This window comes from Oncorhynchus gorbuscha, linkage group LG03, assembly GCF_021184085.1.
Source record: "Oncorhynchus gorbuscha isolate QuinsamMale2020 ecotype Even-year linkage group LG03, OgorEven_v1.0, whole genome shotgun sequence".
Classification (NCBI taxonomy): Eukaryota; Metazoa; Chordata; class Actinopteri; order Salmoniformes; family Salmonidae; genus Oncorhynchus; species Oncorhynchus gorbuscha.
Window position 1 is genome coordinate 100,144,307 of NC_060175.1, and position 144,179 is coordinate 100,288,485.

General features: G+C 43.9%; 3 protein-coding genes across 4 annotated transcripts; 1 reads left to right on the plus strand and 2 right to left on the minus strand.

Moving 5' to 3' along the window:
- Positions 1 to 14,333: 14,333 nt before the first annotated feature.
- Positions 14,334 to 61,521, plus strand: slc16a4 (solute carrier family 16 member 4). The gene is made up of 8 exons (XM_046337900.1): positions 14,334 to 14,463; positions 14,818 to 14,950; positions 15,359 to 15,502; positions 16,044 to 16,205; positions 16,385 to 17,080; positions 48,051 to 48,262; positions 53,120 to 53,213; positions 59,725 to 61,521. The coding sequence occupies exons 1-8, from the start codon at positions 14,368 to 14,370 to the stop codon at positions 59,949 to 59,951; spliced, it is 1,764 nt and encodes a 587-aa protein (XP_046193856.1). The 5' UTR covers positions 14,334 to 14,367; the 3' UTR covers positions 59,952 to 61,521.
- A 30,486-nt stretch (positions 61,522 to 92,007) lies between these two features.
- rbm15 (RNA binding motif protein 15) lies at positions 92,008 to 95,849 on the minus strand. Its single transcript, XM_046344723.1, has one exon. It carries the CDS (start codon positions 95,699 to 95,701, stop codon positions 93,095 to 93,097), a length of 2,607 nt encoding a protein of 868 aa, XP_046200679.1. The 5' UTR covers positions 95,702 to 95,849; the 3' UTR covers positions 92,008 to 93,094.
- Positions 95,850 to 120,610: 24,761 nt separating this feature from the next.
- On the minus strand, positions 120,611 to 128,982 carry LOC124023377 (homeobox protein aristaless-like 3). 2 transcript variants are annotated; one of them, XM_046337918.1, is made up of 4 exons: positions 128,512 to 128,982; positions 121,960 to 122,237; positions 121,622 to 121,684; positions 120,611 to 121,220 (listed from the first exon to the last, which is right to left on the minus strand). In XM_046337918.1, the coding sequence occupies exons 1-4, from the start codon at positions 128,873 to 128,875 to the stop codon at positions 120,870 to 120,872; spliced, it is 1,056 nt and encodes a 351-aa protein (XP_046193874.1). In that variant the 5' UTR covers positions 128,876 to 128,982; the 3' UTR covers positions 120,611 to 120,869. The 2 variants fall into 2 exon arrangements, with proteins under 2 accessions (XP_046193874.1, XP_046193869.1); XM_046337913.1 differs by having other exon boundaries at positions 121,577 to 121,684.
- Between the last annotated feature and the right edge of the window lie 15,197 nt (positions 128,983 to 144,179).

Here is a 144,179-nt window from a genome sequence, read left to right on the forward strand (position 1 = left end):
AGCTAGTGAGGGAGATAAGTGTTTCCAGTTTCAGAGATTTTTGTAGTTCGTTCCAGTCATTGGCAGCAGAGAACTGGAAGGAGAGGCGGCCAAAGAAAGAATTGGTTTGGGGGTGACTAGAGAGATATACCTGCTGGAGCGTGTGCTACAGGTGGGAGATGCCATGGTGACCAGCAAGCTGAGATAAGGCGGGGCTTTACCTAGCAGGGTCTTGTAGATAACCTGGAACCAGTGGGTTTGATGACAAGTATGAAGCGAGGGCCAAGCAACGAGAGCATACAGGTCGCAGTGGTGGGTAGTATATGGGGCTTTGGTGACATAACGGATGGCAATGTGATAGTGTGATAGACTGCATCTAATTTGTTGAGTAGAGTGTTGGAGTGTTGGCTATTTTGTAAATGACATCGCCAAATGGAGGATCAGTAGGATGGTCAGTTTTACGAGGGTATGTTTGGCAGCATGAGTGAAGGATGCTTTGTTGCGAAATAGGAAGCCAATTCTAGATTTCATTTTGGATTGGAGAGGTTTGATGTGAGTCGGGAAGGAGAGTTTACAGTCTAACCAGACAACTAGGTATTTGTAGTTGTCCACATATTCTGTCAAAACCGTCCAGAGTAGTGATGCTGGACGGGCGGGCAGGAGCGGGTAGCGATCAGTTGAATAGCATGCATTTAGTTTTACTTGTATTTCAGAGCAGTTGGAGGCCACTGAAGGAGAGTTGTATGGCATTGAAGCTCGTCTGGAGGGTTGTTAAAACAGTGTCCAAAGAAGGGCCAGAAGTATACAGAATGGTGTCGTCTGCGTAGAGGTGGATCAGAGACTCACCAGCAGCAAGACCGACATCATTGATGTATACAGAGAAGAGAGTCGGCCCAAGAATTGAACCCTGTGGCACCCCCAGAGACTGCCAGAGGCCCGGACAACAGGCCCTCCGATTTGACACACTGAACTCTATCGGAGAAGAAGTTGGTGAACCAGGCGAGGCAATCATTTGAGAAACCAAGGCTGTTGAGTCTGCCGATAAGGATGTGGTGATTGACAGAGTCGAAAGCCTTAGCCAGGTCGATGAATACGGCTGCACAGTATTGTTTCTTATCGATGGCAGTTATAATATCGTTTAGGACCTTGAGCGTGGCTGAGGTGCACCCATGACCAGCTCTGAAACCAGATTCCATAGCTGGAGAAGGTACTGGGGGATTCTAAATGGTCGGTAATCTGTTTGTTGACTTGGCGTTCGAAGACCTTAGAATTGCAGGGTAGGATAGATATAGGTCTGTAGCAGTTTGGGTCAAGAGTGCCCCCCCCTTTGAAGATGGGGATGACCGCAGCTGCTTTCCAATTTTTGGGAATCTCAGATGGCACGAAAGAGAGGTTGAACAGGCTAGTAATAGGGGTTGCAACAATTTCGGCAGATAATTTTAGAAAGAGAGGGTCCAGATTGTCTAGCCCGGCTGGTTTGTAGGGGTCCAGATTTTGCAGCTCTTTCAGAACATCAGCTATCTGGATTTGGGTGAAGGAAGTGTGGGGGGGAATTGGGGGAGTTGCTGTGGGGAGGACAGGGCTGTTGACCGGGGTAGAGGTAGCCAGGTGGAAAGCATGGCCAGCCGTAGAAAAATGCTTATTGAAATTCTCAATTATGGTGGATTTATCGGTGGTGACAGAGTTTCATATCCCCGGTGCAGTGGGCCGCTGGGAGGAGGTGCTCTCACTGGACTTTACAGTGTCCCAGAACTTTTTTAAATTTTTATTGTTTTGAATTTGACCCCTTTTTCTCCCCAATTTCGTAGTATCCAATTGTTGTAGTAGCTACTATCTTGTCTCATCGCTACAACTCCCGTACGGGCTTGGGAGAGACGAAGGTTGAAAGTCATGCGTCCTCCGATACACAATCCAACCAAGCCGCACTGCTTCGTAACGCAGCGCGCATGTCCTTGTCTCATCCCGCACCAGCGACACCTGTGTCGGAGGAAACACCGTGCACCTGTCAACCTTGGTTAGCGTGCACTGCGCCCGGCCCGCCACAGGTGTCGCTGGTGCGGGATGAGACAAGGACATCCCTACCGACCAAGCCCTCCCTAACCTGGACGACGCTAGACCAATTCTGCGTCGCCCCACGGACCTCCCAGTCGCGGCCGGTTACGACAGAGCCTGGGCGCGAACCCAGAATCTCTGATGGCACAGCTGCCGCTGCAGTACAGCACCCTTAACCACTGCGCCACCCGGGAGGCCCTTGTCCCAGAACTTTTTTGAGTTTGTGTTGCAGGAAGCACATTTCTGCTTGAAAAAGCTAGCCTTGGCTTTCCTAACTTCCCTGAAAAGTTGCATATCACGGGGGCTGTTCGGTGCTAATGCAGAACAACCACAGGATGTTTTTGTGCTAGTCAAGGGCAGTCAGGTCTGGAGAGAACCAAGGGCTATATCTGTTCCTGGTTCTAAATTTCTTGAATGGGGCATGCTTATTTAAAATTAAGGCAGAGTTGCAAAGAAAAAGCCATATCTCAGACTGGCCAATAAAAAGAAAAGATTAAGATGGGCAAAAGAACACAGAACACTGGACAGAGCAACTCTGCCTAGAAGGCCAGCATCCCGGAGTCGCCTCTTCACTGTTGATGTTGAGACTGGTGTTTTGCGGGTACTATTTAATGAAGCTGCCAGTTGTTGACTTGTGAAGCGTCTGTTTCTCAAACTAGACACTCTAATGTACTTGTCCTCTTGCAACATATTCCCCCATTCATTTATAATGTTTAGTTATGGAAATGTTTATAATTCATTAAATATAATATACATTCATACCATTCTCATTCTCCAAGTGGGAATGTTGTTTGGAGAGCTCACAAACAGCACAACTTTTGGTTTATTTAATTGCATTTACCAGTTTAATGTCAATTTACTGTCAGTTTACTGTCAAATTACTGTCTGTTTACTGTCAATTTACTGTCAATTTACCATCAAATTACTGTCGGTTTACTGTCAATTTACTGTCAATTTACCATCAGTTTACTGTCTGTTTGCTGTCAGTTTACTGTCAAATTACTGTCAGTTTACTGTGAATTTCTTCATTGTGTTTCATTGGGGAGTATGTGTCTGTTTAATGTTGTCTGAACACATGCTTTAGCATGCATAGATATACAGTACCTGGCCTGTGCGCCAAGAATAGGTGTGGCCAAGTGCCTGTTTGCGGTTGCTGTAGTTACTTTAGTTCAAGGCTGGGTAACTCATGGAGAGGCTGTATCTGAACCTGGTAGACCCCACCTGTGCTTTATTGGTTCAAACAGGTTTTGCCTGATGAGACTTTTTCTTTTGAATGCTGACATTTTAAAGACAACTTCGTATATGCACTTGTAACATAATCTTTGAAACACCAGCACTGTGTAAACACTCATTTCCACCTCTATCTGCCTGCCTCCTGCTGAATCCTTGTCCTCACGACTCCTAGAAGGCTACAGAGATAGGCGACAGAGATAGGCGACAGATTTCGTGGCAACCTGTCACTTCAAAAGCACTCACAATCTCAGAAATTTGAACATTTGAACTTTGTGTTTATGATGGCGTAGCGTGATATAAGCAGAATTCAATGCAATTTCCATGCAAGAACCCCACAAATATTTGCCTCCTCTCTGACTTCAACTGCCCACTTAGTCACTTTATTTGTGATAATAAAATGATGATGCGCATCGTAACCATATATACGGCTTTAGGCAGTTAGCTCACAGTGGTAAGGCTCTGGACAGTTAGCTCAGTGGTAAGGCTCCGGACAGTTAGCTCACAGTGGTAAGGCTCCGGAGAGTTAGCTCACAGTGGTAAGGCTCTGGACAGTTAGCTCAGTGGTAAGGCTCCGGACAGTTAGCTCACAGTGGTAAGGCTCCGGACAGTTAGCTCACAGTGGTAAGGCTCTGGACAGTTAGCTCAGTGGTAAGGCTCCGGACAGTTAGCTCACAGTGGTAAGGCTCCGGACAGTTAGCTCACAGTGGTAAGGCTCCGGAGAGTTAGCTCACAGTGGTAAGGCTCTGGACAGTTAACCCACAGTGGCAAGGCTCTGGACAGTTAGCCCACAGTGTTAACGCACTGAGTTGCTGACATCTTTTGCCAACTTGCAGTGTAAACTCGAATCCCACATGTAGCACAAAACACATTTTTGTAATGTGCATTTATTGCAGTATTGTGTTGGGAAGAAAAGTGTAATCATCACCGTGAAAATTTTGATTAGGGCTCAATTCAATCCAACCTGCATTACAGTGTGTCACGCCCTGATCTGTTTCAACTGTCCTTGTGCTTGTATCCACCCCCTGCAGGTGTCGCCCATCTTCCCCATTATCCCCTAGGTATTTAAAAAAAAAAAAATAAATATGCCATTTAGCAGATGCTTTTATCCAAAGCGACTTACAGTCATGTGTGCATACATTCTACGTATGGGTGGTCCCGGGGATCGAACCCACTACCCTGGCGTTACAAGCGCCATGCTCTACCAACTGAGCTACAGAAGGACTGTTCTCTGTTTGTCTGTTGCCAGTTCGTCTTGTTTGTCAAGTCAACCAGCGTTGTGTTTCTCAGCTCCTGCTTTACCCCAGTCTCTCTTTTCTCACCCTCCTGGTTTAGACCATTGCCTGTCCTGACTCTATGCCCACCTGCCTGACCACTCTGCCTGCCCCTGACCCTGAGCCTACCTGCCATCTGGTACCTTTGCCCCTACTCTGGATTACGACCTCTGCCTGCCTTGACCTGTCGTTTGCCTACCCCTGTTGTTGTAATCAACATTGTTATTTCAACACAGTCTGCACTTGGGTCTTACCTGAAACGTGATACAGTATTTAAGCAGTATTTATTTTTTCAATTGTCAAATTAACACACAAATTGGTCTTGGGGGTAGGGTACTGTTTAAAAAACTACAACTACTACCAGGTATGCTTTGTTGAACACTGAACACTGAACACTTCCTTTTGTCCAGGTGGGAATGGGCAGTGTGGAGTGTGATTGAGAATGTGTCATCTGTATGGGAATTGGCGTGGGTCTAGAGTTTCCGGGATGAGGGTGTTGATGTGAGTCATGACCAGCCTTTCAAAGCATTGCATGACTACAGATGTGAGTGCTACGTGGCGGTAGTTATTTAGACAGGTTACCTTGGCGTTCTTGGGCACAGGGACTATGGTGGTCAGCTTGAAACATGTTGGTATTACAGACTGGGTCAGGGAAAGGTTGAAAATGTCAGTGAAGACACTAGCCAGCTGGTCAGCGCATGCTCTGAGTACACATCCTGGTAATTAGTATGAATATTAGCCTGTTTAAAGGTCTTACATCGGCTACAGAGAGCGTGACCATACAGTCATCCGGAACAGCTGGTGCTTTCATGCATGGCTCAGTGTTGCTTGCTTGCCATCTTCCGGCTAGCTGAAGAGTTCCATCAGCCACTCCTGGGCTACAATTACCTATCTGGACCCGTTTTACTGCCGGTGTGGAGACCCACCGGACCTTCACGACTGGTCTACCGACGTTACAGCGGAGTCAATCACCACCTTCCGGAGACACCTGAAACCCCACCTCTTTAAGGAATACCTAGGATAGGATAAGTATTCCCTCTCCCCCCCTTTAAGATTTAGATGCACTATTGTAAAGTGACTGTTCCACTGGATGTCATAAGGTGAATGCACCAATTTGTAAGTCGCTCTGGATAAGAGCGTCTGCTAAATGACTTAAATGTAATGTAAATGTAATGTAAATGTTATCTGCCCGAGGGGGTTATTCAACTGGCCCCTCCGTCGCGACGTAACCTGAACGCCCATCTGCTATCTGCGGCCCGCTAATCGTTAGCTGTCTAGAGCATATCGGCTGCTAGCTGAATAGGTCCATCGGACAATTTTCTTGGGCCACTATAACTATAACTATTTTGTCAATTGGATCGGTCCCCTCTACCACACGGAACCCCACTAATCTACCAACGGAAATCTTCCATTTCCAGCTACAATAGTCATTTATATCATTAACAATGTCTACACTGTATTTCTGATCAATTTTATGTTATTTTAAATGGACAAAATATGTGCTTTTCTTTCATAAACAAGGACATTTCTAAGTGATCCTAAACTTTTGAACGGTAGTGTATGTTTAGGTATAATATCCAGGATATGTATTTTCATGAATATAGAATATATGTATTTACATATTGAGAGATTATGTACATACAGTGCCTAGTCAAAGTCAACCACTCAACACCTATTGGAAAGCTATTCTGTTGTGTCTTTGGCATAAACATTTGTGTAATTGTCTCGCTGAAAAAATAAAACTATTCCAGGGTTATGTTTTCAAAAGACTGAGACGTGTTTTACTTTACATATTTACCTGTGTTTCACTCCTTTCATATTTATTTTGATCCCGACAATCTCCCCAGTCCTTGCCGATGACAAGCATACCCATGACATGATGCTGCCACCATAATAATTGAAAATACAGAGGGTTTCACAGATTTGTGAAACCTGTAGTTTTTAATTTAGGCCGAAAAGTTGGTCTTAATTATCCCAATGATATTAGTACACTATTCACATCAGTATACTATAAACACCACACACATCGGTACACAATACACATCATTACATTATGCAAATCAGTAAACTATATACACTATACCCTAGAGGTCGACCGATTATCATTTTTCAACACTGATACCGATTATTGGAGGATCAAACAAAAAAACCCCGATACCGATTAATCGGCCGATTTTTATACATATATTTGTAATATATTTGTAATAATGACAATTACAACAATACCGAATGAACACTTATTTTAAATAAAATCAATTTAGTCTCAAATAAATCATGAAACATGTTCAATTTGGTTTAAATAATGCAAAAACAAAGTGTTAGGGAAGAAAGTAAAAGTGCAATATGTGCTATGTAAGAAAGCTAAAGTTTAGGTTCCTTGCTCAGAACATGAGAACATGTGAAAGCTGGTGGTTCCTTTTAACATGTCTTCAATATTCCCAGGTAAGAAGTTTTAGGTTCTAATTATTATAGGATTATTTCCCTCTATACCATTTGTATTTAATATATCTTTGACTATTGGATGTTCTAGGAGGTACTATAGTATTGCCAGCCTAGTCTCGGGAGTTAATAGGCTTGGTCATAAACAGCACAATGCTTGAAGCATTGCAAAGAGCTACTGGCAAACGCAGTAAAGTGCTGTTTAAATGAATGCTTACGAGCCTGCTGCTGTCTACCACCGCTCAGTCAGACTGCTTTATCAAATCATAGACTTCATTCTAATATAATAAACACAGAAATACGAGTCTTAGGTCATTAATATGGTCAAATCCGGAAACTATCATTTAGAAAACAAAATGTTTATTCTTTCAGTGAAAAACGGAACCGTTCCGTATTTTATCTAACGGGTGGCATCTATAAGTCTAAATATTGCTGTTACATTGCACAACCTTCAATGTTATGTCATAATTACGTAAACATTTTGGCAAATTAGTTCTCAACGAGCCAGGCGGCCCAAACTGTTGCATATACCCTGACTCTGCGTGCAATGAACGCAAGAGAAGTGACACAATTTCCCTAGTTTAATATTGCCTGCTAACATGAATTTATTTTAACTAAATATGTAGGTTTACAAATATATACTTCTGTGTATTGATTTTAAGAAAGGCATTGATGTTTATGGTTAGGTACATTCGTGCAACGATTGTCCTTTTTTCGCAAATGCGCTTTTGTTAAATTATCCCCCTTTTTGCGAAGTTGGCTGTCTTTGTTAGGAAGAAACGGTCTTCACACAGTTCCCAACGAGTCAGGCGGCCCAAACTGCTGCATAAACCCTGACTACGCAAGAGAAGTGACACAATTTCCATATTTAAAATAAATGAAAATATATAATTGTGTATGGATTTTAAGAAAGGCGTTGATGTTTATGGTTAGGTAGACATTGGGGCAACGACTGCTTTTTTCGCGAATGCACTTGTTAAATCACCCATTTGCCGAAGTAGGCTGTGATTCAATGATAAATTAACAGGCACCGCATCAATTACGCAGTACAAGCTAGAGTAATATCATCAACCTTGTGTAGTTAACTAGTGATTATGTAAAGATTGATTGTTTTTTATAAGATATGTTTAATGCTAGCTAGCACCTTACCATGGCTCCTTGCTACAATCACAGAGGTCGTGCACCTTTCCACTGAGACTCACGTCTAACTCTCACTGAATGTCCTCACAGATTAACAGATAATCCCCTCTAACTCAACTTGTCCTGGAAGCCAGTTCCACTGCGTGTTTTCATTGTTCCCCTCTAATCAGGCACTGATTTAGACCTGGGACACCAGGTGTGTGCAAATTCATTGTTAGGTAAAACAGAAAACCAGCACCGTTTGGAACTCGTAGGGTAATATTTGAATACCCCTGAGATAAACCATTGATCTTTAGCACAATCTTTACCCTGCAATACCATTCAATGCATTTAGATCCTATTGTCATTTATGGCCTTGTATGTCTGGCTGTCCGTTCGTCTACCTGTGTGGAATATATTACAGTGTTGCACCATGCAAAGTATCATCCGAGGACAGCAGAGGAAATGTGGTGAGTCATAGATAGGGGAGCAAAAACTTGGGTAACTGCCCGAAAATGCCCATGTTTTCCAGTATACCTTCTGGTGAAAAAGGATTCTGGAGTTCCTGTACATTCCCTTGTGATTCCGGGACATTTCGGGACTCTTCCAACTGGGATTTTGTGAAAGTTACTGCAATTTTGCATCCTAGTCTGTCAACACTCAACACCTATCAGTGTACTGATTTGAATGTCCCTCTTTAACCTCTGTCCGTAGACCTTTGCTGTATCAGCAATCAATGAAGTATGGAATATGTTGCAATGTGTTGGTGGTTGTAGAAGAGGATATATATTTTACTTGAAGACATGCAGACTCAGCACTTACAGAGAGAATTGTTTATTGATGATACGGGATCTGCAGGCAATGTCTAACAGAGATGTCGAACAGAGATGTCTCTAACAGAGATGTCTCTAACAGAGATGTCTAACAGATGTCTAACAGAGATGTCTCTAACAGAGATGTCTCTAACAGAATGTCAGAGATGTCTAACAGAGATGTCTCTAACAGAGATGAGATGTCTCTAACAGAGATGTCTCTAACAGAGATGTCTAACAGAGATGTCTAACAGAGATGAGATGTCTCTCTAAGAGATGTCTAACAGAGATGTCTAACAGAGATGTCTCTAACAGAGATGTCTCTAACAGAGATGTCTAACAGAGATGTCTCTAACAGAGATGTCTCTAACAGAGATGTCTAACAGAGATGTCTCTAACAGAGATGTCTCTAACAGAGATGTCTCTAACAGAGATGTCTAACAGAGATGTCTCTAACAGAGATGTCTAACAGAGATGTCTAACAGAGATGTCTAACAGAGATGTCTCTAACAGAGATGTCAGAGATGTCTAACAGAGATGTCTCTAACAGAGATGTCTAACAGAGATGTCTAACAGAGATGTCTAACAGAGATGTCTCTAACAGAGATGTCTAACAGAGATGTCTAACAGAGATGTCTAACAGAGATGTCTAACAGAGATGTCTCTAACAGAGATGTCTGTCTAACAGAGATGTCTCTAACAGAGATGTCTAACAGAGATGCCTAACAGAGATGTCTCTAACAGAGATGTCTCTAACAGAGATGTCTAACAGAGATGCCTAACAGAGATGTCTCTAACAGAGATGTCTCTAACAGAGATGTCTAACAGAGATGTCTAACAGAGATGTCTAACAGAGATGTCTAACAGAGATGTCTAACAGAGATGTCTAACAGAGATGTCTAACAGAGATGTCTCTAACAGAGATGTTTAACAGAGATGTTTAACAGAGATGTGTCTAACAGAGATGTCTCTAACAGAGATGTCTAACAGACATGTCTAACAGAGATGTCTAACAGAGATGTCTCTAACATAGATGTCTCTAACAGAGATGTCTAACAGAGATGTCAAACAGAGATGTCTAACAGAGAAGTCTAACAGAGATGTCTAACAGAAGAAGAAAAAAAAACTACCAGTCAATGTAGTTGCTGGGAACTAGGATAGGCTGGCAGTATTGGCTGGCAGTATTCTTGGAAATTGTGTTTGTTCTTCAAATGCTTTCAAACAAATCAAATTGTGTTTGTCACATGTTGTCACACAACAATGAAATGCTAACGTACAAGCCCTTAACCAACAATGCAGTTTTAAGAAAGATAACAAAAAATAAAAGTAACAAATAAAGTAGTAAAATAACAATAGTGAGGCTATATACAGGGGGTACCGGTACAGAGTCAATGTGTGGGGGCACCGGTTAGTCGAGGTAATTGAGGTAATATGTACATGTAGGTAGCGTTATTAAAGTGACTATGCATAGATACTCAACAGAGAGTAGCAGCAGTGTAAAATAGTGTGTGTGTGTGGGGGGGCAATGCAAATAGTCTGGGTAGCCAATTTGATTAGATGTTAAGGAGTCTTATAGCTTGGGGGTAGAATCTGTTTAGAAGCCTCTTTGACCTAGACTTGGCGCTCTGGTACCACTTGCCATGCGGTAGCAGAGAGAACAGTCTATGACTGGGGTGGCTGGAGTCTTTGACAATTTTTAGGGCCTTCCTCTGACACCTGGAACCAGTACCTTCCAAGTCTGTTTCCATGTGAAGGCGTTTTTACACGGAAATAAAATATAAACTCAACATGTAAAGTGTTGGTCCCATGTTTCATGAGCTGAAATAAAATATCCCAAATGCACAAAAAGCTTATTTCTCTCAAATGTAGTACACAAATTTGTTTACATCCTTGTTAGTGAGCATAATCCATCCACCTGACAGGTGTGGCATATCAAGAAGATGATTAAACAGCATGATTAATACACAGGTGCACCTTCTGCTGGGGACACAAAAAAAAGGCCACTCTAAAATGTGCAGTTTTGTCACACAACACAATGCCTCAGATGTCTCAAGTTTTGAAGGAGCATGTAATTGGCATGCTGACTGCAGGAATGTCCACCAAAGTTGTTGCCAGATCATTTAATGTTAATATCTCTACCATAAGCCGCCTCCAACGTTGTTTTAGAGCATGTTGAAGGGTTTCCAACCGGCATCACAACCACAGACCATGTTTAACCACTCCAGCCCAGGACCTCCACATCCGGCTTCTTCCCCTTTAGGATTGTCTGAGACCAGCCACCCAGACAGCTGATGAAACTGTGAGTTTGCACAACCGAAGAATTTCTGCACATACTGTCAGAAACCGTCTCGGGGAAGCTCATCTGCGTTGTCCTTGACCTGACTGCAGTTTGACATCGTAACCGATATCAAATCAAATTAAATGTTATTGGTCACATATACATGGTTAGCAGATGTTATTGTGAGTGTAGCGAAATGCTTGTGCTTCTAGTTCCGACAGTGCAATAATATCTAACAAGTAATCTAACAATTCCCCAACAACTACCTAATACACACAAAGCTGTTTTTCAGTCTCTCGGTCCCAGCTTTATGCACCTGTACTGACCTCACATTCTGGGTGTTAGCGGGGTGAACAGGCAAAGGCTCGGGTGGTTGTTGTCCTTGATGATCTTTTTGGCCTTCCTGTGACAACGGGTGCTGTGGCCTGGAGGGCAGGTAGTTTGCCCCCGGTGATGCGTTGTGCAGACCGCACCACCCTCTGGAGAGCCCTGCGGTTGTGGGCAGTGCAGTTGCCGTACCAGGTGGTGATACAGCCCGACAGGACGCTCTTAATTGTGCATCTATAAAAGTTTGAGGGTTTTAGGTGACAAGACACATTTCTTCAGCCTCCTGAGGTTGAAGAGGCGCTGTTGCGGACAATGAACACAATTGCATTTTGAATTCACAAAGATACCGAGATGAGATCCTGAGGCCCATTTTTGTGCCTTTCATCCGCCACCATCACCTCATGTTTCAGCATGGTAATGCACTGCCCCATGTCGCAAGGATCTGTACACAATTCCTGGAAGTCCCAGTTCTTCCATGGCCTGCAAACTCACCAGACATGTCACCCATTAAGCATGTTTGGGATGCTCTGGATCGACGTGTGCGACAGCGTGTTCTGGTTCCTGCCAATATCCAGCAACTTCACACAGCCATTGAAGAGGAGTGGGACAACATTCCACAGACCACAAGCAATATCTGATCAACTCCATCCATCAACTCCATGGTCGCGCGGTATGAGGAAATGGTGGTCACATTGTTGCATATTGGAACATTGTTGCGGCGCTTCCATTCCATTCTTAGGCTTGTGTGTGGCTGGTCGGCCATGGAAACCCATTTCATGAAGCTCCCGTCTAACAGTTCTTGTGCTGACATTTTTTCCAGAGGCAGTTTGGAATAATTTTTATGCGCTTCAGCACTCAGCGGTCCTGTTCTGTGAGCTTGTGTGGCCTAAAGTATAACATATGGAGACGGTTTACTTTGACAGTGTTGCCATGTTACGGTTTATCCTGACAGTGTTGTCATGTTGCGGTTTACTTTGACAGTGTTGTCATGTTGCGGTTTACTTTGACAGTGTTGTCATGATACGGTTGACCCTGACAGTGTTGCCATGTTACGGTTTACTTTGACAGTGTTGTCATGATACGGTTTATCCGGACAGTGTTGCCATGTTACGGTTTATCCTGACAGTGTTGTCATGTTGCGGTTTACTTTGACAGTGTTGTCATGATACGGTTGACCCTGACAGTGTTGCCATGTTACGGTTTACTTTGACAGTGTTGTCATGATACGGTTTACCCTGACAGTGTTGCCATGTTACGGTTTACCCTGACAGTGTTGCCATGTTACGGTTTACTTTGACAGTGTTGTCATGTTACGGTTTACTTTGACAGTGTTGCCATGATACGGTTTACCCTGACAGTGTTGCCATGTTACGGTTTACTTTGACAGTGTTGCCATGATACGGTTTACTTTGACAGTGTTGCCATGATACGGTTTACTTTGACAGTGTTGCCATGTTACGGTTTACTTTGACAGTGTTGCCATGATACGGTTTACTTTGACAGTGTTGCCTAACATGTACACAGCCAATCTGTAAATAGCCCACCCAACTACCTCATCCCATATTGTTATTTATCTTGCTCTTTTGCACCCCAGTATCTCTACTTGCACATCATCATCTGCACATCCATCACTCCAGTGTTAATGCTAAATTGTAATTATTTTGCCTCTATGTCCTAGTTATTGCCTTACATCCCTACTCTTCTGCATTTGCACACACTGTATATAGATTTTTCTATTGTGTTATTGACTGTACACTTGTTTATGTGTAACTCTGTGTTGTTTTTGTTGTCGCACTACTTTGCTTTATCTTGGCCAGGTCGCAGTTGTAAATGAGAACATGTTCTCAACTGGCCTACCTGGTTAAATAAAGGTGTTCTCAACTAGCCTACCTGGTTAAATAAAGGTGTTCTCAACTAGCCTACCTGGTTAAATAAAGGTGTTCTCAACTAGCCTACCTGGTTAAATAAAGGTGTTCTCAACTGGCCTACCTGGTTAAATAAAGGTGTTCTCAACTGGCCTACCTGGTTAAACAAAGGTGTTCTCAACTAGCCTACCTGGTTAAATAAAGGTGAAATAAAAATATTAATAAAAAACATGTTACAGTGTACTTTAAAAGTATTATATATGGATATGGTGTACTTTGAAAGTATTATATATGGATATGGTGTACTTTGAAAGTATTATATATGGATATGGTGTACTTTGAAAGTATTATATATGGATATGGTGTACTTTGAAAGTATTATATATGGATATGGTGTACTTTGAAAGTATTATATATGGATATGGTGTACTTTGAAAGTATTATATATGGATATGAAAGTATTAATAATGGATATGGTGTACTTTGAAGGTATTATATATGGATATGAAAGTATTATATATGGATATGGTGTACTTTGAAAGTAGTATATATGGATATGAAAGTATTATATATGGATATGAAAGTATTATATATGGATATGATGTACTTTGAAAGTATTATATATGGATATGAAAGTATTATATATGGATATGGTGTACTTTGAAAGTATTATATATGGATATGGAATTATTACATATGGATATGGTGTACTTTGAAAGTATTACATATGGATATGGTGTACTTTGAAAGTATTACATATGGATATGGTGTACTTTGAAAGTATTACATATGGATATGGTGTACTTTGAAAGTATTATATATGGATATGAAAGTATTAAATATGGATATGGTGTACTTTGAAAGTATTATATATGGATATGAAAGTATTACATATGGATATGGTGTACTTTGAAAGTGTTGCATTGTTGTGGTTTGTTTGCAGCGAGCCCAAGGTTGCCAAGGTTAACCTGTTCAGGAGAAGTAATACCAGTATGAAGACCGAGGATGAGAAGAAAGAGAAGGAGATCCAATATGAAGACCCCCCGGACGGTGGCTGGGGCTGGATGGTCGTACTTCACTGCTTCCTGGTACGGCTTCTTCTTTCCTCATCTTTGGGTGTTTTTTGGGAGGTTTACGAAATGTTTATCTATTAGACATGTTTCTAGCATTCCTTGAAATAATTGTTGATATGTTATGCAATTACACAAGGTTGTGGTCCATTTGGAAAATAAACCAAATTCCAATTCCAGCATTGAAGTAAATTTGAATTGTAGTGTACTGTACTTCCTGAATTGAAAAGGAATTGACCCCAACCCTGCATGGTTGTAGTGTGGCAGACCATGTGCTCATGTGTTGGTTTGTGTGTGTGTGTGTGTTTGTGCCTGCGTGTGTCTGTCTGCCTGCCTATCTGTGTACCTCCCTCCGTCGGTCTATGCCTCCAGGTGAATGTGCTGGTGATGGGGACCCTAAAAAGCTTTGGGATCTTCTTCGTGGCGTTCCAGGATGAGTTCGGAGGGTCAGCAGAGAGTATCAGCTGGATCGGCTCCATCATGTCTAGCCTGCGGCTCTCAGGAGGTCAGAGTTCACATGACAGGAAAACATTCAAACTACAATTGTGTGTGTGTGTGTGTGTGTGTGTGTGTGTGTGTGTGTGTGTGTGTGTGTGTGTGTGTGTGTGTGTGTGTGTGTGTGTGTGTGTGTGTGTGCGTGCGTGCGTGCGTGCGCGCGTGCGTGTCTCGCTCAAGGTCAGAGTTCACATGAAACCAAAGTCTGACCACATAACTCGTCCGTCTGGGTCTGAGGTCTGGGTCTGAGGTCTGGGGGTCTGGGTCTGAGGTCTGGGGGTCTGGCTCTTGTGTTGCATCGCCTTAACCACTGACAAAATCTGACACCTGTCTTTCTAACTAAGAAATTAGTGGATGGATGGATGAATGAACAAAGTATGGGACACATTTTCAAGTTTATCTGTTTGTTCCTGTGTAGGTCCCTTGGCCTCTGTAGCTTGTGCGAAGTTGGGTAACAGAGTGACCTCTATAGCCGGGGCTGTACTGGTCAGTGTTGGCTTCCTCCTGAGTATCTTTGCTACCAGCGTGGTATTCCTCTATATCAGCATGGGGCTGATTGTAGGTAAGCTAACAAGTTAAAAGCTCAAACAGTTAAAGAGGTTGAAGGTTAAAGTGCAGCCACTAGCCGTGCTACAAAGCAAAGTAGCCCTGGGTCCTAAGTCTTAATTTGTATACTTGCAAGTATTTGTCTTGAGGTATTTGATATACTAGAACTGAGGGGGTTATCTGTCTAGCGTTTGTATTTTGGTGAGAAATCACAGGTTTCTTAATGAAGAATTCTGAATCATAAGTATATGATTAAGCAATAAGGCACAGGGGGGTGTGATATATGGCCAGTATACCACGGCTAGGGCTGTTCTTAGGCAGGACGCAACCAGAAGTGTCTGGACATAGCCCTTAGCCGTGGTATAATGACCATATGTCACAAGCCCCCGAGGTGCCTTATTGCTATTATAAACTGGTTACCAACATAAGTAGAGCAGTAAATGTTTTGTCATACCCGTGGGTATACAGTCTGATATTCCACGACTTTCAGCCAATCAGCATTCAGGGCTTGAACCACCCAGTTTATGATCATAAACATGTCATGTATCTCCTCTCAGGCCTTGGGTTTGCGCTCCTGTACCAAGCCACCTCAGTTGCCACGGCAACATATTTCCGTAAGAGGTTAGCGACGGCCTACTCCATCGGAAGGTCTGGGATGGGCTTGACCTTCGCCCTCGCCCCCTTCACTCAGCTGCTGCTGGAAAAGTATGCCTGGCAAGGTACTGACACACAGACAGACACACACACTATGTCTGTTGGTGTGTGGGAAGTATTTCATGATTCATCATTTTATGATGTGAAAATTATGTATATTTCTCTGTCTGTCACACGTCTACTGTATGCTTATTTTAGATTGACCCTGTAAAGAGCCTGTGGCACGCCTTTGTTATTTCCACAGGAGCTCTGCTGATCCTGGGAGGCCTGATGTTGAACCTGGTGGCCTCTGGGATGCTGCTAAGACCCATCCACGTGAAGCCTGCACCACCCCCTTCCTCATCCTCATCGTCAATCATCCAAAAAAGCCCTCTGATAGGTCCAGAGAAGGAAAAGAACTGCCCTCAGAATGGATGCTGCCTTAACGGATCCACGCCGTTAACCAATGGTATCGCCAAATCAGACTCTTCCCGTTCCATTCCTCCACCCCTCCACTGGGAAGCTGAGACCCAAGAGAAGGCCACGACCCATGGGCTGGGTCAGAGCAACCACAGCCACCCACCTCCACCAAACCCTGAACTGACCAAACGTGTCCAGAACAGGCAGGTGAACGGGAACGTTCAGGAGCAGTCCCCCACCACGCCACTCACAGACACCCCCAGCCCTGTGGAACAGAACGGTACCATTAGCATAAACGGTTCCGCTGTGGTTGGGTTCTCCTCGCCGAACGGCACCACCACCGTGGACGACCCTATCCCACTGTTCGTGAAAAACCGAGTCCTGGACTTCTCCCTGTTAAAGAACCCCTTTTTCTGCATCTATACCTGGTCCCTGGTGTTTAGCCAGCTGGCTTACTTCATCCCCTACTTCCACCTGTCTGCCCGGGCCAGGAACCTGGGTATCGATGCCATGGACGCTTCCTTCATCATCTCTGTGGCAGGTTAGTTTCACCTGGTCAAATTTATACATCAACCTACAGGCAGAATTTTGTGTGACACTTGTATTTTGAGAGTCCCACATAGGTGTTGAATGTTAGTAGATGAGACAGGAATAATGTATTTTATTTGAACCAGACCCTCATTTGTCAATAAAATATATACATCCAAATGAACACTATCAATTGACAATCAGTCTGGAAAGCTAAACTCTTAGAAAAAAAGGTTTGGTTGTCCCCTTAGAAGAAGCCTTTTTGTTTCCCCCTTGTCTAAATGGTTCCACCTGGAACCAAAAGGGTTCTACCTGGAACAAAAAGGGTTCTACCTGGAACCAAAAGGGTTCTACTTGGAACCACCAACAAGTGTTATTCAAATGCTTTTCCTAGGGCGACAGCCAAAGAACCCTTTTAGGTTATAGTTAACTCCTTTTTTCCAAAGAGTGCAGTAATAGAATCCTGGGCAGGGGGTTTGACTATTCATCTTCTGAATGTAACCTTCTGTAGCTTAACATAAAAAAAATGTCAGTCTACTTAGTCAGAGGTAGAACCAGGGAACTTCCTTTTCTTTGCAGTGCAGGGCAGATTTTGTTTTAGAAGTGATGAAAAAAAATCCTAATTTAGCTTTAGCTAGGGTATGAATGATGTATGAGTACTGTAGCAGCTCAGACCCTGCAGTAGTTTTACAGCTCAGACTCAGATCCCGCAGTAGTTTTATAGCTCAGACTCAGACCCCGCAGTAGTTTTACAGCTCAGACTCAGACCCCGCAGTAGTTTTACAGCTCAGACTCAGACCCCGCAGTAGTTTTACAGCTCAGACTCAGACCCCGCAGTAGTTTTACAGCTCAGACTCAGACCCCGCAGTAGTTTTACAGCTCAGACTCAGACCCCGCAGTAGTTTTACAGCTCAGACTCAGACCCCGCAGTAGTTTTATAGCTCAGACTCAGACCCCGCAGTAGTTTTACAGCTCAGACTCAGACCCTAGCTGCAGTGGTCTTACGTAACACATGCCCTTATATAAAACCTGAACTTTGGCCCAGTGGCCCGAGCCGTGGGGTTCAGCTCAGTAGTATTCCCAATGATGAGGCTGAGGCCACTCTGTATGAAAACCAGGCATGCATCCCAAAGAGCACCCTATTTCCTATATACGGCCCTGGTAAAAACTAGTGCACTAAATAGGTAATAGTGTTCCATTTAGGGAGCACTCCAATAATAACATATCTCTCGGCCAGCCCAGTCCGTACGCTTCTACACACATGCATACTTTAGTTAAAACCGGGTGGTTAAACATACTTCATGAATTATCGAATCACACCGGTGGTGAATGTTGTACTGAGTTATGGAGTGGTGAATGTGGTACTGAGTTATGGAGTGGTGAATGTGGTACTGAGTTATGGAGTGGTGAATGTGGTACTGAGTTGTGGAGTGTGGAGTGGTGAATGTGGTACTGAGTTATGGAGTGGTGAATGTGGTACTGAGTTATGGAGTGGTGAATGTGGTACTGAGTTGTGGAGTGTGGAGTGGTGAATGTTGTACTGAGTCGTGGAGTGTGGAGTGGTGAATGTGGTACTGAGTTGTGGAGTGTGGAGCGGTGAATGTGGTACTGAGTTATGGAGTGGTGAATGTGGTACTGAGTTGTGGAGTGGTGAATGTGGTACTGAGTTATGGAGTGGTGAATGTGGTACTGAGTTGTGGAGTGGTGAATGTGGTACTGAGTTGTGGAGTGGTGAATGTGGTACTGAGTTGTGGAGTGGTGAATGTGGTACTGAGTTATGGAGTGTGGAGTGGTGAATGTGGTACTGAGTTATGGAGTGGTGAATGTGGTACTGAGTTGTGGAGTGGTGAATGTGGTACTGAGTTGTGGAGTGGTGAATGTGGTACTGAGTTATGGAGTGGTGAATGTGGTACTGAGTTGTGGAGTGGTGAATGTGGTACTGAGTTGTGGAGTGGTGAATGTGGTACTGAGTTGTGGAGTGGTGAATGTGGTACTGAGTTATGGAGTGGTGAATGTGGTACTGAGTTATGGAGTGTGGAGTGGTGAATGTGGTACTGAGTTGTGGAGTGTGGAGTGGTGAATGTGGTACTGAGTCGTGGAGTGTGGAGTGGTGAATGTGCTACTGAGTTATGGAGTGGTGAATGTGGTGCTGAGTTGTGGAGTGTGGAGTGGTGAATGTGGTACTGAGTTATGGAGTGGTGAATGTGATACTGAGTTATGGAGTGGTGAATGTGGTACTGAGTTGTGGAGTGTGGAGTGGTGAATGTGGTACTGAGTTATGGAGTGGTGAATGTGGTACTGAGTTATGGAGTGGTGAATGTGGTACTAAGTTGTGGAGTGGTGAATGTGGTACTGAGTTATGGAGTGGTGAATGTGGTGCTGAGTTGTGGAGTGTGGAGTGGTGAATGTGGTACTGAGTCGTGGAGTGTGGAGTGGTGAATGTGCTACTGAGTTATGGAGTGGTGAATGTGGTGCTGAGTTGTGGAGTGTGGAGTGGTGAATGTGGTACTGAGTCGTGGAGTGTGGAGTGGTGAATGTGGTACTGAGTCGTGGAGTGGTGAATGTGGTACTGAGTTATGGAGTGGTGATTGTGTTACTGAGTTATGGAGTGGTGAATGTGGTACTGAGTTATGGAGTGGTGAATGTGGTACTTAGTTGTGGAGTGGTGAATGTGGTACTGAGTTATGGAGTGGTGAATGTGGTACTGAGTTGTGGAGTGGTGAATGTGGTACTGAGTTGTGGAGTGGTGAATGTGGTACTGAGTTATGGAGTGGTGAATGTGGTACTGAGTTGTGGAGTGTGGAGTGTGGAGTGGTGAATGTGGTACTGAGTTGTGGAGTGTGGAGTGGTGAATGTGGTACTGAGTTGTGGAGTGTGGAGTGGTGAATGTGGTACTGAGTTGTGGAGTGTGGAGTGGTGAATGTGGTACTGAGTTATGGAGTGGTGAATGTGGTACTGAGTTGTGGAGTGGTGAATGTGGTACTGAGTTATGGAGTGGTGAATGTGGTACTGAGTTGTGGAGTGTGGAGTGTGGAGTGGTGAATGTGGTACTGAGTTGTGGAGTGTGGAGTGGTGAATGTGGTACTGAGTTGTGGAGTGTGGAGTGGTGAATGTGGTACTGAGTTGTGGAGTGTGGAGTGGTGAATGTGGTACTGAGTTATGGAGTGGTGAATGTGGTACTGAGTTGTGGAGTGGTGAATGTGGTACTGAGTTATGGAGTGGTGAATGTGGTACTGAGTTGTGGAGTGTGGAGTGGGAGTGGTGAATGTGGTACTGAGTTGTGGAGTGTGGAGTGGTGAATGTGGTACTGAGTTGTGGAGTGTGGAGTGGTGAATGTGGTACTGAGTTGTGGAGTGTGGAGTGGTGAATGTGATACTGAGTTATGGAGTGGTGAATGTGGTACTGAGTTGTGGAGTGGTGAATGTGGTACTGAGTTGTGGAGTGGTGAATGTGGTACTGAGTTATGGAGTGGTGAATGTGGTACTGAGTTGTGGAGTGGTGAATGGGGTACTGAGTTATGGAGTGGTGAATGTGATACTGAGTTATGGAGTGGTGAATGTGGTACTAAGTTGTGGAGTGGTGAATGTGGTACTGAGTTATGGAGTGGTGAATGTGGTACTGAGTTATGGAGTGGTGAATGTGGTACTGAGTTGTGGAGTGGTGAATGTGGTACTGAGTCGTGGAGTGTGGAGTGGTGAATGTGGTACTGAGTTGTGGAGTGTGGAGTGGTGAATGTGGTACTGAGTTGTGGAGTGTGGAGTGGTGAATGTGGTACTGAGTTATGGAGTGGTGAATGTGGTGCTGAGTTATGGAGTGGTGAATGTGGTACTGAGTTGTGGAGTGTGGAGTGGTGAATGTGGTACTGAGTTATGGAGTGTGGAGTGGTGAATGTGGTACTGAGTTGTGGAGTGTGGAGTGGTGAATGTGGTACTGAGTTATGGAGTGGTGAATGTGGTACTGAGTTGTGGAGTGTGGAGTGGTGAATGTGGTACTGAGTCGTGGAGTGTGGAGTGGTGAATGTGGTACTGAGTCGTGGAGTGGTGAATGTGGTACTGAGTTATGGAGTGGTGAATGTGGTACTGAGTTATGGAGTGGTGAATGTGGTACTAAGTTGTGGAGTGGTGAATGTGGTACTGAGTTATGGAGTGGTGAATGTGGTACTGAGTTGTGGAGTGTGGAGTGGTGAATGTGGTACTGAGTTATGGAGTGGTGAATGTGATACTGAGTTATGGAGTGGTGAATGTGGTACTGAGTTGTGGAGTGTGGAGTGGTGAATGTGGTACTGAGTTATGGAGTGGTGAATGTGGTACTGAGTTATGGAGTGGTGAATGTGGTACTAAGTTGTGGAGTGGTGAATGTGGTACTGAGTTATGGAGTGGTGAATGTGGTACTGAGTCGTGGAGTGGTGAATGTGGTGCTGAGTTGTGGAGTGTGGAGTGGTGAATGTGGTACTGAGTCGTGGAGTGTGGAGTGGTGAATGTGGTACTGAGTTATGGAGTGGTGAATGTGGTACTGAGTTATGGAGTGGTGAATGTGGTACTGAGTTATGGAGTGGTGAATGTGGTGCTGAGTTGTGGAGTGTGGAGTGGTGAATGTGGTACTGAGTCGTGGAGTGTGGAGTGGTGAATGTGGTACTGAGTTATGGAGTGGTGAATGTGGTACTGAGTTGTGGAGTGTGGAGTGGTGAATGTGGTACTGAGTTGTGGAGTGTGGAGTGGTGAATGTGGTACTGAGTTGTGGAGTGTGGAGTGGTGAATGTGGTACTGAGTTATGGAGTGGTGAATGTGGTACTGAGTTGTGGAGTGGTGAATGTGGTACTGAGTTATGGAGTGGTGAATGTGGTACTGAGTTGTGGAGTGTGGAGTGTGGAGTGGTGAATGTGGTACTGAGTTGTGGAGTGTGGAGTGGTGAATGTGGTACTGAGTTGTGGAGTGTGGAGTGGTGAATGTGGTACTGAGTTGTGGAGTGTGGAGTGGTGAATGTGATACTGAGTTATGGAGTGGTGAATGTGGTACTGAGTTGTGGAGTGGTGAATGTGGTACTGAGTTGTGGAGTGGTGAATGTGGTACTGAGTTATGGAGTGGTGAATGTGGTACTGAGTTGTGGAGTGGTGAATGGGGTACTGAGTTATGGAGTGGTGAATGTGGTACTGAGTTAATGTGGTGCTGAGTTGTGGAGTGTGGAGTGGTGAATGTGGTACTGAGTCGTGGAGTGTGGAGTGGTGAATGTGGTACTGAGTTATGGAGTGGTGAATGTGGTACTGAGTTGTGGAGTGTGGAGTGGTGAATGTGGTACTGAGTTGTGGAGTGTGGAGTGGTGAATGTGGTACTGAGTTGTGGAGTGTGGAGTGGTGAATGTGGTACTGAGTTATGGAGTGGTGAATGTGGTACTGAGTTGTGGAGTGGTGAATGTGGTACTGAGTTATGGAGTGGTGAATGTGGTACTGAGTTGTGGAGTGTGGAGTGTGGAGTGGTGAATGTGGTACTGAGTTGTGGAGTGTGGAGTGGTGAATGTGGTACTGAGTTGTGGAGTGTGGAGTGGTGAATGTGGTACTGAGTTGTGGAGTGTGGAGTGGTGAATGTGGTACTGAGTTATGGAGTGGTGAATGTGGTACTGAGTTGTGGAGTGGTGAATGTGGTACTGAGTTGTGGAGTGGTGAATGTGGTACTGAGTTATGGAGTGGTGAATGTGGTACTGAGTTGTGGAGTGGTGAATGGGGTACTGAGTTATGGAGTGGTGAATGTGATACTGAGTTATGGAGTGGTGAATGTGGTACTAAGTTGTGGAGTGGTGAATGTGGTACTGAGTTATGGAGTGGTGAATGTGGTACTGAGTTATGGAGTGGTGAATGTGGTACTGAGTTGTGGAGTGGTGAATGTGGTACTGAGTCGTGGAGTGTGGAGTGGTGAATGTGGTACTGAGTTGTGGAGTGTGGAGTGGTGAATGTGGTACTGAGTTGTGGAGTGGTGAATGTGGTACTGAGTTATGGAGTGGTGAATGTGGTGCTGAGTTATGGAGTGGTGAATGTGGTACTGAGTTGTGGAGTGTGGAGTGGTGAATGTGGTACTGAGTTATGGAGTGTGGAGTGGTGAATGTGGTACTGAGTTGTGGAGTGTGGAGTGGTGAATGTGGTACTGAGTTGTGGAGTGTGGAGTGGTGAATGTGGTACTGAGTCGTGGAGTGTGGAGTGAATGTGGTACTGAGTTATGGAGTGGTGAATGTGGTACTGAGTTATGGAGTGGTGAATGTGGTACTAAGTTGTGGAGTGGTGAATGTGGTACTGAGTTATGGAGTGGTGAATGTGGTACTGAGTTGTGGAGTGTGGAGTGGTGAATGTGGTACTGAGTTATGGAGTGGTGAATGTGATACTGAGTTATGGAGTGGTGAATGTGGTACTGAGTTGTGGAGTGTGGAGTGGTGAATGTGGTACTGAGTTATGGAGTGGTGAATGTGGTACTGAGTTATGGAGTGGTGAATGTGGTACTAAGTTGTGGAGTGGTGAATGTGGTACTGAGTTATGGAGTGGTGAATGTGGTACTGAGTCGTGGAGTGGTGAATGTGGTGCTGAGTTGTGGAGTGTGGAGTGGTGAATGTGGTACTGAGTCGTGGAGTGTGGAGTGGTGAATGTGGTACTGAGTTATGGAGTGGTGAATGTGGTACTTAGTTGTGGAGTGGTGAATGTGGTACTGAGTTATGGAGTGGTGAATGTGGTACTGAGTTGTGGAGTGTGGAGTGGTGAATGTGGTACTGAGTTATGGAGTGGTGAATGTGGTACTGAGTTGTGGAGTGTGGAGTGGTGAATGTGGTACTGAGTCTTGGAGTGTGGAGTGGTGAATGTGGTACTGAGTCGTGGAGTGGTGAATGTGGTACTGAGTTATGGAGTGGTGAATGTGGTACTGAGTTATGGAGTGGTGAATGTGGTACTAAGTTGTGGAGTGGTGAATGTGGTACTGAGTTATGGAGTGGTGAATGTGGTACTGAGTTGTGGAGTGTGGAGTGGTGAATGTGGTACTGAGTTATGGAGTGGTGAATGTGATACTGAGTTATGGAGTGGTGAATGTGGTACTGAGTTGTGGAGTGTGGAGTGGTGAATGTGGTACTGAGTTATGGAGTGGTGAATGTGGTACTGAGTTATGGAGTGGTGAATGTGGTACTAAGTTGTGGAGTGGTGAATGTGGTACTGAGTTATGGAGTGGTGAATGTGGTACTGAGTCGTGGAGTGGTGAATGTGGTGCTGAGTTGTGGAGTGTGGAGTGGTGAATGTGGTACTGAGTCGTGGAGTGTGGAGTGGTGAATGTGGTACTGAGTTATGGAGTGGTGAATGTGGTACTTAGTTGTGGAGTGGTGAATGTGGTACTGAGTTATGGAGTGGTGAATGTGGTACTGAGTTGTGGAGTGTGGAGTGGTGAATGTGGTACTGAGTTATGGAGTGGTGAATGTGGTACTGAGTTGTGGAGTGGTGAATGTGGTACTGAGTTGTGGAGTGGTGAATGTGGTACTGAGTTATGGAGTGGTGAATGTGGTACTGAGTTGTGGAGTGGTGAATGGGGTACTGAGTTATGGAGTGGTGAATGTGGTACTGAGTTATGGAGTGGTGAATGTGGTACTGAGTTATGGAGTGGTGAATGTGGTACTGAGTTATGGAGTGGTGAATGTGGTACTGAGTTGTGGAGTGTGGAGTGGTGAATGTGGTACTGAGTCGTGGAGTGTGGAGTGGTGAATGTGGTACTGAGTTGTGGAGTGGTGAATGTGGTACTGAGTTATGGAGTGGTGAATGTGGTACTGAGTTGTGGAGTGGTGAATGGGGTACTGAGTCGTGGAGTGGTGAATGTGGTACTGAGTTACGAAGTGGTGAATGTGGTACTGAGTTATGGAGTGGTGAATGTGGTACTGAGTTATGGAGTGGTGAATGTGGTACTGAGTTGTGGAGTGTGGAGTGGGGTACTGAGTTGTGGAGTGGTGAATGTGGTACTGAGTTGTGGAGTGGTGAATGTGGTACTGTGTTGTGGAGTGGTGAATGTGGTACTGAGTTATGGAGTGGTGAATGTGGTACTTAGTTATGGAGTGGTGAATGGGGTTGTCTGTAACTAGTTATGGTTGTCTGTAACTAGTTATGGTTGTCTGTAACTAGTTTTGGTTGTCAGTAACTAGTTCTGTCAAATGGTTTCCAAGATAATGTCTGTTGCCACAGTCTGCTCTGTGTTTGGTAATGGAGGGAATGTAATGATAGGAGATGTGTACTGTGTTGTGACAGACTGTCACGTCGAGTAGCTAGCTAGCTAGCGCACAAGCTTTGAGTTCTGAGATTAGGACTGGGAGTGTTAGGATGGGTGCTGGTACGTGTATTCATGTAGGCCTAACACAGAGGTTTATGTGCCGGGGTCCAGTAGAGTCAATGAAGACCAGCCAGACAAAGCCAGCAGTGGGTATGGATGTCTCTATTTTCATCTTGACCCCTGAGTACCCCTAAAAAAAGCAGAGGGCTGACGATCCGGGTGCCGCAGAGAACATTAGTGGATGGCCTGTCCTCTTGAGTTAACCCTATCAGTCCTTAGATCACATCTAAAATTGGCTTTTCATTTCATCTGACTGTCATTCATCTGCATGTCCAGCCCTCAGATTTAGAGCCTCACAATGAAGGGTTTTATTTTCAGGACAACCAGGGCTACAAGGAAGTGTTTCCCCCATGTTCTGGTCAGGATAACCAGGGCTACAATGAAGTGTTTTCCCATGTTCTGGTCAGGACAACCAGGACTACAATGAAGTGTTTTCCCATGTTCTGGTCAGGACAACCAGGGCTACAATGAAGTGTTTTCCCATGTTCTGGTCAGGATAACCAGGGCTACAATGAAGTGTTTTCCCATGTTCTGGTCAGGATAACCAGGGCTACAATGAAGTGTTTTCCCCATGTTCTGGTCAGGACAACCAGGACTACAATGAAGTGTTTTCCCATGTTCTGGTCAGGACAACCAGGGCTACAATGAAGTGTTTTCCCATGTTCTGGTCAGGATAACCAGGGCTACAATGAAGTGTTTTCCCCATGTTCTGGTCAGGATAACCAGGGCTACAATGAAGTGTTTTCCCCATGTTCTGGTCAGGATAACCAGGGCTACAATGAAGTGTTTTCCCATGTTCTGGTCAGGACAACCAGGGCTACAATGAAGTGTTTTCCCATGTTCTGGTCAGGACAACCAGGGCTACAATGAAGTGTTTTCCCATGTTCTGGTCAGGACAACCAGGGCACAAAACTATCTAACACAAACAGTTGCATTCATGAGTTTTATTGACAAATGTCAAATTAGAAAATGAGGTCCACATGAACTCATATGAACGCTGTAAGTACAGAACTTGTTTGCTCGGTGGGACATACATTTCCAACTAGTCAGAGATAACTGTGTGGAGTTTGTGACAGCAACTATGTGAGCAAATTACATTATTATAGACATTATGTCCTGGGATTTCCCATGATCTATGTAGAAGAACCCCTTACAGTATTATAGACACTATGTCCTGGGATTTACTATGATCTTCTATGTAGAAGAACCCCTTACAGTATTATAGACACTATGTCCTGGGATTTACTATGATCTTCTATGTAGAAGAACCCCTTACAGTATTATAGACACTATGTCCTGGGATTTACTATGATCTTCTATGTAGAAGAACCCCTTACAGTATTATAGACACTATGTCCTGGGATTTACTATGATCTTCTATGTAGAAGAACCCCTTACAGTATTATAGACACTATGTCCTGGGATTTACTATGATCTTCTATGTAGAAGAACCCCTTACAGTATTATAGACACTATGTCCTGGGATTTACTATGATCTTCTATGTAGAAGAACCCCTTACAGTATTATAGACACTATGTCCTGGGATTTACTATGATCTTCTATGTAGAAGAACCCCTTACCTTCTAATGACTCTTGTGTAGTTTGGGAATGTGTTCATGTGTCTCAGCTTTTCATAGATACAGGTTATAGCTCAAACCGTTCGGACTCGCCAGAGGTTTTTGTGAAAATAGCTGTCACCAGGCCCCTTCAGGAACCACCCTTGTTTCAGAAACACAGCTCTAGCTCAGCCCCTGTTTATCACACAGACTAGTGGTTGGTATCTATGGATGCAGAAGTACATAATGGTACAACCCAGAAGTATGTAGCTCAAACGCACCTTTTAAAGGGGGTTAGAAGTACAAAACACGCAAGCGTTATGGTGAAAGTCATTGGGTTAAAGGGTTTAACACAGTGAGGTGGAGAACATTAAGGGATGGTCTATGCTCCTCATGGAGTTAAAAGGTTTTCATAAGTAGGTCTGTGATTAGGGGGGATGATGGTATTGGGGTATTCTCAACACACATTTGTTCTGTCTCACATTCTGCTGTCATGTCATTCCCAGAAAGTGAACAGAGACAGAGAGAGACAGAGAGAGACTGCCACCCACTCCTGCCACAACAAACCCAACATATCCCCAATGTCCCCCAGCCTTCTCCCTCCCTCCCTCTCCTCCCCACATCAATTGAAAGAGGCCCTTTCAGCTAGCTGAGCTCAGACAGAGAGGAGGGCCACCATAGTCCAGACCATAGAAATCGAATTACTAGAACGCACATTCCCATTCCAGTCCATGTTCATTCATTCTATTATTTCTATTTCTATGCTCCAGACAAGTCCTCATGTCAGGCCATCGTCGCTGCTCCACTGGCATTGCTAGGCAACGGCTTACTGAGTAAAAGTGGCTGCCGTGGCGACAGGAGGGCATCCCGATTATCATTTTTTTGTCCAATGTTGAAGTGGCTGGTTGATATTGTTCGCTCAGAATCGCTGAGGCGGAGATGTGTACAAATGGAGAGGCGAGATGAGCCAACAGTGCTTGTTTAGTAATGAGAAGGACTGGGGGAAAGAGGAATGACTAACATGTGTTTTAAACCCCTGCTTTAACGGGGGGACCTCACTAGGGGATCATGTGGTTTTAAACCCCTGCTTTAACAGGGGGACCTCACTAGGGAATCATGGGGTTTAAACCCCTGCTTTAACAGGGGGACCTCACTAGGGAATCATGTGGTTTAAACCCCTGCTTTAACAGGGGGACCTCACTAGGGAATCATGTGGTTTTAAACCCCTGATTTAACAGGTGACCTCACTAGGGAATCATGGGGTTTAAACCCCTGCTTTAACAGGGGGACCTCACTACGGGAATCATGTGATTTAAACTCCTGCTTTAACAGGTGACCTCAATAGGGAATCATGTGGTTTAAACCCCTGCTTTAACAGGGGGACCTCACTAGGGAATCATGTGGTTTTAAACCCCTGCTTTAACAGGTGACCTCACTAGGGAATCATGGGGTTTTAAACCCCTGATTTAACAGGTGACCTCACTAGGGAATCATGTGGTTTTAAACCCATGCTTTAACAGGTGACCTCACTAAGGGAATCATGTGGTTTAAACCCCTGATTTAACAGGGTGACCTCACTAGGGAATCATGTGGTTTAAACCCCTGATTTAACAGGGGGACCTCACTAGGGAATCATGTGGTTTTAAACCCCTGCTTTAACAGGTGACCTCACTAAGGGAATCATGTGGTTTTAAACTCTTTAACTCCATGAGGAGCGTAGTCCATCCACTTCTCCTCGTCACTGTGGAAGCTTGCTCAGTCTGATACTTTTTGTTTATGACAGTTTACGGTGGAACACGTGAACATGTAGTTTCAGAATTCGACCTGTTGGAGACCCCTGATTTACACTATATATATATAAACCCCTGCTATATATATATATATATATTCCCTATATATATGCCCCGGTCAACTGTAAGTGCTGTTATAGTGAAATGTAAACGTCTAGGAGCTACAAAGGCTCAGCCGCGAATTGGTAGGCCACACAAGCTCACAGAACGGGAACACCGAGTGTTGAAGTGCCTAAAAATCGTCGGCCCTCAGTTGCAACACTCACTTCCGAGTTCCAAACTGCCTCTGGATGCAACGTCAGCACAAGAACTGTTTGTCAGGAGCTTCATGAAATGGGTTTCCATGGCCGAGCCGCAGCACACAAGCCCAAGATCACCATGCGCAATGCCAAGCGTCAGCCATAGTGGTATATAGCTTACCACCATTGGACTCTGGAGCAGTGGAAACACATTCTCTGGAGTGATGAATCACGCTTCACCATCTAGCATTCCGAAGGACAAGTCTGGGAACGCTACCTGCCCCAATGCATAGGGCCAACTGTGAAGTTTGGTGATGGAGAAATGATGGTTCGGGCCCCAACACATAGTTCTACCGTGGTCAGGAAAAGAGTGAAGATGTGCAATATATTTGTATCTGACAGGGACATTATTGCGCCCGGGGGGCGCAATAATGCCCCTGAATTCTGGGCAGATATTCTGCCTACTTACTTCCCTGAAGTTACTCAGCTACTCGAGTATGATTCGCCTACAACTTTACTTCAGAGATTGGAAACCACTACTAACCACTTGCCTAGCTACTTTGTGTACTTCTCTTTGTTTTGCTTCCTGTCGTCCTTACTTCCTTTATTGAAGACCAATAGTAACATGCTCCTTCATCCCTGCCTCGTGTAATTATCAATCTTAGAACTACGAAGAATAAAATCAACGGATTATAGACGATACGGAAGACCTTCGCGCTAGCATAAAGTAGGTCTTATTTAAAATAAAATAAAATACTTTTTACATATAAGTCAATGCCAAGTCACCAATTGTTGTTTATGTAACGATAAATACACATGGTTTTTAATGCATATTTAGGTCATTTTGGAAATGTGGCATGTTTATATAAACATACAGAAATCTACGTACTCAAGCAATGTACCTAGAAATTGTCTGGGGGTACTGACAAACTTCCAGGCAAGTGTTATAAAGAGCCCAGAAGTGTTTTTGGATGAACTTCCCCTTTAAGGTTTATCGTTGAGTTGCATGGTGCACTAACACCTGCCTGTCTTATCTGTCAGAGGTGAGAGCCCCACAAACATCAAGGCCACAGACAAAGCCTTGTGACTTCCCATTCCCAAGCATTTGGCTTCCAGGAAGAGTGGAGTGGAGAGATCTGTTTGTGCTGTCTTGAGTTGTCATGAGTTGCCAAGTCTTTTCCGGGTTGGCAAGACAGCACAAACAGATCTGGGACCAGGCTAAAGAGAACGAGGCAGCTTTATTGAAAGCCGTTGTGCTGCGTTTCTACAGAAACAGCTGTTGAACAACTTCCACCAACCTGCTGTGAGTAAAACACACAAACAACCTCAGGGTTAGTCTGTTCTCCGGAGGCGGACCACGGGAGGGGGGGGCGTGGGGGGGGGGACGCTCTCTGGTCACTAGGAGAGGACAGATAAACAGGAACAGGGGAAAGACAGCTGGCTGGACTCATTGCTGTGGAATATTCCACAGTAGAGATAGTAATGTTCTGTTACAAGACATAGAGCTCGCTAGCTTGTAGTCCTAAAAAAATGTAAATGAGTTGGCCGTGGCTCGTTGGTCAAAGCTTACGGGGTAATGAATAGGGGTTTTGTTAAGGTTTTGGATAAACTCTGAAAATAAGGTCTGTGGTAAACACAGGTGTAAGAGATGTTATATGTTCTATGAGATAATATCTGTCAGTTAACATGACCTTCATGAATTATGAACCCTTTATGTGCTTGCTTTGATTACATCAAGTCTTCAAAATGCACAAAAAGTGACGTTAACTGATGAAGATGACCTCATAGAACAGAACGTATAAGATCTCCTGAGCCTGTATTTACCACAACCGAACCATGGCGGAGCTAGCCTCAGTTGGTGCCGTCAAAAAGACGCCATTACTATTGCTCTCTAGTTTTAGTCACGTTTTTGTGATGGTCTTTCTTCAGCCATCACACAGCTGCAAATCACATCCTGATAAAAGATGTTGACCGTTTTCAACCAATAAGACTAGAAAAGACTAACCAGTTTTTAAAATCTATCATTCCACTCCACTACTTTTCTAGACTCTCACCAAGTGTACTCTAACAAAGTGATAGCCTATAATGCTGCAGAGTATCTGAATTGAAGTCCATAGTAGATTGAAGTCACTAAATGTAGTGTGTCCCCGCGCTGCACCTTTATCACTGCAGTACTGGATTTACAGAGGAATCACTATGGCTGTATCCCATAGGTCACCCCATGTGTGCCCTGGTCAAAAGTAGTGAAATATATAGATAACAGGCTGCCATTTGAAATGCAGAAGAGTAATGATCTGACTGCATTTCGTTGATCAATGGGATGATGATGCTGCCCGTCTGTCTGCCCTGAGCTATTCCTGAACCCAGGATCAATACAGCCACAGTAGCGGCAGGGGCTATCACATTCACATTGACCTCAGAAAGATAAGGGAGGTCACGTCAAAAAATGGCACCCTTTTCCCTATATAGTGGACTACTCTTGCCCAGGGCCCATAGAGCTGTGTTCGAAAGGAGTGCACTTCATAGGAAATAGGCTGGTGTTTTTTTTTATGTACCTTCATCATCGGCCACTAGAACCAATCAATTAAAAAACGTAATCAATAGATTGTGGTGTGACAGATGATCGTGAATACAGTACTCGATGCAGATCTTATCTCCTCATTTATATGTTGCCGTTATCTACTGATTGTCTCTATCATGTTCAGCTGTTGGAGTAAGCTGTTGTCAGTCAGGGCATTATGAATGAACACACTGTTGCTTATGATAGCCACAGCACTAATCAACCTCTGTGTCCCATCGAGTCGGCAAACGTTGTGGAACCCTGCAGATTACAATTCATCACAAATAGAACTGATTGTGATTCCCGAATTCTACCAAAGTTTGTTTGTGTAGCCTGTTCACAGATCTTTGTGCTCATGCCAACGTCATCGCTTTCATTGTCAAGCCAAACATTGCAATGAGTGACAAGGAGTTCGGATGATAGCAGAAACAGACCGGCACTCAGGCATGATAGTGTTCTAGAACGCGGTGCCCTGCTGAACGCAGCCACAACACTGGACCTTCTTTTCAACGTGACAGGGAACACAGGACTCTAGATGGGAACTCTGTGGGAGACTGAGTGGGAGGAGACTGAGGGGGAGGAGACTGTTCTATAGCCGCAGGCAGAACAGTTGAAACTGGAGCAGCAGCGTGACCAGGAGTCATCAGGCCAGGTAGTCCTCAGGCATGGTCCTAGGGCACAGATCCTCCGGGATGGGAGGGAGAGTGGGAGAGAGAGAATTAGAGGGAGCATACTTAAATTCACAGGACACCAGATAAGACAGGAGAATTACACCAGATAGAACAGACTGACCCTAGCCCCCCGCACATAGACTATTGCATCATAGATACTGGAGGCTGAGACATAGGGGGGTCGGGAGACACTGTGACCCCATCTGACGATACCCCCAGACAGGGCCAACTAGGCAGATTATAACCCCACCACCGTGCCAAAGCACAGCCCCCACACCACTAGAGGGATATCAACAGATCACAAACTTACTACCGTGAGACAAGGCTAAGTATAGCCCACGAAGATCTCCTCCACCGCACAAGCTGGAGGGGGACACAGAACCAGGCAGGAAGATCACATCTGTGACTCAGCCCCCCTAACAATAACTTTTTGGGGAAACGTGTTGTTCAGCAACGTAGCAAACGTTCAAGCGAACTGACTGCACTTCTGGACAGATGCCAGCACACCTACCTTGAATTCCAAAGAGGTGTGCCAAAAAGTTGACAAAAATGCACCTTGGTTTGACATTTTGTATTAGAGGAGTAGAAAACGACATGTAGTTCAACGAGTAGCTAATTCAACTACATTTTGCAGTACCTTGGTAGATTTCCCTTTCAGTCGGTCACTGGTTATAACATGTTATGAGGAGTCAAAGACGAGTCCTATTCACTTGAAGCAAACTGAAATCATGCCCAACGGTCCGCCCTCGGAAGCTCCGCCTTCCTGGCTATAAAACGTGTTCTCAGAACATTTCGTATTAGTCTGTATGTACACTACATGACCAACAGTATGTGGACACCTGCTCATTGGACATCTTATTCCAAAATCATGGGTATTAATATGGAGTTGGGTCCCCCCTTTTGCAGCTATAACAGCCTCCACTCTTCTGGGAAGGCTTTCCACTAGAAGTTGGATCATTGCTGCGGGGACTTGCTTCCATTCAGCCACAAGAGCATTAGTGAGGCACTGATATGGTGGGTGATTTTAGGTCTGGCTCTCAGTCGACGTTCCAATTCATCCCAAAGGTGTTCGATGGGGTTGAGATTAGGGCTCTGTGCAGGCCAGTGATGTTCTTCCATACCGATTTCTACAAACCATTTCTGTATGGACCTCGCTTTGTGCACAGGGAATTGTCATACGGAAACAGTAAAGGGTCTTTCCCAAACTGTTTCCACAAAGTTGGAAGCACAGAATCATCTACAATAATAGCACCGTTTTACGGGCTCTTAACCAATTGTGTGTTTTTTTCCGCATTGTTTGTAACTTATTTTGTACATAATCTTGCTGCTATTGTCTCTTGTGACCGTAAAGAGCGTATGGATATCAGAAAAGCGGTTACTAAACTCAAACTTAACAAAGAGTTTTTCTTTAATGAGTCCGACGTGAATGATATACTGATCCTCCGAGACCAGGCCCAAATCCCCGTCATTTGCGTGGAGAGAAGACAGAAATACAGGGAGATCGGGGTGTCTTGTGAGAATTAGTCAGGGAGTGTGTAACCTGCTTCTACCATTCGTTCTATTGGCCAACGTGCAATCACTGGAAAATAAACTAGAATCTCCGCTCGAGAATATCCTAACAGGACATTAAAAAATATATTTTGTTTCACAGAGTCGTGGTTGAGCGACGATAAGGATAATATTCAGCTGCCTGGATTCTCTGTGTTTTGGCAGGACAGAACAGCTACGTCTGGTAAGACGAGAGATGGTGTTGTGTGTCTATTTGTCAATATTAAGGTCTTGAGGTATTGCTTGCCTGAGGTAGAGTACCTCATGATGAACTGTAGATCACACTATCTACCCGATAGTTTTCATCTATATTTTTTGTAGCTGTCTACAGACCACCACAAACCAATGCTGTCACTAATACCGCACTCAATGAGTTGTATAAGGCCATAAGCAAACAAGAAAATGCTCATCCAGAAGTGGCGCTCCTAGTGGCCGGGGACTTTAATGCAGGCAAACAAATCAGTTTTAACACATTTTTTTACTAGCATGTCACATGTGCAACCAGAGGAAAGAAAATCCTAGACTACATTTACATTGAGATGCATACAAAGCTCTCCCCCACCCTCCATTTGGCAAATCTGACCATAATTCTATCCTCCTGATTCTTTTCTCCATGGATTACAGGCAACATCCGCATCGAGCTAAAGGCTAGAGCTTCCGCTTTCAAGGAATGGGAGACTAATCCGGATGCGTATAAGAAATCCCGCTATGCCCTCAGACAACCCATTAAACAAGCAAAGCGTCAATGCAGGATTAAGATTGAATCCTTCTACACCGGCTCCGACGCTCGTCGGACTTCAAAGGGAAACTCAGACACGAGCTGCCCAGTGAGGCGAGCCTACCAGATGAGCTAAATGTCTTTCATGCTCGTTTCAAGGCAAGCAACACTGAAGCATGCACGAGAGCACCAGCTGTTCTGGATGACTGTGTGGTAACGTTCATGGTAGCCGATGTGAACAAAACCTTTTAAAAAAGGTCAACATTCACAAAGCCGCTGGGCTGCCGCCAGGTGGTAAGAGTAGGCAACAACACATCTGCCATGCTGATCCTTAACACTGGGGCCCCTCAGGGGTGTTTATTTTGTACAATCCTGTACTCCCTGTTCACCGACGACTGTGTGACCAAATACGACTTCCAACACCATCATTAAGTTTGCTGATGATACAACAGTGGTAGGCGTGGTCACCGACAAAAAAATTATACGGCCTATAGGGAGGGGGTCAGAGAACTGGCAGTGTGGTGCCAGGAGAGCAACCTTTCCCTCAATGTGAGCAAGACAAAGGAGCTGATTGTGGACTACAGGAAAAAGCGGGCAGAACAGGTCCCCATTAACATCAACAGGGCTTTAGTGGAGCGGGTCGAGAGTTTCAAGTTCCTTGGTGTCCACATTACCAATGCACTAACATGGTCCAAACATACCAAGACAGTCATGAAGAGGGCATGACAACACCTTTTCCCCTCAGGAGACTGAAAAGATTTGGCATGGTTCCCCAGATCCTCAAAAAGTTCTACAGCTGCACCATCGAGAGCATCCTGACCTGTTGCATCACCGCCTGGCATGGCAACTGCTCAACATCTGACCGCAAGGCGCTACAGAGGGTAGTGCGTACGGCCTAGTACATCACTGGGGCCAAGCTTCCGGCCATCCAGGACTTATATAACAGAGAGGAAAGCCCATAAAGGAAAGCCCATAAAATTGTCAGAGACTCCAGTCACCCAAGTCAAAGACTGATCTCTCTGCTACCGCATGGCAAACAGTACCGGAGCGCCAAATCTAGGACCAAAAGGCTCCTCAACAGCTTCTACCCCAAATCAATCCCAGAACAACAGCAAAGGACCTTGTGAAGATGCTGGAGGATACAGGTACAAAATGATCTGTATCCACAGTAAAACAAGTCCTATATTGACATAACCTCAAAGGCCGCTCAGCAAGGAAGAAGCCACTGCTCCAAAACCACCATAGAAAAGCCAGACTTCGGTTTGCAACTGCACTTGAGGACAAATATCGTACTTTTTGGAGAAATGTCCTCTGGTTTGATGAAACAAAAAATAGAACTGTTTGGCCATAATGACCATCGTTATGTTTGAAGGATAAAGGGGAAGGCTTGCAAGCCGAAGAACACCATCCCAACCGTGAAGCATGTGGGTGGCAGCATCATGTTGTGGGGTTGCTTTGCTGCAGGAGGGATTGGTGCGCTTCACAAAATAGATGGCATCATGAGGTAGGAAAATGATGTGGATATATTGAAGCAACATCTCAAGACATCAGTTAAAGCTTGGTTGCAAATGGGTCTTCCAAATGGACAATGACCCCAAGCATACCTCCAAAGTTGTGGCAAAATGGCTTAAGGACAACAAAGTCAATGTATTGAGTGGCCATCATAAAGCCCTGACCTCACACCTTTAGAAAATGTGTGGGCAGAACTGGAAAAGCGTGTACGAGCGTGTACGAGCGAGGAGGCCTACAAACCTGACTTAATTACACCAGCTCTGTCAGGAGGAATGGGCCAAAATACACCCAATTTATTGTGGGAAGCTTGTGGAAGGCTACCTGAGACGTTTGACCCAAGTTAAACAATTTAAAGGCAATGCTACCAAATACTAATTCAGTGTATGTAAACATCTGACCCACTGGGAATGTGATGAAAGAAATAAAAGCTGAAATAAATCATTCTCTCAACTATCATTTTGACATTTCACATTCTTAAAATAAAGTGGTGATCCTAACTGACCTAAGACAGGGAAGTTTTACTTAGATTAAATGTCAGGAATTGTTAGAAATGTAGATTAAATGTATTTGGCTAAGGTGTATGTAAACTTCCAACAACTACACTCACACACACATACTTTTACACTCACCATTTACTGCTGCTACTCTGTTCTTTATTTTACTCTAATTATTATCTATCCAGTACTCCCTGTATGTAGCTCCACATTGATCTGGTACTGGTACTCCCTGTATATAGCTCCACATTGATCTGGTACTGGTACTCCCTGTATATAGCTCCATATTGATCTGGTACTCCCTGTATATAGCTCCATATTGATCTGGTACTGGTACTCCCTGTATATAGCTCCATATTGATCTGGTACTGGTACTCCATATATATAGCTCCATATTGATCTGGCACTGGTACTCCCTGTATATAGCTCCACATTGATCTGGTACTGGTACTCCCTGTATATAGCTCCACATTGATCTGGTACTGGTACTCCCTGTATATAGCTGCACATTGATCTGGTACTCCCTGTATATAGCTGCACATTGATCTGGTACTGGTACTCCCTGTATATAGCTCCATATTGATCTGGTACTCCCTGTATATAGCTCCACATTGATCTGGTACTGGTACTCCCTGTATATAGCTCCACATTGATCTGGTACTGGTACTCCCTGTATATAGCTGCACATTGATCTGGTACTGGTACTCCCTGTATATAGCTGCACATTGATCTGGTACTGGTACTCCCTGTATATAGCTCCATATTGATCTGGTACTGGTACTCCCTGTATATAGCTCCACATTGATCTGGTACTCCCAATATATAGCTCCACATTGATCTGGTACTGGTACTCCCTGTATATAGCTCCACATTGATCTGGTACTCCCAATATATATCTCCACATTGATCTGGTACTCCCTGTATATAGCTCCACATTGATCTGGTACTGGTACTCCCTGTATATAGCTCCACATTGATCTGGTACTGGTACTCCCTGTATATAGCTGCACATTGATCTGGTACTGGTACTCCCTGTATATAGCTGCATATTGATCTGGTACTGGTACTCCCTGTATATAGCTCCATATTGATCTGGTACTCCCTGTATATAGCTCCACATTGATCTGGTACTGGTACTCCCTGTATATAGCTCCACATTGATCTGGGACTAGTACTCCCTGTATATAGCTCCACATTGATCTGGTACTGGTACTCCCTGTATATAGCTCCACATTGATCTGGTACTGGTACTCCCTGTATATAGCTCCATATTGATCTGGTACTCCCTGTATATAGCTCCACATTGATCTGGTACTCCCAATATATAGCTCCACATTGATCTGGTACTGGTACTCCCTGTATATAGCTCCACATTGATCTGGTACTCCCTGTATATAGCTCCACATTGATCTGGTACTGGTACTCCCTGTATATAGCTTCACATTGATCTGGTACTGGTACTCCCTGTATATAGCTACACATTGATCTGGTACTCCCAATATATAGCTCCACATTGATCTGGTACTGGTACTCCCTGTATATAGCTCCACATTGATCTGGTACTCCCTGTATATAGCTCCACATTGATCTGGTACTGGTACTCCCTGTATATAGCTTCACATTGATCTGGTACTGGTACTCCCTGTATATAGCTACACATTGATCTGGTACTGGTACTCCCTGTATATAGCTCCATATTGATCTGGTACTGGTACTCCCTGTATATAGCTTCACATTGATCTGGTACTCCCTGTATATAGCTCCATATTGATCTGGTACTCCCTGTATATAGCTCCATATTGATCTGGTACTGGTACTCCCTGTATAAAGCTCCATATTGATCTGGTACTGGTACTCCCTGTATATAGCTCCACATTGATCTGGTACTCCCTGTATATAGCTCCATATTGATCTGGTACTGGTACTCCCTGTATATAGCTCCACATTGATCTGGTACTGGTACTCCCTGTATATAGCTCCACATTGATCTGGTACTCCCTGTATATAGCTCCACATTGATCTGGTACTCCCTGTATATAGCTCCATATTGATCTGGTACTGGTACTCCCTGTATATAGCTCCACATTGATCTGGTACTGGTACTCCCTGTATATAGCTCCACATTGATCTGGTACTCCCTGTATATAGCTCCACATTGATCTGGTACTCCCTGTATATAGCTCCACATTGATCTGGTACTGGTACTCCCTGTATATAGCTCCACATTGATCTGGTACTCCCTGTATATAGCTCCATATTGATCTGGTACTGGTACTCCCTGTATATAGCTCCACATTGATCTGGTACTGGTACTCCCTGTATATAGCTCCATATTGATCTGGTACTGGTACTCCCTGTATATAGCTCCACATTGATCTGGTACTCCCTGTATATAGCTCCACATTGATCTGGTACTGGTACTCCCTGTATATAGCTCCACATTGATCTGGTACTGGTACTCCCTGTATATAGCTACACATTGATCTGGTACTCCCTGTATATAGCTCCACATTGATCTGGTACTGGTACTCCCTGTATATAGCTCCATATTGATCTGGTACTCCCTGTATATAGCTCCATATTGATCTGGTACTGGTACTCCCTGTATATAGCTCCATATTGATCTGGTACTGGTACTCCATATATATAGCTCCATATTGATCTGGCACTGGTACTCCCTGTATATAGCTCCACATTGATCTGGTACTGGTACTCCCTGTATATAGCTCCACATTGATCTGGTACTGGTACTCCCTGTATATAGCTGCACATTGATCTGGTACTCCCTGTATATAGCTGCACATTGATCTGGTACTGGTACTCCCTGTATATAGCTCCATATTGATCTGGTACTCCCTGTATATAGCTCCACATTGATCTGGTACTGGTACTCCCTGTATATAGCTCCACATTGATCTGGTACTGGTACTCCCTGTATATAGCTGCACATTGATCTGGTACTGGTACTCCCTGTATATAGCTGCACATTGATCTGGTACTGGTACTCCCTGTATATAGCTCCATATTGATCTGGTACTGGTACTCCCTGTATATAGCTCCACATTGATCTGGTACTCCCAATATATAGCTCCACATTGATCTGGTACTGGTACTCCCTGTATATAGCTCCACATTGATCTGGTACTCCCAATATATAGCTCCACATTGATCTGGTACTCCCTGTATATAGCTCCACATTGATCTGGTACTGGTACTCCCTGTATATAGCTCCACATTGATCTGGTACTGGTACTCCCTGTATATAGCTGCACATTGATCTGGTACTGGTACTCCCTGTATATAGCTGCATATTGATCTGGTACTGGTACTCCCTGTATATAGCTCCATATTGATCTGGTACTCCCTGTATATAGCTCCACATTGATCTGGTACTGGTACTCCCTGTATATAGCTCCACATTGATCTGGGACTAGTACTCCCTGTATATAGCTCCACATTGATCTGGTACTGGTACTCCCTGTATATAGCTCCACATTGATCTGGTACTGGTACTCCCTGTATATAGCTCCATATTGATCTGGTACTCCCTGTATATAGCTCCACATTGATCTGGTACTCCCAATATATAGCTCCACATTGATCTGGTACTGGTACTCCCTGTATATAGCTCCACATTGATCTGGTACTCCCTGTATATAGCTCCACATTGATCTGGTACTGGTACTCCCTGTATATAGCTTCACATTGATCTGGTACTGGTACTCCCTGTATATAGCTACACATTGATCTGGTACTCCCAATATATAGCTCCACATTGATCTGGTACTGGTACTCCCTGTATATAGCTCCACATTGATCTGGTACTCCCTGTATATAGCTCCACATTGATCTGGTACTGGTACTCCCTGTATATAGCTTCACATTGATCTGGTACTGGTACTCCCTGTATATAGCTACACATTGATCTGGTACTGGTACTCCCTGTATATAGCTCCATATTGATCTGGTACTGGTACTCCCTGTATATAGCTTCACATTGATCTGGTACTCCCTGTATATAGCTCCATATTGATCTGGTACTGGTACTCCCTGTATAAAGCTCCATATTGATCTGGTACTGGTACTCCCTGTATATAGCTCCATATTGATCTGGTACTCCCTGTATATAGCTCCATATTGATCTGGTACTGGTACTCCCTGTATATAGCTCCACATTGATCTGGTACTGGTACTCCCTGTATATAGCTCCACATTGATCTGGTACTCCCTGTATATAGCTCCACATTGATCTGGTACTCCCTGTATATAGCTCCATATTGATCTGGTACTGGTACTCCCTGTATATAGCTCCACATTGATCTGGTACTGGTACTCCCTGTATATAGCTCCACATTGATCTGGTACTCCCTGTATATAGCTCCACATTGATCTGGTACTCCCTGTATATAGCTCCACATTGATCTGGTACTGGTACTCCCTGTATATAGCTCCACATTGATCTGGTACTCCCTGTATATAGCTCCATATTGATCTGGTACTGGTACTCCCTGTATATAGCTCCACATTGATCTGGTACTGGTACTCCCTGTATATAGCTCCATATTGATCTGGTACTGGTACTCCCTGTATATAGCTCCACATTGATCTGGTACTCCCTGTATATAGCTCCACATTGATCTGGTACTGGTACTCCCTGTATATAGCTCCACATTGATCTGGTACTGGTACTCCCTGTATATAGCTACACATTGATCTGGTACTCCCTGTATATAGCTCTACATTGATCTGGTACTGGTATTCCCTGTATATAGCTCCACATTGATCTGGTACTCCCTGTATATAGCTCCACATTGATCTGGTACTGGTACTCCCTGTATATAGCTCCATATTGATCTGGTACTGGTACTCCCTGTATATAGCTCCACATTGATCTGGTACTCCCTGTATTTTGCTCTATTCTTGTGTATTTTATTGAATTCTTTATTATTATTTTTAAACTCTAGATTGTTGGGAAAGGTTCATAACCAAGCATTTCACTGTAAAGTCTACACCTGTTGTACCCGGCGCATGTGATAAGTAAAATTAGATTTTAACTCAGCGAGCATTTTCACATTCTAAATCAATCTGTGGACACCGTAGATGGAAATGGCTTGCAATGAGCGGTAGCTCTGATTTCTCACAGATACAGGAGTATTTATCTTATGCCTGTGTGAACCAGGATGTGAACTCTGACACCACTTGAAGACGGGATGTCCCTCCTACCATTTCATTCGCTCGTCTGACTGTCCATCAACTCAAGCCACTAACAATGCGTATGCCTGGAGTCCATATAACCTAACGTAACGCAGCAGGAGAGAGTGGTTTCGTTGCTGTAGCACATTCAGAGATCATTTTATAGTCTGCAGGTCGCTGTGCATCCTCCTCCTTTTTGTGGCATCTGTGTCATTTGTCCCCACGTCCCAGCACCTGTCTTGAGAGAGGACAAAAATTGCACACATTTGAGAATTGAAATGTTCATTTCTCTACCATAAGCTGCCTTCAATGTCATTTTAGAGAACTTGGTAGTATGTCCAAGCGGCCTCACAACCGCAGACCACGTGTAACCACGCCAGCCCAGGACCTTCACTTCTGGCTTCTTCGCCTGACGGGATCGTCTGAGACCAGCCACCTGGACAGCTGATGATGAACAAATCTCAGGGAAGCTCATCTGCGTGCTCATCGTTCTCACCAGTGTCTTGACCTGACTACACTTCGGCCTCGTAGCTGACTTCAGTGGGCAAATGCTCACCTTTTGATGACCACTGGCATGCTGGATAAGTGAGCTCTTCACGGATTAATCCTGATTTCAACTATACCGGGAAGATGGCAGACAGCGTGTATGGCGTCGTGTGGGCGAGCGGTTTGCTGATGTTAACGTTGTGAACAGAGTGCCCCATGGTGGTGATGGGGTTATGGTATGGGCAAGCATAAGCTACGGACAATGAACACAATTGCATTTTTATCGATGGCAATTTGAAAGCACAGAGATACCGTGAAGAGATCCTGAGGCCCGTTGTCGTGCCATTCATCCGCCTCCATCACCTCATGTTTCAACATGATAAGGCACAGCCCCATGTTGCAAGGATCTGTACACAATTCCTGGAAGCTGAAAATGTCTCAGTTCTTGGCCTGCATACTCACCAGACATGTCACCCATTGAGAATGTTTGGGATGCTCTGGATCGACTTGTACGACAGCGTGTTCCAGTTCCCGCTAATATCCAGCGACTTCGCACAGCCATTGAAGAGGAGTGGGACAACATTCCACAGCCCACAATCAACAGCCTGATCAACTCTATGCGAAGGAGATGTGTCACACTGCATGAGGCAGATAGTGGTCACACTAGATACTGATTGGTTCTCTGAACCACGACCCTAGCTTTTTTTTCAAGTATCAAATCAAATCAAGTTTATTTGTCACATACACATGGTTAGCAGATGTTAATGCGAGTGTAGCGAAATGCTTGTGCTTCTAGTTCCGACAATGCAGTAATAACCAACAAGTAATCTAACTAACAATTCCTAAACTACTGTCTTATACACAGTGTAAGGGGATAAAGAATATGTACATAAGGATATATGAATGAGTGATGGTACAGAGCAGCATAGGCAAGATACAGTAGATGGTATCAAGTACAGTATATACATATAAGATGAGTATGTAAACAAAGTGGCATAGTTAAAGTGGTTAGTGATACATGTATAACATAAGGATGCAGTCGATGATATAGAGTACAGTATATACGTATGCATATGAGATGAATAATGTAGGGTAAGTAACATTATATAAGGTAGCATTGTTTAAAGTGGGTAGTGATATATTTACATCATTCCCATCAATTCCCATTATTAAAGTGGCTAGAGTTGAGTCAGTGTCAGTGTGTTGGCAGCGGCCACTCAATGTTAGTGGTGGCTGTTTAACAGTCTGATGGCCTTGAGATAGAAGCTGTTTTTCAGTCTCTCGGCCCCAGCTTTGATGCACCTGTACTGGCCTCGCCTTCTGGATGATAGCGGGGTGAACAGGCAGTGGCTCGGGTGGTTGATGTCCTTGATGATCTTTATGGCCTTCCTGTAACATCGGGTGGTGTAGGTGTCCTGGAGGGCAGGTAGTTTGTCCCCGGTGATGCGTTTTGCAGACCTCACTACCCTCTGGAGAGCCTTACGGTTGAGGGCGGAGCAGTTGCCGTACCAGGCGGTGATACAGCCCGCCAGGATGCTCTCGATTGTGCATCTGTAGACGTTTGTGAGTGCTTTTGGTGACAAGCCAAATTTCTTCAGCCTCCTGAGGTTGAAGAGGCGCTGCTGCGCCTTCTTCACGATGCTGTCTGTGTGAGTGGACCAATTCAGTTTGTCTGTGATGTGTATGCCGAGGAACTTAAAACTTGCGACCCTCTCTACTACTGTTCCATCGATGTGGATAGGGGGGTGTCCCCTCTGCTGTTTCCTGAAGTCCACAATCATCTCCTTAGTTTTGTTGACGTTGAGTGTGAGGTTATTTTCCTGACACCACACTCCGAGGGCCCTCACCTCCTCCCTGTAGGCCGTCTCGTCGTTGTTGATAATCAAGCCTACCACTGTTGTGTCGTCCGCAAACTTGATGATTGAGTTGGAGGCGTGCATGGCCACGCAGTCGTGGGTGAACAGGGAGTACAGGAGAGGGCTCAGAACGCACCCTTGTGGGGCCCCAGTGTTGAGGATCAGAGGGGAGGAGATGTTGTTACCTACCCTCACCACCTGGGGGCAGCCTGTCAGGAAGTCCAGTACCCAGTTGCACAGGGCGGGGTCGAGACCCAGGGTCTCGAGCTTGATGACGAGCTTGGAGGGTACTATGGTGTTGAATGCCGAGCTGTAGTCGATGAACAGCATTCTCACATAGGTATTCCTCTTGTCCAGATGGGTTAGGGCAGTGTGCAGTGTGGTTGAGATTGCATTGTCTCTGGACCTATTTGGGCGGTAAGCAAATTGGAGTGGGTCTAGGGTGTCAGGTAGGGTGGAGGTGATATGGTCCTTGACTAGTCTCTCAAAGCACTTCATGATGACGGAAGTGAGTGCTACGGGGCGGTAATTGTTTAGCTCAGTTACCTTAACTTTCTTGGGAACAGGAACAATGGTGGCCCTCTTGAAGCATGTGGGAACAGCAGACTGGTATAGGTATTGATTGAATGTGTCCGTAAACACACCGGCCAGCTGGTCTGCGCATGCTCTGAGAGCGCGGCTGGGGATGCCGTCTGGGCCTGCAGCCTTGCGAGGGTTAACACGTTTAAATGCCTTACTCACCTCGGCTGCAGTGAAGGAGAGACCGCATGTTTTCGTTGCAGGCCGTGTCAGTGGCACTGTATTGTCCTCAAAGCGGGCAAAAAAGTTATTTAGTCTGCCTGGGAGCAAGACATCCTGGTCCGTGACTGGGCTGGATTTCTTCCTGTAGTCCGTGATTGACTGTAGACCCTGCCACATGCCTCTTGTGTCTGAGCCGTTGAATTGAGATTCTACTTTGTCTCTGTACTGACGCTTAGCTTGTTTGATAGCCTTGCGGAGGGAATAGCTGCACTGTTTGTATTCGGTCATGTTACCAGACACCTTGCCCTGATTAAAAGCAGTGGTTCGCGCTTTCAGTTTCACGCGAATGCTGCCATCAATCCACGGTTTCTGGTTAGGGAATGTTTTAATCGTTGCTATGGGAACGACATCTTCAACGCACGTTCTAATGAACTCGCACACCGAATCAGCGTATTCGTCAATGTTGTTATCTGACGCAATACGAAACATATTCCAGTCCACGTGCTGGAAGCAGTCTTGGAGTGTGGAGTCAGCTTGGTCGGACCAGCGTTGGACAGACCTCAGCGTGAGAGCCTCTAGTTTTAGTTTCTGTCTGTAGGCAGGGATCAGCAAAATGGAGTCGTGGTCAGCTTTTCCGAAAGGGGGGCGGGGCAGGGCCTTATATGCGTCGCGGAAGTTAGAGTAACAATGATCCAAGGTTTTTCCACCCCTGGTTGCGCAATCGATATGCTGATAAAATTTAGGGAGTCTTGTTTTCAGATTAGCCTTGTTAATATCCCCAGCTACAATGAATGCAGCCTCCGGATAAATGGTTTCCAGTTTGCAAAGAGTTAAATAAAGTTCTTCAGAGCCATCGATGTGTCTGCTTGGGGGGGGGGTATATACGGCTGTGATTATAATCGAAGAGAATTCTCTTGGTAGATAATGCGGTCTACATTTGATTGTGAGGAATTCTAAATCAGGTGAACAAAAGGATTTGAGTTCCTGTATGTTTCTTTCATCACACCATGTCTCGTTAGTCATAAGGCACACGCCCCCGCCCCTCTTCTTACCAGAAAGGTGTTTGTTTCTGTCGGCGCGATGCGTGGAGAAACCAGCTGGCTGCACCGCTTCGGATAGCGTCTCTCCAGTGAGCCATGTTTCCGTGAAGCACAGAACGTTACAGTCTCTGATGTCCCTCTGGAATGCTACCCTTGCTCGGATTTCATCAACCTTGTTGTCTAGAGACTGGACATTGGCAAGAAGAATGCTCGGGAGTGGTGCACGGTGTGCTCGTCTCCGGAGTCTGACCAGAAGACCACCGCGTTTCCCTCTTTTTCGGAGTCGTTTTTTTGGGTCGCTGCATGCGATCCATTCCGTTGTCCTGTTTGTAAGGCAGAACACAGGATCCGCTTCGCGAAAAACATTCTTGGTCGTACTGATGGTGAGTTGACGCTGATCTTATATTCAGTAGTTCTTCTCGACTGTATGTAATGAAACCTAAGATGACCTGGGGTACTAATGTAAGAAATAACACGTAAAAAAAATATAAAAAACTGCATAGTTTCCTAGGAACGCGAAGCGAGGCGGCCATCTCTGTCGGCGCCGGAAGTGTTCAACAGATGCATATCTGTATACCCAGTCATGTGTAATCCATATATCATTAAGTGTTTATTTAACCAGGCAAGTCAGAACAAATTCTTATTTACAATGACAGCCTACACCAGCCAAACCCTAACGTCGCTCGGCCAATTGTGGGCCGCCCTATGGGACTCCCAATCACGGCCAGTTGTGATACAGCCTGGATTCGAACCAGGGTGTCTGTAGTGACGCCTCTAGCACTGAGAAGCAGTGCCTTAGATGGCTGTGATACAGCCTGGATTCGAACCAGGGTGTCTGTAGTGACGCCTCTAGCACTGAGATGCAGTGCCTTAGACTGCTGTGATACAGCCTGGATTCGAACCAGGGTGTCTGTAGTGACGCCTCTAGCACTGAGATGCAGTGTCTTAGACCGCTGTGATACAGCCTGGATTCGAACCAGGGTGTCTGTAGTGACGCCTCTAGCACTGAGATGCAGTGCCTTAGACCGCTGTGATACAGCCTGGATTCGAACCAGGGTGTCTGTAGTGACGCCTCTAGCACTGAGATGCAGTGCCTTAGACCGCTGTGATACAGCCTGGATTAGAACCAGGGTGTCTGTAGTGACGCCTCTAGCACTGAGATGCAGTGCTTAGATGGCTGTGAGATGCAGTGCCCTGGATTCTTAGATGAGATGCAGTGCCTTAGATGGCTGTGATACAGCCTGGATTCGAACCAGGGTGTCTGTAGTGACGCCTCTAGCACTGAGATGCAGTGCCTTAGACTGCTGTGATACAGCCTGGATTCGAACCAGGGTGTCTGTAGTGACACCTCTAGCACTGAGATGCAGTGCCTTAGACGGCTGTGATACAGCCTGGATTCGAACCAGGGTGTCTGTAGTGACGCCTCTAGCACTGAGATGCAGTGCCTTAGATGGCTGTGATACAGCCTGGATTCGAACCAGGGTGTCTGTAGTGACGCCTCTAGCACTGAGATGCAGTGCCTTAGATGGCTGTGATACAGCCTGGATTCGAACCAGGGTGTCTGTAGTGACGCCTCTAGCACTGAGATGCAGTGCCTTAGATGGCTGTGATACAGCCTGGATTCGAACCAGGGTGTCTGTAGTGACCCCTCTAGCACTGAGATGCAGTGCCTTAGATGGCAGTGCCACTCGCGAGCTTAATGATGAATTAATTTATTTCAATTGATTGATTTCCTGAACTATGAACTGGAAGTAACAACTTTGAAATTGTTGCATGTTGGGTTTATATTTTTGTTCACTGTAGTTTGGATGTAGTGAACTACTTTTTCAAAGTAGCTTTAGCTCAGTAAAATATATGCTTCTTAAAGGTAGCTTTGGTGTAGCATAACTTCTTCCAGTGAGAAGTATTTGGTAGCTTGGTAAACTCTATTTTCAGAGTAGCTTCCCCAACTCTGCATTTTGCTAAAGCAACTTGTTATGTCTGTGCCTCTCCCTCTCTCCCACCTCTCCTCCTCCTTCTCTCTCTTCTCCCTCTCCTTCTCCTACCTCTCCTTCTCCTTCTCTCTCCTTCTCTCTCTTCTCCCTCTCCTTCTCCCACCTCTCGTTCCCCCTCTCCCGCTCTCCTTCTCTCTACCCCTTTCTTTCTCTCTCTACCTCCTCTTTTCCCTCTCCCTCTTCTTCTCCCCCTCCTTTTACCTATCCTCTCCTTCTCCTTCTCCTTTTCCTTCTCCTTCTCCCTCCAGGTATCACAGAGACTATAGCCCAGCTCGGCTCTGGTTGGCTAGCGGATAAGAACCTGTTCCATAAGTACCACTACCACAAGGCCTACCTGATCCTGTGTGGAGTGGTCAACCTGTTTGCCCCACTGGCTAACACTTACATCCTTCTCATGGTTTACGCTGTCTTCTTTGCCATCTTCTGCGGCGGCTACATGGCACTGCTACTGCCTGTCCTGGTAAGAATCACACACCACACAAGGCACAAGCCTGAACATATACCAGTGTTTTGTCTATTAAGCCATCTTCTGCTGCGGTTACATGGCACTGGGATCTGGTTGAAGAATTTCATTCAGTCAATTCAGGAAGTTAACTGAAATTCCAATTCAATAATTGGAAGGAGAAATAAAAAGGGTATCGATTTTCTATTTCTAGTTGAGTAATTCGATGATTTATTTATTTTACGAAAAGAAGACTTGCAGACTACGAGTGAGTTTACATATCAACAGCCGAGAGACAAGGCCATACTTAATTGTTTTTATTTTACCTTTATTTAACCAGGCAAGTCAGTTAAGAACAAATTCTTATTTTCAATGACAGCCTAGGAACAGTGGGTTAACTGCCTGTTCAGGGGCAGAACAACAGATTTGTACTTTGTCAGCTTGGGGGGTTTGAACTTGCAACCTTCCGGTTACTAGTCCAACGCTCTAACCACTAGGCTGCCGCACGCTTTTGATACTGGCAAAAGTGTGCAAATTCTTATTTTCTTTCAAGGTAACTTAGATACCACTCACCAATCAATGAAGATACCTAAAATAAGCATTTAGGGGAGATAGGAGAGAGATTTCTTGAGAGAAATTGCTAGTAAAATGTGTTCCATGGTAATAAAGTTTTTTGATTAGAATGCAGCACTAGTGATATCTATTGACAGAGATACGTCTTTTTAAAATAGCTGACCAACCATTCGGAACAGGGTCTCTGAAGGATCTGATCACTGTTTTGCTGATCTATGCCGTTTCACACAATCCAGCCATTGAGTGGAGTTTGTGTGTGTGTGTGTGTGTGTGGCCTTGGACATGTGGAGTGATATGAGAGGGAGAATGTGTGTGTGGACTGATACCAGTCTAGGACATCTGTAGATGGGTTCTGTTACCTCACCTCACTCCCAGTCAAACACACTCAGACAAAGCAAAAAAGCATGTGTATGAAACACACAAGTCAGCCAACAGCCATCATGCTCTTGTACCTCTTAACTACGTCCTTCAAACCAGTTCAGAATAGAAGTCATGACACTTTAATTCCTCTAGCTTTTAATGTCTCTAGTCTCTAATGCCTCTAGTCTTTGATGTCTCTAGTCTTTATTGTCTCTAGTCTTTGATGTCTCTAGTCGTTGATGTCTCTAGTCTTTAATGTCTCCAGTCTTTAATGTCTCTAGTCTTTATTGTCTCTAGTCTTTAATATCTCTAGACTTTGTCTCTAGTCTTTGATGCCTCTAGTCTTTATTGTCTCTAGTTTTTATTGTCTCTGGTCTTTGATTCCTCTAGTTTTTAATGTCTCTGTCACGCCCTGACCTGAGATATCTCTGTTTTCTTTATATTTTGGTTAGGTCAGGGTGTGACTAGGGTGGGTACGCTAGTTTTGTATTGTCTAGGGTTTTTGTATTGTCTAGGGTTTATGTATGTCTATGGTTTTCTAGGTTTAGGGTTTTTTGTAATTCTATGTTGGCCTGATATGGTTCCCAATCAGAGACAGCTGTTTATCGTTGTCTCTGATTGGGGATCATATTTAGGTAGCCATTTCCTTTTTGATGTTTGTGGGATCTTGTTCTATGTTTAGTTGCCTGTCTGCACTATTCGTATAGCTTCACGTTTAGTTTGTGCTTGTTTTTTTTGCTGAGTTTCGGTTTGATTAAAAACATGTGGAACACTACTCTGCGCCTTGGTCTTATCTTTACGACGATTGTGACAGTCTCTAGTCTTTAATGCCTCTAGTCTTTAATGCCTCTAGTTTTTAATGTCTCTAGTCTTTAATGTCTCTAGTCTTTAATGTCTCTAGTTTTTAATATCTCTAGTCTTTAATATCTCTAGTCTTTAATTCCTCTAGTCATATTGTTTGATTTAATAGATGATTGTAGGTAATATATGATGGGAAATATTGACACTAGAGGACTGTAAGTTGTTTGCGATAAAAGCGTCCGAGGTGTGTGTGTGTTAACTAAGTGATGTAGTGGGAGGAGGTTAGCTACCATGGGTACTCACCTCAAACAGTGGCATGGTCCCTTGTGGTTGAGTCTCAAAATGTATGCACTCACTACTGTAAGTCGCACTGGATAAATGCTCAATTACTCAAATATAAATGCATGGACCCACTCTTCTTATCGCTGTGACAGTACACCACATACCAGGGCTCTCCAACCCTGTTCCTGGAGAGCTACCCTGTTGTAGGTTTTTACTCCAACCCTGTTCCTGGAGAGCTACCCTGTTGTAGGTTTTTACTCCAACCCTGTTCCTGGAGAGCTACCCTGTTGTAGGTTTTTACTCCAACCCTGTTTCTGGAGAGCTACCCTGTTGTAGGTTTTTACTCCAACCCTGTTCCTGGAGAGCTACCCTGTTGTAGGTTTTTACTCCAACCCTGTTCCTGGAGAGCTACCCTGTTGTAGGTTTTTACTCCAACCCTGTTCCTGGAGAGCTACCCTGTTGTAGGTTTTTACTCCAACCCTGTTCCTGGAGAGCTACCCTGTTGTAGGTTTTTACTCCAACCCTGTTCCTGGAGAGCTACCCTGTTGTAGGTTTTTACTCCAACCCTGTTCCTGGAGAGCTACCCTATTGTAGGTTTTTACTCCAACCCTGTTCCTGGAGAGCTACCCTGTTGTAGGTTTTTTACTCCAACCCTGTTCCTGGAGAGCTACCCTGTTGTAGGTTTTTTACTCCAACCCTGTTCCTGGAGAGCTACCCTGTCGTAGGTTTATTTTGTATTTTTTGGGGGGTGCTACCTAGCCTCAGTGCAGTGGGCAGCTGGGAGGAGGTGGTCTTATTCTCCATGGACTTTACAGTGTTACCTAGCCTCAGTGCAGTGGGCAGCTGGGAGGAGGTGGTCTTATTCTCCATGGACTTTACAGTGTTTCCTAGCCTCAGTGCAGTGGGCAGCTGGGAGGAGGTGGTCTTATTCTCCATGGACTTTACAGTGTTTCCTAGCCTCAGTGCAGTGGGCAGCTGGGAGGAGGTGGTCTTATTCTCCATGGACTTTACAGTGTTTCCTAGCCTCAGTGCAGTTGGGAGGAGGTGGTCTTATTCTCCATGGACTTTACAGTGTTTCCTAGCCTCAGTGCAGTGGGCAGCTGGGAGGAGGTGGTCTTATTCTCCATGGACTTTACAGTGTTTCCTAGCCTCAGAGCAGTGGGCAGCTGGGAGGAGGTGGTCTTATTCTCCATGGACTTTACAGTGTTTCCTAGCCTCAGTGCAGTGGGCAGCTGGGAGGAGGTGGTCTTATTCTCCATGGACTTTACAGTGTTTCCTAGCCTCAGAGCAGTGGGCAGCTGGGAGGAGGTGGTCTTATTCTCCATGGACTTTACAGTGTTTCCTAGCCTCAGTGCAGTGGGCAGCTGGGAGGAGGTGGTCTTATTCTCCATGGACTTTACAGTGTTTCCTAGCCTCAGTGCAGTGGGCAGCTGGGAGGAGGTGGTCTTATTCTCCATGGACTTTACAGTGTTTCCTAGCCTCAGAGCAGTGGGCAGCTGGGAGGAGGTGGTCTTATTCTCCATGGACTTTACAGTGTTTCCTAGCCTCAGTGCAGTGGGCAGCTGGGAGGAGGTGGTCTTATTCTCCATGGACTTTACAGTGTTTCCTAGCCTCAGTGCAGTGGGCAGCTGGGAGGAGGTGGTCTTATTCTCCATGGACTTTACAGTGTTTCCTAGCCTCAGTGCAGTGGGCAGCTGGGAGGAGGTGGTCTTATTCTCCATGGACTTTACAGTGTTTCCTAGCCTCAGTGCAGTGGGCAGCTGGGAGGAGGTGGTCTTATTCTCCATGGACTTTACAGTGTTTCCTAGCCTCAGTGCAGTGGGCAGCTGGGAGGAGGTGGTCTTATTCTCCATGGACTTTACAGTGTTTCCTAGCCTCAGTGCAGTGGGCAGCTGGGAGGAGGTGGTCTTATTCTCCATGGACTTTACAGTGTTTCCTAGCCTCAGTGCAGTGGGCAGCTGGGAGGAGGTGCTCTTATTCTCCATGGACTTTACAGTGTTTCCTAGCCTCAGTGCAGTGGGCAGCTGGGAGGAGGTGGTCTTATTCTCCATGGACTTTACAGTGTTTCCTAGCCTCAGTGCAGTGGGCAGCTGGGAGGAGGTGGTCTTATTCTCCATGGACTTTACAGTGTTTCCTAGCCTCAGAGCAGTGGGCAGCTGGGAGGAGGTGGTCTTATTCTCCATGGACTTTACAGTGTTTCCTAGCCTCAGTGCAGTGGGCAGCTGGGAGGAGGTGGTCTTATTCTCCATGGACTTTACAGTGTTTCCTAGCCTCAGTGCAGTGGGCAGCTGGGAGGAGGTGGTCTTATTCTCCATGGACTTTACAGTGTTTCCTAGCCTCAGTGCAGTGGGCAGCTGGGAGGAGGTGGTCTTATTCTCCATGGACTTTACAGTGTTTCCTAGCCTCAGTGCAGTGGGCAGCTGGGAGGAGGTGGTCTTATTCTCCATGGACTTTACAGTGTTTCCTAGCCTCAGTGTAGTGGGCAGCTGGGAGGAGGTGGTCTTATTCTCTATGGACTTTACAGTGTCCCAAAGCTTTTTGGAATTAGTGCTACAGGATGCAAATTTCTGTTTGAAAAAGCTAGCCTTAGCTTTCCTAACTGACTGAGTATATTGGTTCCTGACTTCCCTGAAAAGTTGCATATCGCAGGGGGTCTAAATTCAGGCAGTAACACAACAAAATGTGGAAAAAGTCAAGTGGTGTAGGTACAAGTAAAAAAATATATATATGTTCGATTCATAATGCAAATTTGTGTGCCTGTTTTGATGTACATGTTCTATGTTGTGTTCCTACATAGTTAGTTTAGTAACACAGACTAGTTAGTCAGGACTAATGTTTCTGGGTTCATTTCCTTCTCAGGTGGACCTGGTAGGACAAGAAAAACTCAACAACTCCATGGGATTCTCTATGTTCTTCGTAGGCCTCGGCTGTCTGACAGGACCTCCTCTCGCAGGTGAGGGAATTTTACACACACGCACACGCACACATACTCAAACGCATATACTCACACACGCACGCACACACACACACACACAGATGATTGTGTGTGTGTAAGTATGTGCATGCGTGTGTGTTCTTGTTTCGAAGACAGAAACAGCCAGGTGAAAAATAACCTATAGTTTAGCTCTTTGGAGGTTGATTGGAATAAAATGCATGCTCACGTTTTATCAATCAATCAAATGTATTTATAAAACCCTTCTTACATCAGCTGATGTCACATGTGTAAAAAAACAAAATCTATCAACAGAACAGGTTTGTGCTTTGATTGTTATATAAGGTCATGTTTATGTCCAAACGTCTGTGTCCCTGGGTAGGAGTGCTGGTCTAGGATCAGGTCCCCCCTTGTCCATGTAATCTTATTCATTATGATTTTTTTTAAACTTAACTGATCCTAGATCAGAACTCCTACTCTGAGATGTTGATGAATGGCCCAGGTTACTGTAGGTGATTATGGGTTTCTCAATGCCAACACCAGCCAAGGTATTCTCAGAGGACTTCCCTCTTTTCTCTCCCATTGATAAACTAGTATTTCATTATCATAAACTATACTGAACAAAAATATAAACGCAACAAGTGCTGGTCCCATGTTTCATTAGCTGATATAAAAGATCCCAGGCTGATTAAAGAGCATGATCTTTACATAGGTGCACCTTGTCCTCGGGACAATAAAAGGCCGCTCTGGAGTGCAGTTTTCTCACACAACACAATGCCACAGATGTCTCAAGTTTTGAAGGAGCGTGAAATTGGCATGCTGACTGCAGGAATGTCCACCACAGCTGTTGCCAGATCATTTAATGTTAATATCTCTACCATAAGCCGCCTCCAACGTTGTTTTAGAGCATGTTGAAGGGTTTCCAACCGGCATCACAACCACAGACCATGTTTAACCACTCCAGCCCAGGACCTCCACATCCGGGCTTCTTCCCCTGCGGGATTATCTGAGACCAGCCACCCGGACAGCTGATGAAACTGTGGGTTTGCACAGCTGAATAATTTCTCCACAAACTGTCAGAAACCGAGGGAAGCCCATCTGCATGCTCCCTCGTTCTCACCATGGTCTTGACTTGACTGCAGTTCGGCATTGTAACCGACTTCAGTGGGCAAATGCTCACCTTAGATGGCCACAGGTAACGCTGTAGAAGTGTGCTCTTCATGGATGAATCTGGGTTTCAACTGTACCGGGCGGATGGCAGACAGCATGTATGGTGTCGTGTGGGCGAACGGTTTGCTAATGTTAACGTTGTGAACAGAGTGCCCCATGGTGGCAATGGGGTTATGGTATGGGTCAGGCATAAGTTACGGACAACAAATACAATTGCCTTTATCAATGGCAATTTGAATGCACAGAGATACTGTGATGAGATTCTGATGCCAGTTGTCGTGCCATTCATCCACCGCCAACGCCTCATGTTTCAACATGATATTACACAGTACACAGTTCCTGGAAGCTGGAAATGTCCTAGTTCTTACAATGGCCTGCATACTCACCAGACATATAACCCCTTGAGCATGTTTGGGATGCTCTGGGTCGACGTGTACGACAGCGTGTTCCAGCCAACATCCAGTAACTTTGCACAGCCATTGAAGAGGTGTGGGACAACATTCCAAAGGCAACAATCAACAGCCTGATCAACTCTATGGAGATGTGTTGCGCTGCATGAGGCAAATGGTGGTCACACCAGATACTGACTGGTTTTCTGATCCACGCCCCTACTTTTTTTTTAAGGTGTCTATAATACATGTCTGTATTCCCAGTCGTGAAATCCATAGATTAGGGCCTAATTTATTTATTTCCTCATTTTTGATATGAACTGTAACTCAGTAAAATCTTAGAAATTGTTACATGTTGCATTTATATTTTTCTTCAGTGTAGTATAAACTAGCATAAACAAATCTACATTTGATCTAAATACAGACCTAGCTATGTAAAAAAACATTTTTTTTTACAATGCATCTACTATAATAGATATACTGTATATGGTAAACACCTTCACATCTTATAAATACCTTCACATCTTGTAAGCACCTCCACATCTCGTAAACACCTCCACATCTCGTAAACACCTCCACATCTCGTAAACACCTCCACATGTTGTAAACACCTCCACATGTTGTAAACACCTCCACATGTTGTAAACACGTCCACATCTTGTAAACACGTCCACATGTTGTAAACATCTCCACATGTTGTAAACACCTACACATGTTGTAAACACCTCCACATGTTGTAAACACGTCCACATCTTGTAAACACGTCCACATGTTGTAAACACCTCCACATGTTGTAAACACCTACACATGTTGTAAACACCTACACATGTTGTAAACACCTCCACATGTTGTAAACACCTCTACATCTCGTAAACACCTCCACATCTTGTAAACACCTATACATCTTGTGAACACCTCTACATCTCGTAAACACCTCCACATGTTGTAAACACCTCCACATGTTGTAAACACCTCCACATGTTGTAAACACCTCTACATCTTGTGAACACCTCTACATCTTGTGAACACCTCTACATCTCGTAAACACCTCTACATCTCGTAAACACCTCCACATGTTGTAAACACCTCTACATCTTGTGAACACCTCTACATCTTGTGAACACCTCCACATGTTGTGAACACCTCCACATGTTGTGAACACCTCCACATGTTTTGAACACCTCTACATCTTGTGAACACCTCTACATCTTGTGAACACCTCCACATCTTGTGAACACCTCTACATCTTGTGAACACCTCTACATCTTGTGAACACCTCCACATGTTGTGAACACCTCCACATGTTGTGAACACCTCCACATGTTGTGAACACCTCCACATGTTGTGAACACCTCCACATCTTGTGAACACCTCTACATCTTGTGAACACCTCCACATCTTGTGAACACCTCCACATGTTGTGAACACCTCTACATCTTGTGAACACCTCCACATGTTGTGAACACCTCCACATCTTGTAAACACCTCCACATCTTGTAAACACCTCCACATCTTGGGAACTGTGGTCTATGAACCGATGTAAGCCTATTTCCAGGAAGAAAAGCTGCATTCCCCTTCCGTCAAAACGTAAACCCCCTTGAACTCAATGACCTACTGTAGAGAGGGGGATTAGAGAGGGGTAAGGAGAGTCTTGAGAGCTGAGAGGGGATCTACATTGGATAAACTGGTATTTTATCACCGAGTGTAAATAAGTATAAACCAGTCCAAATGTAACTCTGCAGACCCCTAGCTATATCCAGGTGTCTACTAGATATAAATGACAAACTGAGACATCTTGACACTGATGTAAGCCTATTTCTAGGAAAGAATAATGCGACATTCCTCTTACGAGTGACTTTTGACTTCAAAACCTGTAGAAGAGGTACCCTTGAACTTATTGACACAGAGTGGGGGGGGGGGGGTCTTCCTATTGGTCAGGCCGTCCTGAGAGCTGAGAGGGGATCTACGTTTCGGGGTCAAAACGTGACTATTGGTGACCCCTTACGGGGTTTGGGGTCAGGAAATAGCGTGCTGCTATGTTTACCGTCCATGCTGCTAGTCCTGCAGGATGAACTTAACTCATCGCAGTCCACCATGACACCGACACCCCCACAACCAGCTAGCTATACAGGCTGTGCGTTAGTATTCCACGCAGACCCCCCACAACCAGCTAACTATACAGGCTGTGCGTTAGTAATCCACCCAGACCCCCCACAACCAGCTAACTATACAGGCTGTGTGTTAGTATTCCATGCAGACCCCCCCACAACCAGCTAACTATACAGGCTGTGTGTTAGTATTCCACCCAGACCCCCCACAACCAGCTAACTATACAGGCTGTGTGCTAGTATTCCACCCAGACCCCCCACAACCAGCTAACTATACAGGCTGTGTGCTAGTATTCCACCCAGACCCCCCCACAACCAGCTAACTATACAGGCTGTGTGCTAGTATTCCACCCAGACCCCCCACCCCCACAACCAGCTAGCTATACAGGCTGTGTGTTTGCATTCCACCCAGACCCCCCACAACCAGCTAGCTATACAGGCTGTGTGTTAGCGTTCCATTCAGACCCCTCAACAACCAGCTAGCTATACAGGCTGTGTGTTAGCATTCCACCCTGACTCCCACCTGCACAACCAGCTAGCTATAGAGGCTGTGTGTTAGCATTCCACCCTGACTCCCACCTGCACAACCAGCTAGCTATAGAGGCTGTGTGTTAGCATACCGCCCAGAGAGTAGCCTTGTGCAGATTGTTTTTCAGTTCTAGGCCAGACAATTCTCGTAGTTGTATGATGTTCTGTCTGTAAGTATGTAAACCAGATGTTATTGTTAGTTATGTTTACCCCCCCCCCCTCAGTTTGAATGAGGTTATTAATGGTTTCTTTTTGCAGTGGCGTCTCCTGTCATAATGTGTGGTGTCGGGGATGTCCGTTTCTTTCAGTTTGAATGACGTTATTAATGATTTCTTTTTGTGGTGGTGTCTCCTGTCATAATGTGTGGTGTCGGGGATGTCCGTTTCTTTCAGTTTGAATGACGTTATTAATGGTTTCTTTTTGTGGTGGCGTCTCCTGTCATAATGTGTGGTGTCGGGGATGTCCGTTTCTTTCAGTTTGAATGAGGTTATTAATGGTTTCTTTTTGCAGTGGCGTCTCCTGTCATAATGTGTGGTGTCGGGGATGTCCGTTTCTTTCAGTTTGAATGACGTTATTAATGATTTCTTTTTGCAGTGGCGTCTCCTGTCATTTGTGTTTTCAGGGGGGATGTCCGTTTCAGGGGGGAGATGTCCGTTTCAGGGAGGGAGATGTACATTTACATTTACATTTAAGTCATTTAGCAGACGCTCTTATCCAGAGCGACTTACAAATTGGTGCAATCACCTTATGACATCCAGTGGGACAGTCACTTAACAATAGTGCATCTAAAACTTAGGGGGGTGGGGTGAGAGGGATTACTTAACCTATCCTAGGTATTCCTTAAAGAGGTGGGGTTTCAGGTGTCTCCGGAAGGTGGTGATTGACTCCGCTGTCCTGGCGTCGTGAGGGAGTTTGTTCCACCATTGGGGGCCAGGGCAGCGAACAGTTTTGACTGGGCTGAGCGGGAGCTGTACTTCCTCAGTGGTAGGGAGGCGAGCAGGCCAGAGGTGGATGAACGCAGTGCCCTTGTTTGGGTGTAGGGCCTGATCAGAGCCTGGAGGTACTGAGGTGCCGTTCCCCTCACAGCTCCGTAGGCAAGCACCATGGTCTTGTAGCGGATGCGAGCTTCAACTGGAAGCCAGTGGAGAGAACGGAGGAGCGGGGTGACGTGAGAGAACTTGGGAAGGTTGAACACCAGACGGGCTGCGGCGTTCTGGATGAGTTGAAGGGGTTTAATGGCACAGGCAGGGAGCCCAGCCAACAGCGAGTTGCAGTAATCCAGACGGGAGATGACAAGTGCCTGGATTAGGACCTGCGCCGCTTCCTGTGTGAGGCAGGGTCGTACTCTGCGGATGTTGTAGAGCATGAACCTACAGGAACGGGCCACCGCCTTGATGTTAGTTGAGAACGACAGGGTGTTGTCCAGGATCACGCCAAGGTTCTTGGCGCTCTGGGAGGAGGACACAATGGAGTTGTCAACCGTGATGGCGAGATCATGGAACGGGCAGTCCTTCCCCGGGAGGAAGAGCAGCTCCGTCTTGCCGAGGTTCAGCTTGAGGTGGTGATCCGTCATCCACACTGATATGTCTGCCAGACATGCAGAGATGCGATTCGCCACCTGGTCATCAGAAGGAGGAAAGGAGAAGATTAATTGTGTGTCGTCTGCATAGCAATGATAAGAGAGACCATGTGAGGTTATGACAGAGCCAAGTGACTTGGTGTATAGCGAGAATAGGAGAGGGCCAAGAACAGAGCCCTGGGGGACACCAGTGGTGAGAGCGCGTGGTGAGGAGACAGATTCTCGCCACGCCACCTGGTAGGAGCGACCTGTCAGGTAGGACGCAATCCAAGCGTGGGCCGCGCCGGAGATGCCCAACTCGGAGAGGGTGGAGAGGAGGATCTGATGGTTCACAGTATCGAAGGCAGCCGATAGATCTAGAAGGATGAGAGCAGAGGAGAGAGAGTTAGAGAGAGTCAGGAGGGGAGATGTCCGTTTCAGGGGGGAGATGTCCGTTTCAGGGGGAGCTGTCCGTTTCAGGGGGAGATGTCCGTTTCAGGGGGAGATGTCCGTTTCAGGGGGGAGATGTCCGTTTCAGGGGGAGATGTCCGTTTCAGGGGGAGATGTCCGTTTCAGGGGGGAGATGTCTGTTTCAGGGGGAGATGTCCGTTTCAGGGGGAGATGTCCGTTTCAGGGGGAGATGTCCATTTCAGGGGGAGATGTCCGTTTCAGGGGGGAGATGTCCGTTTCAGGGGGGGGAGATGTCCGTTTCTCTCTCTTAGCATTGAATGACTTGACTGTCTCCCCTTTTTGTCTTCCCTTTGTCTTCCATCCTCCAGGTTTCCTGTATGACTACACCCAGACCTACGACTGCTCCTTCTACCTGGCGGGGGGGTGTTACCTGCTGTCCTCTTTGTCTCTCTTCCTGGAGCCCGTGGCGAGGAGGTGGCAGAGCAGGAGGAAGAGACGCGAGGCCCGGAACGCAGACACCAGCTGGAAAACCAACGGTTGCTTCTGCCCCGAACCAGAGCTCCCTGTCCTGAAAAACAACAACGGCGTTGTCTAGATGGTGGTTTCACCACAGCTTTCACATTTGGTTCCTTGGAATGTTCTGAGAATATTGTATGCAAAAATAACCATAGGGCAATCACCATGCCTTAACAATCACTACGGTCCTTAGAACGATTTGACCTAGCTGGGACATTATCGGACTCCCCAACTCTACTTCATCAAGCCTGGAATCAAGGCTATCTAGATGGAGGGAGGGCAGGGTTGGCTTCCTGCTCTTAATAAATGCTAGACGCTTGACGATTATCCAAAGTGACTTATAGTACAGTGAGTACAGACATTTTTAGTATTTGGGATCCTAGCTGCAATCGAACCCGCGACCTGTGCTAGAGCCATTGCTCTTATTAACTGAGCCACACAGAACTGTGTAAGAGGGAAGAAGGGCAGAGTTGGCTGCTTCCACCCTTTCTCTCACTCTCCTTAATAAAACAAGCATGGACCTCCATGTGCCGACTGTGCCAGTTGGACCTCCATGTGCCGACTGTGCCAGTTGGACCTAAGTTACCCAGCTTTTGGATGGGCTGAAATGACCGTGCCCCTTTGGAGAAAGCCAAGGAATACCCAACTGACTGACTGGCTGACTGGCTGGATGGCTGGCTAACAGACTGACTGAATAGCTGACTGTCTGGATGGTTTGCTAACAGGCTGACTGGCTAGCTGACTGACGGACTGAGGAGATGATGACCACAGCTATATGAATAGTCTAATAATGGTTGTGAAGACGTTCATTCAGTCCATAAAGAGAGACAGAAAACAGATAATCCTGTTTTGTAACTTTGAAAATAAACCAAATTTACACTTATTCTGCTAGGCCATATATGTTATCCCTCATATGTTATCCCTCATGTTCTCATGGAATCGCCTGACGCCTGCGACACAAATCTCATTGTAGTGTCGACTAATGTGGCTGGAACACTTTTCTTTCGGTATGAGGAGGTATTGAACAAGTCAACAACCTGACACAAAACAGTCACTGTAGTCTCTACAATCACATCCATATGAATCAGAAACCATACACCCCTGTGTGTCATACAGTACACCATGAATATGAAGTACACCATGGAGGAGTCTTGGGATGCGTCCCAATTGGTACCATATTCCCTATATAGTTTACTACTTTTGAGCAGGGCTCCCATAGGGCTCCCATACGGCTCCCCTACAGCTTCCATAGGTCTCCCATACAGCTTCCATAGGGCTCCCATACAGCTCCCATACAGCTTCCATACTGCTCCCATAGGGCTCCCATAGGGCTCCCATACAGCTCCCATAAGGCTCCCATAGGGCTCCCATACAGCTTCCATAGGGCTCCCATACAGCTCCCATACAGCTTCCATAGGTCTCACATACACTTCCCATACAGCTCCCATAGGGCTCCCATACAGCTCCCATAAGGCTCCCATAGGGCTCCCATACAGCTCCCATACAGCTTCCATACTGCTCCCATAGGGCTCCCATAGGGCTCCCATAGGGCTCCCATACAGCTCCCATACAGCTTCCATAGGGCTCCCATACAGCTTCCATAGGGCTCCCATACAGCTCCCATAGGGCTCCCATACAGCTCCCATACAGCTCCCATAGGGCTCCCATAAGGCACCCTTACAGCTCCCAAAAGGCTCCCATAGGGCTCCCATGCAGTTCCCATAGGGCTCCCATACAGCTTCCATAGGGCTCCCATAAGGCTCCAGTCAAAAGTAGTGCACTGAATAGGGAATATAGCACGCAGTCCTATTCAACAAATGTCTTGGTATACCTCTATATTTATACCTGTACATGGAAACATTTTGCATTTTGAGGTATTTTGAGATTGTTGTTTGTTTATGGTTTAGGTTACATACCATATAGATTATATACCATATACTGTAGATTACACTGAGAGTACAAAACATGATCAACACTTGCTCTTTTCATGACATAGACTGACCAGGTGAATCCAGGTGAAAGCTATGATCCCTTACTGATGTCACTTGTAATCAGTGTAGGTGAAGGGGAGGAGACATGTTAAGGAAGGATTTTTAAGCATTGAGTCATGGATTGTGTGTGTGCCATTCAGATGGTAAATGGGCAAGACAAAATATTGAAGTGCCTTTGAACGGGGTATGGTAGTAGGTGCCAGGCTCACCGGTTTATGTCAAGAACTACAACGCTGCTGGGTTTTTCACACTCAACACTGTCCCATGTGTGTCAAGCACAGGAGGTTGGTGGCACCTTAATTGGGGAGGACTGGTTCGTGGTAATGGCTGGAGTGGAATCAGTGGAATGGTATCAAACACATCAAACACAGGGTTTGATGCTGTTCCATTTGCTCCGTTCCAGATATTATTATGAGCCGTCCTCCCCTCAGCAGACTCCACTGGTATCGAGAACGGTCCACTACCCAGGTGGACATCCAGCCAACGTCACACTGTGGGAAGCATTGGCGTCAACATGGGTCAGCATCCCTGTGAAATGCTTTTGACACCTTGTAGAGTCCGTGCCCTGACGAATTGAGGCTGTTCTGAGGGCAAAAGGGGGAGGTGCAACTCCGTATTAGGAAGGTGTTCCTAATGTTAAAGAAGGTGTTCCGTATGGTATACTGTACCAGTCAAAAGTTTGGACACACCTTCTCATTCAAGGGTTTTTCTTTATTTTTTACTATTTTCTACATTCAAAACTATGAAATAACACGTACTGGATTGAAATGTTGTGGAAATAACGTTGATTCAAACAGTTTTTGCCCATTTTGATTTTAGTATGTACGGTATACAACTGAGGGGAGATGACTTTGTACACAGACCCTAATTTAGGTTAGCCTGGCCCCAGATCGGTTTGTGCTGTCTTGCCTGTTTGGAGTGCCAACCACACCATTGACGTTGGGCAAGGACCAAGCTACATACATGTAGGTAAATGAAATTGGATGAAAATACCTGGCTTTACTTCGTATGTACTCGGTGGGCAGGGTACATTGGGTTGGTGCTGCTTTACTGTGTAAACTACTGACCAAGTGCTTTTACAGACACTTTATTTGCTTAGCCTGCGTGCCAGTCTGCTTGTGCTGTATTGACAATAATGGAGCGACAAGGAGTTGGCAATAGAGAACAAACAGATTGGCACTCAGGCTATTATTGACTTATTATAGCCCAGATAATATATATTCTTTAGATGTTACTACCCCAATGTACTGTAGCAGAACTGGTAAAATGAGGAAATGAAATGCTGTTGTAGGCTACTTCAGTGTCACAACTCCAGGCAGACAGAATGACAATGCAATCAATGTATAATGCCAATATATATGGGAGTCTAGTCTATCGGGTGTTTTTTTTTTTCATGTTATTTTTTTTCAATGTTTTGTCAGTCTACTGGTTCACTGTTTATCACCACTATTTGCCTTTATTATAAATAACGGTATGTTTACTAACCCTTCTCTATACTGTGAGCCAAAGACACATCCATAATCTACACCTCAAACTCTCTCAGAAACACTAGGTTCAAATGTAGTAATGCAGTACTAGCTAGCTCAATATTAGCTCAACCTGTTTAATACTAGCTCAACATGTTGAATACTAGCTCAACATGTTTAATACCAGTAATACTAGCTCAACATGTTTAATACTAGTAATACTAGCTCAACGTGTTGAATACTAGCTCAACATGTTTAATACTAGCTCAGCATGTTTAATACCAGTAATACTAGTTCAACATGTTTAATACCAGTAATACTAGCTCAACATGTTTAATACCAGTAATACTAGCTCAACATGTTTAATACCAGTAATACTAGCTCAATGTGTTGAATACCAGTAATGCTAGCTCAACATGTTTAATACTAGTTCAACATGTTTAATACTAGTTCAACATGTTTAATACCAGTAATACTAGTTCAACATGTTTAATACCAGTAATACTAGTTCAACATGTTTAATACCAGTAATACTAGTTCAACATGTTTAATACCAGTAATACTAGTTCAACATGTTTAATACCAGTAATACTAGTTCAACATGTTTAATACTAGTTCAACATGTTTAATACCAGTAATACTAGTTCAACATGTTTAATACCAGTAATACTAGCTCAGCATGTTTAATACTAGCTCAACATGTTTAATACTAGTAATACTAGTTCAACATGTTTAATACCAGTAATACTAGTTCAGCATGTTTAATACTAGTTCAACATGTTTAATACTAGTAATACTAGTTCAGCATGTTTAATACCAGTAATACTAGTTCAACATGTTTAATACTAGTAATACTAGTTCAACATGTTTAATACTAGCTCAACATGTTTAATACTAGCTCAACATGTTGAATACTAGTTCAACATGTTTAATACCAGTAATACTAGTTCAACATGTTTAATACCAGTAATACTAGTTCAACATGTTTAATACTAGTTCAACATGTTTAATACCAGTAATACTAGTTCAACATGTTTAATACCAGTAATACTAGCTCAGCATGTTTAATACTAGCTCAACATGTTTAATACTAGTAATACTAGTTCAACATGTTTAATACCAGTAATACTAGTTCAGCATGTTTAATACTAGTTCAACATGTTTAATACTAGTAATACTAGTTCAGCATGTTTAATACCAGTAATACTAGTTCAACATGTTTAATACTAGTAATACTAGTTCAGCATGTTTAATACTAGTTCAACATGTTTAATACTAGTAATACTAGCTCAACGTGTTGAATACTAGTAATACTAGCTCAACGTGTTGAATAATAGCTCAACATGTTTAATACTAGTAATACTAGCTCAACATGTTTAATACTAGTAATACTAGCTCAACGTGTTGAATACTAGTAATACTAGCTCAACATGTTTAATACTAGCTCAACATGTTGAATACTAGTTCAACATGTTTAATACCAGTAATACTAGTTCAACATGTTTAATACCAGTAATACTAGTTCAACATGTTTAATACTAGTTCAACATGTTTAATACCAGTAATACTAGTTCAACATGTTTAATACCAGTATTACTAGTTCAGCATGTTTAATACTAGTTCAACATGTTTAATACTAGTAATACTAGCTCAACGTGTTGAATACTAGTAATACTAGCTCAACGTGTTGAATACTAGCTCAACATGTTTAATACTAGTAATACTAGCTCAACATGTTTAATACTAGTAATACTAGCTCAACATGTTTAATACTAGCTCAACGTGTTGAATACTAGTAATACTAGCTCAACATGTTTAATACTAGCTCAACATGTTTAATACTAGCTCAACATGTTGAATACTAGTTCAACATGTTTAATACCAGTAATACTAGTTCAACATGTTTAATACCAGTAATACTAGTTCAACATGTTTAATACTAGTTCAACATGTTTAATACCAGTAATACTAGTTCAACATGTTTAATACCAGTAATACTAGCTCAGCATGTTTAATACTAGCTCAACATGTTTAATACTAGTAATACTAGTTCAACATGTTTAATACCAGTAATACTAGTTCAGCATGTTTAATACTAGTTCAACATGTTTAATACTAGTAATACTAGTTCAGCATGTTTAATACCAGTAATACTAGTTCAACATGTTTAATACTAGTAATACTAGTTCAGCATGTTTAATACTAGTTCAACATGTTTAATACTAGTAATACTAGCTCAACGTGTTGAATACTAGTAATACTAGCTCAACATGTTTAATACTAGTAATACTAGCTCAACATGTTTAATACTAGTAATACTAGCTCAACGTGTTGAATACTAGTAATACTAGCTCAACATGTTTAATACTAGCTCAACATGTTGAATACTAGTTCAACATGTTTAATACCAGTAATACTAGTTCAACATGTTTAATACCAGTAATACTAGTTCAACATGTTTAATACTAGTTCAACATGTTTAATACCAGTAATACTAGTTCAACATGTTTAATACCAGTAATACTAGTTCAGCATGTTTAATACTAGTTCAACATGTTTAATACTAGTAATACTAGTTCAGCATGTTTAATACCAGTAATACTAGTTCAACATGTTTAATACCAGTAATACTAGTTCAGCATGTTTAATACTAGTTCAACATGTTTAATACTAGTAATACTAGTTCAGCATGTTTAATACCAGTAATACTAGTTCAACATGTTTAATACCAGTAATACTAGCTCAACGTGTTGAATACTAGTAATACTAGCTCAACGTGTTTAATACTAGCTCAACATGTTTAATACTAGCTCAACATGTTTAATACCAGTAATACTAGTTCAACATGTTTAATACCAGTAATACTAGTTCAACATGTTTAATACCAGTAATACTAGCTCAGCATGTTTAATACCAGTAATACTAGTTCAACGTGTTGAATACTAGTAATACTAGTTCAACATGTTTAATACCAGTAATACTAGTTCAACATGTTTAATACCAGTAATACTAGTTCAGCATGTTTAATACCAGTAATACTAGTTCAACATGTTTAATATTAGTAATACTAGTTCAACATGTTTAATACTAGTAATACTAGTTCAACATGTTTAATACCAGTAATACTAGTTCAACATGTTTAATACTAGTTCAACATGTTTAATACCAGTAATACTAGTTCAGCATGTTTAATACTAGTTCAACATGTTTAATACTAGTTCAACATGTTTAATACCAGTAATACTAGTTCAACATGTTTAATACTAGTTCAACATGTTTAATACTAGCTCAACATGTTTAATACCAGTAATACTAGCTCAGCATGTTTAATACCAGTAATACTAGTTCAACATGTTTAATACTAGTTCAACATGTTTAATACTAGCTCAACATGTTTAATACCAGTAATACTAGCTCAGCATGTTTAATACCAGTAATACTAGTTCAACATGTTTAATATCAGTAATACTAGCTCAGCATGTTTAATACTAGCTCAAAACAAGTAATATTAGCTCAACATTAGCGCAATATTAGATCAAATTGTTTGACAGTTACCATAATGATTTCCCATTATTCACTAAATGTTCCTAAGTACTGTATACTGTATGTACATAGTTCAGTATTTTTCAACCCGTGGACATGTGCCGGTTCGTGAGATACTTCTGACCAGTCCCCGGTCCTTGGTACAAAAAAAAGTTTGAGGAGCACTGACCAGTTTGGTTCAAAATTAAGTGATGGAACATTTCACTTTTGTTTTCTACCGCCCTCTAGTGGCGCTAAAAAGCTTCAACTGAAAGAACACTGCATCATTAACTAGTACCAAATCTCTTTCCCCCTCAGCTCACTCTCACAAAGCTCATCAGCGTCCTGCCTGCACAGCTCTTTGTATTGTTTTATTGTTTTAACACATTCTCCCATTAACCAACCGTGATGCACATGCAGCAGCTCTGTTCGCTCCTAAAATGGATGCCAAGAGAGCTCAGTGTTGTAAGTCCGAAATGCCACCCTGTTCTCTATATAATGCACTTTTAACCAGAGCCCTTATAGTTTATGGTTAAAAGTAGTGCACCTATATAGGGAATGGAGAGCCATTTGGGACTTAACTGTTTGTTCACTTCCAGTGTGATTTCCAAGAAGTGATTGTGGGCCCACTGAATGTTAATGTTAAATCGTGTGTAAAAAGGACATTTTGATGCTTTAAAAGTAGATGTGTTTATTATATTATGTACTGTTTGAACCCAGTGGGGTGTATTATAAAGAAACCATGTTTTAAGCAATATCCTGAAAAATGTATTTTGTCCCAACAATTGTTTTTCAAGAAAACAAGAACAAAAGCAACCCTTAAGTCAAGTTCTTAAATGTATATTGGTAACACCTAGAAATGTATTTGATGTTGTATTCAGATTGCAATCATTTCTTGTCAGACAAGATGATGACTTGACATTTTACATACTAGAGAACATGCTTAACCAATCATATTCATAACAGTTTACTATTGCAATAAAGTGACACGTGACATGGATGGTGAGGTTTGTTAGGGTCATTTTTGCTTCTATTCAGACACCTGGAGAAAATCACTCTCACACACACAAAGAAATTGCACCAAAATCACTTTTTATTAAGAGAATGAACAATACAAAACAATGTATATCAGACCAGATATATTGAGTCGAATTTAAACAATCATCTTGTAAGCAAATTAAATCGCTTCAAAATACAAACACAAAAATATATTTGGAAAATGTTATGAGAAGTAAAGAGGTGAACAGGATGTGGATTGTTCATTTCAACAGCACTGAGTTTGTAATAGTATAGATGCCATTATATAGAGAGTAACATATTGTATGAATGGATAGTACTTACATTCTGAGGTGTCTGACAGTGTCTTGGATGTTCCAGAGTTCAGTATATCCTCTAGAAGCGACGATACTCTATAGGGAACAGAGAAATCCACTAGAACAGAATAGATATTTTGTTATTCATTTTGTGAGAAACAGAAATTAATCTTCTGACATTCAGATCCCTCCCAGACAGACACGTAAGCAAGGCACAAGTTCAGTCACTGTGCAGCGCCTTACACAAGGGAACAACGGCAGGTGATGATCTGGGGTCTTCACCAAGAGCCATTTTGTTGCCAACAACCGTCCATCTGCCTTATTTGATATGCGATGTATCTTTATCCGGAACTTACCATCTTAACCTTGGGGCAATCCGTTGTCACATCTGTTTTGATCTAAAACTTAACTGGAAATACTGTCAGACGCTAGTGAGTGATATTACCGTGGTGGTCATCTCCAAGTACAATATACTGCTACAACTGGAGGACAGCTTGATGGAGCCTGTCTGGAGTGTCAGATGGGTTTGAACTTTGGGGACTATTACATTGGTTCCATTGTGCCAGGCTAAATAATGTGCACCTTAAATATTACATAATAGGATCTTTCAGCCACAGAGTACTACAACACAGTTACTGTTAGCAGGTGGTGCTACAACACAGTTACTGTTAGCAGGTGGTGCTACAACACAGTTACTGTTAGCAGGTGGTACTACAACACAGTTACTGTTAGCAGGTGGTGCTACAACACAGTTACTGTTAGCAGGTGGTACTACAACACAGTTACTGTTAGCAGGTGGTACTACAACACAGTTACTGTTAGCAGGTGGTACTATAACACAGTTACTTACTATTAGCAGGTGGTACAACAACACAGTTACTGTTAGCAGGTGGTACTACAACACAGTTACTGTTAGCAGGTGGTACTACAACACAGTTACTGTGAGCAGGTGGTACTAAAACACAGTTACTGTTAGCAGGTGGTGCTACAACACAGTTACTTACTGTTAGCAGGTGGTACTACAACACAGTTACTGTTAACAGGTGGTACTACAACACAGTTACTATTAGCAGGTGGTACTACAACACAGTTACTTACTGTCAGCAGGTGGTACTACAACACAGTTACTATGAGCAGGTGGTCCTACAACACAGTTACTGTTAGCAGGTGGTGCTATAACACAGTTACTGTTAGCAGGTGGTACTACAACACAGTTACTGTTAACAGGTGGTGCTACAACACAGTTACTGTTAGCAGGTGGTACTACAACACAGTTACTGTTAGCAGGTGGTACTACAACACAGTTACTGTTAGCAGGTGGTACTACAACACAGTTACTGTTAGCAGGTGGTACTACAACACAGTTACTGTTAGCATGTGGTACTACAACACAGTTACTATTAGCAGGTGGTGCTACATCACAGTTACTATTAGCAGTTGGTACAACAACACAGTTACTGTTAGCAGGTGGTACTACAACACAGTTACTGTTAGCAGGTGGTGCTACAACACAGTTACTGTTAGCAGGTGGTCCTACAACACAGTTACTTACTGTCAGCAGGTGGTACTACAACACAGTTACAATTAGCAGGTGGTCCTACAACACAGTTACTGTTAGCAGGTGGTACTACAACACAGTTACTGTTAGCAGGTGGTGCTACAACACAGTTACTGTTAGCAGGTGGTACTACAACACAGTTACTGTGAGCAGGTGGTACTAAAACACAGTTACTGTTAGCAGGTGGTACTACAACACAGTTACTGTTAGCAGGTGGTACTACAACACAGTTACTGTTAGCAGGTGGTACTACAACACAGTTACTGTTAGCAGGTGGTACTAAAACACAGTTACTGTTAGCAGGTGGTACTACAACACTGTTACTGTTAGCAGGTGGTACTACAACACAGTTACTATTAGCAGGTGGTGCTACAACACAGTTACTATTAGCAGGTGGTACAACAACACAGTTACTGTTAGCAGGTGGTACTACAACACAGTTACTGTTAGCAGGTGGTACTACAACACAGTTACTGTGAGCAGGTGGTACTAAAACACAGTTACTGTGAGCAGGTGGTACTACAACACAGTTACTGTTAGCAGGTGGTACTACAACACAGTTACTGTGAGCAGGTGGTACTAAAACACAGTTACTGTGAGCAGGTGGTACTAAAACACAGTTACTGTTAGCAGGTGGTGCTACAACACAGTTACTTACTGTTAGCAGGTGGTACTACAACACAGTTACTGTTAACAGGTGGTACTACAACACAGTTACTATTAGCAGGTGGTCCTACAACACAGTTACTGTTAGCAGGTGGTGCTACAACACAGTTACTGTTAGCAGGTGGTGCTATAACACAGTTACTGTTAGCAGGTGGTACTACAACACAGTTACTGTTAACAGGTAGTGCTAAAACACAGTTACTGTTAGCAGGTGGTACAACAACACAGTTACTGTTAGCAGGTGGTACTAAAACACAGTTACTGTTAGCAGGTGGTCCTACAACACAGTTACTGTTAGCAGGTGGTGCTACAACACAGTTACTTACTGTTAGCAAGTGGTACTACAACACAGTTACTGTTAGCAGGTGGTCCTACAACACAGTTACTGTTAGCAGGTGGTGCTACAACACAGTTACTGTTAGCAGGTGGTGCTACAACACAGTTACTGTTAGCAGGTGGTACTACAACACAGTTACTGTTAGCAGGTGGTGCTATAACACAGTTACTGTTAGCAGGTGGTGCTACAACACAGTTACTATTAGCAGGTGGTGCTACAACACAGTTACTGTTAGCAGGTGGTACAACAACACAGTTACTGTTAGCAGGTGGTACTACAACACAGTTACTGTTAGCAGGTGGTACTACAACACAGTTAATGTTAGTAGGTGGTGTTACAACACAGTTACTGTTAGCAGGTGGTGCTACAACACAGTTACTGTTAGCAGGTGGTCCTACAACACAGTTACTTACTGTCAGCAGGTGGTACTACAACACAGTTACTATTAGCAGGTGGTCCTACAACACAGTTACTGTTAGCAGGTGGTGCTACAACACAGGTACTTACTGTTAGCAGGTGGTACTACAACACAGTTACTGTTAGCAGGTGGTGCTACAACACAGTTACTATTAGCAGGTGGTGCTACAACACAGTTACTGTTAGCAGGTTGTACTGCAACACAGTTACTGTTAGCAGGTGATACTGCAACACAGTTACTGTTAGCAGGTGGTACTATAACACAGTTACTTACTGTTAGCAGGTGGTACTAAAACACATTTACTGTTAGCTGGTGGTGCTACAACACAGTTACTTACTGTTAGCAGGTGGTCCTACAACACAGTTACTGTTAGCAGGTGGTGCTACAACACAGTTACTGTTAGCAGATGGTGCTACAACACAGTTACTGTTAGCAGGTGGTGCTACAACACTGTTACTGTTAGCAGGTGGTGCTACAACACAGTTACTTACTGTTAGCAGGTGGTACTACAACATAGTTACTGTTAGCAGGTGGTAATACAACACAGTTACTGTTAGCAGGTGGTAATACAACACAGTTACTGTTAGCAGGTGGTGCTACAACACAGTTACTATTAGCAGGTGGTGCTACAACACAGTTACTGTTAGCAGGTGGTACTGCAACACAGTTACTGTTAGCAGGTGGTACTACAACACAGTTACTTACTGTTAGCAGGTGGTACTAAACACATTTACTGTTAGCAGGTGGTGCTACAACACAGTTACTTACTGTTAGCAGGTGGTACTACAACAGTTACTTACTGTTAGCAGGTGGTACTAAAAGACAGTTACTTACTGTTAGCAGGTGGTGCTACAACACAGTTACTTACAGTTAGCAGGTGGTACTACAACACAGTTACTGTTAGCAGGTGGTGCTACAACACAGTTACTGTTAGCAGGTGGTGCTACAACACAGTTACTGTTAGCAGGTGGTGCTACAACACAGTTACTTACTGTTAGCAGGTGGTACTACAACATAGTTACTGTTAGCAGGTGGTACTACAACACAGTTACTGTTAGCAGGTGGTACTGCAACACAGTTACTGTTAGCAGGTGGTACTACAACACAGTTACTTACTGTTAGAAGGTGGTACTAAAACACATTTACTGTTAGCAGGTGGTGCTACAACACAGTTACTGTTAGCAGGTGGTGCTACAACACAGGTACTTACTGTTAGCAGGTGGTACTACAACACAGTTACTGTTAGCAGGTGGTGCTACAACACAGTTACTATTAGCAGGTGGTGCTACAACACAGTTACTGTTAGCAGGTTGTACTGCAACACAGTTACTGTTAGCAGGTGGTACTGCAACACAGTTACTGTTAGCAGGTGGTACTATAACACAGTTACTTACTGTTAGCAGGTGGTACTAAAACACAGTTACTGTTAGCAGGTGGTACTACAACACAGTTACTGTTAGCAGGTGGTACTACAACACAGTTACTGTTAGCATGTGGTACTACAACACAGTTACTATTAGCAGGTGGTGCTACATCACAGTTACTATTAGCAGTTGGTACAACAACACAGTTACTGTTAGCAGGTGGTACTACAACACAGTTACTGTTAGCAGGTGGTGCTACAACACAGTTACTGTTAGCAGGTGGTCCTACAACACAGTTACTTACTGTCAGCAGGTGGTACTACAACACAGTTACAATTAGCAGGTGGTCCTACAACACAGTTACTGTTAGCAGGTGGTACTACAACACAGTTACTGTTAGCAGGTGGTGCTACAACACAGTTACTGTTAGCAGGTGGTACTACAACACAGTTACTGTGAGCAGGTGGTACTAAAACACAGTTACTGTTAGCAGGTGGTACTACAACACAGTTACTGTTAGCAGGTGGTACTACAACACAGTTACTGTTAGCAGGTGGTACTACAACACAGTTACTGTTAGCAGGTGGTACTAAAACACAGTTACTGTTAGCAGGTGGTACTACAACACTGTTACTGTTAGCAGGTGGTACTACAACACAGTTACTATTAGCAGGTGGTGCTACAACACAGTTACTATTAGCAGGTGGTACAACAACACAGTTACTGTTAGCAGGTGGTACTACAACACAGTTACTGTTAGCAGGTGGTACTACAACACAGTTACTGTGAGCAGGTGGTACTAAAACACAGTTACTGTGAGCAGGTGGTACTACAACACAGTTACTGTTAGCAGGTGGTACTACAACACAGTTACTGTGAGCAGGTGGTACTAAAACACAGTTACTGTGAGCAGGTGGTACTAAAACACAGTTACTGTTAGCAGGTGGTGCTACAACACAGTTACTTACTGTTAGCAGGTGGTACTACAACACAGTTACTGTTAACAGGTGGTACTACAACACAGTTACTATTAGCAGGTGGTCCTACAACACAGTTACTGTTAGCAGGTGGTGCTACAACACAGTTACTGTTAGCAGGTGGTGCTATAACACAGTTACTGTTAGCAGGTGGTACTACAACACAGTTACTGTTAACAGGTAGTGCTAAAACACAGTTACTGTTAGCAGGTGGTACAACAACACAGTTACTGTTAGCAGGTGGTACTAAAACACAGTTACTGTTAGCAGGTGGTCCTACAACACAGTTACTGTTAGCAGGTGGTGCTACAACACAGTTACTTACTGTTAGCAAGTGGTACTACAACACAGTTACTGTTAGCAGGTGGTCCTACAACACAGTTACTGTTAGCAGGTGGTGCTACAACACAGTTACTGTTAGCAGGTGGTGCTACAACACAGTTACTGTTAGCAGGTGGTACTACAACACAGTTACTGTTAGCAGGTGGTGCTATAACACAGTTACTGTTAGCAGGTGGTGCTACAACACAGTTACTATTAGCAGGTGGTGCTACAACACAGTTACTGTTAGCAGGTGGTACAACAACACAGTTACTGTTAGCAGGTGGTACTACAACACAGTTACTGTTAGCAGGTGGTACTACAACACAGTTAATGTTAGTAGGTGGTGTTACAACACAGTTACTGTTAGCAGGTGGTGCTACAACACAGTTACTGTTAGCAGGTGGTCCTACAACACAGTTACTTACTGTCAGCAGGTGGTACTACAACACAGTTACTATTAGCAGGTGGTCCTACAACACAGTTACTGTTAGCAGGTGGTGCTACAACACAGGTACTTACTGTTAGCAGGTGGTACTACAACACAGTTACTGTTAGCAGGTGGTGCTACAACACAGTTACTATTAGCAGGTGGTGCTACAACACAGTTACTGTTAGCAGGTTGTACTGCAACACAGTTACTGTTAGCAGGTGGTACTGCAACACAGTTACTGTTAGCAGGTGGTACTATAACACAGTTACTTACTGTTAGCAGGTGGTACTAAAACACATTTACTGTTAGCTGGTGGTGCTACAACACAGTTACTTACTGTTAGCAGGTGGTCCTACAACACAGTTACTGTTAGCAGGTGGTGCTACAACACAGTTACTGTTAGCAGATGGTGCTACAACACAGTTACTGTTAGCAGGTGGTGCTACAACACTGTTACTGTTAGCAGGTGGTGCTACAACACAGTTACTTACTGTTAGCAGGTGGTACTACAACATAGTTACTGTTAGCAGGTGGTAATACAACACAGTTAATGTTAGCAGGTGGTAATACAACACAGTTACTGTTAGCAGGTGGTGCTACAACACAGTTACTATTAGCAGGTGGTGCTACAACACAGTTACTGTTAGCAGGTGGTACTGCAACACAGTTACTGTTAGCAGGTGGTACTACAACACAGTTACTTACTGTTAGCAGGTGGTACTAAAACACATTTACTGTTAGCAGGTGGTGCTACAACACAGTTACTTACTGTTAGCAGGTGGTACTACAACAGTTACTTACTGTTAGCAGGTGGTACTAAAAGACAGTTACTTACTGTTAGCAGGTGGTGCTACAACACAGTTACTTACAGTTAGCAGGTGGTACTACAACACAGTTACTGTTAGCAGGTGGTGCTACAACACAGTTACTGTTAGCAGATGGTGCTACAACACAGTTACTGTTAGCAGGTGGTGCTACAACACAGTTACTTACTGTTAGCAGGTGGTACTACAACATAGTTACTGTTAGCAGGTGGTACTACAACACAGTTACTGTTAGCAGGTGGTACTGCAACACAGTTACTGTTAGCAGGTGGTACTACAACACAGTTACTTACTGTTAGAAGGTGGTACTAAAACACATTTACTGTTAGCAGGTGGTGCTACAACACAGTTACTGTTAGCAGGTGGTGCTACAACACAGGTACTTACTGTTAGCAGGTGGTACTACAACACAGTTACTGTTAGCAGGTGGTACTACAACACAGTTACTGTTAGCAGGTGGTGCTACAACACAGTTACTTACTGTTACTGTTAGCAGGTGGTACTAAAACACAGTTACTGTTAGCAGGTGGTACTACAACACAGTTACTTACTGTTGGTCCTACAACACAGTTACTGTTAGCAGGTGGTGCTACAACACAGTTACTGTTAGCAGATGGTGCTACAACACAGTTACTGTTAGCAGGTGGTGCTACAACACTGTTACTGTTAGCAGGTGGTGCTACAACACAGTTACTTACTGTTAGCAGGTGGTACTACAACATAGTTACTATTAGCAGGTGATAATACAACACAGTTACTGTTAGCAGGTGGTAATACAACACAGTTACTGTTAGCAGGTGGTGCTACAACACAGTTACTATTAGCAGGTGGTGCTACAACACAGTTACTGTTAGCAGGTGGTACTGCAACACAGTTACTGTTAGCAGGTGGTACTACAACACAGTTACTTACTGTTAGCAGGTGGTACTAAAACACATTTACTGTTAGCAGGTGGTGCTACAACACAGTTACTTACTGTTAGCAGGTGGTACTACAACAGTTACTTACTGTTAGCAGGTGGTACTAAAAGACAGTTACTTACTGTTAGCAGGTGGTGCTACAACACAGTTACTTACAGTTAGCAGGTGGTACTACAACACAGTTACTGTTAGCAGGTGGTGCTACAACACAGTTACTGTTAGCAGATGGTGCTACAACACAGTTACTGTTAGCAGGTGGTGCTACAACACAGTTACTTACTGTTAGCAGGTGGTACTACAACATAGTTACTGTTAGCAGGTGGTACTACAACACAGTTACTGTTAGCAGGTGGTGCTACAACACAGTTACTGTTAGCAGGTGGTGCTACAACACAGTTACTGTTAGCAGGTGGTACTGCAACACAGTTACTGTTAGCAGGTGGTACTACAACACAGTTACTTACTGTTAGAAGGTGGTACTAAAACACATTTACTGTTAGCAGGTGGTGCTACAACACAGTTACTTACTGTTAGCAGGTGGTACTACAACAGTTACTTACTGTTAGCAGGTGGTACTAAAACACAGTTACTTACTGTTAGCAGGTGGTACTACAACACAGTTACTGTTAGCAGGTGGTACTACAACACAGTTACTGTAAGCAGGTGGTACTACAACACAGTTACTTACTGGTAGCAGGTGGTGCTACAACACAGTTACTTACTGTTAGCAGGTGGTACTAAAACACAGTTACTGTTAGTAGGTGGTACTAAAACACAGTTACTTACTGTTAGCAGGTGGTACTAAAACACAGTTACTGTTAGCAGGTGGTACTAAAACACAGTTACTGTTAACAGGTGGTGCTACAACACAGTTACTTACTGTTAGCAGGTGGTACTACAACACAGTTAATTACTGTTAGCAGGTGGTACTAAAACACAGTTACTGTTAGCAGGTGGTACTATAACACTGTTACTGTTAGCAGGTGGTGCTACAACACAGTTACTTACTGTTAGCAGGTGGTACTACAACAGTTACTTACTGTTAGCAGGTGGTACTAAAACACAGTTACTTACTGTTAGCAGGTGGTGCTACAACACAGTTACTTACTGTTAGCAGGTGGTACTACAACACAGTTACTGTTAGCAGGTGGTACTACAACACAGTTACTGTTAGCAGGTGGTGCTACAACACAGTTACTGTAAGCAGGTGGTACTACAACACAGTTACTTACTGGTAGCAGGTGGTGCTACAACACAGTTACTTACTGTTAGCAGGTGGTACTAAAACACAGTTACTGTTAGCAGGTGGTACTACAACACTGTTACTGTTAGCAGGTGGTACTACAACACAGTTACTATTAGCAGGTGGTGCTACAACACAGTTACTATTAGCAGGTGGTACAACAACACAGTTACTGTTAGCAGGTGGTACTACAACACAGTTACTGTTAGCAGGTGGTACTACAACACAGTTACTGTGAGCAGGTGGTACTAAAACACAGTTACTGTGAGCAGGTGGTACTACAACACAGTTACTGTGAGCAGGTGGTACTAAAACACAGTTACTGTGAGCAGGTGGTACTAAAACACAGTTACTGTGAGCAGGTGGTACTAAAACACAGTTACTGTTAGCAGGTGGTGCTACAACACAGTTACTTACTGTTAGCAGGTGGTACTACAACACAGTTACTGTTAACAGGTGGTACTACAACACAGTTACTATTAGCAGGTGGTCCTACAACACAGTTACTGTTAGCAGGTGGTGCTACAACACAGTTACTGTTAGCAGGTGGTGCTATAACACAGTTACTGTTAGCAGGTGGTACTACAACACAGTTACTGTTAACAGGTAGTGCTAAAACACAGTTACTGTTAGCAGGTGGTACAACAACACAGTTACTGTTAGCAGGTGGTACTACAACACAGTTACTGTTAGCAGGTGGTCCTACAACACAGTTACTGTTAGCAGGTGGTGCTACAACACAGTTACTTACTGTTAGCAGGTGGTACTACAACACAGTTACTGTTAGCAGGTGGTCCTACAACACAGTTACTGTTAGCAGGTGGTGCTACAACACAGTTACTGTTAGCAGGTGGTGCTACAACACAGTTACTGTTAGCAGGTGGTACTACAACACAGTTACTGTTAGCAGGTGGTGCTATAACACAGTTACTGTTAGCAGGTGGTGCTACAACACAGTTACTATTAGCAGGTGGTGCTACAACACAGTTACTGTTAGCAGGTGGTACAACAACACAGTTACTGTTAGCAGGTGGTACTACAACACAGTTACTGTTAGCAGGTGGTACTACAACACAGTTAATGTTAGTAGGTGGTGTTACAACACAGTTACTGTTAGCAGGTGGTGCTACAACACAGTTACTGTTAGCAGGTGGTCCTACAACACAGTTACTTACTGTTAGAAGGTGGTACTAAAACACATTTACTGTTAGCAGGTGGTGCTACAACACAGTTACTGTTAGCAGGTGGTGCTACAACACAGGTACTTACTGTTAGCAGGTGGTACTACAACACAGTTACTGTTAGCAGGTGGTGCTACAACACAGTTACTATTAGCAGGTGGTGCTACAACACAGTTACTGTTAGCAGGTTGTACTGCAACACAGTTACTGTTAGCAGGTGGTACTGCAACACAGTTACTGTTAGCAGGTGGTACTATAACACAGTTACTTACTGTTAGCAGGTGGTACTAAAACACATTTACTGTTAGCTGGTGGTGCTACAACACAGTTACTTACTGTTAGCAGGTGGTCCTACAACACAGTTACTGTTAGCAGGTGGTGCTACAACACAGTTACTGTTAGCAGGTGGTGCTACAACACAGTTACTGTTAGCAGGTGGTGCTACAACACTGTTACTGTTAGCAGGTGGTGCTACAACACAGTTACTTACTGTTAGCAGGTGGTACTACAACATAGTTACTGTTAGCAGGTGGTAATACAACACAGTTACTGTTAGCAGGTGGTAATACAACACAGTTACTGTTAGCAGGTGGTGCTACAACACAGTTACTATTAGCAGGTGGTGCTACAACACAGTTACTGTTAGCAGGTGGTACTGCAACACAGTTACTGTTAGCAGGTGGTACTACAACACAGTTACTTACTGTTAGCAGGTGGTACTAAAACACATTTACTGTTAGCAGGTGGTGCTACAACACAGTTACTTACTGTTAGCAGGTGGTACTACAACAGTTACTTACTGTTAGCAGGTGGTACTAAAAGACAGTTACTTACTGTTAGCAGGTGGTGCTACAACACAGTTACTTACAGTTAGCAGGTGGTACTACAACACAGTTACTGTTAGCAGGTGGTGCTACAACACAGTTACTGTTAGCAGATGGTGCTACAACACAGTTACTGTTAGCAGGTGGTGCTACAACACAGTTACTTACTGTTAGCAGGTGGTACTACAACATAGTTACTGTTAGCAGGTGGTACTACAACACAGTTACTGTTAGCAGGTGGTGCTACAACACAGTTACTGTTAGCAGGTGGTGCTACAACACAGTTACTGTTAGCAGGTGGTACTGCAACACAGTTACTGTTAGCAGGTGGTACTACAACACAGTTACTTACTGTTAGAAGGTGGTACTAAAACACATTTACTGTTAGCAGGTGGTGCTACAACACAGTTACTTACTGTTAGCAGGTGGTACTACAACAGTTACTTACTGTTAGCAGGTGGTACTAAAACACAGTTACTTACTGTTAGCAGGTGGTGCTACAACACAGTTACTTACTGTTAGCAGGTGGTACTACAACACAGTTACTGTTAGCAGGTGGTACTACAACACAGTTACTGTAAGCAGGTGGTACTACAACACAGTTACTTACTGGTAGCAGGTGGTGCTACAACACAGTTACTTACTGTTAGCAGGTGGTACTAAAACACAGTTACTGTTAGTAGGTGGTACTAAACACAGTTACTTACTGTTAGCAGGTGGTACTAAAACACAGTTACTGTTAGCAGGTGGTACTAAAACACAGTTACTGTTAACAGGTGGTGCTACAACACAGTTACTTACTGTTAGCAGGTGGTACTACAACACAGTTAATTACTGTTAGCAGGTGGTACTAAAACACAGTTACTGTTAGCAGGTGGTACTATAACACTGTTACTGTTAGCAGGTGGTGCTACAACACAGTTACTTACTGTTAGCAGGTGGTACTACAACAGTTACTTACTGTTAGCAGGTGGTACTAAAACACAGTTACTTACTGTTAGCAGGTGGTGCTACAACACAGTTACTTACTGTTAGCAGGTGGTACTACAACACAGTTACTGTTAGCAGGTGGTACTACAACACAGTTACTGTTAGCAGGTGGTGCTACAACACAGTTACTGTAAGCAGGTGGTACTACAACACAGTTACTTACTGGTAGCAGGTGGTGCTACAACACAGTTACTTACTGTTAGCAGGTGGTGCTACAACACTGTTACTGTTAGCAGGTGGTGCTACAACACAGTTACTTACTGTTAGCAGGTGGTACTACAACATAGTTACTGTTAGCAGGTGGTAATACAACACAGTTACTGTTAGCAGGTGGTAATACAACACAGTTACTGTTAGCAGGTGGTGCTACAACACAGTTACTATTAGCAGGTGGTGCTACAACACAGTTACTGTTAGCAGGTGGTACTGCAACACAGTTACTGTTAGCAGGTGGTACTACAACACAGTTACTTACTGTTAGCAGGTGGTACTAAAACACATTTACTGTTAGCAGGTGGTGCTACAACACAGTTACTTACTGTTAGCAGGTGGTACTACAACAGTTACTTACTGTTAGCAGGTGGTACTAAAAGACAGTTACTTACTGTTAGCAGGTGGTGCTACAACACAGTTACTTACAGTTAGCAGGTGGTACTACAACACAGTTACTGTTAGCAGGTGGTGCTACAACACAGTTACTGTTAGCAGATGGTGCTACAACACAGTTACTGTTAGCAGGTGGTGCTACAACACAGTTACTTACTGTTAGCAGGTGGTACTACAACATAGTTACTGTTAGCAGGTGGTACTACAACACAGTTACTGTTAGCAGGTGGTGCTACAACACAGTTACTGTTAGCAGGTGGTGCTACAACACAGTTACTGTTAGCAGGTGGTACTGCAACACAGTTACTGTTAGCAGGTGGTACTACAACACAGTTACTTACTGTTAGAAGGTGGTACTAAAACACATTTACTGTTAGCAGGTGGTGCTACAACACAGTTACTTACTGTTAGCAGGTGGTACTACAACAGTTACTTACTGTTAGCAGGTGGTACTAAAACACAGTTACTTACTGTTAGCAGGTGGTGCTACAACACAGTTACTTACTGTTAGCAGGTGGTACTACAACACAGTTACTGTTAGCAGGTGGTACTACAACACAGTTACTGTAAGCAGGTGGTACTACAACACAGTTACTTACTGGTAGCAGGTGGTGCTACAACACAGTTACTTACTGTTAGCAGGTGGTACTAAAACACAGTTACTGTTAGTAGGTGGTACTAAAACACAGTTACTTACTGTTAGCAGGTGGTACTAAAACACAGTTACTGTTAGCAGGTGGTGCTAAAACACAGTTACTGTTAACAGGTGGTGCTACAACACAGTTACTTACTGTTAGCAGGTGGTACTACAACACAGTTAATTACTGTTAGCAGGTGGTACTAAAACACAGTTACTGTTAGCAGGTGGTACTATAACACTGTTACTGTTAGCAGGTGGTGCTACAACACAGTTACTTACTGTTAGCAGGTGGTACTACAACAGTTACTTACTGTTAGCAGGTGGTACTAAAACACAGTTACTTACTGTTAGCAGGTGGTGCTACAACACAGTTACTTACTGTTAGCAGGTGGTACTACAACACAGTTACTGTTAGCAGGTGGTACTACAACACAGTTACTGTTAGCAGGTGGTGCTACAACACAGTTACTGTTAGCAGGTGGTACTACAACACAGTTACTTACTGGTAGCAGGTGGTGCTACAACACAGTTACTTACTGTTAGCAGGTGGTACTAAAACACAGTTACTGTTAGCAGGTGGTACTAAAACACAGTTACATACTGTTAGAAGGTGGTACTAAAACACAGTTACTGTTAGCAGGTGGTACTACAACACAGTTACTGTTAGCAGGTGGTGCTACAACACAGTTACTTACTGTTAGCAGGTGGTACTAAAAGACAGTTACTTACTGTTAGCAGGTGGTGCTACAACACAGTTACTTACAGTTAGCAGGTGGTACTACAACACAGTTACTGTTAGCAGGTGGTGCTACAACACAGTTACTGTTAGCAGATGGTGCTACAACACAGTTACTGTTAGCAGGTGGTGCTACACCACAATTACTTACTGTTAGCAGGTGGTACTACAACATAGTTACTGTTAGCAGGTGGTACTACAACACAGTTACTGTTAGCAGGTGGTGCTACAACACAGTTACTGTTAGCAGGTGGTGCTACAACACAGTTACTGTTAGCAGGTGGTACTGCAACACAGTTACTGTTAGCAGGTGGTACTACAACACAGTTACTTACTGTTAGAAGGTGGTACTAAAACACATTTACTGTTAGCAGGTGGTGCTACAACACAGTTACTTACTGTTAGCAGGTGGTACTACAACAGTTACTTACTGTTAGCAGGTGGTACTAAAACACAGTTACTTACTGTTAGCAGGTGGTGCTACAACACAGTTACTTACTGTTAGCAGGTGGTACTACAACACAGTTACTGTTAGCAGGTGGTACTACAACACAGTTACTGTAAGCAGGTGGTACTACAACACAGTTACTTACTGGTAGCAGGTGGTGCTACAACACAGTTACTTACTGTTAGCAGGTGGTACTAAAACACAGTTACTGTTAGTAGGTGGTACTAAAACACAGTTACTTACTGTTAGCAGGTGGTACTAAAACACAGTTACTGTTAGCAGGTGGTACTAAAACACAGTTACTGTTAACAGGTGGTGCTACAACACAGTTACTTACTGTTAGCAGGTGGTACTACAACACAGTTAATTACTGTTAGCAGGTGGTACTAAAACACAGTTACTGTTAGCAGGTGGTACTATAACACTGTTACTGTTAGCAGGTGGTGCTACAACACAGTTACTTACTGTTAGCAGGTGGTCCTTCTGTAGCTCAGTTGGTAGAGCATGGCGCTTGTAACGCCAGGGCAGTGGGTTCGATCCCCGGGACCACCCATACGTAGAATGTATGCACACATGACTGTAAGTCGCTTTGGATAAAAGCGTCTGCTAAATGGCATATATATTATATATAGGTGGTACTACAACAGTTACTTACTGTTAGCAGGTGGTACTAAAACACAGTTACTTACTGTTAGCAGGTGGTGCTACAACACAGTTACTTACTGTTAGCAGGTGGTACTACAACACAGTTACTGTTAGCAGGTGGTACTACAACACAGTTACTGTTAGCAGGTGGTGCTACAACACAGTTACTGTAAGCAGGTGGTACTACAACACAGTTACTTACTGGTAGCAGGTGGTGCTACAACACAGTTACTTACTGTTAGCAGGTGGTACTAAAACACAGTTACTGTTAGCAGGTGGTACTAAAACACAGTTACTTACTGTCTCAGCCTCCAGTATTTATGCTGCAGTAGTTTATGTGTCGGGGGGCTGGGGTCAGTTTGTTTATCTGGAGTACTTCTCCTGTCCTATTCAGGTGTCCTGTGTAAATCTAAGTGTGCGTTCTCTAATTCTCTCCTTCTCTCTTTCTTTCTCTCTCTCGGAGGACCTGAGCCCTAGGACCATGCCCCAGGACTACCTGACATGATGACTCCTTGCTGTCCCCAGTCCACCTGGCCACGCTGCTGCTCCAGTTTCAACTGGCCTGGGCCCTAGGACCATGTCCCAGGACTACCTGACATGAGGACTCCTTGCTGTCCCCAGTCCACCTGGCCATGCTCCTGCTCCAGTTTCAACTGTTCTGCCTTACTATTATTCAACCATGCTGGTCATTTATGAACATTTGAACATCTTGGCCACGTTCTGTTATAATCTCCACCCGGCACAGCCAGAAGAGGACTGGCCACCCCACATATGCTCTCTCTAATTCTCTCTTTCTTTCTCTCTCTCGGAGGACCTGAGCCCTAGGACCGTGCCCCAGGACTACCTGACATGATGGCTCCTTGCTGTCCCCAGTCCACCTGACTGTGCTGCTGCTCCAGTTTCAACTGTTCTGCCTTATTATTATTTGACCATGCTGGTCATTTATGAACATTTGAACATCTTGGTCATGTTCTGTTATAATCTCTACCCGGCACAGCCAGAAGAGGACTGGCCACCCCACATAGCCCGGTTCCTCTCTAGGTTTCTTCCTAGGTTTTGGCCTTTCTAGGGAGTTTTTCCTAGCCACCGTGCTTTTACACCTGCATTGTTTGCTGTTTGGGGTTTTAGGCTGGGTTTCTGTACAGCACTTTGAGATATCAGCTGATGTACGAAGGGCTATATAAATAAATTTGATTTGATTTGATTTGGTACTAAAACACAGTTACTGTTAGCAGGTGGTGCTACAACACAGTTACTTACTGTTAGCAGGTGGTACTACAACAGTTACTTACTGTTAACAGGTGGTACTATAACACAGTTACTTACTGTTAGCAAGGTGGTACTACAACACAGTTACTATTAGCAGGTGGTACTACAACACAGTTACTGTTAATAGGTGGTACTACAACACAGTTACTGTTAGCAGGTGGTACTACAACACAGTTACTGTTAGCAGGTGGTGCTACAACACAGTTACTGTTAGCAGGTGGTACTACAACACAGTTACTGTTAGCAGGTGGTACAACAACACAGTTACTGTTAATAGGTGGTACAACAACACAGTTACTGTTAACAGGTGGTACTACAACACAGTTATTTACTATTAGCAGGTGGTACAACAACACAGTTACTGTTAGCAGGTGGTACTGCAACACAGTTACTGTTAGCAGGTGGTACTACAACACAGTTACTGTTAGCAGGTGGTACTACAACACAGTTACTGTTAGCAGGTGGTGCTACAACACAGTTATTTACTATTAGCAGGTGGTACTGCAACACAGTTACTGTTAGCAGGTGGTACTAAAACAGTTACTTACTGTTAACAGGTGGTAGTACAACACAGTTACTTACTGTTAGCAGGTGGTGCTACAACACAGTTACTTACTGTTAGCAGGTGGTACTAAAACACAGTTACTGTTAGCAGGTGGTACTAAAACACAGTTACTTACTGTTAGCAGGTGGTACTAAAACACAGTTACTGTTAGCAGGTGGTACTAAAACACAGTTACTGTTAACAGGTGGTGCTACAACACAGTTACTTACTGTTAGCAGGTGGTACTACAACACAGTTAATTACTGTTAGCAGGTGGTACTAAAACACAGTTACTGTTAGCAGGTGGTACTAAAACACAGTTACTGTTAGCAGGTGGTGCTACAACACAGTTACTGTTAGCAGGTGGTACAACAACACAGTTACTGTTAACAGGTGGTACTACAACACAGTTACTGTTAGCAAGTGGTGCTACAACACAGTTACTGTCAGCAGGTGGTACTACAACACAGTTACTTACTGTTAACAGGTGGAACTACAACACAGTTACTTACTGATAACAGGTGGTACTACAACACAGTTACTGTTAACAAGTGGTGCTACAACACAGTGACTTACTGTTAACAGGTGGTACTAAAACACAGTTACTTACTGTTAACAGGTGGTACTACAACACAGTTACTTACTGTTAACAGGTGGTACTACAACACAGTTACTTACTGTTAACAGGTGGTAGGCTTAGGCTCAGACTGAATTTCTCCAGACTGTGGTTGTACGGTAATGAACCATTTTCACTACAGCCTCTGTTTACAGTGGTAGTGAAGGTGGTAACTAGGGGACATTGTCCTTCCCTCCCGATGCCCAGGGTAAGTGTTTCCAGAAAGTGAAGATTAATGCCGAGTCAGGTCACATGGTGCTGCTTGGATACGGTAGACATGTTTTTGGACGTGTTTCAAATGAGAAACTGTGAGCACATTTGTATGTGCATTTATTAAGGATCCCCATTAGTTCCTGCCAAGGCAGCAGATACTCTTCCTGGGGTTTATTAAGGATCCCCATTAGCCAAGGCAGCAGATACTCTTCCTGGGGGTTTATTATGGATCCCCATTAGTCCCTGCCAAGGCAGCAGATACTCTTCCTGGGGTTTATTAAGGATCCCCATTAGTCCCTGCCAAGGCAGCAGATACTCTTCCTGGGGTTTATTATGGATCCCCATTAGTCCCTGCCAAGGCAGCAGATACTCTTCCTGGGGTTTATTATGGATCCCCATTAGTCCCTGCCAAGGCAGCAGATACTCTTCCTGGGGGTTTATTAAGGATCCCCATTAGTCCCTGCCAAGGCAGCAGATACTCTTCCTGGGGGTTTATTATGGATCCCCATTAGTCCCTGCCAAGGCAGCAGATACTCTTCCTGGGGTTTATTAAGGATCCCCATTAGTCCCTGCCAAGGCAGCAGATACTCTTCCTGGGGTTTATTATGGATCCCCATTAGTCCCTGCCAAGGCAGCAGATACTCTTCCTGGGGTTTATTAAGGATCCCCATTAGTCCCTGCCAAGGCAGCAGATACTCTTCCTGGGGTTTATTATGGATCCCCATTAGTCCCTGCCAAGGCAGCAGATACTCTTCCTGGGGTTTATTATGGATCCCCATTAGTCCCTGCCAAGGCAGCAGATACTCTTCCTGGGGTTTATTATGGATCCCCATTAGTCCCTGCCAAGGCAGCAGATACTCTTCCTGGGGTTTATTAAGGATCCCCATTAGTCCCTGCCAAGGCAGCAGATACTCTTCCTGGGGTTTATTAAGGATCCCCATTAGTCCCTGCCAAGGCAGCAGATACTCTTCCTGGGGTTTATTAAGGATCCCCATTAGTCCCTGCCAAGGCAGCAGATACTCTTCCTGGGGTTTATTAAGGATCCCCATTAGTCCCTGCCAAGGCAGCAGATACTCTTCCTGGGGTTTATTAAGGATCCCCATTAGTCCCTGCCAAGGCAGCAGATACTCTTCCTGGGGTTTATTAAGGATCCCCATTAGTCCCTGCCAAGGCAGCAGATACTCTTCCTGGGGTTTATTAAGGATCCCCATTAGTCCCTGCCAAGGCAGCAGATACTCTTCCTGGGGGTTTATTATGGATCCCCATTAGTCCCTGCCAAGGCAGCAGATACTCTTCCTGGGGTTTATTAAGGATCCCCATTAGTCCCTGCCAAGGCAGCAGATACTCTTCCTGGGGTTTATTAAGGATCCCCATTAGTCCCTGCCAAGGCAGCAGATACTCTTCCTGGGGGTTTATTATGGATCCCCATTAGTCCCTGCCAAGGCAGCAGATACTCTTCCTGGGGGTTTATTATGGATCCCCATTAGTCCCTGCCAAGGCAGCAGATACTCTTCCTGGGGGTTTATTATGGATCCCCATTAGTCCCTGCCAAGGCAGCAGATACTCTTCCTGGGGGTTTATTATGGATCCCCATTAGTCCCTGCCAAGGCAGCAGATACTCTTCCTGGGGGTTTATTATGGATCCCCATTAGTCCCTGCCAAGGCAGCAGATACTCTTCCTCCGGTCCAAACAGGATTAAGGCAATTAAATACATTTTAAAAATCTAAATAAAACAGTACATCATACAACACATTATTACACCACTACTCTATACCACTACATATCTACAATACAAGATTTATAACACAACAATATTACAACATTACAATGTACGTGTAGTGTAGTGTGTGTGTCTCTTCAGTCCACGCTGTTCCATAAGGTGTAGTTTTATTCGTTTCATAAATCTGATTCTGCTTGCTTGAGTTACTTGACTGTGGAATAGAGTTCCATGTCGTCGTGGCTCTGTGTAATACTACGCGTGTCCCAGTCTGTTCTGGACTTGGGGACCATGAAGAGACGCATGGTAGACTGTCTTGTGGGGTATACATGGGTGTCTGAGCTGTGTTGCTAGTCACTTACTTCACAAACGTTTATATTAACGACTATGTAGAGTTGGAGAATAGACCCAGTGTTTTCCTGACACTACTGTCGACCTATGGCTGTAATGAGTAAGCACATTATTTACAACAACAACTTTCTAGTGAATCGGTTACAGCTAAGGGAGGTAGAAAATAATAATAATAATATATGCCATTTAGCAGACGCTTTTATCCAAAGCGACTTACAGTCATGTGTGCATACATTCTACGTATGGGTGGTCCCGGGAATCGAACCCACTACCCTGGCGTTACAAGCGCCATGCTCTACCAACTGAGCTACATCATGTTAGGTTGTATTTTGAGTGGACTACCAAGCTAGACTGAATGGACTGTAGGTGCTAGGTAAAAAGAGAACCCCTTATATGGTACCATACTTACTGTAGCATAATATTGGTAATATACGTACCTCTGCTTCCTCCACACTTCTAAAGGTCAGACAGCAGCAGCCTCCCTCCTCCTAACTCACGAACGGACTCTGCAGTGACAGCAACAAGCTGTCTCTCTATGCCATCAGTGTAGTGTAGTGACTCCATATGGCACTACAGTAGTGATAGCAGCTCCCCTGGTCCTGTCTGTCAGCAGGTGCAAAACATGGGGGCGTGCAGAATGCAGATCCTTCTTGATCCTCTAGAGGGCAGCATTTCTCCAGTGGCGGTTTCTTTTTTCAGCACCGGGAGCAGGCGGGATTTATGCTCTGCTATTACTGCCCTTGTACTGAGAGGAGCTATATGTGATAAATATAAGGAAGTATTTTTCATTAGATAAGGGGACTTTAAAACGAAGGGGGCTCTTGGTTGAACTGTCACAAAATGAAACAATACGGATCCTTTCACAACCTGTGAAAATGTTGAGCGAAATTGAGTTTCAAATGGCTCATTTTGCTTTTTCTTGCTTACGTTCCCCTTGTTCAAGTGAAATGTGACGTAGATGATGTTGTTCTGCGGTTGTCAGGGGAAATCTGAGCAGAACAACATACTCCTGATCCTTTCTTTCGGGAAAAAGATTCAATCAATAAAAAGCAGCAACAATAATCAATATTCCTATTCATGAAAAGGGGGGCGATCCTCCATCCATTCACTGCATACATGGGAGTCAAATCATAAACTGAAGAAATCAAAATTATGATGGAAACAAATAATCATTCTTCCGGGAGAACCGTTGTCATGTTGTACGGTCACTTTGAAAAGGTCACAGGTCAAGGTGACTCCCTCAGCAGCGCAACAGCTTGTAGCTTGTCGTGGTAAAGTAGAGTTGCTATGCGAGTTAAGAAACTGAAAACCCAAAAGAGGTGTGCATCATGCGTGGCAGCCGGTGACAGGACCTCTGCTTGTAGGGAACTGTGGACACAGCCACACCCCAGGCTGTGGTCAACTCAAACAGAGAAAAACCTTATTGAAGACAACCGTGAGAGCAAGGGGGGGCACTGCAACTCCAGCCCTGTTCTCCCACATTCTGCACTAGCGTGTCAGCCTCCTACTGTGTGTTTCACACTGCAGAGCAGGACATGGGCTGGAGGTTGCAGACAAACAGGAGCCATAGCATACACAGTGGGGTTTGGTCACAGCGGGGACTCCGCCATGGATCCTGTGATTCACCTGCTAGAGCAGTAGGACTAACACAGGGGGCCAGCCCTGGAGGCGAGGGGTAAACATGACTGGGGTCAAAGGTTATGCTAGTAATCAGCCACAACTTCTGAACAGCTCCTGTCAGGTCATCAACAGCTCATGTTAGCTCAACAGGTCATCAACAGCTCCTGAAAAGTATGTGTGTGTGTATGTGTGTGTGTGTGTGTGTGTGTGAGAGAAAACACACACACAGGTGATCATCACGCAGACGTCTCTCCTAGTCTCCTCGGCGCTAACAATCGGCAAAACGACGTTTGGTTCCCTTTTCTTGTGCCACAATTCAAAGTGATAAACACAATTCCTTTTTTTGGAAACACAACAGACGAGATAGTCACAACAGTTCTCGCTCTTCAATTCATTTCCACGGCAGAAACAAGTTTCCAACAAATGAACATTTATTGATATTCGGAGGACAAATAAGTGCATAAATGCACTTTGTCTCTGTGTGTGTTAAACAGCTTGGCAGTAAGCGCAGTGTGGGAAGAGGCTTTCCCCTTTTCTTGTCTTCCCAATGAAACCAGGTACACAGCACAAAGCCAGAGGGTCATATTACTCCATTTAAAACAGAACACAAAAGAAGACAACTTAAAAGCTGCTTTCTCAGTGAAAACACACAAATACTAAGTAGTTTCCTTCTCTTCAGAGTTTCCTGCGAGGTTTGAGCCATAGGAAGTCCACAGTTGAGGCGGTGAGACAAATACAGATTTTTTTTCTCATACAGTTTTTCAAACAGATAAACCAGACCAACCTCCTCTTAAAACATCCTAAAACTACAACTCAGTTTTTTTTTTTAACTGCCATAATAACCTACTGTTGGTAACATTTTAAGTCTGACAAATCTAGCTGTTTTCTGCTGGCCGCAAAAGGGGAAAACATTGTGGTTTAAAAATACAAAAAATAATAGCACTACAACTTATCAAACCTACAATTTAAGTTTTCCTCAAAAAAACAAAAAAGATAAAAAATGATCAGTTTCTCCAAAAGTTGAATAGCCTTTTAACTGATTGATTATTAGGATTACCGTAAATCATTTGTTAGCAATGATTACCAATAAAATACTGTCATATTCAGACAAACTTGGCAACAAACATTGGTATATTAATTGAATGAAACCGGACCAACAAATGTCAACAACAACAAAAGCTTAAGTTTGTTTTTATCTCTAGTGTAATTTTACCACACATATTATAGGTCAAAGGTTATAGGTCACAAGTTACTACCAAGGGTCAGGTGGTGCTAAAGAAAATGCACACAATAAAATCTACCCTTAGCATCTCTCTTAGTGGGCTGTGTGTTTGTTGCGTCATTGCATTGATGGGCCCATCCTACAGTATATTAGCTGGGCAAAAATCACCTCTATATTTCTCATTCAGCCTCTCAATACGCCCAAGTATTACTGGTGAGTAGCTTAAACATTAAAACACATTTGGAAACCAATTGAATACACTATATTCACACCACAGACAAGTTAGGTTGAGTTTACACTCAGCAACTAAACCCCATTGTCTCGGCCCATTTTGTAGTGTCATGAACCATTCCTTAACCATAGAGGTGTGGGCTAACCTCACCACAGATAGCCTACTGTGCATAGGGACATTCGATTCCTAGGTTTGAACCATTTTCATGTATTACAGAAAGACAGGAAGTCAATTTTGTCAAGTAATGACATATCCCAACATAATTGTCCCCAAATACTTTTTTTGTGAGAAATCGAAATATGATTTATATTCCCCGTCAAACAGATCTGATGGTATCTTTCTCAAAATGTGACATTTGGCTTCATAATTCAGGACTTTTAGAAAGGGCCTTGAGGTGAAAAATATATAATTAACTGTAAATGACACGAAATGATTGTAATGAAGCATAAAGCAGCCTAATCTACAGAGCCTTCTAGAAAGTATTGACACCCCTCGACTTTCCCCACATGCTGTTGTGTTACAGCCTGAATGTAAAATGGATTCCATTGAGATGTGTCACTGGCCTACACACAACACCACATAACGGCGAAGTCGAATTATATATATATATATATATTTTTTACAAATTAATAAAAAAAATGAAAATCTGAAATGTCGTGAAAAAAGAAGTATTCAAACCCCTTTGTTATGGCCTAAATAGAAGAATATGAAGAAGAATATGCCATTTAGCAGACGCTTTTATCCAAAGCGACTTACAGTCATGTGTGCATACATTCTACGTATGGGTGGTCCCGGGAATCGAACCCACTACCCTGGCGTTACAAGCGCCATGCTCTACCAACTGAGCTACAGAACACACATTTTTTTGCGTCCATGAGTAAAAAAATGTGCTTAACAAGTCACATAATAAGTTGCATGGACTCACTCTGTGTGCAATAATAGTGTTTAACATGATGTTTTAATGACAGAGGGTGGATCAACAGCGTAGTAGTTACTAACCTAACTGACGGCGAGAAAAAGATGGAAGCATAATAAATGGAGTGGAAAGTTCTTAGAGACTGACCCCAGAAAGACTCACAGCAGTAATTGCTGCTAAAGGTACTTAGAAACAAAGTATTGACTACAGGGGTGTGAATACTCATGTAAATGAGATCATTCTGTATTTAATTTTAAATTAAATTTGGCAAAATTTCTAAAAACATGTTTTCACTTTGTCGGGTATTGTGTGTAGATGGGAGAGACAAACTTCTTTTAAATCCATTTTAAATTCAGGCTGTAACACAAGAAAATGTGGAATTAATCAAGGTGTTTGAATACTTTCTGAAGGATCTGTATATAATACGATCAATGGAACACTAACAGTGGACCAAATGTTGGAATGGAGCCTTCTCACACACAGCGGTTGATTCAAGTTTTCCTAATTGAAAACGGGTGCTAATTTTACCTCATTTCAAGTTAGATTGTATTTCTAGAATGTCCCCCTTTTATAATACTGTCTGGAAATGAGCACACAATTATTTCATAAAACAGGGTTGCACAATTTGCCTACACATTTGTTGACTTTCAAGAGGGCATTTCATATTTATTTTGGTGGAACAAATAGTGACATAGCCTACGCCCCCATCATACCCCTACTCTAGTAGTACCCCATCTAGTAGTACCCCATCATACCCCTACTCTAGTAGTACCCCATCTAGTAGTACCCCATCATACCCCTACTCTAGTAGTACCCCATCTAGTAGTATCCCATCATATCCCTACTCTATAGTAGTACCCAATCACACCCCTACTATAGTAGTACCCCATCATACCCCTACTCTAGTAGTACTCCATCATACCCCTACTCTAGTAGTACCCCATCATACCCCTACTCTAGTAGTACCCCATCATACCCCTACTCTAGTAGTAGTACCCCATGGAGCTGAACTCAACACACAGCATGCAATAGTAGTTACTGACATCTTTTTTTCTTTTGTACAATATCACTGATGTCCTGCTTCCTCTCTGATTGTAGTTATGATGGCCCTCGCACCACGACCATCACCAGATAGTCCTCGTCGGTTTTGGCCAGAGCTTTAGCCGAGGCATCAATGAACTGCTGTGAGAACTCACAGGGAGGGAACGCATGGAGAACACCCTGGTGGTCCTTATCCCGGCTGCCTCCAACGGGCAGGCTGATGACTCCAGCTGCCTGCTTCTGTTTCAGGTAGGACACCAGATTGCGGAGAGGACGCTGGGTGGAAGCTGCAGGGTCCGTCGACGACACCTCCTCGCCACCGGAACCGGGAACCGCCAGGAGGACGGCGTAGCCACCGGGGCCGGCCGCTTTGATGCGTCTGGAGACCTCGTCCAGCTTGGGCTGGTCGAGGCGGAGACGCTGGGTGATCTTGAGTTCGCCCACCTGTCTCCCCGTGGGGCCGTCGACGAGGAGGTCCTTGGCCACGCCCTGGTGACCCTCCAGGAGGTGCATGTTGGCGGGGAAGTTGCTGTTCTTCAGGAGGAGCATGCCGTGCCAGGCCAGGCTCAGCTTGGATGACTGACTGCCTTTAGAGCCGCCCTGGTCTGAGGAGCGATCCCTCTTAGCTCCGGGTCCTCTGCTGTCGCCGGCTTTACGTTTCCGCTCCCCTGTTGAAGATGTGAGGCCACTGCTGGAGGCCCCTCTCTCAGCGAGATTCCCCTGGTTCTTCAATCTCCTGTCTCCTCCGCCAGGACGCTCCAGACTGGGGCGGCGGTCTCGTCCAGGGGAGGGTCTGTCGTCGCCGCGAGGGGGGCGCTCTGAGTCACTGAAGCGGCCTCCGTCGGGGCTACCGTCTGGGGATGGGCCACCTCTGCGCCGGCGTGCCGTGCGGTCAGTGCTGTCAGGAGAGACATCAAGATGGCGACCGTCGTCCATGAGGCGTCGTTTCCGTCCCGGGTCGCCGCCGCGCCCCACCAGCTCACGCTCCAGAGACCAGGGCTCCCTCCCCCCCGGCCGCCGGTCCCGCTGCAGGTGATCTGGTAGCTCAAAGACCCCGGGACGTACTCGTTCACGCATAGCCGGGTTAGGGGGCCACTCAACCCCGGGGAAGCCCAGATCTCTCTCTCTGAAGTGGAGCGGCGGTGGAGTCCTTTCTCTGTCCCTCAGCGGCTCAGCTGTGGCTCGGTGGATGAAAGCCTCTGCCACCATGTCGAAGGGGGGTAGAGGAAGAGGCTGAAGGAACTGCTGCTGGTAGTGGTGCTCTGTGTCTGCAAAGTCCACCCTGAGTCTCCTCTCGGGCCCCCCCAGAGGGAAGCCACGCATGTGAGTGCACGCAGCCTGAGCAGCGTCAAGGCTCTCGTACTGTATATAAGCCCAGGTGTCCCCCTTTCTGTAGTCAATGGTCCTTATTGTACCAAAGCGGTCAAACTCTCTGGCCAATGCTGCTAGGGGGACCCAGGGTCCGAGCCCACCCACCCATAGGCGTGTGGTGGGGGTGGCCTTACCATAGCCAATCTTTATGGGGTTACGGCCCACTATCTTCCCAGACATGGTGAGTTTGGCGCGATGGGCCATGTCTAGGTTCTCAAACTTCAGAAATCCGTATGTGCTGGTCTGTCCCCGTGTGGGCTTTATATCCACCTCCGTTATCACCCCAAACCTGTCAAACGCCCTCCTCAGGTCCGTCTCTGTGACTGTAATGTCCAAGTTACCCAGAAACAGCGTTCTGTTAGCTCTTTGGTCATCCTCGGGAGAGATAAAATCCTCCTCGCGGAAAGCAGCAGCTCTCTCTGCAATGAAAGCAGGACCTGGGCGTGACCTGGCTTCAAACAGGGCAAACTCCCTCTCCCGTTCTAGGTCTCTGGGCAAAGGGGGAAGTGGGGGAGGAGGGAGGCGCCCAAGTGCCAGCTGCTGTAGTCTGTAGTCTCTGTATCCAAGCCCTGATGGGGAGAGGGGTCTCTGGGTGTGAAGGTGTCTGTGCCCTGGGGCTCCAACATAAGGGTCTCTGTCAACTCTCTCAACTGGAGAGCGACTTCTCCGTCTGTTTATGTACACTGCGTCGATTTTCAGAGGACGGTCGTAAAGTACTAACCTACCCCGGGCGTGTTTAGCTGCTCTGGCATCCTCGGGCTTTCTGAAGTTGACAAACGCGATTCTCTCGTCGTTGCTGCGGCTTATTTTGACACTCACGTCCCCAAATTTTTTGAATTCGTGGAAAAGTCCGTCTTCGATGTCTTCATCGCTCAACTGAGTTCCCAATTCACTGATTTTAAGAGTTTTGTACTCACTTTCGTTGTTGTTGTTGGGGGGAGGCAGAGCACGCTCGCCACGAGAATTACTAGTCCTTGCAGTGGCTAAATCGAGAGTCAAGCCCAAGTTGTGGTTCTTACCGATAGCGCTAGCAACAGCACCGGGATAACTATGGTTACTCACGCCGGATCGACTGGAAACATGCCCGTCAAAATCCCTGTCTCTCTTTTCGCCCAACAAACTCCTTCTTGTAGATCCTGCGTCACTTTTAGTCGAGCTATTTCCATTATTGCTCCCACTGGAAACTGAGATAGCCCCCATTTTCTTGCTGGGCGGATGGCCTCCTCCCCTGTCTCGGATATCATCCAAAACCCGAGAGCGCTTTTTAATCGGAGATCTTTCTTTGCCTTTCATTACAGTCCACCTCGCAAACCCTTACAACGATGAAGGTTGTCGCCAACAATATTATGTATGTATTTTCTTGCAGTAAATCGGTGAAAAGGCGAACTCCGATTAGCACTGACCCTGCGGCAAAACAACAACATCCGCCATTTTGTCTGGAATACTGTCAGAGCCCGCCCCTTCGAGCTGATTGGAGGAAATAGTGGGTGGAAGAAACAACTACAAATTTACAGTGTATGTCAGTCAAATCGTAAATTACAGAAACTGGGGCATTATTTATTTAGGGTTATATACAATGTTGCATAGAGCCTTACTTTTTATATTTTGTTATTCACTTTATTCAAATAGCTAATTTCTCATATGAAATGAAACAACAAATTATTTGCCCTGAACCTTTGGGTGTTTTCATATTTGGTCCCTTTCAGCCACTGAACTCAGTGCTGTTCGCTATTTTTTTTTGTGCAGTGCGAACATTCCAAAGGAACTCAGACCCCTCAAAAGAGCCCCCGAAGCGAACCCGAATGAGACCATCTCAAGAGGTGTTCTGAGTTCGGTTCGCTTAAATTCCGGATTACCCTTTTATTGGACAATGTGAATGCAAAGCACCCCAGGATCGCTTGTCATTATTCCCGCACCACACACTAGACTACTGCTACACCGTTTTCCCTGCCATAAACCCTCACATTGGTGATGAGTATGTCCAGGTTCGCGAAAAATAAACGTGTGCTGTTTTTGGATATTGGTTAGCGATTGTCAAGTACACAAAGAAATTCCAAAATGTGTGGAGTTTTAAGTTCATGTGATCTAAAATCTATTATAAACTGGGTGGTTGGAACCCTGACTGCTGATTAGCTGACAGCCGTGGTGTATCAGACCTATACCACTGGTATGACAAAACATGTATTTTTACTGCTTTAACTACATTGGTAATAACAATAAGGCACCTCAGGGGGTTGTGAAATATCAACTTAAATCAAATCAAATTGTGTTTGTCACATGCGTCGAATACAACAGGTGACAGTGAAATGCTTACTTACAAGCCCTTAACTAACAATGCTTTAAGTTAATAAAATACAATAAGTGTTAAGTAAAAAATAGAAAACATAAAATAAAAGTAACAAATCATTAAAGAGCAGCAGTAAAATAACAGTAGAGAGGCTACATACAGGGGTTACCGGTAGAGAGTCACTGTGCGGGGACAGCAGTTAGTTGAGGTAATTGAGGTATGTACATGTAGGTAGAGTTAAAGTGACTATGCACAGATTATAAACAGAGAGTAGCAGCAGCGTCAAAGAGGGGTCCTCGGGTCTGGGTAGCCCTTTGATTAGCTGTTCAGGAGTCTTATGACTTGGGGGTAGCTGTTAAGAAGCCTCTTGGACCTAGACTTGGTGCTCCGGTACCGCTTGCCGTGCGTTAGCAGAGAGGACAGTCTTGCTTGCCGTGCGTTAGCAGAGAGGACACTATGACTGGGGTGGTTAGAGTCTTTGACCATTTTTAGGGTCTTCCTCTGACACCGCCTGATATAGAGGTCCTGGATGGCAGGAAGCTTGGCCCAAGTGATGTACTGGGCTGTACGCACTACCCTCTGTCGTGCCTTGCGGTTGAAGGCCAAGCAGTTGCCATACCAGACAGTGATGCAACCAGTCCAGATGCTCTTGATGGTGCAGCTGTAGAACCATTTGAGGACCTGAGGACCCATGCCAAATCTTTTCAGTCTCCTGAGGGGGAATAGGCTTTGTCGTGCCCTCTTCACGACTATCTTAGTGTGTTTGGACCACGGCTAATGGCTGTGTCCAGGCACGCCGTGTTGCGTCTTGCCTAAGAACATCCCTTAGCCGTGGTATATTGGCAATATACCACACCCCTTCGTGCTTTATTGCTTAATTCTAGCAATTATAATTCTAATTCTATTCTGGCTCTTAAATGGGCAGTAGCCTACCTTGGGTGTACAATTTTCAATTACAACATTATTTATTCTGCAGTCATTCTATTACTATTTATTATGTTACCAATCAGATGTACATGTTAATAGTATCTTCTATTTGCAATTATTATGTCTCATATTTTAACTAAATGCAATCCATTAGCTTCATACATGTAAGTAGGTATATGTAGCTGTCCAATAACACATTCTGACTGAATGGCTTGCCCTGCACTTTGCAAAAATAAAACAAGAGTGCATGATGGAAAAAATATCCTGGGTCCTTTCTAAACATACATTGCGTACTATTGTTTGTAAAGATGAATGTGGGCACCAGACTTGTGGAGGTCTACATTTTTTTTATGAGGTCTTGGCTGATTTCTTTTGATTTTCCCATGATGTCAAACAAAGAGGCACTGAGTTTGAAGGTAGGCCTTGAAATACAACCACAGGTACACCTCCAATTGACTCAAATGATGTCAACTAGCCGATCAGAAGCTTCCAAAGCCATGACATCATTTTCTGGAATTTTCCAAGCTGTTTAAAGGTACAGTCAACTTAGTGTATGTCAACTTCTGACCCACTGGAAATGTGATACAGTGAATTATAAGTTAAATAATCTGTCTGTAAACAATTGTTGGAAAAATGACTTGTGTCATGCACAAAGTAGATGTCCTAACCGACTTGCCAAAACTATAGTTTGTTAACAAGAAATTTGTGGAGTGGTTGAAAAACAAGTTTTAATGACTCAAACCTAAATGTATGTAAATTCCGACTTCATCTGTGTGAGATATTTATATACTGCTCTGCTAACTAGCCAGCTAAAGTGGCTAGCTAAAACAGAAAGGGGATGTAAATTCATAGATTGGGCACAAAGGTCCGATTGCGCTGTTGAAGCGTAGCTGACAGCGGGGTTGCCAGATCTCGCTCAAAATTCTAGACCAATGAACTCTAAAAACCCACCCACAAGGCCTGAAAACTAACCCCCCAAAAAGTTTTCGCAGCAAGAGAGGAGTTGCCACATTTATCCAATAAACCCCTTGCTATTGAGCGAATGAAGGAATATCAACATTTTTAACAAAGTAGGCTAAGAAGCTAAATTCTGTTCTCCATCAAAATAATAATTATTGCGAGTTTTAAGAATATGTCTCAAGAGAAAAAATAAATCCCCTTTATTAAACTCTCCAGATCATTTTCCATCAATGGATGTAGATTTAAATTGTTTTAACTGCTATGATTAAACAATAAGGCCCGAGGAGGTGTGGTATATGGCCAATATACCACGGCTAAGCGCTGTTCTTAGGACATTGGCCTTAGTCGTGGAATCCATATACCACTTATTGCTTTATAAACTGGCTACCAACATAATTAGAATAGTAAAAAGTATGTTTTTGTCAATCCCCTGGCACATGTCTGATATTCCATGGCTTTCAACAAATTAGTATTCAGGGCTCAAATCACCCAGATGTATTATTGTAAATAAATCCAGTTTGCGCATGTGCATAACTATAGGAAAATTTCAAAGGAGAGTTTGAGTGATGAAATTGACAAATCAAATCAAATCAAATGTATTGATATAGCCCTCCGTACATCAGCTGATATCTCAAAGTGCTGTACAGAAACCCAGCCTAAAACCCCAAACAGCAAGCAATGCAGGTGTAGAAGCACAGATGATCTCAATCTCTGTGAAGAAACACTAGAAAGGACTTCAAAAAAAATGAATGTTAGGCAATTTTCTGGCAATTGTGCCATTATTATGTGCCTGGTGTTGAGAGTACAAACCGTTGTAAATGGCCTATTTGTGAGATTGACTTGTTATTTCAATAGGCATAGGCTTGTAAATTAGGACTTTAGGTTTTACTTTGTGTTAGCGCCTGTGTGCTGGTAAGGTGGGCCGAGCTACAGTTCTGATATGATGAACTGACATTACTAAATTGTTTAACTACAAATAATTCACAGCCTTTTGTACAGTGGCACTGACTAAAATCGGGGTTCAGAATTGTAATTAAACTTTGCCGTGATTTGCTGAGATAGTCTACCTGCATCTATAGGCCCTGATAGGCCAACATCTCATTTCAGGGAGGAGTCCACAATGAAACTGACATTACATGTGGAGAATGGTACATTTACGATAGAGCTGTGACCATGATCACAATTGATAACTTCCAATTTCATTAACTAAACATGGCCATTCATGATTGCATAAGAACACAAGGCTACAACAACAATAAACTGTGACATTATAGGCTATTTATTACATCCGTTTGCCAGCTCCAGGCAGGCTACACAAGTGGCACACATTGATTTGCAATGACTCCAGCCATATTGTCATTTCAATATATTTATTGTATCAAATGGTAGGCTACATTAGCCTGTAATGGCATAGACATTTTTCTACTTGATGACCAACTGATGCAAAGGTAGACTATCATTCTCCACATTTAATGTAATTTTCATTGTGGACTTTTTACCATAAAACACAAGCATGCGAGGGATTTCATTTCATTTCAAATTTCCACTCAAATTTCCACAAGCGCTCCAGACCCTAGAACTGAGCATGAGTAAAACCCTTCGCTTGATACTGTTGATACTTTTCCAGAAGAAAAGTCCGACATTAGAATGCAGCCTACTCGGTGACACCGACAGAACACACCTGTGAAGAATTTACGCAAATATTAGGGTTGTAAGCTCTTGTCGCGGGACTGTGACTGTGAAATCTTCTCCCCAGTCAGCCTATTGTGTGTATTGACATTCATATTGCACTGTACAGCTTTACCTTTCCGTACGTTAACCTAATTTTCCTAACCTGTTACGTTAATTCTCCAAGCCTTTACTGTAAATTCTCCTAATCTGCTACAAAAAGTAAAATAGATGTTAAAATTTGACAAAAATATGATCCCTTCTAGCCATGACTATAAAAAAGAAGAGACACAAATTGTACAATATGAGGTCCATATAGCCAGGAGGTGGACATTGTCAAAAATATATAATTTGTAGAGAACATGATTCACAAGAGAAAATGTATGGATATTACAGCATAGGAGAAATGTCTCACTGGGATAGGACAAAATACTGTGACTAATGGTTGTTCCAGCCCATGAATAGATTTCATCTTTATATGACACGAAAACACCTGAATTTAACACAACCAAAACATTAAGAGCCCTGGTGGTATAGGTGACCTGAAGAAGTGATTTTCTAGCACCAGGTGCGCTTTTCATTTGTTAAGGTACAGTAGGTTCACCAGCTGACCTCAATCAAGGCACCCATGTGGACTGGATTCCCACTGTTAAGATGAGCAATGTTGCAGCAGCATCAGATTCTACTTTGTCCTTTTCCAGATGTGACAGGAGACGTCCCTCAGTTATACATGACGGTTGTCATGTGCTGCACTTTGCTCAATCGGAATGATTCCCGGTTGTGCCATTTGAGTAAAGAGCACCTTCACCTTGTTGTCATGACAAAACCCGTATGAATATATATCAAATGTCATTTGGAACATGTAAAACGCTATTGTTTATGATATTGTAAACATTCTGTACATTAATAATAGGTTACTGTTGTATGGGTGAAATGAAAAGTGTTTTGTGTGTCATCTCTGCTTTAACTCATTGAAAACAATTAAAATGTATTTCTTATAGCCTAACTAGTCATGATTTTACAATTTAAACACATTTATACAATGTAATTGTGGTAGTCTTAGGCAAACCATCTTCATGATCATAATTGCACCTTCAACTGCCACTCAGACCTTCTGGGGGGAAAAGTATCTGGCATTGAACTTGGTGGTGGTAGTTAGTTGTGTGTATGTTGTGTGTATGGTCATGGCTGAGGTGCACCCATGACCAGCTCTGAAACCAGATTGCATAGCGGAGAAGGTATGGTGGGATTCAAAATGGTCGGTAATCTGTTTGTTGACTTGGCTTTCGAAGACCTTAAAAAGGAAGGGTAGGATAGATATAGGTCTGTAGCAGTTTGGGTCAAGATTGTCCCCCCATTTGAAGAGGGGGATGAAAAAAATCATCAAAGCTTGATGATGATTTGGTGTTTTGAATCCTCTGTGTAGTGCTAGGGCAAAAAACAAAATGTGCACCCAGGGAGGGCCCCAGGACCGAGTTTGGGAATCTCTGCAGTAAGGGATAATCAACAAGGGGCTATGTGTTCTATGGTAATTAAGGAACAAGGTGGAAGGTGTGTTCTACCCGCTCTAGCGGAGTGGAACTAACCTTCCAAGGAGTTGCATCCTTTTCCAGAGAACACATAGAGCCAGGACTTGATTGTCCCTTTTATACCATGGCTATAATTTAACACATTTAATATAAATAATAATAATATATGCCATTTAGCAGACGCTTTTATCCAAAGCGACTTACAGTCATGTGTGCATACATTCTACATATGGGTGGTCCCGGGGATCGAACCCACTACCCTGGTGTTACAAGTGCCATGCTCTACCAACTGAGCTACAGAAGGACCATATTGTTATTATATATTATTATATATTAACACATTTGCTGTTATAAATGTATTCATTTGCCTGTAGAAATGTGTTAAACAGCCACTGAAGTAGCTAGTAAGTTTACTAGATTACTACAGTAGTGGTCTTGGTAACCAAATTACAGACTTGCTGGTTTAGCTAACCAAACCATCAGGGCCTGGACACAGCCCTTAGCCGTGGTATATTGCCCATATACCACAACCCCCTGAGGTGCCTTATTGCTATTATTAACTGTTTTCCAACGTCATTAGAGCAGTACAAATATATTTTTTGTCATACCTGTGGTATACGGTCTGATATACCACGGCTGTCAGCCAACTACACAATTGATCAAATTAACCAACTCATCTTCAAGCTTTGATTTGAATCGTACTAGAGCAACAACCTAAATGTGCACCCAGGGGAGTCCCAAGAACGAGTCTAGAATGCCATTCAAGCCAATCAGAAACGAGTCTTCAACAATGCCATGTTATATAATATTCCGGACTCTGGCCGTTGCTCGTTCTGATATTTCCTTCTTTTTACTTTTTTTGGATTATGTGTGTATTGTTCTGTATAAATGTTTTGCTAGGGTATTATTACTGGACTGTTGAAGATAGAAACACAAGCATTTCACTGCACCTGCGATAACATCTGCAAATCTGTGTACACAACCAATAAACTTCGATTTGGTTTGACCTCTATCTTAAGCTGCACTTTTGAAATCTCGCCACAGGATGGCGCCATCTGAGTTGCATACAAAAGCCACAAGCTATTTGTAACCATGCAGTAGTGTCTTGTAACCATGCAGTAGTGCCTTGTAACCATGCAGTAGTTTCTTGTAACCATGCAGTAGTTTCTTGTAACCAGCAGTAGTGTCTTGTAACCATGCAGTAGTTTCTTGTAACCATGCAGTAGTTTCTTGTAACCATGCAGTAGTGTCTTGTAACCATGCAGTAGTGTCTTGTAACCATGCAGTAGTGTCTTGTAACCATGCAGTAGTTTCTTGTAACCATGCAGTAGTTTCTTGTAACCATGCAGTAGTGTCGTGATGAGCAAATTCATGAGCTGCTGTATACAGTGGGTGAGTTCGCAAATTCACCTTGGCTATCTATTCCGATTTCAGAGCACTCATTTGAGTGTGCCAGAGCGCAGAATAACTAATGAATTTACCAACACCTGCTGAATATGTCTGTTGTAAGTAAACATCGTCAAAAAAGCGTAATTAAATTGTTTGCCAGCAGCACAGTTAGTCACCAACGCTCTGGGATAACATGAAAACAGCCTAACCAGCTCTCTTAGGGAGAGTAAAACGGTCAGAGTTAAGTGCTCTTTGTGTCTGGAAGTAGCTAGCAAGCTAGCCAACATTAGCCAGTTAGCTTTGACTGCTTTAGTTTGACTTCCGTTGTGAGGTCAGAACGCTCCGATCCACCCTACTCCTCCGGCCAGAGGGTCAGAATTTACGAACACCCGGAGTGCACTCTGAGCACCCTCTGGCACTTCAGATTGAATTTATGAACACACCCTGTTCCGTTTTTCAGAAGAAACATTTTGTTGTCTGTTTTTTTATTTTTTATTCCCTCTCAAACCAATCCTAAGTGCTTTTGTTCAAACATTTTCTAAGACATCCTATGAGTCTCAGTATCAGCGGCCTGCGACAGACCTAGTAATCTTAGTTTGGGTCAGTGTTTACCCTGGGACCCTAACTTGGGGGAACAGGTCAACAGGTATTTAAGCCCCTCCAATACACCTGTTCAGCTTAGATATTTGTCACTGATAGGCCTATAGTTAATACTGTGTTGTTACTGATCAAGTCTATTTCTGAGGGCAACCATTTTGTGACCATACTGTTTTGAAGAAATGTTTGGGGTGTGGTTGATTGAACTAATTAGGTCGGCCTATGTGTTAACTCTGGTTCTCAGTGTTTGTTTTTTCAAGTTTGACATACAGCATGTCTACATATTGGCTTTAGATTTGATGCTAAATCTATCCTACTTCCCTCCTCTCTCCCCACATGAAAAAATACTACAGTTTACTAGAATACTGCATTACTTACAATATAATTATGTAGTGTACTGTAGAATACTATACTACACACTGTAGTATCCCTTGATCGTGAAGTACTTACTATAGAATATTGTAGTATACTACAGAATACAATAGTAAATACTACAGTAGTTTCTGAAAAAAAATATTACAGTAATCTTCAAAAACACAACACTTTTTTAACTATAGTAAATACCACAGTATTTAATTAGCATATATGCTGCTCATTCCTCTTCCCCATATCTCAATTTACGCCACCCGTATGTGAGAAACTTACATGTTAAGTATAGACCATATTGTGTTGCCTACAGATTTTAGAAAATGTGCTCTTTTAGTATTTCTCCAGTAGATTTCCTCAAGGAGAAGGTCTACACATTTATGTCAAAGATAACGAGACAAAAACACTATAGTAAATACTACAGTAATGTCTGCAAAAACACTACAGTATACTACAATTAATTACCATAGTGCATATACAACAGTTTTCTTTTACTACAGTATTAATACTATAGTTAACTGTAAATACTACAGTGAATACTACAGTAATATAAATATAGTAATACTATAGTATTTTTTCATGTGTTTCCTTTCTCCTGTGAAAGCAACCCAATGCAACCTGAGCTCTCTCACCCTAATTCTATTATCTCTCATGTTTACAGTTACAGTAGGGATTAGGCCTGCGCTGCAGGCTGCCAACTGTGGACTTACAGTATAGGTACAGTTACAGTAGGGATTAGGCCTGCGCTGCAGGCTGCCAACTGTGGACTTACAGTATAGGTACAGTTACAGTAGGGATTAGGCCTGCGCTGCAGGCTGCCAACTGTGGATTTACAGTATAGGTACAGTTACAGTAGGGATTAGGCCTGCGCTGCAGGCTGCCAACTGTGGACTTACAGTATAGGTACAGTTACAGTAGGGATTAGGCCTGCGCTGCAGGCTGCCAACTGTGGACTTACAGTATAGGTATAGTTACAGTAGGGATTAGGCCTGCACTGCAGGCTGCCAACTGTGGACTTACAGTATAGGTACAGTTACAGTAGGGATTAGGCCTGCGCTGCAGGCTGCCAACTGTGGACTTACAGTATAGGTACAGTTACAGTAGGGATTAGGCCTGCGCTGCAGGCTGCCAACTGTGGACTTACAGTATAGGTACAGTTACAGTAGGGATTAGGCCTGCGCTGCAGGCTGCCAACTGTGGACTTACAGTATAGGTACAGTTACAGTAGGGATTAGGCCTGCGCTGCAGGCTGCCAACTGTGGACTTACAGTATAGGTACAGTTACAGTAGGGATTAGGCCTGCGCTGCAGGCTGCCAACTGTGGATTTACAGTATAGGTACAGTTACAGTAGGGATTAGGCCTGCGCTGCAGGCTGCCAACTGTGGATTTACAGTATAGGTACAGTTACAGTAGGGATTAGGCCTGCGCTGCAGGCTGCCAACTGTGGACTTACAGTATAGGTACAGTTACAGTAGGGATTAGGCCTGCGCTGCAGGCTGCCAACTGTGGATTTACAGTATAGGTACAGTTACAGTAGGGATTAGGCCTGCGCTGCAGGCTGCCAACTGTGGAGTTACAGTATAGGTACAGTTACAGTAGGGATTAGGCCTGCGCTGCAGGCTGCCAACTGTGGATTTACAGTATAGGTACAGTTACAGTAGGGATTAGGCCTGCGCTGCAGGCTGCCAACTGTGGACTTACAGTATAGGTACAGTTACAGTAGGGAGTCCTGTAGCTCAGTTGGTAGAGCATGGCGCTTGTAACGCCAGGGTAGTGGGTTCGATCCCCGGGACCACCCATACGTAGAATGTATGCACACATGACTGTAAGTCGCTTTGGATAAAAGCGTCTGCTAAATGGCATATATTGATTAGGCCTGCGCTGCAGGCTGCCAACTGTGGATTTACAGTATAGGTACAAAACTGCTAACGTCATTTAATCACAGCAAGCATCTCAGAGTAGGAGTGCTGATCTAGGATCAGTTCCCCCTGTCTTATATTTTATTAATTATTATCAAAAATTATACCATGGCATTGTTGAAAAGTCATTTCTGATTGGCTTGAAGGACGTTCTAGAGCGTGAATTATTTCCCTACAACGCACTGTATATCAGCACGGTACAATTCAATGGCTATAGTTCATCCTTACATGGTCTATTGAGCTGCTTTTGAAAGCAAACGTCTAATTGAAAACATTATTGGCGTTGTTGAATTCAATTTTCATAATAGCAAACTAGGACTGATGGCCTGGTTAGCTAATAGTCAATTCTGTTTATTTTGTTACCAAGGCAACTACTGTAGCTATCTAGTATGGTGTAACAGGGGACAATCAACTCCTGGCGCTATGAGTTCTCTGGAAAATAATGCCACTCCGTGGAAACTTCCACAGTTCATTATTTTCCAGGGAACCCATAGCGCCTCATTGATTATCGCTCACGTATAATAACGCTAAAACAGATCTTAGATTTGCACTCCTATTCTGAGAGGCTTTTATGAGTACAAGGCCTGGATTTATGGGCATGAACCTGATGCGTGAGTTGTTCAAAATAGAAGCACAGAAACTGCTTCTCTGGTTTATGATTCAGGAACTACTCTTGCAGTCAAGGTACATCTCTGGCATAGATCAAAAGCTTGGTGTACTTTTTGAAACTATGGTTGGGACGACAGCTTTGCAGATTTAATGACACGTTCAGAGGTCTTTTCTTTTGGGTAATGAGGTTAATATATGGATGTACAGGCGCCAGTGACAGCCCTCACCCAATGACCCTGGATAAAGTGTGTGTGTGTGTGTGTGTGTGTGTGTGTGTGTGTGTGTGTGTGTGTGTGTGTGTGTGTGTGTGTGTGTGTGTGTGTGTGTGTGTGTGTGTGTGTGTGTGTGTGTGTGTGTGTGTGTGTGTGTGTGTGTGTGTGTGTGTGTGTGTGTGTGTGTGTGTGTGTGTGTGTGTGTGTGTGTGTGTGTGTGTGTGTGTGTGTGTGTGTGTGTGTGTGTGTGTGTGTGTGTGTGTGTGTGTGTGTGTGTGTGTCAGAGATGGAACGGTTGTCACACACCTAGGACCGAAGCCGTTTGCCGCTCTGTAGTGTTTTTGATGGATGACTCTCATGCACCAATGACAAACAGCAACGAAGGGCAGGCCGGCATATTATAGCCTGGTTTACTGAGTTAATAGACACAAGCTCCTTAGTCTACTTGGAATGCAACTTAGGTAGCCAATTCAATGTACTGTACACACTATTTTCAGGTTAAAATAGTTCCATTTCACTGTGACTGACCAGGCTTTAGAGAGATGTTTTAATAATTTTGTCTCAAGATTTGCAATGAACAGGGACAGTTGATGAACAACTGTTCTTATAATAAAAACATTTGCGGTACCTACTATATGACTGCTGTTTTTACAACCGTCTGAGGTAAAGCAGTGTACTGTTACATTTTAGACAAGTCTATTTCACTGTATCTCCCTATGTAATGGTTAAACATTTACTCTGTCTGATTTTAAAGTTTAATACGTCTATTTTGAGAGTCTGATACCTCTGCATTAAACATTACAGTAAATGCTACTTTGAGGGACCAAATGACTCAATCATTGTGATAATGTCCTATAAGCCATTATGCACTATTTCCTCAGCTTGCTTTCCACACGCCGTCCATCATTCTCCTTAGTTCCTGGTGTGTTCTGAAGGATCCTCTTATCTCTTCTACTTAATCGTATGTTTAATCAGTGCTTGGGTTGTGTAGCCGGAGAGTGAGTGCCAGGGCATATTCAGTGGGGCGCACAACGGAAAACGTTTTAAAACAGTCTGCAACAGAGAACGAAAATGAGCGTTTTCTTAGTTCAGGTAGTTGTCCCTCTCTGTTTCGGTCTGCTTTCTTCAGTTTGGTGCCTAATGAATATGGCCCTGCGGCTGTCTCCTTGGGTCTGGCTGGAATTTGAAGGCTGTATGTGGGTGTGGAAAGTGTCTCTGACGGGTTAGCTTTACACTCCCTCCAGTCTGCTCAGCTCCTCTATTGGAACCACATGTCGTCTCGCACAAAACACGACACAGATCAGGGGAGGCCGGGAGGGGACTGGCTGGCAGCTAATCAGTTCCAGCATTGCTGTAATAGTACTGAAGTTACTAGAGGGAGAGTAGATAGAATGTAAAGAGTGTGTACCAAATATTTGCCCATAGCAATCTAACCACTTGGGGAATCAAAAGTAGCTTTGAAGGATCTATCTTTCACAGTAAATCATTTTGTTTTTAACCCAGAGATGATGGTTTAACGAAAATCACCCAGATTATCGTGTAAGGTTAGCTGACACGGAGTGGGCATCTTGTCATGTTTACCAGATTGGGTGGTGGCACGTAACTCTACATATCAGAGCAGCACCATCCAATGATGTGAAGACAGTAGACACAGAGAAAGCATGAAGTTCTCTCTCATGAATCTTCATCTTTCTTCAATCAATAGTAGCCAGCAGCCCCACCATCCGCCTGCTTCCCACTGCTGGCTGTATTGCCTCTTAAATGAATCTGCCCTGTAGAGGTGGTTGATCCTTGGATGGGAGATGGTGCTGGATGTGTTGTCAGACGGCCAGTAGGGGGCACTCTTCCCAATGGTCTATGGAGACCCCAATAGCAGGGGTGAATTGAAATGGCGGCTGAACTTACAACAAATGCCTCGTTGTACATTCCCACCTACTCTTTTCTCTATGGTCATTAGCACAGTATACATAATCGCAATTTATTGGTGAATTGAACCTTGGTGCACGCCATAGTTTAAAAACTCTGTGGATAGTGCTAAAAACAATGACGTCACATCTATATGCACGTTCACCATTGAGTTACAGTAACTCTGGGTCATTGAAACCCATTTTGGAATGTGGGAAATCACGCCACACCACCGCTGTGTCAAGGCAAGAGCCTATCAGTAAAGAATAATGAATCACCTCTCCATAAAATACTCATTGTGATAAAAAAAGAGGACATTATAATCCCAATTCCTTCAGTGAGACTTACAGGGCCTTCAGAAAGTATTCATGCACCTTCCACACTTTTGTTGTGTTACAGCCTGAATTCAAAATGTATTAATTAAATTGTGTTTCTTTCTCACCGATCTGCACACAATTCCCCATAATGACTTATTGAAAACATGTATTTAGAAATGTTAGTTCTGTATTTAATTTTCAATAAATGTGCTATCTCACACAGTGCATTCAGAAAGTATTCAGACCCCTTAAATTTTTCCACATTTTGTTACGTTACAGCCTTATTCTAAAATTGATTAAATCGTCCGTCCCCCCCTCATCAATCTACACATAATACCCCATAATGACAAAGCAAAAACAGGTTAATATCCCATAATGACAAAGCAAAAACACATTTTCAAAATTTTTGCAAATTTATTAGAAAATAAACTGAAATATCAAGTATTCAGACCTTTACTCAGTAATTTGTTGAAGAACGTTTGGCAGCGATTACAGCCTCAAGTCTTCTTGGGTATGACGCTATATGCTTGGCACACCTGTATTTGGGGAGTTTCTCCCATTCTTCTCTGCAGATCATCTCAAGCTTTGTCATGTTGGATGGGGAGCGTCGCTGCACAGTTATTTTCAGGTCTCTCCAGAGATGTTTGATCGGGTTCAAGTCCAGAATCAAGGACATTAAGAGACTGGTCCTGAAGCCACTCCTGCGTTGTCTTGGCTGTGTTGTCCTGGTGGAAGGTGAACCTTCGCCCCAGTCTGAGGTCCTGAGCGCTCTGGAGCAGGTTATCATCAAGGATCTTTCTGTACTTTGCTCCGTTCATCTTTCCCTCAATCCTGACTAGTCTCCCTGTCCCTGCCACTGAAAAACCTCCCCACAGCATGATGCTGCCACCACCTTGCTTCACCGTAGGGACGGTTCCAGGTTTCCATTAGACGTGACGCTTGACATTCAGGCCAAAGAGTTCAATCTTGGTTTCATCAGACCAGAGAATCTTGTTTCTAATGGTCTGAGAGTCTTTAGGTGCCTTTTGGCAAACTCCAAGCGGGCTGTCATGTGCCTAGTGGCTTCCGTCTGGCCACTCTACCATAAAGGCCTGATTGGTGGAATGCTGCAGAGATGGTTGTCCATCTGAAAGGTTCTCCCATCCCCACAGAAGTACTCTCAGAGTGACCATCGTGTTCTTGGTCACCTCCCTGACCAAGACCCTTCCCCCCCGATTGCTCAGTTTGGCCAGGCGGCCAGCTCTATTAAGTCTTGGTGGTTCCAAACTTGTTCCATTTAAGAATGATAAAGGCCATTGTGTGACCTTCAACGCTGCAGACATTTTTTGGTACCCTTCCCCATATCTGTACCTCGATACAATTCTGTCTCGGAGCTCTAAGGACAATTCCTTTGACCTCATGGCTTGGTTTTTGCTCTGACATGCACTGCCAACTGTGGGACCTTATATAAACAGGTGTGTGCCTTTCCAAATCATGTCCAAACAATTGAATTTACCACAGGTGAACTCCAATCCTGTTGTAGAAACATTTCAAGGATGATCAATGGAAACAGGATGCACCTGAACTCAATTTCGAGTCTTATAGCGAAGGGTCTGAATATTTATATAAATAAGGTATTTCTGTTATTTATTTTTAATAAATTATCAAACATTTCTGAAAACCTGTTTTCGCTTTGTCATTATGGGGTATTGTGTGTAGATTGATGATTTTTTTATTTAATCCATTTTAGAATAAGGCTGTAATGTAACAAAATGTGGGAAAATGTCAAGGGGTCTGAATACTTTCCGAATGCACCGTACATCCCTGAGTCATGACTTTATATAAGCACCTTTGACAGTGATGATGACTTTGAGTCTTAGAGCTTTCCACACCTGGATTATGCAACATTTGCCCATTTAAAAAAAATGTTTTATTCTTCAAACTCTGTCAAATTAGTTGTTGATCGTTGCTAGACAGTCATTGTCAAGTCTTGCCATTAGATTTTCAAGTATATTTAAGTCAAAATAGCCACTCAGGAACATTCACTGGCTTCTTGGTAGAAACTATTGTCATGCAGGTGAAAGAGGACCCAAACGCGACTTAACAGAAACAGAGTTTATTAAAGTCCAAAACGGAATAACAGAAATCCTCTAGATTTGTAGAGGGGAAAACAACTGGAGAAGCGGCCACAGACTGCAGGTCGCTTCGGGTAGGCGCAGGCCGTAGTCGACTGAGACACCTGCTCACACGCAGCATCTGATGAAGGCACAAAACACGACAGGACAGGGTGATACACAATCACGGCAAAAACACGACAGGACAGGGCGAAACGCAATCACAGCATGGTGAATACAATACAAGGAACCGACGGAACAGGAACGGATCACAAAGGAATAAATAGGGACTCTAATCAGGGGAAAGGATCGGGAACAGGTGTGGGAAGACTAAATGATGATTAGGGGAATAGGAACAGCTGGGAGCAGGAACGGAACGACAGAGAGAAGAGAGAGCGAGAGAGTGAGAGAGGGAGGGGGAGAGAGAGGGATAGAACCAAACAAGACCAGCAGAGGGAAACGAATAGCATGGGGAGCACAGGGACAAGACATGACAATAAATGACAAACATGACAGTACCCCCCACTCACCGAGCGCCTCCTGGCGCACTCGAGGAGGAATCCTGGCGGCAACGGAGGAAATCATCGATGAGCGAACGGTCCAGCACGTCCCGAGACGGAACCCAACTCCTCTCCTCAGGACCGTAACCCTCCCAATCCACTAGGTATTGGTGACCCCGTCCCCGAGAACGCATGTCCATAATCTTATGTACCTTGTAAATAGGTGCGCTCTCGACAAGGACGGGAGGGGGAGGGAAGACGAACGGGGTGCGAAGAAAGGGCTTAACACAGGAGACATGGAAGACAGGATGGACGCGACGAAGATGTCGCGGAAGAAGCAGTCGCACAGCGACAGGATTGACGACCTGGGAGACACGGAACGGACCAATGAACCGCGGAGTCAACTTACGAGAAGCTGTCGTAAGAGGAAGGTTGCGAGTGGAAAGCCACACTCTCTGGCCGCAACAATACCTTGGACTCTTAATCCTGCGTTTATTGGCGGCTCTCACCGTCTGTGCCCTGTAACGGCAAAGTGCAGACCTCACCCTCCTCCAGGTGCGCTCACAACGTTGGACAAACGCTTGAGCGGAGGGAACGCTGGACTCGGCAAGCTGGGATGAGAACAGAGGAGGCTGGTAACCCAGACTACTCTGAAACGGAGATAACCCGGTAGCAGACGAAGGAAGCGAATTGTGAGCGTATTCTGCCCAGGGGAGCTGTTCTGCCCAAGACGCAGGGTTTCTGAAAGAAAGGCTGCGTAGTATGCGACCAATCGTCTGATTGGCCCTCTCTGCTTGACCGTTAGACTGGGGATGAAACCCGGAAGAGAGACTGACGGACGCACCAATCAAACGACAGAACTCCCTCCAAAACTGTGACGTGAATTGCGGGCCTCTGTCTGAAACGGCGTCTAACGGGAGGCCATGAATTCTGAATACATTCTCAATAATGATTTGTGCCGTCTCCTTAGCGGAAGGAAGTTTAGCGAGGGGAATGAAATGTGCCGCCTTAGAGAACCTATCGACAACCGTCAGAATCACAGTCTTCCCCGCAGACAAAGGCAGACCGGTAATGAAGTCTAAGGCAATGTGAGACCATGGTCGAGAAGGAATGGGGAGCGGTCTGAGACGACCGGCAGGAGGAGAGTTACCCGACTTAGTCTGCGCGCAGTCCGAACAAGCAGCCACGAAACGGCGCGTGTCACGCTCCTGAGTCGGCCACCAAAAGCGCTGGCGAATAGACGCAAGAGTGCCTCGAACACCGGGATGACCAGCTAACTTGGCAGAGTGAGCCCACTGAAGAACAGCCAGACGAGTGGAAACAGGAACGAAAAGGAGGTTACTAGGACAAGCGCGCGCGACGCAGTGTGCGTGAGTGCTTGCTTAACCTGTCTTTCAATTCCCCAGACTGTTAACCCGACAACACGCCCATAAGGAAGAATCCCCTCGGGATCAGTAGAAGCCACAGAAGAACTAAACAGACGGGATAAGGCATCAGGCTTGGTGTTCTTGCTACCCGGACGGTAAGAAATCACAAACTCGAAACGAGCGAAAAACAACGCCCAACGAGCTTGACGGGCATTAAGTCGTTTGGCAGAACGGATGTACTCAAGGTTCTTATGGTCTGTCCAAACGACAAAAGGAACGGTCGCCCCCTCCAACCACTGTCGCCATTCGCCTAGGGCTAAGCGGATGGCGAGCAGTTCACGGTTACCCACATCATAGTTGCGCTCAGATGGCGACAGGCGATGAGAAAAATAAGCGCAAGGATGAACCTTATCGTCAGACTGGAAGCGCTGGGATAGGATGGCTCCCACGCCTACCTCTGAAGCGTCAACCTCGACAATGAATTGTCTAGTGACGTCAGGAGTAACGAGGATAGGAGCGGACGTAAAACGTTCTTTTAGAAGATCAAAAGCTCCCTGGGCGGAACCGGACCACTTAAAACACGTCTTAACAGAAGTAAGAGCTGTGAGAGGGGCAGCAACTTGACCGAAATTACGAATGAAACGCCGATAGAAATTAGCGAAACCTAAAAAAGCGCTGCAACTCGACACGTGACCTTGGAACGGGCCAATCACTGACAGCTTGGACCTTAGCGGAATCCATCTGAATGCCTTCAGCGGAAATAACGGAACCGAGAAAAGTAACGGAGGAGACATGAAAAGAGCACTTCTCAGCCTTTACGTAGAGACAATTCTCTAAAAGGCGCTGTAGAACACGTCGAACGTGCTGAACATGAATCTCGAGTGACGGAGAAAAAATCAGGATATCGTCAAGATAGACAAAAACAAAAATGTTCAGCATGTCTCTCAGAACATCATTAACTAATGCCTGAAAAACAGCTGGCGCATTGGCGAGACCGAACGGCAGAACCCGGTACTCAAAATGCCCTAACGGAGTGTTAAACGCCGTTTTCCACTCGTCCCCCTCTCTGATGCGCACGAGATGGTAAGCGTTACGAAGGTCCAACTTAGTAAAGCACCTGGCTCCCTGCAGAATCTCGAAGGCTGATGACATAAGGGGAAGCGGATAACGATTCTTAACCGTTATGTCATTCAGCCCTCGATAATCCACGCAGGGGCGCAGAGTACCGTCCTTCTTTTTAACAAAAAGAACCCCGCCCCGGCCGGAGAAGAAGAAGGCACTATGGTACCGGCGTCAAGAGACACAGACAAATAATCCTCGAGAGCCTTACGTTCGGGAGCCGACAGAGAGTATAGTCTACCTCGAGGAGGAGTGGTCCCCGGAAGGAGATCAATACTACAATCATACGACCGGTGAGGAGGAAGGGAGTTGGCTCGGGACCGACTGAAGACCGTGCGCAGATCATGATATTCCTCCGGCACTCCTGTCAAATCGCCAGGTTCCTCCTGAGAAGTAGGAACAGAAGAAACGGGAGGGATGGCAGACATTAAACACTTCACATGACAAGAAACGTTCCAGGATAGGATAGAATTACTAGACCAATTAATAGAAGGATTATGACATACTAGCCAGGGATGACCCAAAACAACAGGTGTAAACGGTGAACGGAAAATCAAAAAGAAATAGTCTCACTGTGGTTACCAGATACTGTGAGAGCTAAAGGTAGTGTCTCAAATTTGATACTGGGAAGATGACTACCATCTAAGGCAAACATGGGCGTAGGCCTGTCTAACGGTCTGAAAGGAATGTTATGTTTCCGAACCCATGCTTCGTCCATGAAACAACCCTCAGCCCCAGAGTCAATCAAAGCACTGCATGTAGCACCCGAACCGGTCCAGCGTAGATGGACCGACATAGTAGTACAAGATCTAGATGAAGGGACCTGAGTAGTAGCGCTCACCAGTAGCCCTCCGCTTACTGATGGACTCTGGCCTCTTACTGGACATGAATTAACAAAATGTCCAGCAACTCCGCAATAGAGGCACAGGCGGTTGGTGATCCTCCGTTCCCTCTCCTTATTCGAGATGCGAATCCCTCCCAGCTGCATGGGCTCAGTCTCAAAGCCAGAGGAGGGAGATGGTTGCGATGCGGAGCAGGGAAACACCGTTGATGCGAGCTCTCTTCCACGAGCCCGGTGACGAAGATCTACCCGTCGTTCTATGCGGATGGCGAGAGCAATCAAAGAATCCACATCTGATGGAACCTCCCGGGAGAGAATCTCATCCTTAACCACTGCGTGGAGTCCCTCCAGAAAACGAGCGAGCAGCGCCGGCTCGTTCCACTCACTAGAGGCAGCAAGAGTGCGAAACTCAATGGAATAATCCGTTATGGACCGTTCACCTTGGCATAAGGAAGCCAGGGCCCTAGAAGCCTCCCCACCAAAAACTGAACGGTCAAAAACCCGAATCATCTCCTCTTTAAAGTTCTGGAATCTGTTAGAGCAATCAGCCCTTGCCTCCCAGATAGCTGTGCCCCATTCTCGAGCCCGGCCAGTAAGGAGTGAAATGACGTAAGCAACCCGAGCTCTCTCTCTAGAGTATGTGTGGGGTTGGAGAGAGAACACAATCTCACACTGCGTGAGAAAGGAGCGGCACTCAGTGGGCTGCCCGGAGTAGCAAGGTGGGTTATTAACCCTGGGTTCTGGAGGCTCGGCAGGCCAGGGAGTAACAGGTGGCACGAGACGTAGACTCTGGAACTGTCCAGAGAGGTCGGAAACCTGAGCGGCCAGGTTCTCCACGGCATGGCGAGCAGCAGACAATTCCTGCTCGTGTCTGCCGAGCATGGCTCCTTGGATCTCGACGGCAGTGTAACGAGCGTCTGAAGTCGCTGGGTCCATTCCTTGGTCGGTTCCTTCTGTCATGCAGGTGAAAGAGGACCCAAACGCGACTTAACAGAAACAGAGTTTATTAAAGTCCAAAACGGAATAACAGAAATCCTCTAGATTTGTAGAGGGAAAACAACTGGAGAAGCGGCCACAGACTGCAGGTCGCCGGGTAGGCGCAGGCCGTAGTCGACTGAGACACCTGCTCACACGCAGCATCTGATGAAGGCACAAAACACGACAGGACAGGGTGATACACAATCACGGCAAAAACACGACAGGACAGGGCGAAACGCAATCACAGCATGGTGAATACAATACAAGGAACCGACGGAACAGGAACGGATCACAAAGGAATAAATAGGGACTCTAATCAGGGGAAAGGATCGGGAACAGGTGTGGGAAGACTAAATGATGATTAGGGGAATAGGAACAGCTGGGAGCAGGAACGGAACGACAGAGAGAAGAGAGAGCGAGAGAGTGAGAGAGGGAGGGGGAGAGAGAGGGATAGAACCAAACAAGACCAGCAGAGGGAAACGAATAGCATGGGGAGCACAGGGACAAGACATGACAATAAATGACAAACATGACAACTATAGTGTAGATTTGGCCTTGTGTTTTAGGTTTTTGCACCCAAACATAACACTTTGTATTCAGGACAACAACAAAAAATGACTTTGACACATTTTCTGCAGTACTACTTATTGGAAACAAGATGTTTTGGAATATTTTTAATCTCCACAGGCTTCCTTCTTATCACTCTGTCATTTAGGTTAGTACTGTAGAGTAACTACAATGTTGTTGATCCATCCTCACTTTTCTCCTTTCACAGCCATTAAACTCTGTAACTGTTTTAAAGTCACCATTGGCCTCATGGTGAAATCCCTGAGCTGTTTCCTTCCTCTCCGGGAACTCAGTTAGGATGGGCGCCTGTATCTTTGTAGTGACTGGGTGTATTGATACACCATCCAAAGTGTAATTAATAACTTCACCATGCTCAAAGGGGATATTGAATGCCAGCTATTTTACTTTTTACCCATCTACCAATAGGTGCCATTCTTCGCAAGGCATTGAAAACCTGCCTGGTCTTTGTGGTTGAATCTGTGTTTGAAATTCACAGTTCGACTGAGGGACCTTACAGATAATCATGTTAAACATTATTTTTGCACACAGAGTCCATGCAACATATTACTGTATGTGACTTTTTTACTCCTGAATATATTTAGGTTTGCGCTAACAAACCCAGCTTTTCATTTATTATTAATTTGGCAAAAAAAAAAAATCATTATAGGATATTGTGTGTAGGACAGTGACCCCAAAAAATCTACATCAAAATCAATTTTAAATTCAGGCTGTAACACAACAAAATGTGGAAAAAGTCAAGGGGTGTGAATACTTTCTGAAGGCTCTGTATAGCTCATCCCTTATTTGACAGACGTGAAATGCTGGATATTAATTTGATCACCCTGTTGCACGAGAAATTTTCTTCAAAGCAGGAAATGTAAAACTTGTTGTGTATTTAAGGTTTTAAAATGACTTCTGAAGTTTTATCATTTGGACTTTGACATTTCAGACTTCTTTCACGAAAAAGACTGTATATCAACCCCTACAAAATGTTCATTAATTATAATTGTTGCTGCAGGATTATTTTACTGTTTTAGCAAAAACCCTGCCTTTTCGATGCAGAGTAGGGACTATAGGAGGCCCTATAGCCACCCTACACTTCATCATCAGCGGCTTAGTGCGGTCGCTCAGTTAGCTTTTCATTAATGGACCTGCCACTTTAAACTGATGCATGGGGTGCCAGCCAAAGGTCTCTTGAAGTGAGGCCAGCTATGCAGCTATACTGCCACACACACACACGCACACGCACACGCACGCGCACGCACGCACACACACACACACACACACACACACACACACACACACACACACACACACACACACACACACACACACACACACACACACACACACACACACACACACACACACACACACACACACACACCACAGCACACCTCAACAGACTGACAGCTATTGTAGTCCTGGATGTTGTATAGTCTGATCACACCACAGTCAGTAAAGGTCGTAGCCAAAGTAGTTGTTGAAATCTACCTGTGCCCATAACCTACATTAGCGGACGCATTTTCCCTCTGACGATTGGAGACAGATGAAACTCTTTATTGTTGATCAATAAAGTACAACATACATCACATACATTACCAGTCCAAAGTTTGGACACACCTACTCAATCAAGGGTTTTTCTTTATTTAAAAAAAACGATTTTCTACATTGTAGAATGATAGACATCAATACTATGAAATAACAAATATGGAATCATGTAGTAACAAAAAAAAACGTGTTAAACATATACAAATATTTTTTAGATTTTAGATTCTTCAAAGTTGCCACCCTTTGCCTTGATGACAGTTTTGCACACTCTTGGCATTCTCTCAACCAGCTTCGTGAGGAATGCTTTTCCAACGGTCTTGAAGGAGTTCCCACATATGCTGAGCACTTACTGGCTGCTTTTCCTTCACTTGGCGGTCCAACTCATCCCAAACCATCTCAAATGGTTTGAGGTCGGGTGATTGTGGAGGCCAGGTCATCTGATGCAGCACTCCAGCACTCTCCTTGGTCAAATAGGCCTTACACAGCCTGGTGGTGTGTTTTGGGTCTTTGTCCTGTTGAAAAACAAATGATAGACCCACTAAGCGCAAACCAGATGGGACGGTGTAGTATCACTGCAGAATGCTGTGGTAGCCACACTGGTTAAGTGGGCCTTGAATTCTAAATAAATCACAGACATTGTCACCAGTAAAGCACCCCCACACCATCACACCTCCTCCTCCATGCTTCACGGTGGGAACCACACATGCAGAGATGATCCGTTCACCTTCTCCGCGTCTCACAAAGACACGGGGGTTGGAACCAAAAATCTCACATTTGGACTCATCAAACCAAAGGTCAGATTTCCACTGGTCTAATGTCCATTGCTCTTATTTCTTGGCCCAAGCAAGTCTCTTCTTATTATTGATGTCCTTTAGTAGTGGTTTCTTTGCAGAAATTTGACCATGAAGGCCTGATTCAGTCTCATCTGAACAGTTGAAGTTGATGTGTCTGTTACTTGAACTCTGAAGCATTTATTTGGGCTTCAATTTCTGAGGCAATTTCTAACTCTAATGAACTTATCCTTCGCAGCAGAGGTAACTCTGGTCTTCCTTTCCTGTGGCGGTCCTCATGAGAGACAGTTTCATCATAGTACTTGATGGTTTTTGCGACTGCACTTGAAGAAACGTTCAAAGTTCTTGACATTTTCTGGATTGACTGACCTTCATGTCTAATTAAAGTAATGATGGACTGTTGTTTCTCTTTGCGCTGTTCTTTCCATAATATGGACTTGGTCTTTTACCAAAATAGGGCTATCTTCTGTATACCACACTACCTTGTTACAACCGAACTGATTGGCTCAAATGCATTAAGAAGGAAAGAAATTCCACAAATGAACTTTTAACAAGGCACACCTGTTAATTGAAATGATTTCCAGGTGACTACCTCGTGAAGCTGGTTGAGAGAATGCCAAGAGTGTGCAAAGCTGTCATCGAGGCAAAGGGTGGGGGTTCTTTGAAGATCAAAATATATTTAGATTTGTTTAACACTTTTTTGGTTACTACATGATTCCATATGTGTTATTTCATAGTTTTGATATATTCACTATTATTCTACAATGTAGAAAATAGTAAAAATAAAGAAAAACCCTTGAATTGAGTAGGTGTGTCCAAACTTTTGACTGGTACTGTACTTTATTAACATCTACATCTTACATATTTAAATAATATTGTTTTTATATTCTTTGGTCTCACTATGTTTGTGATAATGCTCAAATCTGGATTCAATAAAAATGTCTGCAAAATGGCAGGTTTTGTGCCTGATGGTGACCTAACAAACTCAAACAAATGGTCGGTCCTGTCACGGTCTGAAGTCTGTGGGTTTACGGCAATGTTACATTATCTGGAGGAAAGTAGCGGAGGTGTGTGTGTGTGTGTGTGTGTGTGTGTGTGTGTGTGTGTGTGTGTGTGTGTGTGTGTGTGTGTGTGTGTGTGTGTGTGTGTGTGTGTGTGTGTGTGTGTGTGTGTGTGTGTGTGTGTGTGTGTGTGTGTTTAACTATACTTGTTGGGACCAGAAGTCCCCACAGGAATATTTTAAATCAATCAACATTTTTACAAACTGGGGACATTTTGTTAGTCCCCACAAGGTCAAATGCGATTTCTAGGTGGTTTCCGGTCAAGGTTTGAGCCAATCAGTGTTAGGGTTAGAATTTGGTTTAGCGTTAGGAGTGAGGGTTAGTTTTCAGGTTGGGAGCTAGTATTTGACCAGGGTTAGGAGCTAGTATTTGACCAGGGTTAGGAGCTAGTATTTGACCAGGGTTAGGAGCTAGTATTTGACCAGGGTTAGGAGCTAGTTTTCGACCAGGGTTAGGAGCTAGGGTTAGTTTGGGGTTACGGTTAGGTTTTGGGGTTAAGGTAAGGGTACGGGGTTAGGGAAAATAGGATTCTGATTGGGACTGAATTATGTGTCCCCACAAGGTTAATTATACGTGTGTGTGTATGTATGTGTGTGTGTGTGTGTGTGTGTGTGTGTGTGTGTGTGTGTGTGTGTGTGTGTGTGTGTGTGTGTGTGTGTGTGTGTGTGTGTGTGTGTGTGTGTGTGTGTGTGTGTGTGTGTGTGTGTGTGTGTGTGTGTGTGTGTGTGTGTGTGTGCATGCGTGTAGAGTTTTGACTTCTGCTGTCATTTCAACATGCAGGAACACAAATACGTGTGGCCATAACTATTCTTCGGGTTGCTAGTATACAAGATTGAGTTTGAATGTGTGTGTGAATGCATTAGCTCAGTCAATACATAGTGGGGATCTGACCCTGACACTGTGGTGGTCATGTAGGCCTGGATAGAAGACTCCCAGGTTCCTTAGCCTTCATCCGCATGGCCAACAGACTGGATGACTTATACTCTGTCTCGGGCCCCGGCTCAAAGGAGTGGCCCCCGAGGGCCCCAGGGAAGCTGTGGAGGGAGTAGAGGCCGTTGATGCCAGGGTGGTGTTGGGGGTGATGGTGAGGGTGGTGTGGGTGGCTGGAAGACGGGGGCATGCCCATAAAACCCACAGAGGGGAGGTTGCTGTGGGGATGGGGGTAAGGGCTCATACAGGAGGAAGACATGGTGTCAGGGCCCAGGACACAGCCCCCGCCGGACCCCCCTCCTGCACCTGGCCACAGGTTGCTCTGCATCTACAAAGGAAGAGAGCAGTCTGATTAGAGACCAATGACGACGCTCCACTGCATAAAGGTAATTCCCATCATGCTATTTGAAATTTAAATGCCAATGCTTGGTAATTCAATGTATGGGTCTATATCATTATTGATTGGTTTGATTGGTTGATTGATTGGTTTAAAGGATTTTAATTAGTCTGTGATGATAATGATAGAAGGGTTATAGCTAGTGACCTATGACCTAAGATCTATGTGTCAGGGTGTACCTGGTACGTAGAGATATTATACGTAGCAGCAAAGATCTATGTGACAGGGTGTACCTGGTACGTAGAGTTATCATACGTATCAGCAAAGATCTATGTGACAGGGTGTACCTGGTACGTAGAGATATCGTACGTAGCAGCAAAGTGGTTTCGCACCTCCTGGATCTTCCCGTAGCGTTCCCTCTTCCTCCACTTGGCCCGGCGGTTCTGGAACCACACCTGACGAATCAAGAGAGAGACTAAGGGAGAGATTGGAGAGATGATTTTTCTCTACCATTATATAGGATCCCTGCCTTGCCATGTTCCTACCTGCCTGAAAGAATTTGGCTTCAATTTGTTAGAATTGTTCAATAGAACATAGAAATAGGCCCTGGGATATTGATTCATCTGGGGGGGGTGACAAATATCTAATACTATTGCAAACCTTGTTGGCTACTGTAGCAGCATGGGTAGAGGGGACTTTGTATTTTCTGTGTAGAGTGGAATTATTCTACCTGTACACGGGCCTCTGTGAGTTCGGTCCTGAGGGCCAGCTGTTCCCGGGCATAAACATCAGGGTAGTGAGTCTTCTGAAACACTTTCTCCAGCTCCTCCAACTGGAAGGTACTGAACGTGGTGCGGTTACGACGTTTCTTGTTCTTGCCCGATAGGTCGATGGAGTCTGCTATGGAGTCCCCTGGTTGGAGACCGTTGGTTGGCTCCTTCAGCTTGATGCAGCAGTCTGAGCCAATCACGGGATAGCCCATGGGCTTGGGACCCGCCTTCTCTCTGGCTGAGGGAGGAGCATACAGGGAGGGAAAGAGAGAATGGTGGTTACATGTTCAAAACAGTGTGTGTGTGTGTGTGTGTGTGTGTGTGTGTGTGTGTGTGTGTGTGTGTGTGTGTGTGTGTGTGTGTGTGTGTGTGTGTGTGTGTGTGTGTGTGTGTGTGTGTGTGTGTGTGTGTGTGTGTGTGTGTGTGTGTGTGTGTGTGTGTGTGTGTGCGCACACAAAGTACATTTCTGTGTTTAAGCAAGGCTCAGATGTCTACACGTGGTAATGTTGTCACACAGAGATGCCCAGATTACACCGCCAACCTAAGGCTGACTAGGGGTGGTTCATTAATGTCCACTGGCTACAAACGCAATATTCTCCATAATATTAAACTGAATTCATTAACGTCCACTGTAAGAGGCAGCAACGTAACATTCTGGAAAAGAATAAACAGGATGCAGGCTTGTCTTTTCTCCGGTAGATGTGAGACCAAGATCTGAACGAGAACCTTCCCATGTTGTCTCAGGGGTCTCCCAGCTCCTCCTCCCCCAATACGAGGTATGAAGGCCTGATGAGAAACGTCAACATGAGAGGTAACTGTAGTATTATGTTAAAACACTAAAGTGATCTGCTTGTGGTATCGTTTTACTACATGAACAAATGAGATAGTGTTGGACATCAACTTTAGTCGGAAATAAATGATGGTTGAGTCAGATTTGACCAGACACAACATTCCAGCCTACTGCAACACGGTTCGTTTTGATTGGCTGTCAACACCCTTCCTTAAATGAAGGTCTTGAATCACTGAGCAGAAAACAAACTCTGATGTGTGAGAATTAAACCATTTAGGAAATTAGAAATTCGACCCCCATTTGACCCATATTTGATGAGAAAGTACGATTGTGTGTATAAAATAACAAACCAATGAAATGGCAATCTACACTGAGTCTACAAAACATCATCAACAGCTGCTCTTTCCATGACATAGACCGACCAGGTGAATTCAGGTGAAAGCTATGATCCTTGTTGATGTCACTTGTTGAATCCACTCTAATAATAATAATAATAATAATATATGCTATTTAGCAGATGCTTTTATCCAAAGCGACTTACAGTCATGTGTGCATACATTCTACATATGGGTGGTCCCGGGGATCGAACCTACTACCCTGGCGTTACAAGCACCATGCTCTACCAACTGAGCTACAGAAGGACACCCACTCCAGTGTAGATGAAGAGACAGGTGATTAAAGAAGGATTTTTAAGCCTTGAGACAAATGAGACATGGATTGTGTATGTGTGCCATTCAGAAGGTAAATGGGCACGACAAAAGTTTTAAGTGCCTTTGAACGAGGCATGGTAGTAGGTGCCAGACGCACCGGTTTGTGTCTAGAATTGCAACGCTGCTGGGTTTTTCACGCTCAACAGTTTCCCATTTGTATCAAGAATGGTCCACCACCCAAAGGACATCCAGCCGACTTCACACTGTGGGAAGCAATGGAGTCAACTACAATGGAGTCAACATGGACCAGCATCTCTGTGGAACGCTTTCGACACCTTATGGAGTCCATGATGAGTGGATGACTGAAACTGTACCATAATGTTTTACCCTGGGCGTGTTTGGATGACTGGACTGTACCATAATGTTTTACCCTGGGCGTGTTTGGATGACTGGACTGTACCATAATGTTTTACCCTGGGCGTGTTTGGATGACTGGACTGTAGATAGATGTATGGATGTTATTGTTCATGTTAATTGTCCCTCACAATGAAAACAGGGAGGGGACTGTGGATCTGTCTCCGTCCGTTAGTCCGTTGCTACATTACAGTAATAGTTATTAAGTGAAATGTGTTAGTCACATGCGGGGGGGGGGCATCATTCGTAGGGACGACACGTTTACTGTTGTCTTGTTACAGTATATCTCTGTGGTCCCAGAAGAGAATCACTCTCCTTCAGTATCTGCACTCTCCCTGTGTCCCAAAGTTAAATACATGTCCTAAAGCCTCACACAGGGACCATTTGAGAGCAGTCATTTAACATCAACCTAATTCAATTTCTGTTCCAAAACAGAGGGCTTTTCTTTCACCGTAACACAACATTCCTGTCCTGCGTCTACAAAATGGAAACCCTCTACCCAATGTAGTGCATTACTGTTGACCGGGGACCCTTAGAACTCTGGTCAAATGTAGTGCACTACTGTTGACCGGGACCCTTAGGACTCTGGTCAAAAGTAGTGCACTATATAGGGAATAGGGACCCTTAGAACTCTGGTCAAAAATAGTGCACTATATAGGGAATAAGGACCCTTAGAACTCTGGTCAAAAGTAGTGCACTATATAGGGAATAGGGACCCTTAGAACTCTGGTCAAAAGTAGTGCACTATATAGGGAATAGGGACCCTTAGAACTCTGGTCAAAAGTAGTGCACTATATAGGGAATAGGGACCCTTAGAACTCTGGTCAAAAGTAGTGCACTATATAGGGAAAAGGATGCCATTTTGGATGTAACCCCATGATGTCTATTTAGCTCCAACCACACATTATAATTCATCATGCCAAGAGATTGGAAAGAGGTTATTAAGAAGTTACAATCTAAGAATAAGTATTCAAAAAGACGTCAGCCGTTCTGTAGTGTAGCTTTTACCAGTGGTGTAAAGTATTTAAGTAAAAATACTTGAAAGTACTACTGTCCTTCTGTAGCTCAGTTGTTAGAGCATGGCGCTTGTAATGCCAGGGTTGTGGGTTCGATTCCCGGGACCACCCATACGTAGAATGTATGCACACATGACTGTAAGTCGCTTTGGATAAAAGTGTCTGCTAAATGGCATATATTATTATTATTATTTACTTAAGTAGTTTTTTGGGGGGTACCTGTACTTTACTTTACTATTTATATTTTTTGACAACTATTTATTTTACTTCCTTACATTCCTAAAAAAAAAGTCCATACATTTTCCCTGACACCTTAAAGTTCTCCTTAAATGTTTAATGCTTAGCAGGACAGGATAATGGTCCAATTCACGCACTAATCAAGAAAACATCCCTGGTCATCTACTGCCTCTTATCGAGTGGACTCACAAAAACACAAATCCTTTGTTTATAAATGTTGTCTGAGTGTTGGAGCATGCCCCTGGCTAGCCATACATTAAACAAATGTTTTAAAAGTGTGGCGTCTGGTTTGCTTAATATAAGGAATTTGAAATTATTTTTTACTTTTGATACTTAAGTATATTTTGGCAATGTCATTTACATTTTGATACTCAAGTATATTTAAAACCAAATACTGTTAGATGTTTAAATCAAGTAGTATTTTACTGGGTGACTTTCACTTTTACTTGATTCATTTTCTATGAAGGAATCTTTACTTTTACTCAAGTATAACAATAGTTTTTTCTTCCAACGCTGGCTTTTACCAAGAGCCCACATCCTCTCTCCCTACGGTCCAGTGTAATTGGAGATGCACAGTATGTGAAATGCATTACAAAACGGTGCAGTCGAGATAAAGTCCAAGTGGACCCATGTGAGTATATACTGACGTCACGTGGACATTTCAGCTGTTCTCTCCCTGGCCTCTTGTTCTGTGACAAGAAAAATGTAACATTTTTGGGAGCATTGGATTGGGTTGGACAGTATTTTATAATGGACGTCTTATGCAGATTAGATCATGAGATTGAAGTCTTGAAGCGTTAGTAACAAGTTTTGCATTTTTGTAATTGTACTTTTACAAATGTAAAATGTTTTCTTTTGAATCATTTTGCATTTGTAAATTATTATTTTATGACTGTGAAGGGTCAAGAAGTGTCAACATGCATGAGATCTCAGGTTATGAATACCTGATCAATTGATCATCCCCCTATCTCAATATATCTATTTATTTCAATAACATTTTTATGCTATGTGGTATACCAACCCACTGCTCTACCATCCTTAAACCCTAACCCTCCCCCCTTCCCAAGCACCGATAGACAAAACAGGAAGACTAGTCTGCCTTTGAAGGTGTGTGAGTCTGACTGTGCCCCAGAATGTTGGACAGCAAACAACTGTCATGTAGACCACATTTCCACTCAAATCTGACCCAGAAAACCAACACTCAGGTTAAACTGCTTTAGAGTTCACAGACTGACAACAAATGGATTTCTCTTGTCCCCCCCAAAAAAGTATTCTAATCATACCAATATTTGGGGGTCTCAGGAACCGCAGTATTATATAGTCAACAACCCCTATTTTGAAAATTGTAATAAACTCTTTCATTTAGGTGTTTTTAATTTAAAAACGCTTTGTGTGCATGTGTGTGTGTGCATGTGTGTGTGTGCGTGCTTGGCGTGCATGCGCACTAGTGTGTGCGTTCCTGTGTGTGTATGCACGCCTGCGTATGTGTCAAGTGTGTGTGCGTGGGTGGGTTGTGTTTGCTAATATCTGAAGAATCTAAGAAAATAAATCATTCAAGACCACAGTCAAAGCCTATGGAAATAGAATATCATCCAGTCAATTTGACATCAGACCTGTTATCTAGATTTCAGATAAAGATAAACTGTGGAGATGGAGGTTCTCTGCTCCATCATATGGCTGGCTGTCTTTGGCAACAACATGAATCAGACTGATAGGAATGTTATTCTGAACACATACATCACTAAGTCCTTATCAGGACTCACATGTCTTCATTGGCAACTTTAGAGGATGGGATTTCAAAACTTCAATAAATAATACTGAAGAACCATGTCATATCCTAAGACTTGAGTTCATGGGATATTATACAAGTTTAATCAAGTGTTTCAAACTTTGTTGTCGTTGATCAAATCTCACATTACATTATCAAAACATCTGAGTTGGCCAAAGTTTTATCTCATTTGCATTTTCAGTTTTTAAATATTTAAGTTAATCTAGTTCTAATTTTGAATTCAATGGTATTAATGAATTGAATATATTTTACAATTATTTTGGGAATGTCCTAATGTGGTTAATTAAATGTGATGATATTGAAAAAGAAAATGTAATCTGAAAAGTTTGACGTAAACAACAAAATGTCACGGAGTCTAATTTTGCATAAAGGACATCTTGAGAATCTAATTTGGATATGTGCAACTTTACTTAGCTATACATAAACAAAAACAGAACTTTCAGATAAGAAACATGATCAAATTCAAACTTTAGCTGTATTATTATTATTATTTCAATTTATGAATGTATTTTGTGAAGGCTGCACGGGATTGATGTGTTTATACCGCACGGGTGGAAGCTTCCTGCACGGACGCCGTAATCACGCACCTAGACGGCTCAGTCACTTTCTGACCTTTGACCCGCTCGCACTTTACATCAAAACTAATTGTGACTACCAGCGTCAAGTGCAGATAAAACCCGATGACATATTTATCACCAGTGATGTGTGTCCACTTTTACCAAGTTATTTTTTTTACATTGTGATAGCCTACACTTGGTGACAAAACTAAGGTAGCCTAAAGGCTAAAATACGTTTTTAGATATAGTTGCACATTCATTTTAGTAGACCTAGACAATTACGCGGGCTATATAATTTTGTAGTCGTCTAGGCTTTATAACATGCCATGGCCCTATATATGTGTTTCAACGACGGCGCGCTATTAACGTTTTATAGGCAACATTGGGGAAATTATGTGCACCAAAAAAAGAATTCAGTTCTGAAAAAGAGCTCGCAAGGAACAAAATATAGCCCTAATTCAATATGTTAGCCCTAGTATTATCATGTGTGGACTAAGTAAGCCGGAGCAGCATTCAGATCTATACTACAAAGTAATTCCGTTTTGAGGGGAGATTTCTTTGATCCGGGCCTGCTGTGGAACACTTTGGAACAATATCATTATTTATTCAAACAAGCCGAGTAGTAATACAATTGTAGGTGAACAATTTAAAATCAGACATTTAATGAAAATGAATTACGATCATTGGAGACGTTTTTGTCCAAGGCCTTGAAAAATACGCAGGCTGTGCAGCGCCAAAGAAACTCAGAAAATATATTTATCCGAGTCACCACACTATAAAGTCAAACTTGAAACAATTCGAGGTAGCTGGCTACAGAAATGTTGATCTCCATTATCTTTATCACGATGGATTTTGCCAATGTTTGATAAGACAAACGGTTTCCACAGGCAATAGACTCAGGACATTATTCAGTTAGGCCTATATTATTTTGGTAAATAGCCTACGTTTTAATAATAATAATAATAATAATAACGATTATTATGATAATTATTACTATTTTCGTAGCCTCACACACTGATGGCCGTGATTTCGATTATTTTTTATAAAGACTCCACTTACCCTCCGAGTAATTGTCATAAAACGAGCCCTTCCCGCTTACTGATAAAACCTTTTGGTCCTGATTAATATTTTCCATGTATTTGCTGTGTTTGTTGGGCAAGGCGCGAGGATTCGTGGAGGCTGCCCCGTGCGTAAAGTCCGCGGGCGCGCCGTCGTTAAACCGTCCCATGGAGCTTGAGCTGTAGAAGTCACCCTGATCCCGGAGACTCAGACGGTGAGCGAGAGGAATATGTGTACTTTTCTGTAGTTCATCGCAGGGAAGGAACGAACCTCCAGAACTATTCTGATCCAAACCGGGAGAGTTATTCAGTGCTGTCCGGTTTGGCTGCGAAGAGAAAGATAAACAACTGTCCGCCTCCATCATGAGGTCAGTCCGGGATGCACTTTAACGACTTTACTCTGGTCCCGGTTACAGTGAAAGCAAGGTTTCTGTGCGAGCGAGAGTTTTTTCTTACTCTTTTCTTCGTTTCAAGTGGGTGGGATTTAGGAGATCATGAACAAAGACCCGTGAAACAGGGAGGACCAAGCGGGACAGTGGGCTGATATGATCCGCCAAGAATTCAATCACGTGTGATTCCTGTCGCTACAATTAACCATTTAAATCCTCGTTCATTTTGTTACAAAAACAAGCAGATGACTAATTCGGGCAGGGATATAGAGAGCATTTTACGCAAGGCACATTAAACAAACATGAAGGCGTTTTGTTATGTTCGGTGCCAAATGGCCAAATGCGCCCGAGGAAATGTATTGGTGCCCTCATTTTTTCACTTTGTTTTACAGATTATATTATTTTAGACCCAACTGTCCGGATTAATGTCAATGTAACAGTAATTCTTTGTGATTAAATTCAGGGAATGTGGGGGATATCTATGGATATCTTGTATTATATTGAATCATAATCTGTTGGCTACAATTCACGCACAACGTTGAATTTCAAGCTGTTTTTGAAGTTCTTTCTCAAATGCATTCTACTTGAAATGTTAGAATACGCATCATTTCAGTAGAACACTGCCGATACAAACAAACATTAGTGGGCCATCTGTTTTTTTAATGCTGTTGGCTACATTTTGAATATCCACAACGAAACTGAACTAAGGCATTTTAGTTGAAGATGAATATCACCTAAAATCTACTGAATAGACGAGATATCTTAGTTATGCGCTAGCTTTTATTTTCTCCTATCAATTAGACTTCATAGACCCTTTCAAGCAATAGCAACAGTTTGTCATTATACTGCTGCTCCCTTGAATAATGCATTTAACACCAAGAAAACGGGTACAGAAATATTTGTATTTTTTTACCACTGCCATGTCCCAACAGCCTTTGGATAGTCTGGATGGGGAGAACGTTTTGGCCATCTACAACCTCTGCTTGTTGGATCGTCTTGGCGGGAAGACAATGTGACATGTATTATCTGTTTACTACGTGTTTTACTTTGGTAATGGTATTACTGTGTGTGTGTGGGGGGGGGGGTATCATTGACAGACTGTCATATTCGATATGGATATGTCTTGCTTTCTTGTGGCATTTGCTTGTTTCCATTTATTTTCAAAATATCTTATTTTCCAATTCGTGAGACAGTCTTGAGTTAAAAATAAACAACAACAAAATAAAATTGCATGAAATCAAATAGAGCAGCAGGACAAGTTACGCATTTGATTAATTAAAAAAAAAAAATCAACGTCGAAACAAACAAGCAGTTGATGATTTCAGAGGTCAGAGGTCAATAGAAACTGACAATTGAAGATATTCAGAATAACCACGTACAATATCGAATGAAATTAACCAGGGCCTCGTTTCCCACAGCCTGTTGTATGTAGCGTTATGATCGTTAGAACCATATAACTTCAGCACGAAGTTGAAAACAAATACAAAGTTGCCCAAGTATTTGCAATTGTTACTAACAAATGAAGGATAAAAAATGATTCAACTGAAAAACGAGACGACTGTAATGTACTGTTAGTGGTCCTTCTGTAGCTCAGTTGGTAGAGCATGGCGCTTGTAACGCCAGGGTAGTGGGTTCGATTCCCGGGGACCACCCATACGTAGAATGTATGCACACATGACTGTAAGTCGCTTTGGATAAAAGCGTCTGCTAAATGGCATTTATTATTATTATTATATTATATAACCTATTTCAATCCCATTGAAATCAATTTAATGTTCAATCAATTGAGTTGTATTTTTTGACTAAGCTACTGTCTGTATTTTTTTTGCCTCAATGTGTTTCATGACGTGTGACAAGATGACAACAATAATGTGTCCAATTTGTGTTTTTAGTGCATGAGTATTGGTTAAGCGTAATACGCCGCCTCAATAGCCTATCTGCAGCCATAGATGGTAATATCTCTCTAGGAGCTGATCCGTCGTCAGAATTGTGGAATAATTCCAATGTTATTAAGGTAAGATTTGAATAGAGTTAGCGAACTTCTCTCTTCGTGTTTGTTTGTAAAACTTAAACAGTCGACTAGAAATATAACAATGCATCTGGTACGATCATCGCAATGCTTCAGTTAGAGCTCAACTGGGAAACGATACATTAGAAAACACCTACACATTTTATACATGTCAATGGAACATTATCAGAAATGTAAAATAAAAATAGTTTTTTTATTCATTAGGCGTACTGAAGTTAATCCTTTGCAGATGACACAGTATCAAAAGCAAAATATCGCGAATCGACAGCCACAAAAGTCTGAACAGGTAGAGGTCGTATAGTACCAACATAAAAAATAACGACATTTACTAAAAAATAAAAAAGGAAGGTTCGTTAAATAGTTGTCGGATCAGTAGGCCTACATAGTCTACTTCATAATAAATAAATAAAAGCGTTTTTTGGGCCTATTTTCGAGGCTAAATATAGTGCAGGTGGGCATCGCCATTACCTTAAACATTAATGAATTGGAGTGTAAAATTACCGAAGTTGTGATTTCACAAAACATAAATCAGATTGCAAGGGAATTATTATTTTTTCTCAGGGAATCTAGGCCTACAACCTTTTGAGTTCCATTTGAAATTAACAGAAAAGGTTAACCAATTTAAGACACTGTAAAACTTCAATGCTTCCCAGTTGGCTTTTAAATTAACTTTTCACTACTCAGTAGTATATTACCAGGTGAATAGAATGAACCTCAAATAACGTCAGCTTCTAGTAAATAGTGCTCGGAACTTGAGGTTTTGACAACAACGTTAAAGTTATCGGAAATACTGAAAACATTACTACTTTACTGTGACTAACATAATGTGACTATAAAAATAGACCTTTAAGCACTCTCATTAAATTCAAACGTTTTATGGCGGGCAGTCCAGGGTCAAACTATTATTTATTTTTCCTCAAATAAATAGCTACAGAATAGGCTAGATAAAGTTGTCGCATGAGCAAACAAGACAGAAATACACACATTCTCTGATTGAAATTTTCACTCTTTAAATATAAAACATACAACGTTTGACTACACTGCAGAAAGATGTAGCCCGTAAGATTAAAGGAATCTGACAGTTGATATTGACACGGGATCTCCAATCTGCGCCTCCATCTCTAAACACGGAGCACTTTACGGAGCTCAGAAATGGCAACGTTGGTTTTGAAGACCTCTCATAATCTTTTGGATACATATGGAGACCGCATGGAGCCAAACCTGATGGACAAGTGTGTAAACAACCGGGCCATTTGGGTATATAGGGGACATAAGTACCGTTTTTATTTAGTGTGGCGTTCCAAAAGTCTAACCTGTCAACAGAGAAGAGAAGCTATATCACTTCACTATAACATACAGAAATTGCATGACGTGTGCAGTTAAAGGGAATGTCTACCATTGCAGAACTCGTTTTATAGTTTATAGTTTATAGTAGGCTACTGTATTACTAACATATGCCTAAATTCACTCTACAGCACAGCTTCCAACAACAGCCCACTGGGCACACACCGGTTGAATCAACGCTGTTTTCACGTTGAACCAACATGGAATGGACGTTGATGTCTGTGCCCAGTGGGATATCTGTGGATCTACTGCCAGCCACATTCCCAAGTTGGTCATTTCAGAACAAAATTAGATGTCCATGAAACATTCACAAACAAACACCTGCTTGTTATGATTTTACTCTCTGGACCCAAAAGGAGTGATCATGATCCTAAAGTGGGTGATCGTGACCCAAAAAGAGTGATCATGATCCTAAAGTGGGTGATCGTGACCCAAAAGGAGTGATCATGATCCTAAAGGGGGTGATCGTGACCCAAAAGGAGTGATCATGATCCTAAAGTGGGTGATCGTGACCCAAAAGGAGTGATCATAATCCTAAAGGGGTGATCGTGACCCAAAAGGAGTGATCGTGATCCTAAAGGGGGTGATCGTGACCCAAAAGGAGTGATCGTGATCCTAAAGGGGGTGATCGTGACCCAAAAGGAGTGATCGTGATCCTAAAGGGGGTGATCGTGACCCAAAAGGAGTGATCGTGATCCTAAAGGGGGTGATCGTGACCCAAAAGGAGTGATCATGATCCTAAAGGGGGTGATCGTGATCCTAAAGGGGGTGATCGTGACCCAAAAGGAGCCATCATGACCCAAAGCCACAGTGCAAGCTGGTTCTAGAAGTTGCTGACATAAATTACAAAGACATGACTACATAACAAGTGGAGAACACCAGCTGCTTTATGATCTGCCTGACTTGTGTCCTTTGACTTTAATGCAATTAATTAATGTGCAACATGACTCCGATTATGTTATTTGGGTCAAGACAAGAGAGCACGTAGAGGCTAGAGAGTGTTGTCTTGGGGTCATTCCATATGATTTCAGGAGATAAGAGGTGCTCAAAGTTGACCCATTTTTTTTTTGCATACCCCACCGTACCAATGAGACTTCCATGTCTTCATGACTGACAAAGATAAACGGTTGAGTTTGATATCATTTGAAAGCTTACAAACAGGGTTGTCAAACTATTTAATAATTTATTGGAAAATTTAAAAAAAAAACATATTTTGGAAACACTTTATTTTAAGGGTCCATAATAAACCATGTATAAGGCATTTACAAACCATTTGCTCATCATTTATGAATCATTACTCCCACATTTGTAAATGTTAGTAAGCAAGTTATTCTCTCTCTCTCTCACACACACACACGCACACGCACACACACACACACACACACACACACACACACACACACACACACACACACACACACACACACACACACACACACACACACACACACACACACACACACACACACACACACACACACACACACACACACACACACACACACACACACAGTGCCTTCATGAAACCAAGTCATGAGGTGGAAGGAATTGTCTGTAGAGCTCTGAGACAGGATTGTGTCGAGGCACAGATCTGGGAAAGGGTACCAAAACATGTCTGCAGCATTGAAGGTCCCCAAGAACACAGTGACCTCCATTTTTAAATGAAAGATGTTTGGAACCACCAAGACTCTTCCTAGAGCTGGCCGCCCGGCCAAACTGAGTAATCGGGGGAGAAGGGCTTTGGTCAGGGAGGTGATCAAGAACATGATGGTCACTCTGACAGAGCTCTAGATTTCCTCTGTGGAGATGGGAGAACCTTCCAGAAGGACAAACATCTCTGCAGCATTCCAACAATCAGGCCTTTATGGTAGAGTGGACAGGAAGCCACTCCTCAGTAAAAGGCACATGACAGCCCACTTGAAGTTTACCAAAAGGCACCTAAAGACTCCTAAACCATGAGAAACAAGATTCTCTGGTCTGATGAAACTAAGATTGAACTCTTTGGCCTGAATGCCAAGCATCATATCTGGAGGAAACCTGGCACCATCCCTACAGTGAAGCATGGTGGTTGCAGCATCACATTGTGGGGATGTTTTTCAGCGGCAGGGACTGGGAGACAAGTCAGGATCGAGGGAAAGATGAACAGAGCAAATTACAGAGAGAGAGAGATCCTTGATGAAAACCTGCTCCAGAGTGCTCAGGACCTCAGATTGGGATGAAGGGTCACCTTCCAACAGGACAACGACCCTAAGCACACAGCCAAGACAATGCAGGATTGGCTTTGGGACAAGTCTATGAATGTCCTTGAGTGGCCCGATCATCGATCATCTCTGGAGAGACCTGAAAATAGCTGTGCAGCGATACTCCCCATTCTGAATTCTGAGTCCGAGGTGCTAAAGGAGCTCCTCAAACTTGACCCCAATAAAACTTCTGGGTCAGATGGTTAAGACCCTTTCTCCTTTAAGGTTGCTGCCCCTATCATCGCCAAGCCTAGTTCGTCCTTTAGTTTTATAGGGGAAGATCAAGCTGTTCCTAACTGTTGGAAAAATTTGTCAATAATCAACTGACTGGTTTTCTTGATGTCTATAGTATTCTCTCGGGTATGCATTACATTTACATTTACATTTAAGTCATTTAGCAGACGCTCTTATCCAGAGCGACTTACAAATTGGTGCATTCACCTTATGACATCCAGTGGAACAGTCACTTTACAATAGTGCATCTAAAACTTAAGGGGGGGTGAGAGGGATTACTTATCCTATCCTAGGTATTCCTTAAAGAGGTGGGGTTTCAGGTGTCTCCGGAAGGTGGTGATTGACTCCGCTGTCCTGGCGTCGTGAGGGAGTTTGTTCCACCATTGGGGGGCCAGGGCAGCGAACAGTTTTGACTGGGCTGAGCGGGAGCTGTACTTCCTCAGTGGTAGGGAGGCGAGCAGGCCAGAGGTGGATGAACGCAGTGCCCTTGTTTGGGTGTAGGGCCTGATCAGAGCCTGGAGGTACTGAGGTGCCGTTCCCCTCACAGCTCCGTAGGCAAGCACCATGGTCTTGTAGCGGATGCGAGCTTCAACTGGAAGCCAGTGGAGAGAACGGAGGAGCGGGGTGACGTGAGAGAACTTGGGAAGGTTGAACATGCAATCTGGTTTCTGCTCAGGTTATGGATGTGTCACTGCAACCTTAAAGTTCCACAATGATGCCACCATTGTCCTTGATTCTAAGCAATGTTGTGCTGCTATTTTGTTTGGCCAAAGCTTTGAATACGGTAGACCATTCCATTCCTATGGGCCGGCTAAGGAGTATTGGTGTCTCTGAGGGGTCTTTGGACTGGTTTGCTAACTACCTCTCTCAAAGATTGCAGTGTACAAAGTCAGAAAATCTGCTGTCTCAGCCACTGCCTGTCACCAAGGGAGCACCTCAAGGCTCGATCTAAGGCCCAACGCTCTTCTCAATTTACATCAACAACATAGCTCAGGCAGTAGGAAGCTCTCTCATCCATTTATATGCAGATGGCACAGTCTTATACTCAGCTGGCCCCTCCCCGGATTTTGTAATAAATGCTCTACGACAAAGCTTTCTTAGTGTCCAACAAGCTTTCTCTGCCCTTAACCTTGTTCTGATCACCTCAAAGACAAAGGTAATGTGGTTTGGTAAGAAGAATGCCCCTCTCCCCACAGGTGTAATTACTACCTCTGAGGGTTTAGAGCAAGTATTTGGGAGTATGGCTAAACAGTACACTGTTCTTCTCTCAGCACATATCAAAGATGCAGGCTAAAGTTACATCTAGAATCTAGACATCGTAATCGCTCCTCTTTCACCCAAGCTGCCAAACTAACTCTGATTCAGATGATCATCCTACCATGCTAGATTACGGAGACATAATTTATAGATCAGCAGGTAAGGGTGCTCTCGAGCGGCAAGATGTTCTTTACCATTTGGCCATCAGATTTTCCACCAATGCTCCTTATAGGACACATCACTGCACTCTATACTCCTCTGTAAACTGGTCATCTCTTTATACCCGTTAAAAGACAGACTGGTTGTTGCTTATTTATAAAACCCTCTTAGGCCTCACTCCCCCCTATCTGAGATATCTACTGCAGCCCTCATCCTCCACATACAACACCCGTTCTGCCAGTCACATTCTGTTAAAGGTCCCCAAAGCAAACACATCCCTGGGTCGCTCCTCTTTTCAGTTTGCTGCAGCTAGCGATGTACCATGTTTTGTGCTGTTGTCATGTTGTGTTGCTACCATGTTGTTGTCATGTTGTGTTGCTACCATGCTATGTTGTCATGTGTTGCTGCCTTGCTATGTTGTTGTCTTTAGGTCTCTCTTCATGTAGTGTTGTGTTGTCTCTCTTGTCATGATGTGTGTTTTGTCCTATATTTATATATATATTTTTTTTCCTTTTAATCCCAGGCCCCCGTCCCCGCAGGAGGCCTTTTGCCTTTTGTTAGGCCGTCATTGTAAATAATCATTTGTTCTTAACTGACTTGCCTAGTTAAATAAAAGGTTACATACAAATACAAATCAAATCCAGCATGACAGAGCTTGAGAGGATCTGCAGAGATTAATGAGAGAAACTCTCAAAATACAGGTGTGCCAATCTTATAGCGTCATACCCAAGAAGACTCGAGGCTGTAATTGTTGCCAAAGGTGCTTCAACAAAGCACTTAGTAAAGGGTCTGAATACTCATGTAAATTTGCTATTTTTGTAATAAATGTCTAAAACCCTGTTTTTGATTTGTCATTATGGGGGTGAATTTTTTCACATTTTGTTACGTTACAGTCTTATTCTTGTCACGCCTTGGTCATTGTATCTTGTGTTTTTGTTATATGTTTGGGTAGGCCAGGGTGTGACATGGGTTTATATGTTGTATTTCGTATTGGGGTTTGTATTAATTGGGAGTGTGTATTATTAGGGGTGTGTCTAGTTAGGCTTGGCTGCCTTAGGCGATTCCTAATTGGAGTCAACTGATTCTAGTTGTCTCGGATTGGGAACCGTATTTAGGCAGCCTGAGTGCGCGTTGTATTCGTGGGTGATTGTACCTGTCTTTGTGTTAGTCACCAGATAGGCTGTAATTAGTTTCACTCGTTTGTTGTTTTCGTATTTTCAGTTATTTCATGTACTGTATTTTCTTCATTAAAAGTCATGAGTAACCTACACGCTGCATTTCGGTCTGACTTTCTACAAACAACAGAGGAAGATCATTACAGAATCACCCACCATTCACAGACCGAGCAGCGTGTGAACTGGCAGGATCTGAAGGAGGACGATATGGACGGCAGAAGCAGGGATTATAAGACGTGGGAAGAAATCGACAGGTGGGCGGCTGACCCAGAGCGAGTGCAGGAGCCCGCCTGGGATTCCCTACAGCAATGCGAAGAGGGCTATACACGTATGGAATCGAGAAGGAAAGCATTGCTATACAGAGCGAAAACTGAAGGTAACAGGGGAAAGCGCAGAGAGAGAGTGGCTGAGTCAGGAAACAGACCTGAGCCTACTCTCCCTGTTAATCGTGAAGAGCAGTTGCAATGGGAGAGAATGCATCATTTGGAGATTTGGACATGGGAGGAGGAATTAGACTGTCAAGGACCCTGGGAGCAGCCGGGAGAATATCAGAAATAGAGGCAGCTAAAGCGGAGAGGCTATGTACACCCGGTTGGAAACCGGAAAGTCACCCCCCAAAAATATTGGGGGGGGCTAAAAGGGAGAATAGTTATGCCAGGTAGGAAACCTGCGCATACTCCCTGTGCTCACCGTTCTATCCAGAGCCACCTCTACACACCAGTCCTCCGGTAGCAGCTCCCCGCACCAGGCTTCCTGTGCGTGTCCTCGCGCCAGTACCACCAGTTCCAGCACCACGCACCAGGCCTCCAGTGCGCATCGCCTGTTCAGCGCAGCCAGTGCTTTTCTCCCCTCCTGTGCTGCCGGAGTCTCCCGCTTGTTTAGCTCAACCAGAGCTGTTCTCTTCTCCTGCGCTATCGGAGTCTCCTGTCTGTCCAGCGCCACCAGTGCTCCCAGTCGGCCCAGCGCGTCCAGTGCGCCTCGCCTATTCAGGACTGTTCAGCTCAGCCAGAGCCTTTCTCCTCTCCTGCGCTGCCGGAGTCTCCTGTCTGCCCAGCGCCGCCAGTCGGCCCAGTGTCACCAGTCTGCCAGGATCCGCCAGAAGTGCCAGTCTGCCAAGATCTTCTAGATCGGCCAGACAACCAGAATCATCCAGGTCCACCAGCCAGCCAGGATTTACCGGAGCCTGCTACCTGCCTGAGCTTCCTCTCAGTACTGAGCTTCCTTTCAGTACTAGGCTTCCTCTCTGTACTGGGCTCCCTCTCAGTACCGAGCTTCCCCTCAGTACTGGGCTGCTTCGGTCCCGGGCTGCCCCTCTGTCCCGGGCTGCCCCTCTGTCCCGGGCTGCCCCTCTGTCCCGGGCTGCCCCTCTGTCCCGGGCTGCCCCTCTGTCCCGAGCTGCCCCTCTGTCCCGAGCTGCCCCTCTGTCCCCTCTCTGTCCCGAGCTGCCCCTCTGTCCCGAGCTGCCCCTCGGTCCCGAGCTGCCCCTCAGTTATGTGGGGATCAGGGTGAGGACTATTAGGCCATGGTCGGCGGAGAAGGTGGATTATCCTAGGACGCGAAGGGGAGGAACTAGGACATTGATGGAGTGGGGTCCACGTCCCGAGCCAGAACCGCCACCATGGACAGACGCCCACCCGGACCCTCCCTATGCTCTTGAGGTGCGTCCCGGAGTCCGCACCTTAGGGGGGGGGGGTTCTGTCACGCCTTGGTCATTGTATCTTGTGTTTTTGTTATATGTTTGGGTAGGCCAGGGTGTGACATGGGTTTATATGTTGTATTTCGTATTGGGGTTTGTATTAATTGGGAGTGTGTATTATTAGGGGTGTGTCTAGTTAGGCTTGGCTGCCTGAGGCGATTCCTAATTGGAGTCAGCTGATTCTCGTTGTCTCGGATTGGGAACCGTATTTAGGCAGCCTGAGTGCGCGTTGTATTCGTGGGTGATTGTACCTGTCTTTGTGTTAGTCACCAGATAGGCTGTAATTAGTTTCACTCGTTTGTTGTTTTCGTATTTTCAGTTATTTCATGTACCGTATTTTCTTCATTAAAAGTCATGAGTAACCTACACGCTGCATTTCGGTCTGACTTTCTACAAACAACAGACGAAGATCATTACAATTCTAAAATTAATTAAATGATGTATAATATATACACACTACCGTTCAAAGGTTTGGGGTCACTTCACAATGTCCTTGTTTTTGAAAGTACAGCACGCATTTTCGTACATTAGAATAACATAACATTGATCAGAAATACAGTGTATACATTGTTAATGTTGTAAATGACCAATGTAGCTGGAAATGGCAGATTTTTTATGGAATATCTACATAGGCGTACAGAGCGCTATTATCAGCAACCATCACTCCTGTGTTCCAATGGCACGTTGTGTTAGCTAATCCAAGTTTATTATTTTAAAAGGCCAGTTGATCGTTAGAAAACCCTTTTGCAATTATGTTAGCACAGCTGAAAACTGTTGTTCTGATTAAAGAAGCAATAAAACTGGCCTTTAGACTAGTTGAGTATCTGGAGCATCAGCATTTGTGGGTTCGATAACAGGCTCAAAATGGCCAGAAACAAATAACTTTCTTCTGAAACTCGTCAGTCTCTTCTTGTTCTGAGAAATAAAGGCTATTCCATGCGAGAAATTGCCAAGAAACTGAAGATCTCGTACAACGCTGTGTACTACTCCCTGAACAGAACAGCGCAAACTGGCTCTAACCAGAATAGAAAGAGGAGTGGGAGGCCCCGGTGCACAACTGAGCAAGAGGATAAGTACATTAGAGTGTCTAGTTTGAGAAACAGATGCCTCAAAGTCCTCAACTACAGCTTCATTAAATAGTAAACGCAAAACACCAGTCTCAACGTCAACAGTGAAGAGGCGACTCTGGGATGCTGGCATTCTAGGCAGAGTTCCTCTGTCCAGTCTTAATGTCAACAGTGAAGAGGCGACTCCGGAATGTTGGCCTTCTAGGCAGAGTTGCAAAGAAAAATCCATATCTCAGACTGGCCAATAAAAATAAAAGATTATGATCAAAAGAAGTCATACACTAGACAGTGGAAATCTACCAATGTCTACGAATGGCATGCCCATCTTTTTGAGAAAAAATACACTGGTCACTCAAAACATTTAGGAAGTATTTCTAAAATATAAATAGCACCCACTTTAGATGAAGGACTGAAAAAATACATTTACTAATGATTAGTAAATGGGTTGTTAATATGCGAGTAATGATGAATAAATGGTGAACACACACAATACCTTTACCTTTTAATGTCTATGATCCAAAAACGTGTAAATTTGACATCACGCTCGGTTGAGACTCGACATACCCTTGAATACCAGGGTGGGTGTGATGTTTTTGCTGATAAATGTACTAAAATTGAAATACAATTTTACATTTAAACTTTCAAATGGTACCACAAAGACGGTTGTAGGTTCACACATCTGAGAATGTCGACTTGAGTAGGAATATCCATTTTGTTTTAAATTAAATGGTCAACCTTCAATAAGAAACCTATTGAATTACATTTAAATGTCAATGGTGTACCAGCTAAATTGCAGTGTTCTGACGGGATAGGTCCATTCTATGCATTCTGTTTCTATGATTTAAATGACACCCACACTGTATTCAAGACTATGCTGTGTTTCAACCGATAACGTCCACAACAGATTATGTAAATTAGGGTCTAAATTACAACATATGCGAAAATGAGACAAATCTGAGTTTAACACGTTTTTAGATCATTGAAATTAAAGGTAAAAAATTATATATATATTTTTTAATATATACTTTTCCAAGAAATTATAAAATTATTATTATAGACAGGTGTGTTCCTTTCCAAATCATGTCCAATCAATTGTATTTACCACAGGTGGACTCCAATCAAGTTGGAGAAACATCTCAAGGATACATTTTTTATTTTGAATAAATTAGCAAAGATTTCGATTGTAGTTTCATTTTGGGGTATTGTGTGTAGATTGATGAGGAAAACATTGAATTTATTCAATTTTATAATTAGGCTGTAACTTAACAAAATGTGGAAAAAGTCAAGGGGTCTGAATACTTTCCAAATGCACTCCGAATGCACTCATAAAGACCACATAACATTTACAATTCATCAAATTCATAAGCTGCGTACCAATTATAAGGCTACATTCTCTCTGTACGGTTATAGGGAAATTAGGAGGACGGGGTTAGAATGTTGCTGCTTAAATGTCATGACAACCATGTCCACTCAGCCTGAGGCCACAGAGAGCTCTGGAACTCAAACCTCAGCTCAGTAAATACATGCCAGATATTTGGAGTAAGACGAGGAACATGCCTGTGCTGCTATGATCTCTGGGGTATTTCCCCGCAGGTAACAACAGGGTTTTCATGAATCTTGCCCGAAGAGAGAGGAGTGAGGGAAAACTAGGAAGAGAGGATGTTGGTGAGGATCAAGGGCTTTATGTTATTTGCTGCTGGATGTGAGTTCCACCCCTGTCTACTGGGTTGGCCTATGACAGGGGTTACTATGGACACGGGTTACTATGGACAGGGGTTACTATGGACACGGGTTACTATGGACAGGGGTTACTATGGACACGGGTTACTATGGACAGGGGTTACTATGGACACGGGTTACTATGGACAGGGGTTACTATGGACACGGGTTACTATGGACAGGGGTTACTATGGACACGGGTTACTATGGACAGGGGTTACTATGGACATGGGTTACTATGGACAGGGGTTACTATGGACAGGGGTTACTATGGACAGGGGTTACTATGGACACGGGTTACTATGGGCAGGGGTTACTATGGACAGGGGATACTATGGACAGGGGCTACTATGGACACGGGTTACTATGGACAGGGGTTACTATGGACATGGGTTACTATGGACAGGGGTTACTATGGACACGGGTTCCTATGGACACGGGTTACTATGGACAGGGGTTACTATGGACAGGGGTTACTATGGACACGGGTTACTATGGACAGGGGTTACTATGGACAGGGGTTACTATGGACATGGGTTACTATGGACAGGGGTTACTATGGACAGGGGTTACTACGGATAGGGGTTACTACGGATAGGGGTTACTATGGACAGGGGTTGCTACGGATAGGGGTTACTATGGACAGGGGTTGCTATGGGCAGGGGTTACTACAGATAGGGGTTACTATGGAAAGAGGTTGCTATGGGAAGCGGTTACAACAGATATGGGTTACTATGGACAGGGGTTGCTATGGGCAGGGGTTACTATGGGCAGGGTTACTACAGATAGGGGTTACTATGGACAGGGCTTGCTATGGGCAGGGGTTACTATGGACAGGGGTTACTACGGATAGGGGTTACTATGGACAGGGGTTGCTACGGATAGGGGTTACTATGGACAGGGGTTGCTATGGGCAGGGGTTACTACAGATAGGGGTTACTATGGAAAGAGGTTGCTATGGGAAGTGGTTACAACAGATAGGGGTTTCTATGGACAGGGGTTGCTATGGGCAGGGGTTACTATGGGCAGGGTTACTACAGATAGGGGTTACTATGGACAGGGGTTACTATGGACAGGGGTTACTATGGACAGGGGTTACTACGGTTAGGGGTTGCTATGGACAGGGGTTACTATGGACAGGGGTTACTATGGACAGGGGATACTATGGACAGGGGTTGCTATGGGCAGGGGTTGCTATGGACAGGGGTTACTATGGACAGGGGTTAGTACGGACAGGGGTTACTATGGACAGGGGTTACTATGGGCAGGGGTTACTACGGATAGGGGTTACTATGGATAGGGGTTACTACAGATAGGTGTTACTACGGATAGGGGTTACTATGGATAGGGGTTACTACAGATAAGGGTTGCTATGGATAGGGGTTACTATGGACAGGGGTTACTACGGACAGGGGTTACTATGGACAGGGGTTACTATGGACAGGGGATACTATGGACAGGGGTTGCTATGGGCAGGGGTTGCTATGGACAGGGGTTACTATGGACAGGGGTTAGTACGGACAGGGGTTACTACAGACAGGGGTTACAATGGACAGGGGTTACTACGGATAGGGGTTACTATGGATAGGGGTTACTACAGATAGGTGTTACTACGGATAGGGGTTACTATGGATAGGGGTTACTACAGATGAGGGTTGCTATGGATAGGGGTTACTATGGACAGGGGTTACTACGGACAGGGGTTACTATGGACAAGGGTTACTACGGATAGGGGTTACTATGGACAGGGGTTACTACGGATAGGGGTTACTATGGACAGGGGTTACTATGGATAGGGGTTACTATGGACAGGGGTTGCTACAGATAGGGGTTACTATGGACAGGGGTTGCTATGGGCAGGGGTTACTACAGATAGGGGTTAATATGGAAAGAGGTTGCTATGGGAAGCGGTTACAACAGATAGGGGTTACTATGGACAGGGGCTGCTATGGGCAGGGGTTACTATGGGCAGGGTTACTACAGATAGGGGTTACTATGGACAGGGCTTGCTATGGGCAGGGGTTACTATGGACAGGGGTTACTATGGACAGAGGTTACTACGGATAGGGGTTACTATGGATAGGGGTTACTACAGATAGGGGTTGCTACGGATAGGGGTTACTATGGACAGGGGTTACTATGGACAGGGGTTGCTACGGATAGGGGTTACTATGGACAGGGGTTACTACAGATAGGGGTTACTATGGACAGGGGTTGCTATGGACAGGGGTTGCTATGGGCAGGGGTTACTATGGGCAGGGGTTACTACAGATAGGGGTTACTATGGACAGGGTTTGCTATGGGCAGGGGTTACTACAGATAAGGGTTACTATGGACAGGGCTTGCTATGGGCAGGGGTT

Bases quoted from the DNA above. Each gene is read 5' to 3' on its own strand.
- rbm15 (XM_046344723.1), bottom strand. From the start codon at position 95,701: ATGAAAGGCAAAGAAAGATCTCCGATTAAAAAGCGCTCTCGGGTTTTG.
- slc16a4 (XM_046337900.1), top strand. From the start codon at position 14,368: ATGAAGACCGAGGATGAGAAGAAAGAGAAGGAGATCCAATATGAAGAC. The intron at 15,503-16,043 runs GTAAGCTAACAA...ATCTCCTCTCAG, and splicing joins CAGCATGGGGCTGATTGTAG to GCCTTGGGTTTGCGCTCCTG. The intron at 48,263-53,119 runs GTAAGAATCACA...TTTCCTTCTCAG, and splicing joins CACTGCTACTGCCTGTCCTG to GTGGACCTGGTAGGACAAGA.
- LOC124023377 (XM_046337913.1), bottom strand. From the start codon at position 128,875: ATGATGGAGGCGGACAGTTGTTTATCTTTCTCTTCGCAGCCAAACCGG. The intron at 121,685-121,959 runs GTAGAATAATTC...TTGATTCGTCAG, and splicing joins TCACAGAGGCCCGTGTACAG to GTGTGGTTCCAGAACCGCCG. The intron at 121,221-121,576 runs GTACACCCTGTC...CTTCCTTTGTAG, and splicing joins ACGATATCTCTACGTACCAG to ATGCAGAGCAACCTGTGGCC.